This window comes from Nyctibius grandis, chromosome 15 (genome assembly GCF_013368605.1).
Source record: "Nyctibius grandis isolate bNycGra1 chromosome 15, bNycGra1.pri, whole genome shotgun sequence".
In the NCBI taxonomy this organism is placed as follows: domain Eukaryota; kingdom Metazoa; phylum Chordata; class Aves; order Nyctibiiformes; family Nyctibiidae; genus Nyctibius; species Nyctibius grandis.
The window spans coordinates 6177109-6311129 of record NC_090672.1 but is presented as its reverse complement, the minus strand read 5'-3'; the positions used below and the strand labels follow the sequence as shown (position 1 = coordinate 6311129).

At 45.1% G+C, this 134021-nt stretch overlaps 5 protein-coding genes across 5 annotated transcripts; 4 read left to right on the top strand and 1 right to left on the bottom strand.

The window, feature by feature from the left end:
* The first annotated feature begins 23924 nt into the window (after positions 1 to 23924).
* Positions 23925 to 26445, top strand: LOC137670629 (unconventional myosin-XVB-like). Its single transcript, XM_068413558.1, has 6 exons — positions 23925 to 23939; positions 24220 to 24315; positions 24908 to 25039; positions 25226 to 25351; positions 25879 to 25956; positions 26293 to 26445. Exons 1-6 carry the CDS (start codon positions 23925 to 23927, stop codon positions 26443 to 26445), a joined length of 600 nt encoding a protein of 199 aa, XP_068269659.1.
* Positions 26446 to 29265: 2820 nt separating this feature from the next.
* On the top strand, positions 29266 to 56207 carry MYO15B (myosin XVB). Its single transcript, XM_068413557.1, is given in 43 exon segments — positions 29266 to 29283; positions 30222 to 30299; positions 31892 to 31949; positions 33540 to 33670; positions 33772 to 33867; positions 35652 to 35887; positions 35972 to 36150; positions 36840 to 36912; positions 37355 to 37563; positions 37659 to 37742; positions 37950 to 38047; positions 38229 to 38316; positions 39734 to 39844; positions 40027 to 40121; positions 40721 to 40969; positions 41463 to 41556; positions 41902 to 42048; positions 42342 to 42531; positions 42664 to 42754; positions 43306 to 43549; positions 45079 to 45176; positions 45734 to 45793; positions 46039 to 46114; positions 46633 to 46751; positions 47006 to 47124; positions 47584 to 47725; positions 47862 to 47973; positions 48305 to 48465; positions 48747 to 48859; positions 48976 to 49039; positions 49284 to 49356; positions 49739 to 49815; positions 50202 to 50278; positions 50816 to 50946; positions 51568 to 51662; positions 51958 to 52035; positions 52353 to 52461; positions 52815 to 52963; positions 53377 to 53504; positions 54529 to 54662; positions 55156 to 55289; positions 55737 to 55877; positions 56148 to 56207. Coding segments are annotated over 43 exon segments (5019 nt in total).
* Positions 56208 to 57473: 1266 nt separating this feature from the next.
* RECQL5 (RecQ like helicase 5) lies at positions 57474 to 96886 on the bottom strand. The gene is made up of 20 exons (XM_068413269.1): positions 96811 to 96886; positions 96122 to 96252; positions 94733 to 94854; positions 92356 to 92874; positions 91524 to 91629; positions 90956 to 91067; positions 88473 to 88635; positions 88027 to 88109; positions 66043 to 66270; positions 64451 to 64550; positions 63910 to 63946; positions 63067 to 63125; positions 62849 to 62925; positions 62270 to 62363; positions 61659 to 61799; positions 60847 to 61526; positions 60548 to 60626; positions 59392 to 59643; positions 58809 to 58881; positions 57474 to 58684 (listed from the first exon to the last, which is right to left on the bottom strand). Exons 2-20 carry the CDS (start codon positions 96240 to 96242, stop codon positions 58584 to 58586), a joined length of 3147 nt encoding a protein of 1048 aa, XP_068269370.1. The 5' UTR covers positions 96243 to 96252; positions 96811 to 96886; the 3' UTR covers positions 57474 to 58583.
* Positions 69887 to 81044, top strand: SMIM5 (small integral membrane protein 5). The gene is made up of 3 exons (XM_068413418.1): positions 69887 to 70043; positions 78087 to 78239; positions 80213 to 81044. Exons 2-3 carry the CDS (start codon positions 78113 to 78115, stop codon positions 80332 to 80334), a joined length of 249 nt encoding a protein of 82 aa, XP_068269519.1. The 5' UTR covers positions 69887 to 70043; positions 78087 to 78112; the 3' UTR covers positions 80335 to 81044.
* A 102-nt stretch (positions 96887 to 96988) lies between the features above and the next one.
* SAP30BP (SAP30 binding protein) lies at positions 96989 to 128277 on the top strand. The gene is made up of 11 exons (XM_068413283.1): positions 96989 to 97115; positions 97212 to 97321; positions 100376 to 100423; positions 114314 to 114356; positions 120801 to 120889; positions 123412 to 123503; positions 123973 to 124033; positions 124528 to 124579; positions 124980 to 125038; positions 126237 to 126321; positions 126981 to 128277. Exons 1-11 carry the CDS (start codon positions 97001 to 97003, stop codon positions 127160 to 127162), a joined length of 936 nt encoding a protein of 311 aa, XP_068269384.1. The 5' UTR covers positions 96989 to 97000; the 3' UTR covers positions 127163 to 128277.
* Positions 128278 to 134021: the final 5744 nt, after the last annotated feature.

The following is a 134021-nucleotide window of genomic DNA, read 5'->3' as shown; positions in this document are numbered from 1 at the left end:
AGTCAAGGAGAGTCACCCTAGGTAGGAAGGACCTGCATCTCCACGGGCAGAGCCCAGCCTGTCACTGACTCTTCCCCTTCAAAAGATACACATCTCTTCTTCCTGTATGCTCCTGTGGCAAATGAGTCTGTATGTTAAGTGCTTAGTCCTATAGTGATTCTGAGTGTTGTTCATTTGTTTAAAGTCAATCTCCTGTTCTCTGCTTATGCTTAGGGCAGGGACTTCAAAAAACGAAGCTTGGATTCTGCTCACACTCTCCTTCCTTAAAGGGAACTTAGTTTTAACAGCTTGCTGTGCTGAGCCCTTAAAAAACAGGCCGAGCTCTTAAAAAAAAAAAACAAAACCAAATCTGCTACACAAGGACATCTCTGAGCTGCTGAGTGCCACCCCAAAGTCAGATGTTACAGCTCAAGTCCTGATGGTAGGGTAAGAGTCCAAGAAAGCAGAGAATAGGGCAGGTTCAAGAAAAGGCTTAGTGTTATTTTAGGAGAACCTGCTAGCTTAGGTGAACATTGAGTTGAAAGTAGCTTAAGCTATTGCTGAGGGAGCTTTATTCCAAAATGCAAATTCTGAAAATTATTGGATTGGGAAGAGTGTCTGTCCTGTTAGTCAGTCTTAAATTTGGTGGAGGTATTCTTAAAGGACGTGATTGTTCTACAGACAAGTATATCCTCCTGTCTGTCTTCTGACACAGATATGAACAGACAAATTGCAGCCTTGTGATCAAAGGATGTATGATAGCCCTTAATTGGTTTGATGGCTTGTGATGTTGTCACTGCTCTGGCAGTTTGCTCACAGTACAGACCTGATGATATTTGCCTGTACTTTCATTATAGGAAGACATTTTGAATGCCAATGGACAGTAATGAAGTCTTTAAGAAAAAAATGCATCTCAAGGAAATTCAGTTCTGTCCAGTTAGGCCCATGAGGCACAGTTTCTGGAAATAATAAAATTTAAGCACTAAGTGATAGTCACCTACTATGGAAGTAACCTTTAAAAAAGACTGGTGTAATTTTGTACTCAGTGGACTTGCTGAAGACCCCACAGCAGGTGGCAATGCCTCAGTCCTAAAGGCTCAGGAAGCACAGAAAGAAGCCTTTACTAAAAGCAGTCTGAGAATCCAAACACTATGACTTCTGTCATGCACAGTTGAGGGTCCATCCTTAATAAGGTTTGTTTTGGCTATGGTAAGTGGGACATAAGAATTTCAAAGCGAAATAGTATCATGGCATCTCTCTGAGGTGCACCGCACTGTCAAAGACTCCAACCTTGGGCTGGATGGAGAGCACTCCTAGTCTGTTTCCAATGTTTAACAATGTTGCACAGGCAGATTCCTCCCTACTGTTCTCTGTGCCCATTCAACTGTTACTTAGAGATTTGTTTGTTAAACCATTAGAAAACCCTGCTTGAGGGTAAGATCTTCACCTAGCAATTTTTTTTAGTGCACAATAAAGAAATGCTAATTTCTCAGAAGCTCACCTCACAGCCATGGATGAATGTATCGGAGCTCCATGTGCCTCATTAGTTAATAACATGGGAGGCAGGTGCCATTAACACTGGTAGATTTTCTTTGATGCGAAGCAGCAGATAGTAGCTGTGATCTTTTCTTGTTTCAAAAGGCTGAACAGACTTGGTTTAGCAGGTTAAGTTGCTCACTGATGTGCTTGTCTTAGGGCTGCTTATGCACAGAAAGGGAACTTTCCATTAGAATGTATATTGCATGGAAGTGACTCAAATTCTACAAACCACCTCCTTGTTAAAGTGATATCTATTGAGAGGTATTTATTACTTATGAGGGTATCTCCTGTGCATAGGGAGAGATGGGACCTTTTGTAAAATGAACAGGGATCTATGTACAGAAGATTAAGGAAATTAATTATCTGCAGTGGAATAGAGCACGAGATACTGACAAGCTTGTTGATATTAAATGGGAAAAAATGTTCATCATCCTTTAAAATAAATGGCAGGTTTTGGAGGCAATCTCCTTAAGAAGAGTCTGAGTGTGTCTTCTAATGCCTGGCTTAGGAGCCCCAAAAGAGTTTCACGTTGTGGTGTTGCCGCTAAGAGCTGTTCTGCCCTCCTGTGTCAGTTGTTTCTGCTCTCTTTCTTCTCCATATTTGTGCTTTTCTATTTTATTTTTAACTATGTAAAAATTTTGCTGAATCAGTTAACTGAACTAATGCCTTATGATCTTGCCTTATGATATGGGGTGAGGGAATAACCAGCAAGAGCAATTGCAGGCAAGTGGACCCACTCATTTAAGAGGAAGCTCACCATTAGATCAACTTACCTGTAAAGTCAAGTTAACCGTGAAGATCACGAGGACTGGTGCAAAGGAAACAACTGAGGAATATAGAAGACACTGGAAGAAAGGAGTGGCCCCTTTCAGGTGACAGTCATAAAGTCAGGTTAGCTGTAATATGAAACCTCACCCCTAGCTGCATGATTCCTTCTACCTTTATCTCTGCAAGCTTATTAGCATCTGCTGGAGATCTTCAAATACCAGGGTGTAATAATTCGAGTCTGGACAATCTAACTTTCCGCTTTGATCCTTTGATTTATGCTTCAGGGGCTATGATGTTTTCTGCAGACAAGTCATTTTTCATGGGAGAGCAGGCCCTGTGGGCAGCCACACACCAGGGCTGTAGCCCACACACCAGGGCTGTAGCCCACACAATTGGAAAGTCTCTTGCATTCATGTATGATTGGTTTGAAAAGCAGTTCAAATCCAGGGGTTTTCACTGACTCAGATGAGTTCTGTATCAAACCCACGGTTCCCAGCTGTGCAGAAAAGGGGAAGGGGTACAAGGACTGCTTCTTATTTGAGGCCACCCAGGTGCCCAGTATGCCCAGTAAAAAGAAAGTATGATGGAAGCACAAAGCTCACATCCTCTGTAGTTATACTCCAGCTAGCACAGGACACAACGACGGTGAAGATGCAGAACAACACAGGGGCCTGTTTGCTGGTTTCTAACCATGCCAGAGTTCCTACTGTTATCATTACTCTACCAGTTATTCACTGTTGTTACCTGCTCTGGTTACCAATCAGCAAGATTAAAGTTAGTACAGGCTTGCCTGGCGTTGCATCTTCAGTTTGCTCTTTTTGCAGACTAACTATAGAGGTAGGTCAGGGGACTGAAAGGAGGAAGCCTGAGCTGCATCTTAGCATAGTGCAAAGTCTTTCGGCTCAGGCCCAGATAAAGTCCATCTCTCCAGCAGGTGTAATACCATCTGTACAGTGTGTTGATCTGTCATTTTGGCTGACCTCTGGGTAGAGGCCATGGGTTGCTGGCTTCCAGTGTAACACGATCATCCAGCCTCATTGAATGGCAGACAACTGGGCAACAAAGTGCTCCTGAAATATTCAAGGAGGCAGTTCTCAGACCTATGTAATTTAATTGTTTTAGTTTCTTCTTGCAGTCATGAATACTTTATTTGTCTTCCTCAGGTTATTGCTGGGGAAGAGGACCTTGGAGACCTTCTAGCTCAGCTTAAAATAGTTGCAGAAGGGAGCAGAGACCTTACCAGTTTGAAGCAGTGAGAGGCCAGGAATTCCCTCTCAATAGCCTGGGGTACAGGCTCAAGAATGTTTTCTGTCCATATGAAACAACATGTGATATGGAAGGAACAGAGTAGATATTTTATATTAATGCAATGAGACCTGAGTTGGGGCGAGGAACCCACAAAAGAAAGAGGAAGATATTTTTAAACTGGCCTTACAGGCTGCAGGGTCCTGACAGGTTGTCAATTCTACTTGCTATCGAATGAAACTGCGAGGAGACTCTATTAGTACGTTTATCAATTTTCATCTTAAAAATAGTTAGGAACAGCACTGACCAGCCCCCTTACCTGAACTACTACCAAACAAACAAGGTTGTTGTAAATTTGTGCAAAATGTCATTTCTCTGATCAATCATGACCAGTTTCTACTCTTTTATTCATGTGATTTAGCCCTTTTTTTTTTTTGAGTTACCTTCTTGTCACTCTTTTCTGCAATGGCATCAATGCTTTTATTTTATATAGTTGGCTTAAGAAGAATTTGCAGTGAAAAGGTGGGTCTACATTTTAAAATACTAGCTGAAAAGAGCCGGTGTTTTGTGTAAATGAAGGAATCTTTAGGAAACTGGGGAGCCTTGTACTTTCTCGAGGAATGAAGCTTCTTTTTTAAAGCCTTCTGTTCCTTCCATCTACTGCTGGATTCCCCAGTCAAAGCTCTTTCTCTGGGGTAAAAGAGCTTTTAAGACAGAGGAGCTGGCCAGCTGGAAATTCACCTTAGGACTGGTATCCCTGGGTAGCACATAGCTGGCAAAGACAGCGTACTTCCCAGCTCCTTACTGCACCCCGCATTGCCTTCTCAACGCTGTGTGTCCAGACAGAAATGGGCAGAGAAAAGCAATGAAATTGGGAAAGTGCAAACAAGACTTTAGTTTGAAAGATGACTTAATTGTCATTGCATGTACTAAATGTTGAGGGTGCTGTGCATGAGGGCAAGTTGCGTCAGTATTCATACTCTGAAGTGAATCTGTCTTGTTATTGAAGCAATGACTTGGGCAAAACTACATGGTAAATCAGCGGTTGAGGCGGGCATTGAACCCAAGTCTCAGGCCACAAACTCCCCTGTCCAGTCTGCCCAGGGATCTGGAGCTGAAGTCTGGAAATATTTCATCTTTCCTGTTGCTTACCTCCCCTTTCCTTAAAAAGATATGAACAAAGTGCCAGCATCTTGCTAGGAGCACTTTAAAAGGTAAACAAATGCAGTGTTTAGTCTGTTCAGAGCATTCAGGTTAGAGGTGCTGAGGCAGACAGGCTTGAGACTGAATAAAGGTGGAGAGGAAATATTTGCACAGCATCAATTTACCCTTTCTCATCTCAGTGTAGCTCAAAGCAAACAGAAGTCTGATACGAAAGTGAACATGATCAGTGCCTTCATCTTGGCCATCCTCCTCAGGCAAAACCCAATCATACTGTGCAAGACTTCTGACAAATCAAAGAAATCAAAGAAATAGAGGGCTCCAGTTCTGCCTTGGGTGCACAGAGCCTTGAAGAGGCTCCAGCTGATAATGACATAGAGTTTATTAGAGCCACTTCTTCCTCAGGAACTGTGAAGAGTTGGATTTTTCAGAGAGGTTTCTCCTCCCCGCCATGCACACGTTAGAAGTTTAGAGCTAAGAGCCCCAGGGCTTTTTTTTCGAGATTGGATAAGGAATTCATGATGCAGATGACATCAGTCATTCTGGGCTTTACAAAAGGGATCTTTCTTCTCTGCAGAGAGGGATAGGGAGTTATTTATAAAAAATGAATAAAAGAACATGATGAAGTAGTTAACTAACCTGTTGCTCTACAGCCTCATTCTTATGAGCTCACAGGACCATCCAGTGACAGAAAGCTTAGGTAAAGTGTGTTTCTTAAGTTCTCCAGCTCAGTGCCCAGTTTTTATCTCTGATTCTTAGTGGAGAAGCCCTCAAAGTACAGTACATAACAGCCAGGGGGTTCTTGGAAGGAGATAGGAAAACAGGCCCCACCCAAACTAATGCTGCTAAGCATCTGATATGTTATCTTAACAGCACTCATCACATTTTATGTTAGAGTCACTTGTTCTGGTTGCTGGCCACACCTGAGTTTATTTTGTTTGATCTCCAGCTCCTCTGGAAAGCCTTTTTGGAAGGGTAGAGAGTAGAAGGGGACTTTGTCTTTAAGAACCAGGGTCATTCACCCTCAGAGTAGCTAAATCCTGCACTAACCACACTGTCACTTCACAGCCTGATGAGTGCAGAGGGAGACCCCATGTACAGACCGCATGTACAGACTAGACTGTGTGCATTTCTGCTTGCTCTGTTACCTGCTGGCTTAAGAAAAACCTAAGAAGGGGAAAACGATCACTGAATTAGACAGCAATGTTGCATGGACATAATCACCTGCTGCGAGTAACCTTGACCTGTCTGCAAAAGCTTTGTTTAAAGGGGAGCATGGCTTTATTTGGAAATTCAAGTTGAAAGGAGATTTAGTCGTTCTTGTTTTGGACTGAGATTTAGGCATAAAGAGAACAAAAATGATGCCAGATTTGCTGTCTTTTCAGTGCTGAGCTGTTGTCAGCAGAGAGCTTGGTATTGGCAAGGAGAAGAGGGCAGAGGCTGAGCTATCCATGCTTGGCTTCCTGAAATAAAACTCCAGGGATGCAGAAGAAAGAGGCCTATGATTTAATCCTTTTCACTAGCCTAAGCTCTTATTTAGATATTATTCACTGTGCCTTGTCTGGTAGCCTCTTGGATTATAGCAGACATGTTTTGGTAGTGGAGTTGACCTCTCCTTTTCAGTCTGTCTTTGGAGATGTACCTAGTCATACCATGTCTGAGCCTGGCTCTTGCCTAGGTGAAATCCCACCTCTTCTCTTATCCAAAACTCTGCCAACCAGCTGGTGATATTGCTGGTTGAAAAGTTCAAAGGTGCATGAGAAAGCTTGAATTATTGATGCCACTTTCCTTCCATATGCCTGTAATCATCTGCTGTTTGGGCACAGCCCAGCCAGAATTGATGTTAGACCCCACAGCTGGGCAGGTTTGCAAGGACACTGGAACAGACTCTAGGCTGCATGGAAACAAGGCACAGGAGAGTGAATATGTTACCGTATGCATGAATATGACCGATGATATGCGGTACGGAGGAACTCGCTGGAATCAGGACGGATGGCGTAGGTATGTTGAAAAAGTTACTGTGCAGAGTGATAAAGAAGGAGCTTGAGCAATTTGTACAGGTCAATGAAAACAGAAACTGTTAAGAATTAAGTTCCAAGCATTTCCCTTTAAGGTTAATGATTGTACTTTTTCCTCTGTATGAGTTGGGAGAAACCACTGTATTTAGGGAAGATGAGACTCACTTCTCTACTGGTCTTAAAATAACAGCATGAGCTACGTGCTCGTCTTTTTGTCTGTAGGTTCATACTGTGTTTCTTAATAGCATGAGATTCTCCTTTCTCTGATGTAAAGTGTTCTTATTTCTTCTAAAAAGGAAGAACAAAAATTAATTTTTCTTTTTCCTGTAGTGATTTAGATGAAATTGGTACAGTGAGGGGAGTTGAAAAACTGATGAGGAAGATCTTTCACCTGCTCCAGTGTGTCCAGAAGGCAGATGGTCCAGGGCAGTTAATCAAAGCAGGTCTGATGTCAATGGAATTGTTTATATAAGCAGTGATTCATCTTACCATTCCCAGTGATAACAGTGGTGTTACAAAACAATCTGCTCTAAAACCCTGTCTCAGAAGAATTGTGAACTCTAGGTTTTCACATTCTAACCCAGACTCAGTCCAGGGTCCTATCGTTACAGTGAGTCAAACTGAAGTCCTGTGTCTAAGCTCCCTACACATTTGAGCAGCGTTCCTGAACTTCCTCATCATCCAAGTATTGCAGCGCTTTTGTTTTGCGGAAGGCTTTATCTTTCCAGACACATCACTATCTAGCAGTAGCACATAAAAGCAGACTTTTAATTTTTTTTTTCTACTGCATTTGGCATTGTAGAGAAGCAGTATGAACTTTAAGCCCCCAGGAGGATAGAATATTAACAACTATTCTGTACCAAGGATTTAGGGTCTAATTCAGCTACCATTAATCTCAGTAACAAAACTCTTGTTGCAGGATTTAGAGATCTAGGCCACTAGTATCGGTGTATTAAGTGGGGAGGGGGCCTGAAATAAGGTGACCAGACACCTATATATTATAGAAAGCACTGCTTAAAGAGCGGGATAAAAGAAGAGAAGTGAAAGTGTGGAAGTTTCTCTTCTGCCTGTAAAGAATCTGTGGAGTTGGCTGAAAAACAAAGAGAAAGAGAGAGCAAAGGGAGAGAAGAGTTTAGCAGAGAAAGAGGTGAGAGGACAAAATATATAATGGAATTTTCCTGTGTCCTCTGTGCTCACCCATGATTGTCTAATGTCATCTCTAAGGTAGTTACAAATGCTCCTAACAGGAGGCTTTTTACCTTTTTTCCTTTGGAAAGATGTTGCAGACTGTTGGGTTGCCTTGCTGTAGGATATTTTCTTTAGTCCCATTCTCCTCTTCCATTCATCTCAAGTTTTCCTTTCTCTGGTCCATCATTTCCTTTCAGTTATGCCCTTACTGTTTTCTGGTTTGGACCTTTGCCTGGAAGTGTTTAGTGACTGGGGAATCAAAACTGGTCTCTGCCATTAGCACTTCATTCAGACAAATGGGTAGAAGTGGAGTTTGGAGCCCAAGTGGTATTTTGGTCTGTATGAAGGAGTAAGAGGTCGGCTCATAAAATTTTGACTCAGGCAATTTCACAGACATGCACCAGGTCTGTATCAGGAGTTTTCTTTGTCGTACAAACGTTTGCCAGGATTTATGCAGTGTGTTTTTGCAGTACAGTTATGTATCAACAAAAATCCTGATGTAGAATCGGTTATACTGATTTGAAAATCTTTTTGCTGTGGACAACTAACATACACTATCCTAAAAAAAATTATTCTGTCAGTATTTTATGTCTTTAGAAGCAATTCTGAAGTGTAGACTTATGCTACAAAGTTAACCTACTTAGTTTCAACAATCTTTTCCTGCAGAGATTATCACAGAATCATAGAATGGTTTGGGTTGGAAGGGACCTTAAAGATCATCTAGTTCCAACCCCCCTGCCATGGGCAGGGACACCTTCCACTAGACCACGTTGCTCAGAGCCCGATCCAACCTGGCCTTGAACACTTCCAGGGAGGGGATAGCCACAGCTTCTCTGGGCAACCTGGGCCAGTGTCTCACCACCCTCACAGTAAAGAATTTCTTCCTAATATCTAATCTAAATCTGCCCTCTTTCACTTTAAAACCATTACCCCTTGTCCTACCACTATCCTTTTACATGATTGGATTTCTATTGTTGTTGTCCACTCTATTATATTTATTTTTCTACCACTTTATTTCTTCTCTGTTTTTCCCATTCCTCATTAATTCCCTTATTTATTTAGCCTTCTCTCCAGTAAGATTTCAGGAGAGCTGTTCAGGGACAGACATTATTTGCTACGAGAGCTGGTTGCCTCATAAATTTTGCTATTTGGGCTAAACTGTTTTCATGACAGGTCAAATCTTGAGTATAATCTGTTCATTAATGTCCTTCGCTTGCACTGCAGAAAATTTAAAAGGAATTTAAAAGGAACCTGGAAAATCAGATACATTTAACTGTAATTATCATATATATTTAAATTTACCAAGACTTATTTGCATACTAAGAGACAAGTGCTCAAATAAAAGGGAAAAGAATAATAAACACAAAAAATGGGGCTTATATTTTTTCATCCTTTCTACTAATTACGTATCAGCTCAGCTTGTACAGATTTTAGTTCTGCAGTATCAATTCAACTTGTACAGTTTGAGTTAAGTTGGTTTTTTGTTAACATTCAGTTGTGGTCTTTTCATTTCTACTCAGTGATACAGCATCTACTCAGTGTTGTGTATTTTCAACCTGCAAGCCAGTGTTGTTTGTATAGGTCCAGCTGTGACTCTGGATACCTGGGAAACTGAGTTAACTATTTACTATTCATTCATTTGATGTAGATCATTAGACATGTTGCTCGCTTCTTCAGCACAAAGAAGGTTATTGGAGAAGCAAAAACTGAAATAAAATAATAATTCTTTCTTAAACTACAGTATGGCCAAACCTTTATTAACTGTGGAAAATCACGAACATTCATTCAGTTGCTTGTATATGACTGGCCTCTGGCAACAGTCTTAATAAAAGAAGAAAATAAGGGTGATTCATGACAAAATAAAACAGAGATTGACCTGGAACAGGACAGTCAGTTTGGTACTCCTCAGCTGCACGGGTATGGTTCCGCGAACATTTGTTCGGTTCTATAGAAATGAATTCAATTACTGATTAGGAGGATCTAGCCTCTCTTTCACAGCAAATTCACTAGCTTATTTCACAGCAAAATGCACAATGTTTCCTTTCATAGGTGAATTGAGATAAGCCCTCACGTACTCCTGAACACTGGAGAAATGCCTCCTTCCCGATCTAAGACTCGGCACAAAAAGGTTGGAAAGGAGAAATTGTTGAATTATGAGGAAAAGGCAAGCTCCCCAGGAGATTCAAACAGCCACTGTGGGAGACGGTGGGAAGGTAAGAGTAAAGGCCAGCTAAAAGGCAAAGAGTCATTGCCTGAACAAGATGACACCCTTGAAGAGGACCCCTTAAAAAGCCAGAGGCTGGTGAGACTTCAGGGAAGCAAAGAAAATGGCCACAAAAAGTTATTTCGAGGGAAAAGAGCCTACAAGACAAATGATAGAAAAGAATCTGGTTTGGGGAGAAAACATGGAGAACAATTAGTGTCCAAGTTGCAGGGGAAAAAAGGAAAGGCCTGCAAGCAACAGGAAAGGACATCAGGACGAGAAAGTGAAGACAGTCCTGATAAGGAGGAAAAGGCCACCACAAACAGCAAGAAACACAGTTTTAAAAAGAAGTGTGGAAAGCGCCCTGCTGTTAGTGAAAATGTCACCAAGTCAGAGTCTGTAAAGTCAATTGCGGTGCGAAGTGTTGAAGGCTCTCTTCAGACACATGACTCGCTGCAGGAGGCACACAATGCCAGGCCGAGGGAAAAGCACAATGAGAATCATGGCTTTAAGGAAGCTTCTGAGCAGAAGTCAGGTTCTCAATCCCAAGGCAGTATGGTACAGGGAAAAGGTGAGAGAGCTGGGAAAAAGCAAGTTGGAAAACATACCAGGATTATTGTCACTGAAAGTGCAGAAGAAAATATCCTGGAAACCTCAGACAACTCCTGCTCTGACTCCAGCAATGAAGGCCATTGGACCCACAAAAAAGGTACAAAAGAGACTGTAGTGGACAGCACTGCAAGCAGTGAAGAGAAGAGTAGTTCTTCAGAGGAGGATGGCATCAGTGAGAAAGAAGCCATGCTGGAAGATCCTCCTGTGACTGAAGGAAAAGGCTACAAGGAACTGCTTGATGAAGGCAATGAAGTATCTAATGAAACTGAAAGGGAGCAGGTCACCACAGATGGAAGGAGTGAATCTGAGGATGAAGGCCCTGACTTTGCAGGCTTGGAGGCAGAGGAGAAAATGAAGCAAGATGACATGCCAAGACAACCAAAATCTATTCTAGCTGAGAGCAGTGAGGAAGATAATGATGTAAGCATTTCAGGATTCCGACTTAAAAGGTTTAAGGACAGAGAATATGGCAATAATGAAGTAGACAAGGAAAATGTATTAGAAGATGACAAAGTTCAAGATAGGTCAAAAGATGCATATGATAATTCTGACAGCAATGGGGAGAACAGCACTGAAGAGAGCATTGACAAAGGAAAAGAAAATGCAACAAAACAACCACTGCCTAGTGCTGTGAAAGCAAAACTCCATGTTCGCCTTAGCAAAGTACTTCAAGGAACTGAACAGGAAGAGGAGGTGAACGATGAAGGCAGTGCACTGGGAGATAGCCCTTTGCTCTTCAAGCAGCAGACGATATTGAAAGAGAAATCTGGGAGGCGTGAGATTGCAGAACAAGGTAAAGCCGTAGGTCATACACAGAGGGGCAGTTCATCAGACTGCAGCAAGCAGGAGTTAGCAGCAATGATGCTTACAAAGAAACGCTCTTCTCAATCCCAAATCCTTCTCAATCTGAAAAACAAACATAAAAATGCTGAGACCAAACTATTAACAAGCTGTAAACCAAATCTTGTCCAGATGTCTTTGGAAACCAACTCTGACCTTGAAAATGTTGAAAGCATCTGTTCAAAACCCACAACTCTAGAAACCCTCAGTAGACAGAAAGAACCCAACATAGTTCAGAGTTTTGGAGAGAAAAGATTAAATCTTTCAAATATTTCAAGCTGCTCCACTATTACAAAAAAATCATCTGACAAGCAGCTCCTTGGCAAGAAGAAGAAAGTTGGAAAAGTTATTGAAAAAGTTAAACTGAGTTCAGGCCGGACTTTAGAGGCAAAAAAAGAGAAAGCAAAAGTACTTGCAGAGGCACCTTCTGAAAAAGAAAATGTGCATGATGGGAAAGGATCCAAGTACTTGCACACCTATTCTGCTTTTAGAAAAGTCACCAGCTGGCTTGGTCAAAAACCTGCCAAGAAAGCAAGCCTGAAAGCTCGTCTTCTGAGCGTGGCACGTGCAATTGGTATTTCAGGATGGCTTTTGAAGAAATTTGGGAAGAGGAAGAGGAGCAGCAAACCTTTTGGATTCAGAAGTAGAGTGGCAATCCATGTTGTAAGCACTGCTGCATGGATTGGTCGGCCTGGCAAAGCCTTCCCTGGCGCAGTTGGACAGCTGGGGATGGTTGAGTTGAGTGACAAAGAATCTTGTCCTCCATTAGTGGAGGGCAAAAGTGGTCCTAAAATGGCAGAGGAAGTGGGACACATTGATTTGCCTTCTGGTGATTCCCCTCTTCGTGGAACCAGTTCCTTTCCGTGCTTACTTAGCTTAGATGAGGAGAACAACAATGCTAATGATGCGAAGTTTGCTATAGTATTCCCCAGAGTCCACAGCATGATTAAGACAAAGAGCTCCTTATCCAGGGGCTCTGGGAATGGTATTTCCCTCGAGAAACTGAGATCTCTATCAGACAGAAAATCTGTGATGCCTATGCAACAGGACTGCAGATTCAAATGTGACCTTCCCAGATCTTTGATGGATCAAAGCCCTCAGGAAGCCCCATTCACCGTTTCTCTTCCATACCGAGAAGAGGATCCAATACATACATCAGATTATTCTAGAGATGTAGATGTCAAAGAGGCTTCAGGTGTCCTCCAGACTGCAGGGTCCATAGTCACACCTTGTGTTCACTGGTCTCAGCAGCAGGCTCCAGGCCGTGATCCTGCGGCATGGCTGAACTCTGAATTGTTGCTGCCACGACTAACCATTGAGAACCTAAGCAAATGGGCCATCTACAAGGACCCACATCTGGCCAACAGTCATGTGATGAAGGTCTGCAAGGATCAGTGGGAGGCAGAAGACGTCACTGACAACATGCTAGAGATGGAATTCATGCAGAAACAGGTACAGGTGTTGTCTCCAGTATTGGAATGAAGCTGAACTTCTCCTGATTTTCAGTAATGTATCTATGCATTTCAGGTGTACATGTGTGAAGATCACCGTGTAGAAGCTGAGGAGATTGAAGATCTAACCAGACTGGAGTATGTGTTGTCAGTAGAATTCTGCAGCTAATTCAAGGTCACAGGGGCTTGCTTGTTATCCTTCAAAGCTACTGTTGGCTCAACAACAGAAAGCACATTATAGATCCTTGGCCACCATGTGAGAAAACAGAATTAATTTGATGCATATCATAGCTGAGTAACTGGTGCTCCTCAGTAAAGCGAAGTAAAAGCCTGAATTGCATTATTTAAGTTATGGACCTGCAGTGAATCAGATGAGGAGGAGCACAGCTGCAGAGGGAACTCCTGACTGTTGTGTATAGCGTGTCCCCAAACTCTGCTGTGCAGAGAGTGCCCATTGAATCTCTGCAGTCCCACACCAGAGAGAGCAGCTCACCTGAGTTAGCAGACTTTCTTACAGATGCATCTAGGGAGCTCTACCTCTCCTGTTAAATATTTCCCCGTCCTGAAATGGGTTATAAAAAACCCAAATGCACTTTATGGATAGGGAGAATGAAGTTTAGAGGCTGATGTGACTTTTGTGGTGTTGCAGAAGGACAGAACTGGGAATTTGACGTATCATTCTTGTTGCATGAAATGAGTGGTGAGTGAGGAAAACTTGCAGGATAAGAGGCACATTCCGATGTTGTTTGCCTACTGACATGGGCATCTGTGGCTTTTGCGACTCCCGTTGCCTTCCTCTATGGCAAACTCAGGCCCTACATCTTTAACAGCTCTTAAATCATCACTTCACTGCTGTTGTTGAAAGGGGAGCACCTAACACTACTTCTCACACATGTCCTGCACCCTCTACCCTTGCCATCCTGCTGAGAGAAACAACTGTAGAGGCTGTGTGCAAGGAGGTGTGATCACATGGAGATGGACAGCTGGATATTCTGAGCTTTGGCTGTTCTCTTCTCTCTGACGTGTTTAATCTTGGACATGTAGGAACCATGTGAAGGCAGTGAATAGTTTCAGATCTGAGCCTCCTACAAAATCCCTGGGAGGGCAGAAAGTTTAATATTAACACGTGCAAATGAAGCTTATGGCTGACAAGTCCTTTCCTCTGTTTGTAGGGAAGTCTGTGAGAGCTCAGTTCTCCTGTGTCTGAAGAAGAGGTTCCATCGCAATCTTATTTATGTATGGGTAGTGTTTTGTTTTTTTGCTTTTTGGGTTTTTTTTCTTCAGTGCTTATTCATACTGAACAGTGAGCTTTAAGAGAAAATAATTCCTCTCATTCCATCAAGCTTTAATAACGCACCAAGTAGCTCAAGAGCTCACTCATTACTGGGAATAGTGATAAGAAGGATACTCACACTGCTTTTACTCAGAAAATGGGTACCTGAAATATTTGTGGAAAATCTGAAAGTCCCAGAGTTTCTCTTTAATTTTGATATTTGTTGCCAACCCATGAGTATGCTTGGGTTCAGTTTTAGCCTCAGCTGCTCCTAGTGGAACTCTCCTGTCTTAGCAAAGCAGTTCTGAGTAAAAATGGAGGATCTCGAGAAGAAACGTCAGAGTTTCTGCAAACATTTCACAGTGTTGCAGTCCAGAGCTAGTTCTGGATGGCTAGTTGTTCTTTTCATTTATTGGCTCAGGTGTTCAAACCTGTGCCTGTAATTTCACGTGAAGCTTGAGAATAGACAGTGACCAGTGAAGCTGACCACAGACCAGTGAGTGCTTACTTATCCCAAAATATTAATGACCGAGCTTTGAAAATGACCACTGAAAAATTGTGCTATACCCTGAATAAGCTGGCAGTATAGTCAGAATAGACAGTATTCCTTTAAAGGTCATTTTAATCTTTGTATTAATATATGTAATCAGTTGCATTCCTCATTCAGAAAATTCTAAGCCACTAGATTTTTTTTCCTGTTCTTATTTTTGTCCTAGACTTACATTGGGCAAATTTTGGTTTCTGTGAATCCTTTCAAAGACCTCAATATCTACTCTGAAGATGTGGCTACCCAGTACCACCAAGAGACTCTCTCAAAAAATGCCCCGTATGTTTCTCTTTCTCAAATAACTCCCTAAACTCTGTTCTGTTTGTGCTTCAGAAAGTATTCTATTTTCCTCCAGTTGTCTGATTGATAGAGCAGGATGAATGCCACAGGAAGTGAACAATCCATCTGGCAAAGTTGTAGTTGCTTGGACCTGTAATGCTACAGAGCTAAACTCTTTAGGTCACGTTTCTTCAGCATTGCTTGAAGGTCCTGAATTCAATGCCTGCTGTGACTGTACCTGAGGAGTTCTGGCAGTATGCGCTCCCCACTGCTAACACTGGTACAGCCCTACCAGAGCTAGCAACGCAGGCAGGTTCCTCTAGTGCAGGTAATACTGCTGGTGTCCCTTATATCAAACACCATGGCACAGCACAGAGCATTACTCAGGTTAGGTTGAAGAGGTTCTGGAGGAACCTGAACTTTGCAATAGCTTGTAACTGTGGTATTAACCTGATGTCAGCAAAGAACAAAGTTCTGATTTCCCTGGTTCCTCACATTTCTCAGATCAAGATACTGGCCCATCTCTAATGTAGATCACTGATGAGTAACCTTTTGGTGCTGTATTTGTGAGGCAGAAATGTGAGGCCTTTTAACTGGGGTTTTCTTTCTGTACATCTAGACACATCTTTGCCATAGCAGAAATGGCCTATACGCTGTCCCAGTCATCAGAGCAAGAGCAGTGTGTCATCATCAGGTAGGAAATAAGGGTACTTTTTTGAAGGCTTGTTAATTTCTTTATGTAAGACTTTTGTCTTTGTATTTCACTGTCCATAAGTTTATCATCCTGGCTCTTGTGTGAAGGCTGTCAGTAGAGGACGTGAATAAGATGGATTTTTATTTCACTCTGTGCAAACACAGTTTAATTTAGCTTCACATCAGTTTGGAGGAGTGGAAGAGAAGGCATTTGGCATTCCACAGTGGAATCTTATTTGGGGCTATTTTGTCAAGCTGTCTCAGTGTTTCAAATGATATGTGATAGATCTTCGTTTGTTCTAAATCAGTACAACACCACTGATTTACTGTAATAGGTCCTCTGATACGTCTAAATTAGGTAATTCTGTTTTGAGGCCATCTTCCTTACCTCTTGTTCCTCCAGTGGACACAGTGGATCAGGTAAAACAGAAGCTGCCAAAGCAATTGTGCAATACCTGACTATGCTGTACCAGAAATCAGACAGCCACGGGATCAGACAGGTAAGAGGCAACTGGGACTGGCTTTATGCTGTGATGGTTAGGCAAGGAGTAGAAGCCAAAGACAGGGTAAAGAGGCCATACTGTTTATGTTATTTCTTTGTTCCTGTTCAACTGAGCTGGACTTTGGATGGCTTGTGGTTCAAGGTGAAGCTCCCATAAAGACATGAGGACAGCTGATGTATTTGTTGTTCTGTAGTTTGGTATCTGGGAGCCCTGATGCTGTATAGAGTGCTGTATCTGTTTGAACAGAGAGACGATACCTGCCTTAGAGACCTTATAGCAGTGTCTGGGAGGTGAATCTGAACAAACGCAGAGCAGAAGTAAAGTGAAAGATCATAGCAATGAAGGTAAAGAGCTCATAAGGCAACTCAGCAATGACTAGAAGTAATGGTACCATGATAAATTTAAAAAGAGACTCTTTAGCCAGCCAAGAATTATTTCAGTGAAGTCCATTTTTCTTGGATTTTCAAACTAACAGTTACTTAAGTCCCTTTTGGGTTTAAAAACCCATGATTGCTACTGAAGTGTTCTTTCTCCCTCTTTTCTTCAAGCCCTGCAATGTCCTACCCATCCTGGAGAGTTTTGGGAATGCCAGAACCATCCTCAATGACAACTCAAGCCGTTTTGGAAAGCTTCTGAATGTCCACCTGCGACAGTGAGTTAAAGGAACATCTTGGGATGCTGTCCTTCCCAGCTGTCAAGGGGTGCTTGGGTGAGAAAAGGTCTAGCAGTGCTTAGAGCTCATGCAATAGCCCTCCCTCCCCTTCACTCCTGTTATCACCAGGATAGGAAGTGGGTGAGTTTACACCCCTATTGTGCTTTTAGGTTTCCTCCACAAAAGAATAGATCTTCACCTCTCAAGATGAGTGATAAATTAAAAACATAAGAATGGCTGAAGTTGTTTATACCAAGGAGCCATCTAATACAATGCTGTGTCTCCAACAGTGGCCACAAGCATTCACTGAGGCAACAGTAAGAACAGGCCAAATACATATAATGCTTTTGTCTAACACTCTGTTAGCTCTTAACCATTTGCAGCAGCTCAGGAGTTTTTCTGAGACTCTTGTGGTTTTCCAGTTTCCTCTTGGACTCTTCATGCCTCTGCAACAGTCTTTGACAAGTGTTCTACAGGTCTAACCAGTTCTGTGAAAAACACCTTTTTTGTTTTGAAGCTGCCTCCTTTCTAGCTTCTGGTTTCTTTTTTTTTTTTGGTTGGTTTTTTTGTTTGTTTTTTTTTTGTTTTGTTTTGTTTTGTTTTTTTGACTGTTGCCAAGCATTGAGCGGATATTTTCATGGAACTGTGTATCATAACCCCAAGGTCTCAGTCCTATGCAGCAATGGTTAACTCAGAGCCTGTCAGTTTATATGTGAAGCTGGGATTACTTCAGCCTATATGCATCACTTTACATTTAACTACAGTGAATTTCATGTGCCATTTTCTTGCTCAGTCACTCAGTATTGTAAGGTTAGTCTGCATTTATTCACAGTTGGCCTTCATCCTCACTGCCTTGAATAATTTCATACAATCAGGAAGCTTTGTCACATTGCTGTTCAGTTCCTCTTTTAGGTCACTTGTCAAACCTTGAGTTACACTCACAGGTCAGAGCACAGACATTTTGTGGAACTCTAGTGACTGCCTCCCACTGTTAAAAGGATTAGCCATTTACACCTACCCATGTCAGGACCTTCCCTCCTGTGCCGTGGTTGCTTGGTTTCCCTGAAAGTCCCACAACTTCTTCAAAACCTTTTGGAAATTCATGTAGACTATATCCCTTAGATCATTCTTATCTGCAAATGTGTCACCCCCTTCAAACCACTCCAGGAGGTTTGTGAGGCAGGATCTCCTTTTACAGAAGCCATATTGTCTCTTCTCAAATCAGTTGTATATATTCAAGTACCCACTAATTCAGCCCTTCATTACACATCTGCCTAATCTGCATGGGACACATGACAGGCTTAAAGGCCTATAGATCCTTACATGCAGCTTAACTCCAGGCTGCTGGCTGCGTGGCCCACAATTGCTGTACTACTTGGACATCCTGGTTTTGGTACAGGATCCCGTTGTGCAAGATGCAATTAAATTACACAGGCTATCAGCCTGACATATGAGATGGGTGGGTAAGGTCAGATGGGGGAGTGGTAATGCAACAGCAATCAGAGCTGAAGGGAAGGGGTGTGGCATGTTCCCTGGACTATTTTCAGGACATACCCTGTGAGGATCATTCAAGTCCAAGCTCCCTTGTACTCTGGAGGCTGTTCAGAACCCAAACTTGAGTCTGTATGTTTCATAGCTGCTTTCTCTGTAATAGTCTGATACAAAACACTGGTGCTGGAAAGCTTCAAAATTCAGACCAAGTTGGTCAAGTCATAGCCTTGTGTCTCAGCAACAACTCCCCCTGCTAAACCGTCAGAGAAATGGATCTGCAGAAAACCTGTCACTAGCTTCTGACAGGATCTGTTCTTGTCTTATGCTCAGTGGCGTCGTAGTGGGAACATCCATCTCCCAGTACCTGCTGGAGAAGTCTCGTGTGGTATTTCAGGTGAGGACCAATGAGCCTCTCCCTCCTAGAGGAGTCCTTCTCTCCCTTATTCATATTTAATCTTAAATTTACTGTTAAATAACACGGATGGGAGTAAGTATGAGAATTACCTCCTGTTTCTTCTGTTAGCAAGAAATACGTCCCCTCTGTGTAGCACAAGGTGATTGCTTATTTTATTTGAATAAAACAGGAGGTCGCTCTGTCTCAAACAGGTTGAATTAAGCCACTTATTAGGGATTACTGAAAGTTAAGTCTTTCCTCAGCTAATTTTTCTTCATGTCTGGAGTGTGGAAAAGGTCAGATAATGGAGCCATGGGACTGCTCTCAAAAGGAATGCTCTTAAGGTGTCAGTGAGAAACCCTGGAAACTTCTCAAATGAAATAGTTCTTGGGTGGCTTCTGACCTCATCTTCCTGACCTCAGAGTTTGTGTCCTGCTCTTTGAGTGTTTGGTTTGTGGCAGCATGTGTTCTGTAGGGTTTCAGAACTGGATATGAGTCAACTCTATGAACTGTGTTCCCTGTCAGGCCCATGGTGCGAGGAACTACCATGTGTTTTATGAGCTACTGGCTGGGCTGTCTGTGGAGCAGAAAGAGGAGTTGTACTTGCAAGAGCCAGAGTCTTACTTTTACCTGAATCAGGTGAGTGAGGCAAGGATGCTGTCCAGCAGCTGATAAGCGTGAAATGGCCGACATCACTTCTGTTTGGTTAGTGAGGCACCTAATAACCCTGCTTCCCTCCTGATGTGTCCCTCACAGGACTATGCTAAAGTCTGCTCTGCTCCTTCTCACACCTGACCTAAGAAGGACAACCTTTGTCTCTTATGCGATCTTTTTCTCACCTTTCAGGCCCCATCTGCTCCCAAAGTAAGCCTTTCAAAAAAGGATCCATTGTGTAGGCCCATGGCTCCACCCTGTGGTGAAGAAATCCTTTTCTTGTTGCCTTTTCTTGCATTTACAATTTATTGTGGGACTGAAAAGAGTAGGGGATATTTCTTTCTACCTTTGGCAAAACACATGCTTCATTGACTGAGTCAATGAGTGGAAATTTTAAACCACTGAAATATACTGCAGATTACAATCTATTGAAGTTGGAAAATTGTTTGCCAGATTTATGGCAAGCCATCACCCTGAAGCACGATTTCTTTTGTTTAAGAGATTTTTCAGTACTCAAGCATTTCACAGCAATAGCAAGATACCTTTCCCGTTTCAGCTGTGTGGGTCAGCTTTCCCAGGAGGGCAAAATCTTTACAGCAGCTGTGGTCATGTGAGGAATCCTTGAGGAATGATTGCTATCATCTTTCCTTCAGGCAAGGAATTAATGTACCAAGGCAAGTACCACTAATGACTCAAGGGTGGAGGGCAGTTAAGGGCCCTTCCCTTAATGGGGTGATGTTCCTATTGGCAAAGGATCTGTATTGCAAACTAAACTCTTCGCGGTGATAGCTAACAGGAATGCCTCAGCCTGCTGCAGAGAAGAAAAGGAAAAAAGATAAGACCACATGTAAAGAAGTTAGCAGAGACTGACAAAATCTCTTTTGGATCTTGCTCTTGGCAAGAAGCAGCCCAAGGCTGCCTGGACCTCATTCTTGTCCTCATCTCAATCTGGCGATCAGCTGGAAACTTCTGTCAAAGAATGCACTTGTACACAAACAGGTTCTCCAGACCCTCTTGACCTAGGATTTCTGTGAACTTTAGGGTCACAGGCAGTTGTTAGGAGTGTCCCCTTGTAGAGAAAAGCACAGGAAGAATAAAAGTGATATGCTCATGTTGTAGTGAAGCTCTGTGGCAGAGATGAGTGAGACTATAACCCAGGATGGCTCTCTAGGTGCACAGAAACCCATTTGCTTTGATACATTGGGTTCTGGTACCATTTGGGGTAGCAACTCTGACATGACTTACTTGGGAGTAGATTCTGGCATCCCTTCTTCTCTCAAGCTGCCCTCCCACAGTGGGCAAGGGGTAGCTGGGGTGCCTATATTGGAACCATAATAAAAACTTAGCATGTGTGGGCAAGAGAGATCTTACTCTCAAAAACTCCAGAGAGAAAAGGGACTGGTCTGTCATGAATGCTGAGCTCCCACTAGTGGTGTCTTTGGTCTTTTTAGTTCAGATTACTCCAGTCCTTAAAACATTGAACTACTTCTCTGAAAATTGCTGCTGATAGCTCAGCTCCAGCCTGGGGCAAAAGGGGCTGACCACGGTTATCTGTCCTTGTTCTCTCAGGGCAGAGCATGTAATGTCCTGGGGAAGGAGGACAGTCAGGACTTCCTGGTCTTGGTGCAAGCTCTGGAGGGAATCAGCCTCTCCGAGGAGCAGCTGACCTCCACCTGGGCTGTCCTGGCCTCCATTCTGCAACTGGGGAATATCTGCTTTACCTCCTATGAGGTACGTTAACCCTTGGCAGCTTGGGAATGGGCTATTTGTGCTGAACATTGCTGTTATCCCATGTGATGGGACCAGGGACATTATTATTGATGGAAGATGATATCTTTTGAAGTCTGTTCTGTTCTTCTGATATTAGGCTCTAGACTGACTTTGGCAGGGACAGAAGATGGGAGGCAATCAAAGGTCATTAGTGCTTGGGTGGCCCCTTGAGGAGCCAAGCTGAACCTAGATGCTAGTGTTTTGCCCAGGCTGTGACCAGCTCTTTGCAGCTGAGGTGCTATCAAGAATATTAATACTAGTGGAACCTAGTATCCCATCCTGAGTTGAATCCATTGTTCTCCATTATTTAGAAAGAATCCTATGAACATGCAGCTATCGCCAGTGACACCGAGATTCAGATTGTGGCCAATTTATTGCATGTCTCAGCAGATTTCCTGCACGGTGCTGTCACTCATCGTGTCACTGTGAGTACCTTTTTGGTGATTTCTCATTCATCCTGAAGCATGGAATGCTCTAGTCCAGTGCTGTGTTAGCAGAAGGGCCACCACCTTAGAAGGTCCAAAATCTAGGAGGTAACAGCAGGAGTAAAATGCTTGCTGTGCTGGATCGATAATGGGGATGGGCTGAAGCCCTCAAGGCAGCTCTGTAAAGATGGCAGAACTCACATCTAGGAGGGCTCTTTTCTGACATGAGGTGGCTTCAGGCTTAACGCTTTGGCCAGCTGACTCCCAGTCTGAAATGTAGCAGCAAAATTCTGTTTTTACTTTTTCCTTTGGTACCTGGGTAAATTCTCAGGCCAAATAGAAAAAAAATCCATTTATTAACTGAGCTGACGTCCTTGTGGATTTGAAAAAATATGTGTATTTGTAAGATGATAACAGTAAATTCCAACTCTTTATGTATCCAGGTGACGTCTTATGATCGGATCTTCACCCCTCTGTCTGTAGAAGGAGCCATCGAAGCCAGGTGACTTCTGCTATTGTTATCTGGCTTGGTGAGATGCACTCAAGGGTGCTGTCTTTGCTGTAACTGGTTTTATTCCCCCCTCCTCCTCAGGGACTCCATTGCCAAGACTCTGTATTACCTGCTGTTTGAGTGGCTGCTGCTGAGAATCAATGAGTGGTTGGCTCCCCGGGAATCGGACTGTGCCGTGGGCATTGTGGACATACACGGTTTTGAGGTTGCTTTTCCTATTCTTTTCATATTGTCTGGTCTGCAAATGCATTTGGTGATTCTCCTCAGTCACTGCCAGAAATGTGAGGGTATCTGATGGGTGGGTTTTCGTTTTGGTTTTATTTTTTTTGTTTGTTCTTTTTTCCAGAAACGAGACAGTAATTGTACCATGTAATGTAGATGTCTGTGTTCAGGGGGCTACTCTTTTTTCAGAGGCAGTAGCGAAGTGCTCCTTCAGGGTGTGATTTAACACTTTTACTATAGACTCTTGTTATGAACTGCTGTCTGGAGGAGCCCATAGTTTTCCATGACTTCGTGGCATAGGTAGAATCCTAAGGTACATAGGACTGGGTGGATTGCAAGGAGTATTGGTGTGTAAGTGGAGTCCTAACAATTGTAGACAATTACCAACCTAGCCTCAAGTAGCGTGGTTTCTGGTGCTCCCACCAAGTCAGCCTTGCATGTTTGATACCTTTGCATGAACTGACCAGTCTGGTGCTGCACAGATGCAGCATAGGTGCTAGCTTTGGTTCTGTCATGCTAAGGAAGAGGAAAATGATGTGGTTTTAAATCAGAACAAAACCAGCACTTTCAGCCAACTTGGCCCATTGAAAGAGCTCATATGCTGTATTAAATACAGATCAAAACTGTCTTTTCAGCAGGTGCACTGGCATTTAGAAACCAAGTTAGGGTGATGTTGAAAAGACACATGGGGATTTTAACTCTATGGTTTGACTCTCACCTAAAGAAGATTTGAGAAAACCCCCAGAAGTTTCCTAGAACGTTCACTTGTACACAAATTCCTGTAAAAAGCAGCTCAGAGTCTTTTCCCTGCAGCCTGTGTTCTGCTGCTCGGCGGTGGCTCCGGCAGCCAGGTCACTAATCAGCCTGTTTTGATAGATTGAACCCAGAAAAATACCTAATATAAATTTGCTGTACTGATGAGATGAGCTGAACGAGCTAACTCTTAGTGAATCACATTTTAATTATTCCTGGTGCTATTACTAACAGATGTAAAAAAAAAAAAAAAAAATGTAATTTTAATCTAACTGTTCCCACTTGTTCCTGAAGACTTGGATAAAGCTGGAAATATGTTAACACTATCTTTTTACAATTTATTTCTTTTCACGTGCTTCAGCATATGCTTCTTTTCTGTTATTCCCAGCCTGAACAGGGACAAGTCCAGAATCCACTGAAGTTTCTGAAGAGATTCTTCCTGATCCACTAGGCTTTGGATCAGGCCAGGGATAGAAGTATGCAGATAATTTTGTAAGCAAAGGTCTTGCAAGGTGTTACTCTTTGAAATGAAAGTTAGGGTAGCATCTAGAGTTCTAGGTCAGCAATTGTACCCTTGTGGCAGGTATACACCCATGTCTCTGCCCCAGCGAGCTCCTGGGGGCTTCCCAGACTTTTGCTAAGTAAATAACAGGCAGAGCAGGGGCTTAGAGGGATATGTGCTCACCAAGGCCTGTGAGTTTTATACTTAGGATTCCTGTTAAAATCTGTGTGTTTTGATGAATGCTGAAAACAATGGAGTATATACAGGTGGGGATGTGCATCCAAGAGTAGATCTTTTCTTCTTTGTGCTCCTTCACAGCTTGTCTTGCCTTTTGCTGTTCAGCATAGTCAATAAATCAGGCTGAGAGCTTGCAAACCAGATGTAAGATGATTTGAATTGCTCAGGTTTATTCACACTTACTGATCAGAACAAGCTGCCTGAACCAGCAGCTCATATCAACACCATCTGGTGCTGTGCATTATTCACAGAAGATGCAGCCTCCTGGGAGGGCCGTAGGTTGGAAATGATGCCTTTTTGTCTTTGCAGGATCTAGGTGTGAACAGCTTAGAGCAACTCTGCATCAACTTTGCCAACGAGCATCTCCAGCATTTTTTCAGCCAGACTGTCATTGCCCAGGAAGAGGTAAATGGAACTCACGTCAGCAGGGGAAAGGCAGCACATATGGAACGAGCTGAGGCAGCCTCAGCTGGAGAGTGTCCTTTAGCAGGGAAGCAGGAAGCTGAATGGACCTGGTCCTCTTAAGCAGTATTCATGGAATGCTAGCCCATAGAGCTGGCTATTTAATATCTTTTACTAATTCTGTAGTAAATTAAGGGAGTTTGTTAGTGCCTTGCTCCCTTTTACTGACTTTATAAGTGAGTCAGGATCAAGGACCCCAGACCTCAGCTGGTACTTTTAAAGCCTGTTTGGTAGATTCATTGTAACATTTTATGTACCACTCATGTCCACCTGGAGATGGAAGTGTATTTATCAGACTTGTTGCCTTTTAAAGTTCACTTTATCACCCTGCTTAGCAGCCTTCCTCTCTTAAATTACAAAACTCATTAGTGGCTTTAGAAGAAATTTCATAAGGCAAAACCAGATAATTTTAGGCAAGTTTCTAACAGCAGTGAAACACTAGCTTCCTGATGAATAACCCAAATCCCTCTGTTAACTTCCTCTATTTGTTCTTGTTTCCATGGCTGAATTTGACTGGTTGGTCTTTAACATGCAGGAGGAATATAGCCAAGAACAGCTAGCGTGGATTCCTATTTCCAAGATGTACAGTGAATCATGCCTAGATTTCATGGCTGCAAAACCCCATGGCATCTTGTGTATCCTGGACGACCAGACTTCACTGACTCAGGTGAGAAGCTCTTATCCTCTTATGTGATCCCTTTCACAGGATGGTTATGGTGAGGCCGTTACACAGATTGAACAGGGACTGTGTTTGCACAAGTATTAGATGTTTTTGCCTTCAGTTTAACAGTGACTTTTCAGCCTACTGAATATTTTGCAGCAGCAGGAAACATGTTTGACATCTCCTTTACAGGCTACTGACCACACTTTCCTCCAGAAGTGTCATTACCATCATGGAAACAGCTCTTGGTACATCAAGCCCAAGTTGCCTTTGCCAGTCTTCACTGTGAAGCACTATGCAGGCCCTGTCACCTATCAGGTGAGCTGGCAGGGGACTCTGAGCACTTGGAGCAATAGGCCAGCTTGGAAGCATGCTGTGGATGTCCTGATGGACCAGCTTGGAGTGCTGTGAACAAAGCCCTCTCTTTGTAACTGCATATCCCTCTAGAGCATTTGTTTATCAGAAGCAAGGAGATTCTTTTTAGGAGAGGCAACTAAGCTGCCTCTGGGCAGAAGTAAAAGAGGTAACACCTCAGCTACACAACAGCCTACATTGCTTGTCTCAGAGCTCTGGAAATTCAGGAAAGCTGTTGCTGCTGAAAGAAGCTGAGAGGTGAAAGCCCGATGGGCAATGTGAAGGGGAAAAGGAGCAATCCCTCCTAAAAGCAGAAGTCATTGTCCCTTCCATTCCTGGTGGCAGCAGAAACAGCAAGCTTCATTCTCTAGGGCTTTCCCCTTGTTCCACCTCTCCAGCTGTCTGCCCCAAGTCAAGGTGTGTGTAAGAGGGGTGTTTGCTGTCTGGTTGGTGGTCTGAATGGTGCATTAAATCAGACTTTGCCTCTGCAGGTCCACAAGTTTCTTAATAAAAACCGTGACCAACTGCATCCAGAAGTGCTGGATATCTTCTCTCAGAGCCGCCTCAAGGTACTGTAGTGGTTCAGGATGAAGATGTCTATTGCAGACACCTAACGAGCCACTCATTGCTTTCATGTGAGAAGCAGAAAGATGCTGGTTAGGTGTCAGGAGAACCTGGAGAAACTGTGAGGAGTTTTTTTCTACTGAAGGACACTTGGGAATTGAGCAAGTTGTCTTTGCTTGCAATTGATGCATTTTATATATAAAATGCACAGACTGCCTGAGGTTGCAGCTGGGTTCCTGGCACTGCTAGGGGTAAGGGAGAATGGTCCCCCAGTTTCAGGTAGAAGAGATTGTTCTTTCGGTGTAGTTCAGGGAGCTTTGGTCATTTCTTTGTTTTTGTAGGTGGTGTCTCACATTTTCCAGAAGGCTAAAGCTGCCTATAGTCAGCAAAGGGAGCTGGGGGCCAGAAGCAAAGGGCTCAAGCCTCAGGCCTCCACAATGGTGTCCAAATTCCAGCAGTCTTTGCAGGACCTCACAGCCAAGCTGAGAAGGTGAGAGGTACTGTTATGGTGCCATTGCTGCACCCAGAAGTGTGTGAAGTTTTCCCAGGTCAGCACAGAGAGGAGGATGATCCAAGGTTCTTCCTTCTGTTTTGCAGGAGCCATGCCTTCTTCATTCGGTGCATCACCCCTAATCCCAAAAAAGTAAGGCAGCACCCTGAGCTCCTTATGGAGTCCCTCAGTTCCTTGAAGTCCAGTCCTCTCCAGCAGCTCTCCTTTTGCAGTTGGGGTTTGGACTTCTTTGATTCATTTGATAGCTTGAAACTTTTCTTCCCCTGTCTCAATCTCTCACCCTTCCCTGTGGCCATGTGAGCTGACCACGTGCTGGAGGATAAGAAGCCAGTGTCAGCTGGACACCAAAGGATGTGTTGGGTTTTGTGTTCCATTACCCACAGACCATGGCAAGATCTAACCCAAGGACAGGACAATAGAAGGAGACCCTTTCTAAACTCTCTGCCTTCTGTCTCCTTTCTTTTTTCTTTCTTTATTTCTTGCTTTACATTTTTCTTCTCTCTTATATTCACAGCTGTCAAATATCTTTGATGTGGAGTATGTCACTTGTCAGCTGAGACATTCTGGGATACTGGAGGCTATCCACATTAGAAAGGAGGGATACCCAATCCGCCTTCCATTCCAGAACTTCCTAGCCAGGTACTGTGGTGCACTGGCTTGGGATTCCCCAGCCACTCAAAGCCTGGATGAGCTAGTCAGCACATCATGATTTATTCTCCTCTGAGGACTCCAGTTACAGCCCTGGCTTCTGTCATATCAACATCTCATCTTCCAGGTATGGCTTCCTGGCTGAGCGAAGGCACAGTGGCTTGGAGGAGAGAGAAGGCTGCGCAGCAGTGCTGTCTCATGTAGTGGGGAACCCCTCAGATCTCTATCAGATTGGAGTAACAAAGGTGATGCCTATAGAGAATGTCATCTTAATTGCACAGGCCCAGCCTTCTATTCACTTGCTGTCAGGACGGAGAGCAGCTCGAGAGCAGCTCGGCTGTCTGCTTTGCCTCTTGTCTTAAGTAGGGAGGAGGGATTTCAGATAAAGAAACAGGAGACTCCGTCTCCAGGCTGTTGTAGTAGCGTGGCCAACTCCTTTGTCTACCCAGCATTCCTTGACAGAGATCTGGGCTTCTACCTTTCCTGTCTAGTAACGTTCATCACCCTCTGATTCCCTGTCCTCTATGAATGCATCCATTTCTGTCACCTGCACCTGTGCCTCCTGCCTTCCCCAATTAAGGGAGTGCAGTTTCCTTAGCAGAGAGCATTAAAGGCTACAAAGAGATAAACCAGTAGCATTTATTATCGATCAACTCTTAGAGAAGCTGGCTGCTTTCCTGGTGGGTCAGCAGCTGTTCCCTTTGCTCAGGTCTTTCTGAAGGAGAAGGCCAGGCAGCTTCTGGAGAGACAATGGACCCAGAGGCAGAGTTGGGCCGTTGCTACTTTGCAAAGGAACTTCCGATGCCTCCTTCGCCGCAGACGCCTCCGTGTCCTCCAGGAGAAAGTCACAATCATTCAGGCTCACTTCCGAGGTTACCAGGCAAGGTCAGGAGTCAAAGGCCAGGCAAGGCACAGCCCTTTGTCCTTGCCTAGGACAGCAAGGTGGGGACGTGGCTGGCCAGGCCCCTCCTCATGTTGGCTCCTGGCCTGTTCTGTGGGGGTTCTCCTGTTACTGGAATGATGGAGGAAGGACTTCCCAGTCTGGTTCCCAACATTGTGCAGAGGTTCCGGGGGGAAACAGCTGCTGTCAAAACAGTTATAGTAAATTGACTGTGCTAAGGCTGATATTGTGCTAGCTAGAGTAAAGGATGTAGGGAAAACATCTGAGAGGACCAGGCTTAACACAGTAAGACCAAATCTGGACTGGCTGATTGTATTAATGTTCTGTTTGGCCCATACCCTCTAACTGAGTTCACAGTCTGACTAAATTTTGTTGATATTTCCCTCATTAGCAATTCTTCTCTTTTCACATCCCTCTAGGAAGCATTACAGGAAGCTGAAGAAGACTTTGGTGCAATTTAATACCATGATTTTAATCTACAGACATTTGATTCAAAGGAGGAAGCACTGCCAGGTGACCACACTCTTCTCAGGACCAGGTGTACTGCAGGAGCTATTTCTGCCCTAGGTGGAGTGAGCTGGTGACTGGGTGAGGCCAGGGCAGGGATGGCTTTAGAAAGTTTCTTGGAAATGACTCAGTGAGGTGTCCTTCACTCTCTGGCTGATATAAATGTAGTCAAAAGAAGGAACCACAGAGACTGGAGCCTTCTCTCCCTAAGTGAAGTTCAGAATTGGCAAAGGCCATACAAACACAGCTGATTTGTATGTCTGTGTATGTGAGCTTCTCTAGATTGCCCCACACAAGATATGAGCTTATTCTATCCGTGGCCACCAGAGCTGCTGTTCTGCTCAAGTTATGAGGATTCATTAATCTTCCTCTCTTAGTTGTCCAGTTCAGTTTCTGGTGTTTTCCCAGATGGTGACTGAAATGCAAGATTTTTTCAGTCCACAGTGATCCTTCCCTGACCCCTTACAGCAACCTCAGGCTGCTGAGGTCCTTGGCCTTTTGGAAATCAGCTGGGTCTGAGGTTGGGGTGAGAACAGGATGGCAGTGGTTTGAGAAGATTGAAAATTGTGTGCAGGAGAGAGCCATGGTTCGGTCAAATGTGTTGAATGTATTTTGCATAAGCTATTAAAAAGAAAATTGAAAACAGGAAATCAGGCCACTCATCCTTAGAGTAGCAACTAACATCCCCATAGCTGTCAGCTTCACAAGGGAGGGACCCAGTACAGCTGCTGGCATGACTAGCAAAGGATGGGGCAGAGGGTTAAGGTCAGTGTTGTTGTTGGAAGACTGCAGAGGTTCCTTCTGCCATGCCATGCCCAGATCAGTGTGTGTTTCTGTTCCTTTTCCTGCCCCTTCCTACTTGGACAGGATCCAGCTTTTCTTTCTCCCAGGTAACCACAACAGCACAGCTCTTTTGAATCTGTTTCTGTTCCTCCAGTATTTGCTTGCTGAGGTCTCTGTACATACAGTAGCAAGAATAAAGGTCTCAAAGTTCACCTGCTGCAAAGTTCCTCCTTTCCCCCGCCCCACAGCCCTGCCTTTTGGACTTTAGCATGCCTACTGTCTTTCTCAGCCCAACCCTCATAACCTCCCATCTAGTCACACCATTCTGCAACATAGACGAGCAGGGGAGAGAGAGAGGGAGAGACAGAGACCCTCCTTTTCCATCTCAGAGTAGGAGCCAGGTGAGTGGTGAGGCTGGGGGACAGTAGAATGGATGGGAAAGCGCAGAGCTGCAAGGGAGTTTGGCTTTTGATGTCCCTCCCACGCCCTCTAAATGGGTCTCCCCCCATAGATAAGTTCGTCTGTCCATGTTCAGGCTGCATTACCATAATCTTTGGTGCTGGAGGAGGCAGGTGAATGTTTCTGACAGCTCTGTGTGCTTTTGTCCTGAGACACATCAAATGCTAGGCAAGGGAGAAAAGATGTGGCAGGGATGCTGGGCAGGTGGTGAAGGCTCTCGCTGCTGAATTGTGTTGTGCAGGGCAGGTGGTGTTACAGCAAAGCCAAGGGCTTGGCCTGGGCATCCCCTTCTCAATATACTGTGCTGAGTCCCAAGAAGGCTCTGCAGCTGTTCTGTCATTTTATCTGCTGGAGCAGGACACCAGCTCCTGCCCATCCACAGAGTCTGCCCCCAGAAGTAGCTGGCAGCGACCTCATATGCATCTTTTCCTAACCCCCATCCCCCTTTCATCTCCTAACAGCAGGAGCTAGAGGAAAGGAAACGAAGAAGGAGCTCCCTGGCCAGTGGTGACACAGAGAACAGTCCCAACCAAGGAATGGTAAGTTGTAAAACAGTCTGGGAGAGTCTGAGATAAAACAAGCCAGGCTCTCAGGGTGTTCTCCCTCCCCTATGCCTCCTCAGCCCAGGTTTGCTGGGGAACAGCAAAATATCTGCAGAGTGTACAGAGCCCACATATATGCTGGAAACCTAGCAGCAAGAATGCAGTTTAGGCTGGTATAAAGGGCCTTCTAATACATAACTATCTCATTAGTTCAGTGTTTCCCAATCTCTGGCCATAGTCAGGCACCATAAAGCGGACCTGAGGCGGAGTACTGTATTCATTCACAGCACTGGACCTGTTCTCTGGAGCTGGGAGGAAGACTATTTTTGATAATCAGGTTCTGTTGTGAAGGGTGGGAATGAGACAGTCCTGCACAAATGTATTTATGGAAGATGTTGTAGAGGAAGGGAAGTATTAAAGGCTTCATAACAAGTTTAACTTGTATCAACTACTACACGTAACACTGCTAACTAATGTCATTATTTGTATGTTTAGACCAGGCATACATTTGCTATGATGTGTGTAGCAAGGAAATCTGAATTGACATCGTCCCCAATTTTGCACAGATTTGTCAGTGACAATGGGAATACTTAGTGCTGGGTACTCTTGCAATATCACCTGCTACCTCAGGTGTGGGTCCAGGACTGTGCAATTTCACAGTCCACTTCCTGAATACACCATTGAAAAACTAGACTTAAAGTCAAGTATCTTCTTACGAGCAAAATCAAACTGATCAAAAAAGCTGTGAATCTACCTTTAAGCATTGCTGAGAGTTTATGTGGAGAGATGTCAGAATAGTATGCTGGTGTGTAGAGGCTTTACTATGCAGATCTTAAAAAAACAAAACACAACCCCCAAAAGCTCAGGCATTGTGTCTTTGGATTGGTTTCGTAATGTCTTAATCTGAGTAGTCCTGTCTGAAATGCCCTGGGCTGATGTTATGTGCAGACATTGATGCTGATGCACTGTGTTGCATTGGCCAATTTACTTCCTACCTTGCACAAATGCATGCACCATGCAAGGTGCAAACCAGCAAAAAATCAAGGCTCATTGGCCAGATTCTCCTCTGAATTACTCAAGTACAGATCTGAACTTCCTTAGGAATCTCCAAAATAGTGGCGTGCATCAAAGATCAGAATCAGGTCTGTTTTTATTTATGCTGTGGCACTCTTGGATAGTGAAAAATAAAAATTAAAATGGCAGAAAAAGGAGCAGGAGGAAATGGCCCTTACACTTAACTGCAATCTCTTCTGTGCAATATGCCAAACTTGTTAGTAATGAGAGAGGAGTCAAAAAAAGTCAACTTTCCTGTCACTTCCCTTTATGGCAGTTGATTTTTTTTTAGAAATTACTCACCTTTCCCTCCTTTGCTGACCCGTGTCATATACCTGTGTTAATATGATACTTTCCTATTTGTAATGTTTCTGAATGTTGCACAGGCAGAACTTACTGGTTTTGCTTGATGCTCAATCTTTGTTCTGGCCAGCTTTTCCCAGGCAGCTTTTCCCAGTCTCAACAGAACAGCTCAGGGTTTATCTGTTGTTTCACTGCTGGCACCCCAGTGCCTGACTTGCTCACTCTCTCTATAGGATGTGGGACTGCTGGAGATCCCTGCAGAGCTTGCTGCCCTCCTGCAGTTAGCTGAAGGTGAGAAATCCTCCCTTCTTCCCTCTCTTTCCTGCCCTGTTTTACTTTACTGTTTATTTCCTTGTTGTCTAGCAGTTTACGTACGTGCTTGTTCTACCTGCTGTCTGTCACCTGGGTTGTATTTGATTTATTATCATTGCAGTGTAAATATGATAAAGGCAAATGGTGGTGTGTATATTGTTTCTCAACATGACAGGGTGGAAAAGCTACTTGGGCCAGTGGGCAGAACAGATTAAAACTCAGTATCTTTGTTACCTTTTCAGCTCTGCTTTTGAACTGTGCTGATAGAACTGATGACAGGGATGGTGCAAAACTTATTGGTCGAAGCTGTGTGACAGCAAACTGTTTAATGAACCCAGGTCTCTTGCAGAGCTGGATATCTGGGGTGTGAAAACTTAAATCTATCTATCTTTTTTCTACTCAAAAATCTTGAAGGAAATCGAAGGTGAAGATGTCAAAACTACAATTTTGGCACTTTCAAAGAAATATTTTTGGATTTTCATTAAAAATTACTACTTCAAAAGTAATTACAGAATCACAGAATCACAGAATGTTAGGGATTATCTCTTTTAAAATAGAAGTGGGTAGAAACAATGTAACAACTTAAGGGTGTAACAATGTAACAATTAAAGGAAACATTTTGCTTGGGATGGAAAGTTTTGTTTTATTTTCAAATCACTGAAATACCACTAACTGAAATAATTTCCCAAGTTGTTGACCTGATCTTGAGCATTAAGTTTGCAGTTTTGTTTCCTCTGGAACTCTTTGTACAACGTATATATTTAAGTTGCAAATAAGTTGAGGCAGGATTTGCCTCTTTATGTTGGTATAGCAACTAACAAAATGACAGCTCATCTTTAGCCTTCTGTATTGTACAGTAAAAGACACAATCAGGCAGAAGAATCTTGTGAAATGGAGCAGACTGTGCTCGATTCCCAAATACCTCATACTTCATGGCATACCCCTCTAGGGACTATGGGCAGGTCTAGTGAGCAATGTTACCTAGAGGAGCTCAGGGGACAAACCACACTGAAACTGCTGAAGATGAAAGCTGATGGGATGTAAACAGGAAGGAGGAGGAGAGCATCAGGGGACACATTGGTTTGGAGATAGAGGAATGCACAGAAGCTGTGCTGCATTGTGAAATCTCTTCATTTAGGAATATGTTTGCTCTCTATTATCCGTGATAAATCCCTCATCCAGTGCCTCATCATGACCTCTCATTTATTTGTTGACTGAACAGTTGTCAGCAGTATCTCTGCATAGGCTCAGTGTTTGCTGCCTTGTAAACTCTGCATAACAGAATTGAAGCTCCAGGCGCTGACTGCCCTCTGGGTGTTACCCAGGGACAAGAGTCTGAAAGATAGAGCTGTAAAAGCTCACTCCTGAAGTAAGGCCTTGTGGTCTCAAGGAAGTGAGGATGTGCCTGTCTGAGGCGGGCAAGGTTGGCCTGGGTGTCCCTGGAGCCAGGGGGCTGGTACAGGTGCTCAGGCAAGGTTAGATGGACGTTAGCCATGTGTTACAACGTGTGTCAGATATGTTATGGCTGCATTTCCAACTGCTACAATACAAGACCTCTTTCTCTTGCAGGTCAATACCGAGCACAGGCCAACCAGATAACTGAGGCATTGCCTCCAGAAGTCAAGGTCAAAGATGACCTTTCCCTCCCACCCATCATCAACAGCTATCCTTTCTCCTCCTTCATTAAGTCACACTTCCAGGTGGGAACTCTATATCTCTTCATTGCTTCCCCACTGGGGAGACACACTAGTTCTAACATCAAGAACAAACTCTGTATTTCTGTCCTTGTGTTTCTTTGTAGAAGACAGATTTCCCTGCCCCTGGTCAGCCTCTGCAGCACCCTTTAACTCATCTGGACATTGAATACCACGAGAGCGCGCTTGAGATCAACAAACTGGTAAGAGACGTCTTTCTTGACCAGGGCCTTGTTGAAGAACAGGTGGGCATAAGACAACGTTTTGATGCCTTTATACAACAAGATGCTGGTGGTGGCTACTGTTACAATAAGTGGTGTGTTAGAAGAGCAGAATAAATTGCTCCTTCTAGGCACTGGAGCGGTCTGGTAGAGATCACGTGCAGCCACTTAGGGTTGCTGTGTTCTTGGTGAGGCGTAGACCAGCCGTAGACCAATGAAATCAAAGTGAACTGCCTGGTGATGTAGCCTCAGAATTTGGCAGGACATATAGGAATCAGACTGCTAAGCCTTAGTTTCCCAGTATTCCAGATTCAGTAGCAATGACAGTATAAGGGAGATCTGTCTTCTCAAGCACTTCTTCTTATCTGTCAGTCATAAAAAAGTTTAATTTAACCCATATCTTTTCCATGATGTGGTTTATAGTAAATATATTGCTTGTATCTCAGGCATACAGTTGTGTCAGTACACAACAGGGGACAATGAACTGCTGTATAAAGGCTGGAAAAAGGCCAGGACTTTGTCATCAAGAAAACCACACCTGGAACCACACCCTATGGTGTGTGCGTAAGGGGGATGGTAGTATTTCGTCTTTGTGGATGTGAAACATACATTTCTTTTTACAAATGGTAATATTGACTCTCTGAAAACAGACTGAAACTTCAGATAATTTCTATGTAAATCTAGTAACCCTTTTGAGAATGATATGTAATTAAAATAAGTTCATTAGGAAAGGTGTAATACCTAAAACCAGTCTCTTGTTTTGTCCTAATGATCCCAATTATAGAAGAGCATAAGCTTCAATAAAATCTTGTGAACAGGATTGTGTTTAAGCAGACTACTATTATTTTTTCTGAAAATCAAAGATAATTTTTCTCCATTGCTAATCAAAAAAACATAGCTATTTCTCTGGCAAAGGCTGTAATACATAGGGATTTACTACAAAGAATTCCATGAGAATAAACAACCACCATCTCCTGTTTTTCTCAGTGAATCTCTGACACGCTTACTACCATCAACCATTTTAAGAAGTGGTGTTCTCTGAGAAAAAAATAGGCCGTCACTCATAAATATTCTTTCCAAAGCTGTCCATGGCACATTTTAGAAAAATTTTAGTCTAATGACATATCGAAATGTAGGGGCTGAAAGAAATTATTCTGTACCTAAGGGTGAGAAACTGAAATTACAAAAGCATCTAAGATGTTGATGTGCATAGCCAAGAAGCTGAGTCATTGCTTAAGTGAGTTTGTTGAGATACCACATCTTGTACTACCTGGTATAATATTAACTAAACCAAATTATTTTTAACATTCAGTTGTTAGACGGTGTTACCTCATGTCTGGTGCTCTGAGCTTTTCACAAAGATCAGCTAAGCATCAATTTCTTTTACATATTTTTACAGCTAGGCAGCCTATGGACTCAGACACAGTAAGAGCCTACGGTAACTTGCTTGTGTACCTGAGCTCTGCTTAAAGAAGGGGAAGTATTTTGCCCAAGAACAAATTCTGAGTCAGAAGCATAACTCAGAAGAGACTGAAGTCATCCTGACTTTTAGTCAGGGTCCAATCTCTATGAACGCTGCCTCCCAAACTCCACAGATCTTAGGTGGTGCGCAAAACCTGAGAACTGATTCTGATCTCAGTGTTGGCTGCTCTTCTTAGGCTCACAAACACTCCGGTGTCTACAACCCAGGTTGTCACCTTCCAGCACAGTTTGGGACAGAGGGTTACAGCTACAGCGCTCTCTTTTTTTCCTCTGGATGCTTCTAGATTTTGCGGTTCATTGGTGACAAGAATCTCCATGGCTGGCAGGAGGTACTTCTGGGCAACTACATTGCTGGGAGAGGTTTGAATAATGTGGCTCTGCGCAACGAAATCTTCAGTCAGGTGGTTACTCAGGCATGGAAGAACCCAGACATGGAGCACAGCCAGCGAGCTTGGGTCCTGATGGCAACTTTGCTGAGCTGCTTTGCTCCTTCACCAGCACTGGAGAAGTCGTTGCTGAAGTAAGGAGGAGAAAAGACCTAGCTATGCTTTCATTAAGGTTAAAAGAGATGAGCAGTGTGCTAAAGGCAGTTACCTTTTCCTAGATTTGTGTCAGATCATGGCATGGAGGGCTACAATGCTGTTTGCCAACGCAAGATCTTGACAGCAGCACAGCACACAGAGATAGACTCTACATTCTGTCGGGCCTACCCTCCCACTCAGCTGGAGTGGACTGCAAACCAGAGGAGAGGGAAGATGGTGCTGGATGTTCATACCTTTAATGGTAACTCTTGCTTCTGCCCTTCTCCTATCTTCTAGTCCCTAAGGACTTTTCCAGTGCAGAAATCAGCATTCAGAAAATACTTCCCTCAGCTTAGTAAAGAGGGATGAGGACACCGTTTGCTTCTGGCTGGTACAACCATGGGGAATACAAGCATCTGAATCTAAACACAAAACTCCCAAAGTCTGGGCCTGATGAGGCCTGCTACTCAGGCTGAGGGATGAGATTCTTCTGGGTTTGGGCCCATCTCAACAGAGGGTTGTGCATCTCTATGTGTCTAGTTTTCCTGTTATCCATTACTGCATAGCCCACGCAGCAGCAACTGCTGCCTTTGTTACAGGGACTTTCTGCCTTTCTCCCTTCTCAAACATTGGCTTATGCTGCCTCTTGAGTGCTCAGTTCTGTGAATCGAATGCAGAACATCCCTGCTCTGGCTCCTTGGTGAGTGGAGTGGTGGCCCAAGTGAACCAGGAAACTGCTGTCAGGCTGGAAATGCCAACCTGTGCCATCAGTTATTTTGGGTGTGAATGTGTTCACGTGGAGTCCTCCATGTGCTTTCAGTTCTCCTGTGGCCCCCATTCAGGAGCGTGTAAGAGTTTCCAGCTGGGCTCTGCCTGTGTCCTGCGGAGCTTAAGTGTTGCTTTGGGTCCTGCCGGGGAGGCTGTGTGTACTGACTTTCTTTTCTGTGCTAGAGGAGAAGTTCTCAGCTGAGGTGGAGTCCTGGATGACTGGGGAGCAGTATGCAGGCTGGCTCCTGAGTACAAGGTACTGCCAGAGGATGGGAGAAGATCTGGGGGTGTGAAAGAGGCTGTCACTAGTTCCACGGTTCAGCCTGGTCAGGGCTGCAGGCTGGAATTTATATGGTCAGATGTGGAATAGCCACTCCTTACCTGCTCCAGCTTGTGTTCTCTCCTTCGCCCTTCCATCTGTGTACATGAACTGTGGGCCTCTTTAGGAACAGAGGAATCACTGGCATGATCTGTCAGGGCAGCTTCAGAGAAAAGACAAAAAAACCCCCAGAAAAATCTTGAGTGATTCTGGTTTTTTCCCGACTCTGGGCACTTAAATAGTTGATTCTCACCCTAAATCTTAAGGACTTAAGTCAGGATAGACAAGGCAAGAAGAAACTGACTGCAACATTTTCCTTTCTTTCCCTTTTGCCTGCCTACCTGGACACTTTTTCTCTCCTTCCTTTCCCTGTTACTAGAGGCTGTGATGATAAGATGTCTCGAGGGTGGTCTATCTCCATGTTTACTGGGAACACATGGCAGGACCTCCTGGGCTGTGACTTTGTGCTGGACCTTATTGGAGAGAGGGAGGACACCAGCAACCTCAGCAGCCCCTCTCAGTCCTCAGCTGAGTATCCCATCACTCCTGAAAGGGACAGAAGCTTCCTCCAAAACTCTGACCTGGATTCGTAAGTTACCTGCCTCACCTCCTGTGGCCCTGTCACCCAGTGTCTCGTCTTTCTCCCAGCACTCTGTGCTGTCCTTATCTCATTTTCTTCTTCAACAGGATCCCTCCTGCTCCAGGTATCCAGGCCCCTACCTTCCCACCACCTAGCCTGCCTCCAGAATTCAACAATCTCCATCCAGGTAAGCTCTTGCCCAGGACTGTGGATGGCACTGGAAAGGGCCAGATGGGCCCCAGCAGGAAACCAGAGCAGAGGGGGAGACGGGTGATTCTTCTTGATGCAGAGCAAGGAAGGGGTCTCCATCTCCAAAACATGACTGTCTAACAGGGACTTGAGACAGGGGAATGTTCTTTATCTGCCTTGTCACCAGACTTCTCTCTGCTTTCAGATCCAAGATTCAGAGATGACCTGAGGACCCCTGTAGGCTTGGATCACTATGTGGATGATCTCTTCAGCACTGTGCTGCATCAAGGCTCCAGAGTACCAGTAAGTCCCTTGATGTTCCCTCTTACTTTCTCTCTGCAGCTCTCCTGTCCCTGTGACTCCCTCGAGCATGCCTCTGCCTATTCACTCTGCCTCTGCTCAGCTCAAATATGCCTCTGGATGGCTCTCCCCCTGTGAAGTCTGTCTCTCTGAGCTTGGATAACTCTGTTTTTTCTTGATGCAGGATATGGAGAACAGGGAGAGTCTGACTGGACGCATGAAAGGAGGTGGGAAGATTGGACCCACACAGAGAGGAATCTTCCCTTCTACAGGTCTGTAAGGGGATGGGGACAGCTGGGAACACCTGTGGGGCTACATAAGCTTCAGTGAGCACAAGTTAGGGAGCCCCTTAAATGCTAATTAGTGCACGGGCTCAACTGGTTCATGAAGAGCATGGGTCTTTATTGTAGGTCATCAGAAGTTGCACTCCTCACTCCCAGGTGCTGGGAGACATGTTTTGGGGAAGGTGCTAGGTGAGGGTACCACCTTTGTTCTGCTTTTAATTTCTCTCTCGAGTTGGTCTTGAGGTCAAGGCAACAGGTAGCTTGCTGCTGACCCAGGCCACCTCTTCCCTACTCCAATGCTCATAAGTCTTGTATTCATCTTCTATTCACCTTGTGCTTTCCAAAATAGTTGCTGCCTTTCTCAGGGGAGGGTTTAATCTCTCTTATTGCTTCCTTACAGACTTTGCCATCAACTCTAGCTATTCCTTGGGTTAGTAAGTCCAAAGCCTGTAGAGGTTCTGGTTTGTTTACTTTTGGGTTTTGTTTGGTTTCTTTGCTTTTCCTCATTTCTGTGGAAATACCCAGGTATTTTTGTAGGGCGGAGTCAAACACCAATATATTGAATCTGCGTGTGTAGGAACACACCCAGCTTTTTCAGAAAGGTGGGGAATGTCCTACTCAGATCATTACTGAGTCTGGGACTATTTTTGGCTATTGTAGAGGCATGACAAGCCCTATTACAGATCACTGGCCTGAGGCCAGTTTGTCACTCCTGTGGCTACTTACATCAGTGAGGGATGTCAAGATCTCTCCATGGCATCCCTGGGCCATTCTCACTAGTGAGGACATCATGATTCAGTTGACCTGTGCTGTGTGCTGGCTCACTCCTAGCTGAGACTGATCTCCATGCCCCTTGCTCTGCTGGCTTTGTCCTCAGAGGGATTTCTGTTTTGTGGCCTCATGCGGGACTTGACTGCTGGGAGCAGAGGAATTCTTCTCCCCACAGTTCCTTCACATGATATGCAACACCACCCAGGCCAGGGTTCATTGTTCATTCACCCTTGCTACCTGCTGCAAAGAGACCAATATGGATCTGACAGTCCCGGAGATTTTTGCCCAACCCTCAAGAGAAATCCTTCTCTGTGATCACACCTAGGCAGGAGTTATTTATGTGCTTAGTCATGAAGGATGGTGGTGTCCTACGCTACGCTGAAGAAGCAGAGTCTGGATCCTGCTATTGTAAATTCTGGCAGGCCACACATTTCACTTAGGTTTCCTTTTTCTGCCTGAGTTTTGCTGTGTCCTGCTGTGTGTGAAGAGATAAAGCATTAACATGTCCCTGTGGTTGGTGCATGTGGAGAGAATCAGAGGTACCCAGCCTATGTGATGTGTTCTGTGGGACTGATCAGGGCTTTCTGCTCTGTGATTCCCCAAAAGCACTGTGTGTGTGGCCTTTTGCCTCTAGGCTTCTCTGGGGTGACTCAAGCACCAGTTTATCAGCCCATGCCTTCAATGACGGGGATGCCAGCAGCCATGCCTATGATGCCAGCGGCTGGTGGGATTGCACCTATGCCAGGTAATGACACAGTGTTCAGTAACTATACAGGGGAAAAGGATGGAAGGGTGGGTGTCCTAATGGACCCTGTGTATTTGAATGTCAGGCGGGGTGCACAGTGAACGCTCAGCTCTGGGCTGATGCTCAGGCACTGTGGGAAACAATTGCCTGTGGGTGTTGGCAGATGTGTGTGTCTTCCACAGCCATGGTTATGCCCCAGCCTGTGGTTCCAGCTGTAGATCCCAATCAGTTAGCAGCACAACAGCAAGCCTTTATCAACCAGCAAGCCATGCTCATGGTGAGTGGAAGGGACTGGCTGGGAGGGGCCCAGGAACTGGGGAAGAACAACACACCAGTGTATGTTCTGTGAAGAGGTTAGCCATGCTCCCCTTCTGCCTTAGGCCTGCTCTGTAACACTCGTGCTTATGTGCTGGAGGTTAGCTATGTGAAGTTGGGATTATTTAAGACTGCAAAACTGGGAACCCCCTTTTTGCCCCTTTGTGTACATGGGGATGCTGAGGTACCATATATGAGTGAGTAGCAGGGACAAGCACAGGCCCCAAGAAGCCTCAGCTGTAATTCTTACGTGTTTTTAAGCTGGGATTTGCTACAGATGCAGATCTGCAGTATTCTGCTTTCTGTACAAAGCCTTGTGAGTGCATGGAGGTCCGAGGCTACCTCACTGGTAGCTGAGTCTTTGGGGTGTTGTTAGGAGCTCTGCATACTTGGCCAGGTGGGAGCAGACTTCCTGGACATGCCTTGTCCATAACACTGGGAAATTTGCAGTGGACTACACAGATGTTCTGTGATTACCAGTGAAAGAATGGGGCAGCCTGCCTGGTGGCTGGTGTTTTTGTGTAGCCTAGAGCTCATGGACATTGCAATTCCTTTCTCCAGGCCCAGCAGATGACCCTTCAAGCCATGAGCATTTCCCAGCAACAGCAGCAGCAACAGCAGCAGCGGCGGTGGCAACAGTCTCTTGAGAACTCAAGGCCAAGAGTCTCAAGTCCATCACAAGCCCAAGCCCCAGGTCCAGCCTCAGCCCCAGTCCCAGCCACTTCCCCAAAACCCAAGAAGCCTCCCAGCAGCCAGAAAGCTGCACCACCACCAGAGGCTCCAGAACCGCCAGCTAAGGCAGAAGAACCGGTATGAGAAACAAACAGTGCTGGTGCATTTGGTTTGAATTTCATTATTTGTGTTAGCTCTGCTTCCCTTCCAGCAGGGCAGTGCTTTGGCAGAGAGGAGAGCAGAGAGCTATGCTTACCTATGAGACTGAGGCCTTTCAAACTCTGCTTGCTGACTCTTTAAGACACATGATCAAATGTTGGTGGCAATAGGCCTGTGGAGGTTTGGCTGCAGTGTTGGCTAATTAATTCCCAGCTGATCTGAATTTTACCATAGGAAAATTCATCACTCTGAATTCTTTACTTTCTAGCAAGCTGTCTTGGGCCTTTAACATACTCCTCCTTCTCTGGACTTGCTTGATGATTCCTTGGGCCAGAGACTGATCTCTTGGGACACTCACAGATGAGGAGAAGTTCTAGATCAGAACTTGGCAAGGGAAGATCACCTCTGAACTTAAGGGCACTATGGTATCTGCTGGCTAATGCTAACTAACCATGGTGTGAACTGCTTGCAGGTTTACGACTACACAGACCAGTTCTCCGGCAGTGAAGATGATGACTATCCTCGGGAAACATTCCAGCAGAAGAGGGAATATTTTCAGAAGATGGGTAAGCATCTGCCACTGGGAATTTCACTTATAACACTTTGTTCTGTAGCCTCCTTGGCGTAACAAGGTGTTCTTGTCTCCCTGTCTGGACCGCAGCTAATCCCTGCAGGAGCTGCTGGTGCTGTGTGTAGCAGGAGTTTTGGGTGCCTGCTTAGCTGGCTACAATTCACATTGTGAGGCATTGTGTTGCCATTTTTCTAGAAATTTTGGGGCTTGTGACTGCCACACCCTCCTCCGCCTCTAGAAAGCATAGGCTTCTGCTGACTGATACAAGGGTGGGAACCATGCCATTAGTGCTAGGTTTTGGCTGTGGGTTTAACTAGCTCAGGTCCCCCTTTCTATGCAGGAGAGCAACATATCCGAGTGAAGAAAGTCAGGCCTCCTTCCAGAACCTGGACCCCTCCAGCAAATCCTCAGCCAAAGCAGGAGGAGGAGAAAGAAGAGGAGAGGCAGAAGAGGAAAGAAGAGGAGCCCAGCCCTAAAACAGAAGCAGGTGAGATGATGTGCGGTGGAGACCCAGGCAGGCTGACAAGCAGGAATTTTCCAGGAGTATCAGGCCAGGATATAGCCAGAAGAGCAAAGGATCTGGCCGTTCTGGGAGTTTGCATCTTGACAGCAGAGGGGAGAGAGAAAGGCCTGAGCTTTGGGAAGTGGGATCCCAAAGCAAGGCAGTGGAAGGTCGTGGCCAGTCAGCCTAGTGGTGAAAGAGAGGGAGCTTCAAATGAGATAAAGAGATTTCTCTTGTGTCTTTGCTGGTCTGTTGGTTAAAGCTGTCATCCTCAATAGCTCCTGCTTCCCCTTTGCCACCTCCTGAGCCAAAGCCAAAACCACAAACACCAAAAGCGAAGAAGAATCCACCTGTGGTGAAGCCTTCGGGCCCTGAGTCGCGGCCTGAACCCAGCCGGGAGATCCGCAACATCATCAAAATGTACCAGAGCAGGCCAGCCCCTGAGCCTCAGCCTATCGAGCCTGTCAGGTGAGAGAGTGGGATCCACCCAGGTGGGCAGGAAGGAGATGAGTGGGACTGTATCCCAGCACTGCCACATGGCTCCATTGCGGCCACAACCCCTCTACCGCCCCTGTAACTGTGTTCTCCATTTCCTTGCAGGAGAGTGTCCAAGCCATTCATAAAGAAGAATGACCCCAAAAATGAGGCTCTGGCCAAGCTGGGAATGATGAACCTCCCATCTCCCAAATCAGTGAGTTCTTTGCTCTCTGGTCACCTAAGAGTTTAGCAGAGAGGGCCTGTATATCCAATCTCCACCAGGCCTGGAGCTACCTGGTAGTGTGGTAGCAGCCAGCTGATTTCTTGTTGGGTTACTAGATAGCTGTGAGCTCATACCATGGTACTGCCCATCCTAGACTGGGTTCCAGTCTGTAAAGTCACTTGAGGTCCTGGAGAAAAGGCTCTGGAGCGTCAAGTTCTATTGTGGTATTTTTAAGGCTGATCTGGAAGAAGGCAAGTCACGTTACCCACATTTGGCACCAAGGTCTTGGCCCATTAATGTCTTTTTCCCCTTTCCCAACTGGAGACTTCAATCTCAAATACTTGGTTCTCTGCACATGGGTTTGCTTGATCTTCATCTGTTTGTAGATCATGTGCTGATTTAAAGGTCCTGGTATCCCTGTTCACACAGGTCTTGCTTCTAGGGTTGGACTGCTGCCCTAGGGATGATTTATAACAGCGGTGTCAGGACAGAGCACAGTAACACAGAGAATGACCGGGTCAAATGGTTTTGCTGTCTTATAGCCATCCCACCTGCCACAAGAGAAGAGAACACCTCCACCTCTCAAGCCCAAGCCAGGCTCAGCTTCCAGCTCTATCAAGGAGAAGCAGTTGCCTCTCTTGTCCATCTTCAGCCAGGAGAGTACCCCACCAGGTTCCCAGGCCCCTCCTGCTCCCCCTCCTCCCCCAACATTCCCTTCGCCCCTCCTGCCTGGGAGCCAAGGCTGGCAGAAATCCGCAGGGAAGGGTGAGTATTGACTTCACCCAAGTGGGACTTGGTAGCGGGGGGCAGGGAGACGATGGGGTTGGAATCAGCCCAGTGGCCCGGGAGAGTCACAGCACATGTTATGTCATTGGCCAGCTGGCCAAAGACTGAGTGAGCTGTGTGAAATCAGAGACTGTCACCGTAGTTCCAGTCTGGCCCAGCACTCAGCAAGGCACTTCCCAGCTCTAACTCTTCTTCCCTTTCTTCCCAGTGCAGTGCAGGATGTCAGGCACAAAGTAGGGGCTGGGTTTCTGTGAAAAGCGCAGCTAAAACCAGAAAGGACCTTTGGGCTACAGCTTTATCAAGGTCCAGTCCACAATACGTTATATTACCTACTTGAAGCATAATTACTTTATCAAAGCTGCAATTTGGCAGATGGACTTTAGACCAGGGAGGAATGGGAAACCGGGTGTTTTACCTTCTAGAGCCTCTGGAGGGTCCTTAGAGACAGGCTGAGGAATGAGGAAATGTTTCTCAGAGGGAGAATGAGAACCTGGGAGACCTTGGCCACATAAGGAGTGTCTGGATGCTGCCCATGTGAAAAATGGCATAGCTAATGCTTCTCAGGGAGTTTGGAAGTGTTATGCAGTCTCAGGTTTTGCCTCTGAATTTCAGTGGGAGCCTGGAGCCATAATTAATTTTATACTTTGCTGTTATTTTGGATACATGTACCAATGTATTTCAAGCCGTTTAAAACTCTCATCAGCATCACATTTTGTAACATGCAAAGAACAGTCAGCCAAACACATTACTGAAGGACTCCATCCTGCAGCAGCTTCCCTGGTATAAAATAATTTCCCTGATTCACTCCCCCTCTCTTTTAAAAAACGGATCTTTAGGAAGTCCCGTGAAAGCAGATCAAAGTAACTGATTAGCCTGAAAAATCCCTACGTGCTTTTGAATAGGAATATCAAAACAGCTGAACTGTGGGATCTACTACATTTCTTGATTGTCTATGAACTCTGAAGTTTTGAAAGTTGGGAGCACTTAAATGAAGATATTCCTACCTCATAAAGCAATGCCTTTGAATGGTTGCCTTCAGACTGAGCCTGTCTTTCATAGATCTTCTGCAGAGAGAAAATCCAGGGCAAGTACTGGGGGCCTTGCACCAGAACCTTGCAGTCTGCAAGCTCAGAGGAGAACTTTTATGTCCTTCTGAAACCTTTAGCAGCCTTTTTATAATGGCATGAAGTGAAACTGTGTCTTCAAGCTTAAGCACATTATTTTGCCTGGGATGCTGTGTGCTCCCTATCTCTGGAGTGTTTCTATTATGAGCTGAACTTTGTGGCTAATACAGCAAGCATAAATGCTATCAGAAATGCTGGTACTCACATGATGACTGTTTTGTGCATGCATTCACATTAGCTGATCACTGACCTTCAAGAGGGTTCCTGACAGTAATCTTCAGTCAGGTGCATGGCACTGTACCCTTTCTCTTGGTAGGTCTTTGGCAGGTGGGTAGGTGACCGTGGAGTCAGCAAAGACCATCTTCACTGCTCTTTCTCCTCACACAGACTCTGCTGTAACAGTAGCAGAAGATGATGGTATCAAGACCCAGCTGTACAAGCTCACTGCCAGTGTCAGCTTTTCCTATGTCAACCCTGCCTGGAAAATCTTTCTGCGCAAAGAGGTACAGTTCATTAGCTGAGGGCTGGTTATGGGAGGAGGGGACTGGTCCCACATCTGGTTAAAATCATTTTTTGTCATAGGCAGCCAGTGTGATATAAGAGTACAAAGACAGTTCTGGGAGGAGGTCACATGACACAGGAGTCAGAGGCAGGGGATCATCTCATAGGGGATCTGAGTCCTACTCTGCCTTACTGGCTCTGGTGTCTGTTTCCCTACCTGTCTTTTTCTTCCTCTGTAAAGCACTGAGAAATCTACAAATAAAGTAAACTTGTTACCTGGTGCTTTCCTGTTAAAACAGTACAAAAGTGTTTAAAATCAACTATTGGAGAGTGCACTGAACTGACCAGGGCTCATCCCGTGGTCTCACCCCTTTACTTTCAGTCCTTCACTCCTGGTCCTTCTGTTTACACTCACAGTGTCTCTTCCCTGCCTGTCCCTGAAGATGTACTCACTCCTCTTTGGCAGTAGGGCATACAGATTACAAAACATCCCTGGGGACATATTTCTGCAACATCTGTAAACATCTGTAACATTACTATTGTTTTTATCCTCTTGCAGGTGTTTTATCCCAAAGAAAATTTCAGTCACCCTTATTGTCTGAACTTGCTCTGTGAACAGGTATGTGCTGGTGTATGACTCAAGGCCTGTTGTCTCTCTGTTTGGGGACAAAACACTCCATAATTACATTACTAAGTTGCCTTCACTTCTGCATCCCTAGTGGTGTTAGTCTCTTCTCCAGGTCCATCCAGTCAAGCCCCTGCTCACTCCTCTCTGAAACTCAGTCTGTTTAACAGCCTCAGATGCTCCAGCACACTCAGATGTGGCCTTTTCAATGGAAGCTTCTCTGTTTCCTTCCTCTGCAGATCATGCGTGACACCTTCTCTGATTCCTGCCTTCGCATTTCCAGGGAGGAGAAGCGCAAGATGAAAGACCTGCTGAGTAATTAACAGCCCCATCATCCCTTCCTCTCTGTGCCTATCCCAGGTTTTGGTTTGAAACGAGAAACTGGCCTCCATGCCATTTCAGGCAGGACTTAGGGCAGAGGAGAAATATTTGTCACTGCAGCAAGAAAGCACATTTGTATGTGCTGTGTAGTGCAGTGTAGGAATGATTGTTTATTCCAAATGGGCAGAAAATGGCCCTGAAATTTTTCTGAGCCAGAAAAAACTTAGTTCTGAGATGTTTATTGCAGGGAGAGGAAACTGAGGCCCAAAGATGGGATTTTGAGTTGTCTCAAAATTCAACTGTCTTCTTTGACAGGAGCTTCATGGAGAGGGGGAAAGGAACTAATAGTAGACTGGTGTGTGCAAGTAATGTGGTTTCCTTTCACCTCTGCGTGTTGTTTGCTGTCCTGTAATCAGTGAGGGGGATTGGTAGGAATGAGTCCCTGGGCAGAGAGAGACTTGGCCATCTTTGTCTTACTGAGAAAGTATCTATCTGCTTTGTATCCCTGCTAGTGGAGTTCCAGGTTGGCAACGATGTCCAGTCCATTCAGGAGGATGGGATAAAGAAGAGGATTGTACTGGCTGCTCGGGATAACTGGGCTAACTATTTCTCCCGCCTTTTCCCAGTTCGTGTGAGTCTTAATCTTCTCACCAAACCCTGGGCTTGCTTTAGCTGTGTGACTCTAGTTCACCTGGGATCTCTTTCTATCTCCCTGCCTGACCACACATCACTCATTCTTCTGTGCCTTCTGTACCTTGCTGGGTTTGACACCTCTGTCAGCCCACAGCCTCCGTCATTGTACATACAGTAGCCTCTTCTTCCCCTACTGCATCCTGTCCAGGTGGGATGGAGCCTTTGATTCTCTCTGCTGCACTTCCCTTACAGGGTGAAAATGGAAGTGATGTCCAGATCCTGGGTGTTTCTCATCGGGGCATGCGGCTGCTGAAGGTGGTGAAAGCAGCTGGCTATAACCCTGAGCACCTGAAGATTCTCTGCAGCTACAGGTGAGCAAAAAGGCACTGGTTGCTGCAGGATGGTAATTTGTCACTAGCAGGATGCTTTCAGAGTCTAGGTGGCAGACTGAAGAGGTGAGCTGAAAATTGTCTGGTTGTGCTGTGCTCTCTAGGATTGTCCTAGGTCAGTCGTGACTCATTGACCCTCCTTCTAATGAGTTGGGCCTTTCCCTTTCCTTCCTACCTTGTGCTTTGCTCACAGTGAGTGCCAGGTATAAGTAAGTCAACTCCATGCACGTCATCAGAAGGGAGGTCCTTGGAGTGATACAGTGAAAGCCATGAGCAGCCTATAGTGCTATTACTGTTGTAATACAGTGCTGGTGAAAGGCCACCCTCTGGAGCATGCTGAGGCCTGTCTCCATTCTCAGTTCATGGAATGAGTTCCCGTCTCCATGATCTGCATCCCTAGCTCTGGCAGAAGGAGCCTGAGCATGCTCGCTGTGTTCTCAGCTTTGCAGATGTGCTGTCAGTGGAACTGAAGGGCAGCCATGCCCTGGAGTTCTCTCTGAAGACAGAGCAGCTCTTGCTGCACTCTCCGAAGGCTCCGCTCATCAAGGCCATGGTGGAACTCTTCATCCAGGAGCTGAGGCAGGTGAGGGAGTGGCTGTAGTGCAGCAGAGAATGAAGGTGGTTTCCCACATGGACCAGAGAGGGTCCATGGGATGTCATGGTCTGAGTCCTTCACATCCTGGGGATGAGATTTAACCTCCCCATCACTTTTTCCTTAGGATACCAACTATGTCGTTGCTTTGCGCAGCTACATCGCGGATGACAAGAGCCTTCTTAGCTTCAAGAAGGGTGACCTCATCGAGTTACTGCCCATGCAAGGTGTGGAGCCAGGTGAGTGAGTTTGTTGAGGTTGTCAGGAAAGGGGGAAAGGTGGGGACTGGGTTCAAGAGCCTGCTGGACCCATGGTGCCCAGAAGCTCTACATGCTGCTGTCGAGTAAACCAGAGGAAAGCAGACTCTTAAGTGCTGGCATAGTCAGCCTTCAGCTCTGCCATTCTCTGACTGCAACCCACCTTGTTCCAACTGCTGTAGTTATTGGGGTTGTTATCTTAGGATGTAGAAAAACCTGGTCAGTCTGCTCTCCTTTGCCAGTAGAATGCTTCACTGCTCGTTTCTCTTGGTAGCTGCTGTGGTATCTGACTCGTTCTCCCCTGTTTCTGCAGGCTGGCAGTTCGGCTCCACTGGTGGCCGCTGTGGTATTTTCCCCACCAGCCTGGTGCAATTGGCTGCAGCCCCTGATTACCTCAGCACCAGCATGGACAGACGTGGAGGGCTGCAGAAGGGCATGAAAGCTTCCCCAGAGAGCAGAAACACCAGCAGGGAGGTGAGTTGTGCTTGGGAAACTTCTAGGGGATATGGCTGGGTTCTGTGGGGGCTGCCAGGGTGGGTCCGTGGCCCTGGTAGCATCTGACCTCCAAGGCTAGAGGGAAGAAGATGAGTGCTTAATCCTTGCAGGCAGAGACACTCAAATACTATAATCTATCCCAGTGGGAGGGGGAGGCACCACACACAGATGAGGCCTTCCCAGGTCTGGCAGGTGAGGAGAATACACACTGCAGTTTCTGAGCTGACTTTTTAGGGTGGGTTTGGTGCCTGTCCCTGCAGAGTTCTGCTCCCAGCCTGACATCAGAACCCAACAGCATCATGTTAGTCCCTGCTGGTGATCGTTATACCATGATAGACTTCGCCACAGCCTACTTCCGAGAGGCTCAGTCCATGTGAGTAGGCTGTGGTCCTTCCTGAACAGGCATACACAGGACCTGTGTAGCCTGACCCACACCAAGCCATTTCTGGGGATATTTCTTGGACTGTATGTTCCCTCTCCTCTGTCTAGGCAGGGACTGAAGGGGATGTCTGCTGAAAAGAAGAGTGCAGCTGACCTGGTCCAGCACACCAAGGTGAGCCCAGTCTCTCCCCATGGCTACAGCCAGAATCCCAGCTCCAGCATTGCCTCTGGCTTTGTCCCCACATGGCAAAAGCGCAGAGGGCACATCCTTGGCTGCAGTCTCTGGAGAAGTGTAGACGCGCCCTACTCTTCAGTGCTCCCTCCAAGATACTGGGAGCTTGTGTCTTTCATGAAGCCTGCAGCACAACTCTGTGCAATTTGCCTTTCCAGCTCACCCTTGTATTCTGGCCCTGCAGGTCCCAATCCAGGAGTCTTTGCTCCGGTACTCTGACAGTGAGCTGAATGAGCTTGCTACAAAGAACTTCAAGAGTAAGTACCTCCCTAGGACACAACACCATAGAAGCTGGAGCGGGGGGTGAGTGGGATGGCCTTGGTGGCCACACATAGGTGTCATGGGGCCCAGAGCACAGAATGAAAACTGTGAGAGGAGGGCCCCTCCTCAGGCATTTCTGCACTTAATAACCATCTGTGTCCACACTGAAAGCACCCAGCAAAACGCACTTTGCCTTGAGTGCAAAGTGCACCAGAACACACGCTGCCTGGGCTGCTGCCCCACCGACTACACACGTCCAATGCAAGCCTCGTAATAGCCTGTGGAGCAGAAAAGCTTTCAGGACAAATTCTAGTCTACTGCCTGCCCCATGGCAGGATCACTTCTGCTTAGACCTAAATGCTAGTATTTGCTTTGCAGCTGTGATGCGGTTCATGGGAGATCAATCAAAACTCAAGAACCAGAATGAGGTTGAATGCATCTATGAAATCCTTAAGGTTTGTGACCCTCGCCTGGGCAAGGCGCTGAAGCACTGATGGGAATGAAGGGCCAAGACCTTGCTGGGAAGGGAGAGAGCAGGGAGAGCCATAATGCAACCTCCTACGTGAGAAAAGGAGCTGAAACAGAGAAGCTGATGAAAAAACATGGCAGGGAGGGGTTGCATGGGAATGGTTTCCCTGGATATCACTATCTGGATGAGAGCACAACCTGCCTCTCCTTCTTTGGGCCTAGATAGCACGAGAGACCTGAGGCTGCAAAGCTCAAGCTTTAAGCCAAGTTGGCAGAGCTCTGGACCTGGGAGAGGAAGGGCACAGACATGACCTGGGGCATCTCTGATGCTCTTGTCCCCTCTCTGATGCTGTCTTCTCTTTTCTGAATGCAGCTGTGCAAGGAGAAGGAGAGTTTGCACGATGAGGTCTACTGCCAGGTCATCAAACAAGTCACCCACAACCCTAACCAGTGAGTACCAGCACTGTCAGCTCCTGTGCCTGCACAGCTGAAGGGGAAGAGTATGTATGTATAGTCCCTAGCTGCTCAGATGCTGGGGCTTTTCTGAGCATTCAGGAAATTTAGCCAGTCACTGGGTTTGGCATTTTTCACCTCAATGGATGTCTGTCCTTGTATCTCTGGCTGCTGATATATCTGGGCGCTGGTAAACATTGCTGGCAGCTCCTGGTAGTGGTGCTGTTCAGAGCCCTGATTTCCTCATCACAGCCCTGGGGAATTGATACAGCAGTTAGGGACTGGCTTGACCCCACACTGCCCTGCGATATAGCAGCAGTGGCATCAGAGTGGCCTTGACTGTTCCCTTTCTTTATTTGCTATTAAAATAACTGAATCAATCCCTTCCTTAGCATAAAAAACCTCTGACCAAGAGCCACCACCTCATTTTCTGCCACCTGCTATAGGTGTTCAGAAGGTCAGAGGCTCACTTTGAGCTGCGTGGAGCAGGAATTGTCTTGTTCCAAGGTGCCCACAGTTCTTTCTGCTCCACAGGGAGAGTGTGCTGCGTGGTTGGTTGCTCCTAAACCTGCTAACTGGGTACTTCCTCCCTTCTAACATCCTGATGCCCTATGCCACCAAGTTTCTGCAGCTAGCCAGCAGTGATCCATCTAGCACCCACCATGGTATGACTGTTTCTGTGTCCTGTAAAATAAACATCTGCCCCCTTGTTACTAAGGCCCAGTGGTCAAGGAAAGAAAACAGTATCCAGGTGGGGACATGATCCAATGGGAAAATATCCCTTATCCTGTTAGGCAGGAGAAATGGGCTGGGGCACTGAGGGAGCTGAGCCTTCAGGCAACAGTCTGCTTTGTATCTCCAGTCTTTCTGTTTGCAGAGGTCACTTCCCATGGCATCTTCATGCAGGCATGGTGGAATTGTGTCTCTGAGGCTTAGCTTAGCCCTGTGGCTTAGGCCCAGTTTGACAGCTTGGGGGAAAGGCAGGCTGTGGTCTTCCAGAGTCATCAGCTATGAGGTATTTGGGTTGCAATCCTGCCAGAGAAGAGCGTTCTAGTTCTCCCATCCTGTCATTCCTCTGTACTTCTACTGCCGAGGATGCTGTCTGGGGCTGGTCCCTCATGATCTGGATGTGTCCTGACAGAGTGGGAGATGAGGTCAAGTCTCTTTGCTCTCTTAGCAGTGGCCCTGGGTTAAATTCAACACAGCCAGGATGACCCAACACCACAGGAGACAATGCTAAGTCCTCTGTTTGGCTCAGCACATGAAGCTTTTTCCTTTTCCTGCAGATATAGCCAAGATCTGTCAGAGCAACCTGCGGAAGAATTTCATGTACGGGGGCCGTCGCCACCTTCCTTTCCCTGTGGAGATAGAGGCATTGCTGGTATTGAGGGGCAAAGAAATGGGGATGCTGGGAAAGGAGGGAGGGCAGAGGCTTGCCAGGAGGTGCCAGTGCAGTGTTGCAGGGACGTTAGTGTTCCAAGAGAGGAAAGGAGCATGTTTCTGTAAGGGGACTCGGAAGTGCAATGCCACGGAGTAGGCGGAGATGTGGGCAGGGAAGAGGCAGGTATGATGGGCAAGTAGTGAAAGGTGGAGATGAGGAGGAAGGAAAAGGGAAGAGGAATTGTGGGGTTGATGAGGTCCTGTATGTCTTGCTGCCTAAAGACTGTCCTTTGCAGAAGGGACGCGCTGCCCGTCGGCTAGTGGTACTGATGCCTGGAGGCGTGGAATACCTCACCAGAATCAAGACATTCACTGTGAGTTTTCTGCTTTGAATTTCTTCATTGATCTGGACCCAGCCACACCAGGGAAATCCCTTATCTGTCAGAACCTTGGGCTTGACCTGTGCTTCCCATAGTGCTGTGACAGTTTCCCACTCACTTCCCAGCAAACCCTGTAGCAGTGTATCTCTGCGGGGCCTGCGCAATGCCAGCTTGTCTCACCCAGTTTGCTGCTTTGCACGACGGCCAGAGCCATACTGCTGCCCTCCAACAGGCCCAGTATGTCTGTCTGCTCTGGGGCTGCTTTGGGCTGGCCTGGCCATGGTACTTATTTGCTTCTTTCCTTGCTTCAGGTGGCCAAGGAGCTCTTGCAGGAGATCTGTGAGCAGATGGGCGCAGGCGATCAGGAAGAGATACAGGAATTTGTTCTTATTGCCATCAGGAGTGACAGCAATAATCTCGGCAAGTAGACACTAGCATCTAGCCTCTTTCTTAAAGCAGTGTCTCCAACAAGGAGTACCATGGCTACTGTTTTGAATAGTTCCCCCACCCTTGCTGGCTCTGGGGAGGTTCCTCTTCAGCAGTTTGCCTCTGTACTAGGGTAAAGGATTGTGCCTTCTCAGGGGCTGTGCTGCTTGGTCCTGGACGAGGTGTGTGTGTCTGTGGGTCCGTGTCACTTTGGAATGGCTGATGCTTGGAGTCATAAGGGCAGGGTGGAATAGAGGTGTGCAGGAAGGCTCCTGTCCTAGGCCACGGAGCTCAGCCCACTGTCTCAGCACCAAGAGTGATGACCCTCTCTCTTTGTAAACATGTAGATAAAATGGTGAGGCCGATAAGATCAGAGGAGTATCTTCATGATTACCTGCTGGAGGACGATTTGGTCACTGTGACTTTACGCAGGCTCATCTGGACGACACCTCTGCACTTTGAGAACAACATTTATATTGATGTCCATTATGGACAGGTAAGAAACAAGGCCAGTGTGTGCACCAGGAACCTCCCTAGCAAGGGCTCCCTAGCAGGGACAGAGTTAGTGTACAGGCCAATGGGAATGTCCCAAGGGGCTGAAGAAGTGGGAGGGCTTTGGCTGCTCAGTTTTGTGTGCTGTTTTTGGGAATGACTAATAACTGAAGCTATGGATGCAAGGAGGGCAGTGTGCCTGCAGCCCTAGCCCATGAGCTGTACTGTTCCAGACACGGTTTGTACAGTTCTGCATGCTCTTCCTGAGCCTGGAAAGCCTTTGCTTTCGTGTTATCAGCCTGAGCTGGATGTGTTATCAGCAAGGCAGGATGTGGGTCTCTGCAGTCTAGCACTGCCCAGACCTGCCTGTACCTTTTGGCCTTAGCAAAGGCCTCTCTGCTGTGCTCTGTCTCTCAGGTGCTGTGGGATTATCTGAATGGGAGGATATTGTTGACCCGTAGTAAAGAAATGGAGATGCAGGTGGGCGTTTTGGCAATGCTCCAGCACTGGGCCAAAACAGAGCAGCAGAGCTCTGCTCCCTCCAGGTATGTCTGTCTCAGGGTGGGTATCTAATGGCTGTTGGCACCACAGGGGTTAGGGGTAGGTGCCTGAAAGTACTCTCTGGATAATTAAGGAATGGACAGTTCTGGAGAACATAAGCTACTAATTAATGTCACTTAGTGACTGACTCCTGCCCATAATCCAGAAAGTCTGCCTCCTGTTCACACTCTCAATGCTGACTGTCCCTGATCCACATTTCCTTTTGTGACTTCTCCTGAGCTGAGGGTCATGAGGGTGCCATGGATGTTTCTTTTGACTGCCACGTGTTTGTAATACCAAGAAGGAAGTGCATGAGCTTATAGTTGGGATTGAATGCTCCTTTGTTCTTTCTCAGAAGTGCAAGAGTTTTCAACCCTGGGCACCTGAAATCTGTAGTGAGATGTGTAATGGGAATGAAAATGTCCCTGGGTGCCAGAAAGTTCCGTCCTGCATCCCCAAGCTGTATTTTCACACTCCTTCCTTCCTGTATCCTTATGTACTTTAACTCAGGGTCAAGGTAACGTCTTTAACTCAGGGTCAAGGTAACGTCTCCATCAGACCCCCTTACAGCACCAGCAGCAGGAGGTAATGGCATAACCCTGCTGGGCACGGGGAACTGCTCTGTGTGGTGCTTTGGATGTACTGCAGCAAGACAGGGTTAGAGTGAGTTGGTGTTCAGCTGAGACTGCCTGTGAAAGAAACACCCTGTGGCTTTACTTCCATGCTACAGTCCTTGCTTGAAGAGCTCCTGTTGTCTCCAGAAAGGAGGGATTTATCTCAGTGCACTAGTTAGTGGTGCACAGCCACCTTCTCTGTGGAAAATGGTGGTCTCACTGTCTCTGATGTTTCCTTCCACATTATCCAGTTCAGATATGACCTGTTGTGTTCTTCCCCCTCCCTCCACCCTTGCCCCCAGCCATGCAATTGAAAATTCTTGCCACATCTTCTCCTTCCTCTTAATCCTCCTGGTTGATCTTTTGATTTTAGCTGGGCAGGGGGTGAATTACTATCATCTGCTTGTTCACACAGGGAAGAGCTGCAGGAGTACACGCCAAAGACCCTGCAGTCCTCCATCAGTCCCCAGGCTCTGCAGAACCATGTTGGCATGCTGCTGAGAAGCAGGCAGCCCCTCCAGCCAGTGGATGCAAAAATCCAGTTCATAGGTAAGGAGACGTTCAATCTGCTTGAGTTGTCTGTCCTGAGCATGATGGAAGCTGCTCTGAATGCACTTTTGGGACAGTTCATGAGGTTGGTGAGGATCCTTGGAGCCTGGAATGGGCCATGACATAGAACTCTCCGACAGCCTCCCCCTGCAGATTGGCACTTGTTCCCAAGCATGGTGATCATGGTAGAAGTTCCACCTCTTTTGTAGAAGTATGCAGTAAATTTTCAGAGCTCTGTACAAGTTGTGTTTGATATTCTGTGTATTGATATTCTGCCTGCACATCTGTTTTATGGTTGGAAAAGAATGGGACATCCATTCAGGCTGCTGAGAATTGAGTATCAGCAGCCTGGGAGGGAGGGAGGAGTTGTCAATCTTACTTTTTAATGTAGAAAACTTGGGAACACTTGCAGCTTTTGACCGCCTTAGGCTGGTGCAGTAGATACTGCTGGCTGGCAGCTGCTGCCTGAAAGCCACTTTTTGCTTTCTTACAGAGCATGTGATGAAATTGCCTTTCTTTGGCTACACCACCTACTTTGTAGAGAGAGTCAGCGATGACACAATCCCTGTGCCCTGTTTCTTTGGCGTGAATAAAGAGGAGATCATTGTGGTAGATGGCACCACCCAGGTATGTCACACAATTCCTCCCTAGAGTCCAGAGCCCTGATGTCTGTCAGATGTTAACTTTGACTTTTAGAACTTGTGCAGGAAGAGACTGTATTTACCTGCATCACAGGCCCTCTAACAACAGCCCTAGCCCAAACCAAGTGACAAGAGCGGTAGAACAGTTAGTACTGCCACGTGCTCTTTTGTAAGTCCAGTGATCATGCTAACAAGCATGGTCCACAGTAAAACTAAGTGTAGGTCACGTTCCTGTTTGTCCCAGTCTTGCAGGAGTTCTAGGGATATGCTGTTAGCAGGAGCCTGCCTTGTATTCTGTACACACTGCCCTTTGCCCCAGTCCCTGCCTCAGCTTTCAATAGGCTCTTGAGGTGAATCCTTGGTGAGAATCTGATGGTTTTATTTATAAAAGGACTGCACCAGAGAGTGTTTTGTGGCTTTTCTTCTTACACAGACAGTCTCCCGCATCATCCCATTGAAAGAGCTGCAGAAGATGCGAACCCTGCCACCCATCTCTGATGGTGGGCTTCCCGGCATAGAACTGAACTATGGCTCGGCTGCCAGCCCCAAGACTATGTGGCTTGAACTGTCACAGGTGAGATCAGCCTGGACCTACAGCTTCATCCTGGCAGTTCAGAAATTGCCCTCCACTGCTGAGCTGAGCCTGTGCTAAGGGACAGTACTACTGCTCTCTTCTGGCCCAGAGGTGGATGGGGGCACTGCATTTCCCAGGACCCAAAGTGCGGCTTTGTCCCAGCATGTACCTCATATTTAATTATGGAAAGGGATTTATGGGAATATTTAATTATGGGAAGCAGCCATTTCTGGGGCAGAGAATGACTGATACTGATTTGTGTTTTGACAGGCTAAAGAAATGTATCACACGGTTGTTGTCATCCTGGATAAAACAGAGTTGCACCACTAGAGCCCAACAGGAGGAGCACGACCAAGCAAAACAGCACGATTTTCCTTTCTTTGAGCTTGTTCAGTGCTCTCTGCCCTGTCTTCTGGAGAGGACTCTTCCAAAAGACATCCATGACCTCAGACAGCTACTTTCTAAGACTGCCACCACAGTGTTTGTTGATGGACTGGACTATAATATCACCCCTTGTGACCTGTCATTCAGCCCCCAAGTATTCTTCCTCCCAGCGATGCATGCTGTGGCTAAACAGACCCCAAGATGCCCTTTCCACACCGTTGCTTTTTCATAGCCTGTTTCAACACAGAGCAGCTGAACAGATGCAAGCAATTGCCTTCAAGCGATGCAGTGTGGGACTGCTATTTCTTTTTTGAATTAATTAACATGAGCAAAGACTGATGCTTGCTAGAGACTTGTGTATCACAACACACAGCTGAGGCTATGAAATGACTGCACTGGCTGCTGGTGTTTTCTATAGGCCAGCTTCTTCTCTGTATTGATATGCAAGAGGCCCTGAAGCAGAAGCTTGTAGAAAGCATCTGAATTGCAAAGTAGATCAGTGTTAATATACAATTAACACAGATGCTGGGGCACAGATTGAGGTGCAATGGTAAGAAAGTTTATTGTTAATTAATTTCTTGCTGACATAATTATATGCATATGTTTTCCTCTACTATAAAGAAGTCAGTCCTGTCCATGCAGCTTAAATGATGGCTCCATGCCCCTGGAGAAGGCATATCCAAATGGAACTTGTATTACAGTAGAGTGTCCTGGGTTGTACAAAAAAGCTTAATTTATTTTTATTGCTACAGCTCCTACTGAACTGAAAAGTATCTGCACTTTCGGAGATTGCAATAAAATAATCACATAGAGACCTTTGGAAGCTGTGACATGACAGATACTGGTTTACATCTAACGTGAGAAGAGGGACCTGCAGGTAACTGACAACGGTTGTCACTGGTGGCTGGGAAGGGGATAGACTGAGGGTGCTCAATGCAAGCCATGATGCACAGCTAGCTTCTTGCTGGTGAGCTGATGCCAGCAGCAACTACAGCATCTTCCCTGGCACATGCTTCCCATCCATCCCATCCCAGGCTTGCATTTATTAGCTTTTTTAATATATTATTAATATATTATTAAGAAATGAGCTTTCATGTCTATGTTCACAGTGATGGAGTCTTAATGTATCTTAGACCAGTCTGTATGATTGAGTGGTAAGAAAAAGCTTGCAGGAAGAGCCCACAGCAGCTATAACATTGTTTTATTGTCAGTTCCGCAAATACCCTGCAGTACATTTAAAAAAAATAACATCTGTTGAGTACAGTGATCCAAAAGCCTGTTTGATGGCCTCTCAGGCTGCAGATTCCTCTAGCAGCACTAGTGCCTGAGGCCACCAGCCTCTACAAGCATGGAACAAAGGCAGAACCCAACAAAGACCCAACAGAAAGGACTTGTGCCAGGGAATCCAGTTATTTCAAGCCCCCTGATACCCTAAGTTCAGGTCCCTACATAAATATAGCAGCAGAGGCACCACAGTGCCAATGTGAGGGCCACAGCAGTACCTTAAGCGTTGCAACAGCAGCATTGCCCTCTATTGCAGACTGTGGGTGAGGCACAGGGAGCAAATATGGCTTTAGGGGTTACAAGCAAATGCTGGAAAAGTGTTGGCAACCTTGGTGCCACTATTGGAGAGGTTAATACGGAAAGAGCATCACTGCTTAACTTAAAGGGCAGGAAGAACTAGACAAAGTTAAAAAAAAGTTCAGATTAAAAGAAAAAGAATCTGAGTTTCTTCACCTTCAGAAAGTAGGCATGGCCTGCGTGGTAAAAACAAAACGCTCCTCTCCTGCCCTTCAAGGGAAAAACGTTCCATCCAGGAACTCAACCATCAAGTTCATCACTGGCAGCCCTGAGCAAAGCATGTGAACTTGTAGCATAAGGCTTCTAGTGGTAACACTGAAATAAGAACTAAGAGATGGGGGAGTGAGGCGAGGAGCCATCTAGGAAGCAAGATGCCATCCCAAAGCAGAGTCCCAGTTGGGAAGTCTGAGCTCTTCCCAGACTGCTGCAGGGAGGAGAGGTTGGAGACACTGGAGAACATCTGAGGCAGCAGCCCCTAACCTACACAGCAGATGCAGACTTCACACCTCTTGGCAAGAGGTACTAGAGGGCTTCAGTGCCCCAGTTATTGGAGAAACTCTCCAGAAGTTCACAGAAACTGGTTTCCTGGAAGTGTGTGTCACTAAGGACAGAAGTGAGCAAAAATGCAGTAGGAAAAGAAAGCTCACTGCTGCAGTTTCATGAAACGCTCCATGGCTGAGTCCTTCAAGGTCCCCTGGTCCTACCGCTGGAGGAAGGAAGACAGCCAACATGATGCAAGGATCAGCTCTCTGAGCTCTGTAGCTCCTGCCAGTCTGTCTCACTCTCACACCTGACCCTTGTTTTGAAAAACTCCTTGATGAGTCTCTGTGCTTCCTCCTTCACTGCAAGAGAGGAAACACCAACTTTGAGATGATACTTAAGACATCTGTCCCCTCTAAAGACATCAATCCATTTAGCATCAAAAGAACCCAAGATTCTTGGTGCTCTCCCCAGCTGCCAACTCACCAGTCTTGCGGGCAGGGTTCTGCTCTTCGGTCAGTAAGTGAGACAGGTGCCGAGCAAAGCCCTTGAACAGATCCTGCAGAATTCGGGAAGATAAAGAGCAGAAAGCAGACATCGGTTACCTCGCCAGACTGTTTCCACCCTCGTCTTGCCCTCAGCACAAACCATTCATAGATACAGACTACAGGAGTGTGGCAAACCTGCAAATACACCTGACCCTGCAGGGCTGGAGAAGCACATGCACGCACATACTGCCTTGCAGAAGACATCAAGTAAACTACACCAGAACTGAACCTGATCTGTTGCCACTCCACAGGTAGGAGGTTCTTAAAAATGTGCCAGAGTTTAGTGTGAAAACACGAACAATCACAAACAAGTGTGGAGCCAACATGATACCACTCTAAATCACACACAGACCGTTTCCTGGGAGAGGTGAGTTGCTGCACCTACAGTCACTAAAACACATACCAAGATGTGACTTGGAAATGAAATGTGGTATCCACATCATCTTCCCCTTCTTAGAGCCCCAGATCACTAGGGAGATGCAGTCTCCTTCTGCTAAAGAGGGTCTTGAGCTGTGCCCTACCTTGGAAGCGAATTTGCCACCCTTGTAGAACGGGGTCAAATATTTCACAACGATGTCTGCTGTCTCTTTGAGGGACATGCCTTTGGTCACTGGCTGCACGGTCTTGCTGGCTCCTTCTTTATCACACTGTGATAAGTTTGGATCAAAAGTCACCTTCTTCTTTGCTGGACCAACACTTTTGCTTTCTGGCTGGGACAGAATAGAAGATTTTGCCGCTGTCCGTAGCCGCTTTGTTGCAGGACTTTCCATATCCTGGAGATGGGACAGAAGAAAATGAAACCCACCAATTCCTGTGGCAGCATTACACTTCCAAGCAGCTGCTACCTTCTGAGAACATGAATCTTTGCAGCATCCTGCAGGCTCTCCCTCTAGTGAATACCATGCAGGAATCTAGGTAACACATTTTGCTGTGCAGACATAATACCCTATTTCCCACACAAAGGGACTTTAAGAAAAACCCTTTAAGACTATCACGTTTAGAGTTACCCTATGCTCTTATGAGGGCAGCTAATTGCTAGACCCCATCCTACGCAGGAAAAACTGACAGGAAAAGATTTCCCAGGATGTCTGTTGAGAATACACCCCTCAAGGAAGAAGCAACCACCTCAGGAGTGCCACACTGCTGTTCAATTTGAAACAGCAAGGAGAAAAATTGCCCTGTTCAGTAGAGACAGCTACCAGGCAGTTTCAGATGCCAAATGCAGAACCAGAGACTGAAGGGCAAGGAAGGCTGTAAGCATGGTTCGCTTCCCAGTGGTCCTGCACGTCATTGGCCTGTGGTTGATCCCTTGACTTGAGAAAGCAGCTTGCTAATTATAGTTAGTTACAGATCTAGAGGGGGTGGAAAGACTCATTCCAGGCAAGTCATCAGCAAGGGAACAGTCACATGTGTTGCAGAGAAGAGGAAACAAAGCAGAGTGGAGAGGAAGCTTTCCACTGCAGTCTGAGCTGCTGGCACTGGCCCAGTGGGCAGCAGAGGGACACCGGCAGTGCAACGCAACTCTGGTTCTCCTCTCTGCTGCAATCGCAGCTGGGCCCTCCCCAGATAGATAACACTATCAGGTGAAGTTCACACCAGGAGCATCACTCCCAAAGAGAAACTTGGCACAAGATGAGCAGAAGAAATACAGGAGATTAGGATCCATTAAAGTCTTACCTCATCTGATCCTGGTCGCTTCCCACATTCACTTTCCCCATCAACAGTTAGCTCAGTTTCTGTGACATTTTCAGCAACACTAGTGGGAAGAGTGGAGAGAAGGACAATTTTAATCATTCCACAGTGAAGATATTACTGCATTCACTGCCAGTGGCCACAAGACTCTGCCATAGTAAAGCAAGAGTCTCCCTCACCAGCCTAGAGATCTAACACAGATTCCCAGTTTGCAGGACAAGGCTGGTGGGGCTCTACAGCTCGTTAACAGGGCAACACAGGGAGCAGAGAGGTAGAGATTTTACCTGGATTTTACATCAATTTCTTCCTGAAGGAGTTCAGATTCAGCAGCCTCCTGGGTCTTAAAATCTTCCTCTCTCTCAGTCAGCGTTACTTCTGTCTCTCCCAGCTCTTCATTCTCTGCCTGGAACTCTCCAGTCACATCCTCTCCAGAGACACCGTTGTTTTCCTGAGGTATTGGTTTCTCTTGACACATGCTTTGAGAAGAAACCTGAGGTAGTGTGCTTGCAGAACAGCCCCCTTCCTTTGCTGAGCTGCAACTTTTGGCTTTAGACCCACCTTTGGGGAGGGAGAAGAATTTGGAAATATCCTGTGATTCTTTTTTAGCTGCTTCTGCGAGCATTTGCTGCTTCTTGCTAGGTTTGGACTTCTTAGGAGGGCTATCCCAAAGGGCAGCTTTTGTGTCTGGACTGAGTTGCTGTCCCTTCTTTTCAGGAAGGAGTACTTCTACCCCAGCACTCTCACACATTGCTTTGGTTGCTATTTCTTTCTTCTGGAGAACAGTGTTTCTGGTGTCCAGTTCCAGACTGCAGTTGCTGTTGTCTTGCCTGTTTGAACAATCTACTTCTTTTTTGACAGGCTTTTCCATTGCATCGCTCTCCTCCTGGATCTTCAGCAGTTCTGAAGCTGTCTGGAACAAGCTGGATTTCTTTGGAAATCCTGCTCCCACACGCTTGGGTTTGAACTGGAGTGAAAGGAAGAAATATATAGAAATATACAGCTATGGCCACACAAAGGGCCTAAAATAAAACTATAAAAAAGCAGATAGACAAAGCACACCATTCCCTCCTTGTCTATCCCACCTGTACTCACTCACCGAGTAAACCTGGGATGCAGGGAGGAAGTCCTCTTCTGCTGGAGACACAGATTTTGTTTCCAAGCTGCTGCTTGCGCCAGTTCCGGACCCAAAGACTGAGAACAGCTCTCCTTGTTTTGAGGCTTTGTTGATTTCTGCTACCTGGAAAGAGAACAGCAATGTTCTCTAATGGCCAGAAATCTTTATACATTCCTGCTTCTGCACACACTAAAAGCCATAGTGGCAAAACATGTGTCTCCCCTGGAGAGACACTTATCTCAAGAACAGAACATCTTCAAATAGACTTACTGCAACCAGCTAACCTAAACCAAGGCTTGTCTATTGTCAGCGACAGTCTGAGGAACTTCCCATTCCCTTTATTGCTAGACCCAGAGGATATCTGGATAAGTTTGCAGTGGTATGTAGGTTTCCAAAGCCTGTAAAGCCAACAAAGATGTGAAACCAACATGATTCTGGGCCCTCCTGGAAACCAAACCAAGAAGAAAGATTTGGAAGACATCTAAGACAAAGCAGAGCTTCTCCTTCATCTTTCCCACACAAACTCTACCCTATTTTCCCTTGAGCTGAGGCCACAGCACATTCAATGAACAACAGCAGATGTATGGCCCTACCTTCTTTAGCACAGTTGCCTTGTACGAGTTAGCCATTTTACTGGTTCGGAAAGCTTCATACTCCAGCTCCACAGCATGGGCATGAGGGTCTGACCTGTAACACAGGCTGGGGTGATTTCTGGCAAGACATACTTCTGTATCTGCAAAGGGAACACTAATGCTTAAGCATCTCCCTGAAAGTACAAAATCACTCCCTCTGGTGCAAGAATAAGTGATAACTTCCAATTAAGTCCTAAGGGATGCAGCCGTGAATTGCTGGAGAATGGAAAGGGTGGTGAAAACAATTTTAAATCGAAGTCCTCTTGTCCCGTTGCTCAGCTTGAGAAGTACACTATCCCCATCTTGTGGGACAGGGAAGGATTGCAACTCCTCGGATCAAGCTGATTTAGCAGACTTGGACACAGGAGTCCTCGTATCTGATCCTGAACATCACTACAAGAAGGATGCTGTTAAGTGAAACTACATCCTCGGACCAAATAACTTCACAAGACATTTCCTGAGAGTGGTAATGTTGCTCAGGGAACAGCAGGCCCTCTGTTAAGGGACGCAATATGCTACCCCTTTTCTCTCATCTCATACCCTTTTCCTCCTGCTGCTGGAACCTTTTGATTGGTGCTCAAAGCTTCTTCCAGCATCTTCAAGCAGTGTTCCCGACCCTAGGAAACATGGGATACTCAGACATGCTCTACAGAAGTCATAGTCCCCTTGGACTTCCATCCCTGAAGGAGTAAGAACAGGGCAGGAAGACTGTTGTTCTTTGCAAGACAACAAGACTGAATGTTAACCAGCCTTCTTACCTTCACTGTGAGCTTAGAAATTCTCCTGCTGAAGGCGTCCTTCAAGGGGCAGTCTGCACCTACCACAGAAGAGACATTTGGAAAGGGCATCATAGCAGGGTTGGGGCTGATGGAGAACAGCTCAACCGGCATCGGGAGGGTGCCAATGCAGTACTGCTTGGCATGCTCCTCCCTGCCTAGTCACCCCAAGGACCACTACAGTCACCCTTTTTATCTGGAGAAGCTACAAACTCCAAAAGAGTAGGCAGAAGCCAAAGTGATATTTTTTCTCTCTGGATGAGAACGTCTACTTTGCTAGTTTATGACTAACAGCTTTCTAAAACCTCCTCATCTCAGGAAACCCTTTTTCAAGGAATCCCAGCTCTTAGGAAACTGAACTCTCTCCTGCTCCCCACAATACCAACCAAAAATAAAGAGGCTGAATAGAGTAACATGAACTACCAGGTATTCTTTTACAATAGTGTAAGAACTGTGTCGCTAGATAGGGCCTGAAATAGCACAGTTACAAATGGCAAAGTTTTTCAGCAGTTTCTTTATAGCCCAATTGAGTAGAGCTGCATAATCACTGCAAAAACAGCCTACAAAGTCAGGTTAGACAGAGTGTTCCTTCTCTCTTGCTTATTTGGAAAAGTTGTTCAGAAAGATGCATTCCATACCTTCACCCCAACCAAAGCTAAGCTCTGATTCATCTCCTACAGCCAAGTTTTCACAGCCAAGAGCCTAACCTCTGTGCCTAGGGATTGATACCTCCAGTGTTGATGCTATATAAATTACATGCAGCTGCAAAATACAAGACTTGCTTCTCCCAAAGAAAACCCACTATAAATCAAAGAAGATATTTACTTGGAGGAACAAAATCTTCTTTTTCTGGTTCTTTGCCCTGAAAGAAAACAAAGATCAGTCAAACATTTCCATTCATGCAACACACATGCAGGTCTAGAAGCACAAAAGACACATTGTAAACCCCTGCTCCAGGGAAAATTAATGCTGAAGTTACAAAGGTACTGAAAAGGCACCAAAATGGGGTAAAGGAGACAAAGGATGAGAATCAAAGCTAAAAGCTCACCTTTGCTATAAGAATAAGCAAGAGAAGCTGAATGGGAAATCTGTTTTTACTAATATCAGAGGTGTTAAAGACAACAGAACCCTCTTGATTAGCACTGCAGAGAAATCAGTACATGAATAAGCCGGGTTCCTTCATATTATGGAACTGACCCAGAATACGGAGAACACAGCAAAAGCAGAGGTACAAAAAGTAAAAAACAGAGCAAGCAACAGTAAGATGCAATAATTGACTTTCACTAGTGCCAGGGAGCCTTTATGTCTGTAAGACGAGCTCATAGAAAACAATCTGTGAATCTCTTGCAAAGGGACACCAACTCACTTTGCGCAGACTCATCTGCTTTTTGTAGAAGTTGTTCCACTCCCGTTTCCGACTCTCTTCATTGGCTTCATCCCCATTTCCACCGCTTTCTTCATCATACCTGGATAAGGCAGGAAAACAAGAGTAATAAACATTTCTGTAGCTGCAGCATTAACTGGGGGACAGGCTTTGGAAAGCCTAGGTCATCCCAGTATCTACCAGAGAAGATGTATTTCACATCCTTTCTAAACAAGTCTTAGCTTTTAGTTTCACTACCATCCCTCAACCTGGACAGTAAGTGAGTGTCCTCCAAAAACTCACAGAATTTGCTTATCCCATGAATTAGTAAGCAATAGCATGAACTAGTAGCAGGTAACCAGTGTTCTGAGAATGGAGGGCTCCGTTTCAGAAGCTCTGCCAGCTTCTCCCATGGGGTTGCGTAGTCACTGCCTTGTGTCATGTACCCCATCTGTCAGTCACTACTGCCCTTGAAGCAGAGATGGCAGAAAGGGCAAAGCACCCACTCCTCAGCCTCAGCTGTTCACAGACTGCTGTATTAAATGAAATCCCCATCACTAATATACTGAAATGCAGCCGCTGATTCTCACCAGGTATAGCCCAAGAGTTTACTGCCTGTCACAGCCAAAACTTCCAGGTATCACAAATCAGAGCTTTAAGGCTGTTGACTATTACAATTCCCAAGGCAAAACTACACCAAGTCAAGGAGAGGCTCAATAAATCAAGTGGCAAACTGTGTGTAGTACAACATCATTGGTCGTGTCTTCTCAGGTCCTGAGATCAAACACAGGCTTAGGTCACAAGTACACCAGTTTCCTCTGACTCAGCTGGACTTGCCTGAAGAACAAAGCTGCCAGTCTGAAGCTATTTAAGGTGAAGCCGAGGGCTGGACCAGCCAACAGCGCTGCACATCCTGGCAGAGCTTCATGGGCAATGCAGGCAGCGAAACTTGCATCCTGGCAGAGCTGCACAATCGCTGCAACTCAGCCAGAGAGCAAGGAGGAAGAGAAGTTGTCATCTCCACACTGCCAAGCATTTTACAGAATTAATTATGTTTCCCACTGTACATCTTCCTTTTGCTGTCAGCCTGACAGGTACGCACTATAATTTAGCAATCTGCAGCTGATGCTGGCACTCCACTCCATCCTCTGTGATGACTAAGGCCTGTCAGTGCCCCCCCAGCCTGCTGGCCCCCAGACAGCCGTACTGTCAGGAATGAACTCTGGATCGTGTCATACTTTGGTGTCACACTGGTCTCAATTTAAACATTTTTGATCCTTGTGACTGTGAATGGGCTGAGCCCACTTACTGCTTTCAAAAAATTTCAGGCTAGGTTCTTGAATCAATTACATTCTGCAGGGCAATTCTCAGTTCAGTCAAAACAGCTTTTGGCTCTCTGGGACGTGAATGTCATCAAGGCTGCCAAAGTGTGTGGAAAATTAAATTCCAGCTCCTGCTGCCAGGAAGTTACAGGAAAATACCACCACACAGAAACATGTACTGAAAATAGGAGTGGCTGGACCTGCAGCTGAGAGATGCTCTCTTCTCTCTGATGATAGTTTCTATGAGCTGAGTTTGAGCTACAAAGTACAGACCTGCTAAAACCTCTGCAACCTCTCCTCCCGCCTTCATACAGCTCTGGGTCGTAGCTATCCCAGGAGGAACCTGTGGGCCCAATGCAGGTTTTGCTCCAGCTGTTGCTGCAGCGCTCCAGTGACTCCAGCTGCCTTTTCACTGCCCCTGGGTTCTTGCAGTAGTCACAGCACTTGTTACAAGGTGGGGTGACATCGCCAAAGTACTTCGCTATGGCAGCATGGCGACATCTAGGAAACAAAAGGGAAAATGATTTGGTAATTATTTTTATTGACAAGAACTCCACCCTCCAAATGCAAGGTGTCTTTTGATAAAGACTTGAGTATTATTTTTTTTTTTTTGCAGAGAATGCCTATTCCAGCAGGAATCACAGGGATTAAGCCCTGAAGCAGAACTGGGGTTCTGTTCCTGGCCCCCTGCCTAAGGTCTCTCTGCCTCCACTTCCCCACATGTAAAACAAACAGTGGTGTCAATCTCTTCTGCTAAATGCTTTCAGATCTTTGAGATCTGCAAAAGGCACGGTGGATGAAATATGCTGGTATTAATTCTGCATCGTTGGCCAAATATATTCCATGTCTAATCGGAATGGCTCTAGGATAAATATGTGAAGAGGTCCTGTTGATCCCTGCACCTCACAGATGAGAGTATGTCTGTATATTTCACATTGGAGAGCTGCTAATTTTATCCTTTGTGGTTTGAAGGTGAAGAAATCTACATTTGAAGAAACAGGAATGTAAATTAAGTCACAGAAAGTCCAGACTGGGGTCACAAGGGAGCACCTTTCAGATCATACAGCCTGGGTCTCCATCTGCTAACACATGCTTCAGACCAGCAGCCAAAGTTTGGGTCGAGTCCTACATCCATGAAAACCAGTCCATTTGCTCATGCTCATACAGTATTGCACAACCAGTCCTACCAGCCTTAGCAAACTAGCCATGTGAAGATGATTAGATCCTTCCAGGAATCCTCAAAAGATTTCTGGCAGACATCAGTGCTTTTGGGTATGTAACGAAGAGTTTGGTGACAGAGATATGCTCATTAGCAACACAGGCAGGAAGTAATAATTTCTATTCTAGAACACTCCCTAATTTAAACCAGTGAAGACACTGATTTTGCTGGATACAGAAGAACCAGGTGGTTACTTTTTTCCTTTTTTTAAGAAAGTGGGCAGAACTTAGAGGAGCTTTTTAAAACTTGGGTTTCACAGCAGAGGTGGCCAGTTGTCTCTTAATCAAAATGCCGATACTAGATACACAGAAACACTTTCTTCACCAGGCATTTAGAGATCAAATCCTGCAGCCAAGCAGCAACAAAAGTTATTTTAGAAGATAATTATTTTGCTGCAAGGAAGAACAAAGTGGAGATTTTTCTTGTCTAACAAGGAGTGCCCTAGTTGGCTTACCAACTTCATCTGCAAAAAGTGGGTCACAGAGGGGAAAAGTAAGAGAGTGAGCACTTCATTTATTCTTATTATAAACCCTTTAAGGCATGTCTGAACTTGCCGGAGATCTAACAAATGCAGTTTGCTGCTTAACTCGTGTGCGTGTATGTGTCCAGCAGGAACATAACTGCGTGTCTACTAACGTGTGACAAACAAACCCTGCGAGGGTCTACAGTGGCAGCTGGCTCACTCATTCCCACGGCCTGGGAGGTTAATTTGCCAAGCAGAAGAGCGAGTGAAGCAGCAGGTCACAGACTACTGTCGCCACAGCAATGAACTGTGTGTGCTGAAGCGCGAAGGACCTGGCACCGCTCAGGTAAGGAGGGCTGCACCAGGGGGACGTGGCACTGCACGGTCTAGGGCACTGAAAGCCTAGAGAGGGCGACTACAAAGCTGGCTTTATATCCCCCTGCAGAGCTGCACTGACTCACTCTCGTCTTGCACTCAAAGAAAGAGCTCCTTTCACATGGTGGGGAAGGGTGGGGGGACCGGGTTGGGGGCAACACATTTGATCCCCTTGTCCTGCCTTTCCAAAAGAACTACTGGTGCTGCCTGTCCTGCCAGTGCAACGTGACTATAGAAATGTCAGCGAGCTGCAAGTCAGTTTTTTGTTTCCCCAAAAGAAAACAGGCAGGCATTCTCATTAGTCCCTGCCTCTTTCTTTCACACACACAGATCTGAACTAGAGTTAACCAAGGCATACAGCAATCCTCAAGCCCTCTCCTCACTCCTACAGCCTACTCACCAGGCTAATGCTGGGGAGGGACATTGACACGCACCTCTGTCCCTTAAGGCAAACAAGGGAGATGCCCCAAGGGAGGGCTTTGTTGAAAGCAGAGATCAGCTCTGAAGTCACCGGAATTTAGGGAGGTTCTAGTTTCTAACTCATCAGGCGTGTAAAGCCAAGCCCTTTCCATCCAGCCTCCTGTAACTGCCTGTACCTCCCTGCAGAATTACCCAAACTGGGGCCACAGCCCCACTTTAGCCAACGGTGCTCATGAGTTGGGTCATAACGGAAATTCAGTTGCAGAACTAAGACTGCAGGTCCTATAATTAGAGTCAAAAGGCCAAAGCAGAGTTACCAACAGGGATGCTGGGGGTAACCACTGGATTAATGCTTAACTGAACACAAGAAGTCCTGAAACACAGTTGGTTATGCATTGACATGTGGTGGGAGAACTTCCCAAGTCAGACGAGCACCTGACTAATGCCCATGAGATAGAGAGCCAATTTACATAAATTAATGGTAGTTTGTATTATTATACATGTCCTAAAATTATTTCATCTTTTAAATATGCAACTGTATTATTTACGTCTTCCACCAGGAGTATGTATGAGCTGACCACTGGCCTTCAAAATGTCTAAACAAAATCATTATTTCATTTGAGACATCCTACCCTGATTTGACATCCTGGGATAGGATGAGAAACAAATAACAATCAAGTTTATGAACATGTTTTTGTCTGTGGCAATACATTTCACGAACGTGCTAAACTGACCACACGCTGCCTACGCCGTGCCGCCTTTTGGTACTCCTTGCTTCAACACACCAGGTAAAACAGGAGCCTTGTTCCTGGGATTAGTGGAAACAAATGAACTGTCAGAGAAGCAGCAAAGTCACAGATCTGTAAGGAAGCTCAGCCTCTCCCAAAATATACCAGAAAAAAAGCATTCCCTCATATAAGCCAAAGAAGGGTACACAGCCTCATCAGAAGAGCTCCCCCAAAAAAACCTCTAGCAAGTCTTGGAATAAAGCCAAAAATCATATGAGGAAAAATTATCTACGTAGATGCCAGTTGCTGAACAAAAGCCATTTAACGAGCTTTACCAAATAGAGGAGCAAATCATGAACTTGATGAGGAATTATTTTACACCTGTCTGAAGGACTGTATCTTTTGTAATAGCAGCTGAACTTCAACAACCCTCTGAGACAAGACAGTGGGTGCCAGCTGGCCCCAGTATACAAGAAGCAAAACCCACAGCATCAAGAAAGAAAATGACTTGGCCAAGGGCACAGAGCATCAGCCCTGCTCCCCTGTCCCTGGCAGATCATGCTTGCACTGTCCTTGCCATTTCTTGCTCTGCCCCTTCAAAGAACACAAGAGAAAAGCTCCTTCCCCAGGGGGTTAGAAGGAAACTGGGCAGCATAAAGAAAAGTGCTTTAACACACCCCCAAACTATTGCAAGGAGAGAATCAATTCAAGTCCCACTCCAGAAAAAGCTGCAATTAAAAGGAAAAAAAAAAAGAAAAGCTCCTGCTCGGAGGAGATGCACAGAGGAAGCAGCAACAAGTGCTGGCACCCGGGGAGTTCGCACCAGCGCTTGGCTCAGCCCGGGTGGCTCCTCGCCCGCCCTCTCTGGCACACGTGTAACACGAAACTTCGGATCTCCGGGACAACCAGTAACAAAGAAAAAAGGCAGAGACAACAGCTGGCTGTCAGCAGCGGAGAGGAGCGGAGCGAGGAGCGAGACACAAGCCAGGGTGAGGGGAGAGATGACGTGAAAGTTGAAGAAGACGGAACGAAAAACAAGAGGAGCAGAAGAGTCCGCGGCGCGGCTGGGGTAAGGCTGAGCTCTTGCTGGTGTTCGGTCAACCGCAGCACCTTAACAATCGGCTAGTTAGCAAGTGGCTGCAGCTTTTGTAGTGCTCTGATGGTGAACTGCAGGATCAGCCATGGAGCAGAGCTTGCTAGCCTGAATTTGTTTGCAAGGGACACTCAGGAGCAAAGGTGGTGGAGAGAAAAGCTTTTAACAGGATCGCAGAGAGCTGCGCTGCAGCCGTGCTGCTAACAAAAGGATCCAGCCTGCAGCCTTGCGTTGCTTCGACAGTCAGAGCAGGGGTAAGCGACTTCTTTGCTGGTTAGAAAGGCTGTCTGCTCATTTTTCTGTTGCTGTTACGGTATGTGACCTTAGCTGATAAGCAAGTCTAGCACAGGGCATCCTCCACAGCAATGGCTTGATATATTAATACTTAGTGTGGACAAGAGAGCTGGTCTGCTCCTCGGTACGAGTAGCGTATGTGCCGTTGGCGAGTAGCTGCCAGCACAGGCAAGCACATGTGAAACCAAGTGGGTGCCAGCCACTGCATTTCTCCAGAGCTCCTCCCAGCTGGAGCTAAGTTTTATCCCCCAAATCCTGAAGAAAACAGAGAGCTTAGAAAACAAACCCTGGCTGGGGAACTAGCATACGGTGCAATTTAAGCATCTGTGTCCAATAGAAATAAACGGAAAGATTTTACACAGCTTCTAACAAGCATTTTTAAAAAGAATCCGCTGGTTTATCAGGCACAGATGCTGGTTTACTATTCAAAACAGCATGAGAAACCACTGCTTTTGAGAGAACACATACGTACACGTTACACGGTCTATGGTTTACAGTAACAAGACTGTCAGGTCTGAATGCAGCAAGAAGGGAAGGAAGAGGAGGAGGAACCCCCCAAATACATGAAATTACCCCCTGTAAGCCTTGGTTTTACACGGAGAGGTGTCTCACAACCTGTGCTCCCATCTCTGTTTGCTGCTGGGTGCGGGAAGAGGGGCTGGCAAGGAGACTGACCACATAAGCCCCCTTTTTCTGCCATCTGAAGCTGATCAGTCTGGAAGCTCTTGCAGCTCCTAGCACTGAGCTGGGACCCCTTGCCCCTTCCAGGAGGCACATGGGCAGTCAGCTGTTTACAAACAGGTAGGGAGTGAGGCAGAAAGCCAACTCTCACAGAGGGATGTCTTCCCGATCCTACACATGCCTGTAGGGAAGAATGTTAAGGATCAGGTATTTCCACTTCTCTCCATTCTCATTAACGTGGAAGGGAGGGCAGGTCTGTGTGACCTACGTGTTGTACAAACACCGAATTGGAACTGCCTGTGTGAGGAGATGTAGTAGTTAAGACCCACACGCCTTCAGTCTAGCCCTAGGTTCAAAGGGGATGGAGGAAGTTTCCACCCTGCTAATGAAGGGTCTCTGTAGGTTGTTTGTTGCAGTTAAAATGGTTTCCCAAATAAAGTACGTGAAAAACAAAGTTTAGGGGGGGAAAAAAGAGGAAGGAGGGAGGAGCGAGAGGAGAAGGGCAAGGGAGGGAGGGAGGGAGGGAAATACGCCAAGTTTTCCTCGCCAAAAGAAAATCTTCATGGGTTTGGCTGGGGGCTTGTCCAGCCACAGCCGTGTTGTACATATGCGGGGGGGGGAATAAGCAATATGAAACACATGTCTGGATAAAAGAAGCAGGACATGACTTGTGTTACAGCTGTCAGTGCACGGGCCTCAGCCTGACTGCAATGCAAAAGCGGTTATGGGAGCGGAGGTACAAAATAAACCAAGTCGGATAGAGCAGATCCCTTCTGTAACACAACCCCCTGACCCACACAGCCTGCAGTGGGCCGGCGAGCAGAGCTGTACGCTGGACAGCAGGGACTGGAAGAGACCTGGGTGAGGACAGCAGCACCCATCCCTCACCTCCACGCAGGCTCTCACCACTACCCCGCACAGCCACAGCTGATACGGTTCAAACCAGCTTCTTCTGAGCAAGCAGTGTTGTAACCTTCAGTTTTAAGTTCCTACACCCAAACGGCACCTTTACAAGGACTACACCAGCATATTTCAAAAAACTCAAAAATGCATGTAATTTCTGAGACCTGTAGGTCTGAGACCAGGCAAGGACAGGGCACAGAGGTGGCTGAAAGAAGATGGAGAAGGTGCTTCCACCACTCTCGGGGGCTCCAGCTGCCTTACCTCAAAGACCAAACTATTGATAGATCCGAGTATGTTTGTGAATTAACTTTCACAGGCACACAGCTAGCTCTCTGTCAGCTTCCTGGGAAACGGTTATTTTGCTAATATTAAAATAGACTTTCAGGCTAGATTCAAGCATCAGCAACCCTAAAAAAAGTTCTCTTGGAGAAGAGCTACAGGTTTATTTTTAAAATTGACCTTTTCCTTTCACTGGATGGTTCTGTGCTTTGGTTTCCCCACTTCTTAAAAATGGGACTAGGAGAGAGGAATTATCTCCTGGGGTTTTGTGGAGTTGTTTGTGGGACGGTCTGGAGAAAACCAGCGTGTTCTGTAGAGGTGTAGGGACTCTCAGATCAGTGCCCCAATGGGTACCTCAGCTACTGAAACTGCTGTGGCAGGGAATTCAGTGCCTTTTTATATTAATCTAATATTAGGTTGTAGGGGAGGGAAGGGACATTTACAGTGCTGCCTCAAAACCAAGCTCCAAATAGTGGGTGGTGGAGATGACAGGGTATTCCAGCCAAATGGCTACCCAGTCAGGGCAGCTTTATAATACGAAAGAATGTGTGGTCGCCTTTTCCAGACCAGCTGACAAGGTCAAAGCTTTTCTCCCATGACATTGAGCTGCAATTTACCAGTTTGGGTGTGTGCTGTTAAAAAACCTGAATTCTCTTGATACTGGAAACTATTTTAATCTGCTTGGGAATGAATTATAGGTCTGTCTGGCTCCGTTCACTCCTGTTTTAGAAAAAAAGGGCTTGGTCTGTGAACCATAGTTAACATTCACATGGCTGGTTAACTACAGTCATGGCAGCAAACATTGCATTAACAATGATGAGGGAAAACCATGCACTGATAATATGACTACTTTTCTATAGCTCTTTTCATCTCAGAAGTACACTAAAAACTTAAAACAATAAACAATCATACAGGAATTATTACATGTTCTGCCAAAATGCATCTAAACTGTAACAACACCTAGCAGCCCAGCACTGGTGTAGGACAGGAAGCATTGCAGACCTTATCCATACGAAATCAGAAGCACGTTTCAGGAACCAAGAACAAAGCTGGTAGGCTTAGGAACTGGTCAAGCCTGCATGTTCTTAAGAAAGTGGCCAAATACAGTCAGAGTTTATTTTAAAGTTTCAGACCAGAATAAAAAGCATCCCCTCCCCTTCAGCTGCTCAGCACTCTCCTTCCATGAGGGTGGGATTGCCTTCTAAGATTTCCCACCAAATAAGCTACCACAATCCATACAGGCTTCCCATCCCTATGTTGGCCCAATTTCAGCCAACTTACTGGACTTGTCTGAGTAAGAACAACACAAAGTATTTCTTCTTCACAGCCACAGTCTTGGGGAAAAGACAATGTTGCAATGAGAATGTTGCCCTGGCATTCTGCTTGCTTGGGCACATCAGGGAGGTCCTACTTTGTAAGGTCTCTGGAGCACTGCTGTTAAGGGCAATGAGCACAGCAGAGGACATCAAACTCACCCTCACTGGGACTTGCTGCATTAGGACTAGAGGCACTGGCAGCTTCGGGGCACCACCAACAGATTCCCCCCTCCAAAGCTTTGTCACCATTTTTAGATTACTGTAGCAACAATCCACGCAAGCAAAGATTCTCAGAGGGAGCACAGTAAAACCAGTGGATCGGGGTCATGTCAAGAGAAGTAAACCCTGTGGAGCATGGCTGCGTAAGGAGCAACCAAGAGCAGAAGCCATGCTTTCATCTACTTCCATCCTCAACGGGCTCAGTGCCTGAAGTGTAACAAGCAGTTAGCAAGCAAAGGCCGTTTTGTTTTTTAACTGCAACAAACCCAGGGACTTGCTGTCTTTCTGTGTAAAGATTTCAGAGTATTTTAGAGATGTGGATACACAACAATTAGCAAACAAACCTCTCATGGTTACATGTTCTGCCGCTTTGCAGAGATGAAGTCACCCAACAGAGGGACGGGATGACTTATCCAAAGTCACACAAGCAGTAAGCATCACTGGCAGGCCAGGCAGATTGCCTGCATTTACTAACTTCCAGTCCCGGGGCTAAACCACAAACTGAAATTCACGTTCTTTGCACTGAAATAGACTGCTCAAATGACATCAGGGTTATGACTAAACAAGTGTCTCATTCCTCAGCAGTAAATTTAAGATCCAGTCCCTACAGTTCAACTTTTCATGCACCTGTGTAGGCACACAGATAGGATACAGCTTTTCAGACCAAAAAAACACGATCAATTTACATCAGTTCCAAAATACTTACAGCAACTTGTCTCGCTTAAGGCAGACAGAGGGATGAGGGATGTGGGACCCCACCTTACATGGTCATCCCAAAGCTCTTTTTCTTGCTTGAAGCCTGGAAGCTACCACACACAGCCAGTTCACAGTACACAGAATCCCTGACCAAGGCTTTTCTCTTGAATGTCTAGATTGAGGCCTTTTAATGGCTTTATTCTCAAAAGGACTGAGCAGCCAACTTCTTTGAGTGCTTCAGCATGGCATAAGTCCATTAAAACCGTTCAGAAAGATAATTTCAGTGCTATTATGGCAATTTTCACAGCTTTATTCAGTGGGCACAGCAAGATGAATCTGCATTAAAAACAAGTATTAGCACTTTCTGGGAATCTAAATCTACAGAAGCCCTAAATGTAGGACATGCTGCTTTGGTTTTAAAGGATCATCTGATCCTCACAGCTGAGCAGCACACCTGCAGACATCAGGCATCCCCCTGCATTATTGCTGTGCTCTTTCTTTTCAAGCAACACTAACAACTCATGGCACATTCGGCCTTTTTTTTCTCAAAAACAAACCCAAATTAAAAGATTTGTTTTATTCCCTTCCCTGCCAGCCCTTGTAACATAGAGGAGGGCAGAAAGATTTGATGATCTAGTCCCACTGGCAACACTGGATAGACGAGTTATTTTTTAAAGAACAGCCAGAAGAGGAAACAGCTGAAACCACAAATTTCAGGCTGCCACCCCAGCAGGCACTTCCAAACTGCCTGTCACAAGACATCAGCATTGTGTTCACTTTCTTTTCTATGTGAGTTTCTCATCTTGCCTCTCTTCACCCTCTTGTCACTTCACATGATCTCTAGTTACAGCTATGGAGCAAAAGTTCATGACATTAGTCTGACAACGCGTTATGAAGACTACATTACTCTGTAGTCATTCAGCATTTCATTCGTAACGAGTTCCATCAGCTTTGTTGCCCTAACAGCCATGCCTTCCTCTGCTTGAACACAGTATAATAATAATAAAAAAAAGATTCTTACAGCTCCACTCTGAAATTTGTAAGTAATGCCCATCACTGTTGTGTTGTGCCTGAGGAAGATAAGGCAGATGCATAAGACAACTTGTTTAAGTCACACAGCACTAGCCTTACCCTTAAGCTAATCTCTAAGGTAAGATCTTGGTTCTGCTGAAATCAATTGGAAAAAAGATGACAATCAAAACTAGTCCTGACCAAAGACTGCACATCACAAGTAAAATGGAAAATACAAAAGTCCATAAATATAACTAGCTTTCTTGAGGGAGTTTTACTTTTTTCTTTAAGAAGTGATTTATTGTTCACCCTTTTGCTATACTCCACAAGCAGAAATCCCAAAGCAGCGAGGGTCCTTGGAAGCAGTGTGCAGTCAGAAGTGCAGTTGAGCTGAAAAACATTTGCTTCCTCATGGGTAGGTTGGAGACTGCACCACCAACATCGAACTTTGTCCCTGAAGAAGTTCAAACCAAGGTAAACAAGCAACATTCCTTGCAAGTTTTAGAATAAAAACTCCTTCACTTAGCTCCAGCTCAGGTACCATGGGGCAGAGGAATGTCCATTACTAAGCCGTCACGCTCTTATCATTTTAGGCTGGGCACTTTGCTAATCCACGTGGAGTTCTACAATCCTAATCAGTAATTTTAGACTGTATATCCAGACTTCAGAGGCCTAGCTCTTATACCTGCTGCTTCTGGTGCAGCCCAAAGCATGGTACGAAAGGTTACAAGCAGATTCCTTACTAGGAGAGCTTCTGGGCAGGCAGAAACACCCCAAAAGGGAACAAACATTTTCAGAATGTTAGAGCCAGAAATACCTTTTTTTTTTTTTTGGAAAAAGTTTTTCTTCTAGAGCCACGAGCAGAGAACACAAATCACTTCACCTCTGCCTGCACCGCCATCTCTTGGAATGGAAACAAAAGTGGAAACCTGCTGACAAAGGATAAAGCAGCCATTTCTGGAGCAGCTCACTTGGGGAACGGCAGTCATCCAGAAAGAACTATTTAACCCTAGTCTCAAAAGTGACCTTTTCAGGTCAAAAGGCCACAGCCATGCCTCCCTGCTAAGTTGCACAGAGGTGTTTCTGTAAATGTAGATTTTCCATCTACCCCCACCCCTAGGAAGCCAGCTGGTTCCGATTTTTATTCCTTATCTTGGATTTAAAAGAACAAAGGAAACCCTTTTTGAATTGCATAAACATACAAAATGTAATTTAACTTGGCACTGTAGTATTTAAGCCCAGCATGCAAAGAAACAGCCAAGGTCTCTCTGTCCTCAGTATGTTTAGAAACACTGAACTCCAAGCACCCATTTGTTTGAGTAACCAAACCAGATGTGCAGTAATGAACTAGCTGGCTTATTCTGGAAGAACTGTCTTGGTCACTTGGCTTTGTGTTATCACCAAGACTAGGATATTAAATCGCAATGTTCAAATCCCATAAACCAGTGTTGACTATAACAACACACACAAGCTGGTACATTCTGATATAACGATACCATAAAGAGTTATAATCCATCCGAGTGTTGACCTGTCCAAACACTTGTTTTAGGCAAGACTATGAATGTTTCTCAACAATATCCTATTCCGGTTACTGACTGAAGCAAAATTTGAACTTCCATAGCTCTCATGCAAGCTTGTTTGTTGCATTGCCTTCCAAAATTTTGCTCATGGGGCAAAAGAACAGCAAATATTGGTGGCAAAACTGAGGCACCTAACTTTGACTAGACTAATAATATTTTCAGTAACAATAGTTCCTGGTGATCATTCTTTCTGAGAATAAAGAAGGTGTAAGATTACTGAGCAGGGCAGGAGGGATTAGCTCCACAAGGGAGGTATCTCCCTGACAGATCCAGGGGCTTTTGCTTTGCTCATCACCAGCCGTGATGGGTGGACATCCACTGTTCCATTCACATATCGCTCCATTACAACAGACTGTGGCTTAAAAGAAAAAAAAGCTACATTTAACTTACCATATAAATCTTGCAGTCATCTGTAAGACCTTGAAAAGCATCCAGCTGTCCCCACTGAACACAGACTTTAGCTCTTAATATCACCATTCAGTAAAACTGGTTGATAAAACATTATTAATGGTGCTGTAGTGAGTTGTTGAAATAAGCACCTTAGTTTTTGAAGGGGCTTTCTGTAGCTTAAAGTGTAGGAACTCTTCAAAGGGATCTACTTTGTGTTACTCAGTAAAAAAACCTGAAAATTATGTTCCACTGGAGTTCAGCATTTGGAATTCAAGTCAAGTTAGAATTGCATTTCTAGGACAAGTTGGTACAACTGGAAAAAAATAATTGTTCTCATTGGGTGAAAGCCTAGGGCAGGCAGTGTCCAGTTCTAACTCTGTGCCTGCTGAAATAAGTGTCCTTTTAGAAGAAACACCGTTTTGCCTTTGCTCAACAGTGCAGCTGACAAAAGCACCCTCAAAGCCAGGTTTTGAAATTAAAATAGTGCCAGAACACGTAGACAATTAACAGTCCTCCACCTTAGCTACTGGGAACAAGGACTGAGACCAGATAAACTTGTTTTCCTTGTGATCACCAGCTCTATAAGAAGGCTGGCAGCTTCCTAGCATTAGTCAGTGAAAAGGTTTATTCTCTGTTTGGTTCTTCTACAGCATAAAGCCTGGAGCGGTGAGCCAGCATGTCTTCTGAAGGCTTTCTGAAGGAAGTGCAAACCATTGGCGAGAAGTTTCTCCTTAAGCTCCAAAAACTGCCCAAGGCTGACCCGGTGGAGATTGTGTCCTTTTGTGTGGTTCTTCTGTTTATCGGTGAGTTTATCGGTAGAGGCAAAAGGGTGTCAGAATGTCTCATCTCTTCTATGGGGGCACCTTGCTCCACAGTCTTTGTTGGTGGGTTGGTGTTGGCAGTTGTTTTCCAGGCTGTGCTCTGTGGCCCAGTTTAATTTCTAGGTATTTTTTTAATACTCAGTGTGTGTCTCTACATGCATGCAGAGCATGATAGGCAACAGTATAGCTTTCCTCAAAGCTCTCATATTTAAGTGTTAGTTTAAACAGCAGTATTTTAACCAACCCAGAGCTGCTGCAATGTTTTGATGCATAGGAGATTGTTTATGATAAATGGTATTATGGCATCTCACTGCCACGAAGACACTGCAAGTCTGAGACTCTTGAGTGTCACAGAATCATAGAATGGTTTCGGTTGGAAGGGACCTTAAAGATCATCTACTTCCAGCTCCCTATGCTTAGTTCAGTGGCAGCCAGTATGCTTCAGATAAGCCTATTTATTCTCCTCTGGTAATGGCAAGATCCCTCCTGCTGCTCCATGTGGGGATGGCATGGAAGGAATAATAAAGAGCTGCTTGATCAAGGGGGATCAAGTTTGTTTAGAAAATAGGAAAACAAGCAGGAAGGAAGGTAGGCCCTCCCCCTCAAAGAGGTACACTTTGCTCCCAGCCAAAAGGAAGGGTGTGTATCCAGCCTGGACACTCCTCCCTGGGCTGGAATTCAGAAAGACACACCTGCTGCTTTATTTTTTTCATACCTACAGCTGGTTCCCCACAGGTCTGGTAACCTGGGAGCTCAGCTCCAGACTTTAAAGGAACACATGCACACACACGTGCATGTTCACGCACTCTTACGTGTTTTGCAGGATTAAACACGTCATCCTTTTCTATTGAAGATAAACTAACATATCCCTTCCAACACCAACCATTATGTCTAGTTTAGAATAACAATGTTAGCCTACTGCTTTGCGAAACAAAACCCCGTGTCTGAAGTATCTCTGGGGCCCCCATCATAAGAAGGACATGGACCTGTTGGAGCGAGTCCAGAGGAGGCCACGAAGATGATCAGAGGGCTGGAGCACCTCTGCTATGAAGACAGGCTGACAGAGTTGGGGCTGTTCAGCCTGGAGAAGAGAAGGCTCTGGGGAGACCTTCTAGCAGCCTTCCAGTACCTGAAGGGGCTACAGGAAAGCTGGAGAGGGACTTTTTACAAGGGCATGGAGTGATAGGACGAGAATAACGGTTTTAAACTGAAAGAGGGGAGATTGAGATTAGATATTAGGAAGAAATTCTTTCCTGTGAGGGTGGTGAGACCCTGGCCCAGGTTGCCCAGAGAAGTTGTGGCTGCCCCCTCCCTGGCAGTGTTCAAGGGCAGGTTGGATGGGGCTTGGAGCAACCTGGTCTAGTGGAAGGTGTCCCTGCCCATGGCACAGAGGATGGAACTAGATGATCTTTAAGGTCCCTTCCAACCCAAACCACTCTATGATTTTCTCAAGCTAAATACAGAAGAAAGAATAAAGCCAATTCAGTCATGAATATCTATCCTTATTAAAGGGTTCACTGTATGCACTCTTCAGAAATGCACCTGCCAGTTTGACTAACCAAGTTCTCTCGAGCTGCTTCTGACACTAATATGGGGAGAGCTGGATCTCCATCCTTTCCAGGCACACAGCTCTACTTAGTTTCTGCATGTCATCTCCAAAACAAGAGCCCATTAGGCAGGTAAAGATATGCCCCCACATGGTTTGGTACATAGCTCTTAAGATCATGAAATATCCGGTAATGATTGTCCAGATTAAATGGATAACTAATACAAGGGAGCAGGAACTTAGGAGGAGGGAGGTGGGGATACAGGAGGGGGGGCGGGGGGGGGAAAACTGGCAAGAAACCAGGCTTTGTTCATTCTGCTGCTCACCAAGCAACTTGGAGGAGACATAGGGTTACTCTCCAGTGATTGCTCCTAGGTCATGAAGCAATATCCTCTGCTTCTCTTTCCAGTTACTGTTCTGGTGCTCATGATCATTGCCTGCGGCTGCTGCTGCTATAGCTGCTGTAGCTGCGACGGACGTCCTGACCACAGACGTAGGAAGATCCAAGTCCGTCCAGTTGCTCGTTCATGAAGTGCAACAAGGGGTGACACAACCTACTATCAAGGACATGCATGGACATCATGATTCAGTCCTATGGGAATGACTTTCTGCACTAGCGCACTGAAAATGGCAATAACAATATTAATTGAAGTGACTCAGTGGACCAGAAATCACAGCATGGAATTCCTTCCTTCTGTGACAGCCACTGCCGGGCTCTGTGGCATGACCAGAAAGGTAATGCTACTTTACCATCACTGTCTCCCTCTTTTGGGGTGGGGGTGCGTGGACATGTGCTGCTGAGAAAATGGACACGCTTTCCCAGTGACAGCCCTGCAGCTGGGCCAGCCAAGGATTCCCTTTGTGAGCGTGGAGCCACGGACCAAAGCAGAGAACACGTACGCTGCCACATGCTAGGCAGCACCTACTCTCTTCACAAGTGGTTAATCCAGAAGGATGATGCTGGGTGCTAGAAAAACCCAATGACATCACTGGGAGGTCAATGCCCAGTACATCTTGGATCAAGCCCAAACCTGCTCTCTTAAAAGCCACGTGCAACAGACACATTCAGTTGATACGTCTGCTGAAAACAAATGGTGGACTTTCTGATCCAGACATGCCAGCTGAGGCTCTGAGTACAGCTGGCAACAAATGCTCCCTGCTTTATTTAATTGGTGTTACAATGATGTGAAGTTACCAAAGAGAAAAATCAGATCATGTGCAATACCCTTTGTAAACAGAAAGATGAAGGCAAAAGGGAAAAATTCACCAATGCTACAGTTTAGTTTGGTCATTCTGCTGGTAAACACGCTTCCTCCCCTGCCCGCCACGTGGTAGTGACTTCTGCCCTTCTGCATATTGCAGGTGAATGGTCCTTACAGAGCGTAGGAGCTACCCGAGATGAAAAAATCCCTGTCCTTACTTGAGGGACCTGTATGCCTGACTCCCTGCACTGGGTGCAGTTTATTTTAGTGGACATAAACATTATGCCTAAGGTATGATTATTAGCATTTCAGAGGAGTGACATTCAGTACGGTAACCGTCACTTCAGGGTACACACGCAGCAGCTGACAGCAGGCAGTGTCACAAAGCAGAGCCAAGAAGGGGCTGTACGGCTGAAGTTAACCAGTGCAAATAAATCCCTTTTCCATGCTGCAGCCACTGCGTACGTTTGCTTTACACTTCGGTGAACTTCAGAAAGGGATTTATGTAAGTTCCAGGCTATGGCACAGGCCAGACTTTCATAACAGGGACAGCCAAACGGAAGACCATCATACTGCACCTAACACTGGAAGGCACTGGTCTTTCTTTCAGCCCCAAATGTGAAACCAACCACCCTTATGAGAAGGTATAAAAAGTTACACGCATATAGGTAAGTCATCTTCTACCCTTGTATTCCAACTGCTAAGTGTAGAGGAGTTAAAGGGATTACACACATACATACCAGAGCCAACGCCTAGCTAGGGAGAAAAGAATCATCCAGTTTAAGTGGGCTTTAAAATATTCTTCACACTTCAGAAGGAACAAAAAAAGAAAGCTTTGTAAAGAATCCTCTTTTCTATGATGCCTGCACCCAAATTAGTAAAGAGAACGTTACATCAGTAGCTTCTCATGTATTTCATGCACTTTAATTTTTTCAAAGAAACTAAATTTAGGTACTTTGCATTTTTGAACTGCTGCACGTTGGAATATATCTGCAGCCGGTGACACAGAGAATAGTCTAAAAATTAAGAAAAAAAAATTCCTCAAACTGCCAATGTTACTTTTAAATTAATAAAAACTTCCCAGCAGAAGATGAGGATGTTCCTTAGAAAGTAAATATTTGAGCCCCAACTTGACAACTGCCAGCAGAAGACTGCACTAGTACGAGATACGGCAGGCACAGTTACACTAAGACTAACAAAGCGCTGGCCTTTATTACGCTGTCCCGAAGCTTTCACTCCCAACCAGTACGTCAGGGTAGGATAAGCTCAAGCGTGGCATCAATTTACTCTAATGGACATTCAGAGATGCGTCACACTAACCTCTCTGTCAGATAAGTCTTTGCTCATTTCACTTACAAACAAGTGGGATCAAGGTGATGTAGGAAGTCTCAGAACCTCTTTTGCAGGGGATAAACCCAACAGATGTTTCTGTATCTAAGATAAGTCACGAGAGCTGTGAAAGAACAGAGCTTAATTTCTTTCCTAGCCTGTGCTAGACGGTGCCAGCTACAGGAATTAACAGAATCCCATTGAGAAATGTTTCAGCAGCATGGAGCCAGTCTGTGCTAACAGGCAGGAGGAAGCGCAGCGGGCTGGAAACATACCAACGACTGACGGGTTGCTGTCACTAGGAACAAGCTGCCAGGCCTTATCTGGACAGAAAAAGCTACAAATAAGTGTTTCCCAGTGGTGTTACAAGTTAAACCACTGACAGATACCAGGCAGGGGGACAAGTGAAATGGCTCCTGTCTTATCTCTGCCACTGTAAGTTCCTGAATTAGAAGCAGAGAATAAACACAGCACTGTAAAAAAAAAAAAAAAAAAAAAAAAAAAGAGAGAGAAGGAGAGAAAATTAAGCAATTCTCTAAAGAATTCAGGTGGCTTTCTGGAGCAGAGGAGCAGCCACCACATAAAGGAGGGGTTCCTGGACCAATTTCTACATACTTGCCTGGACCTCACAGGCCTAATGATCTGCTTTGTACCATTGTACTCAGCTGGACTATTCCTATACTTGGTATTTAGATATGCCAATTGCTTGCCTGGCCTGGGTGGGGTCTGCTGCCTTCTTGTATAGAACAGGTCAGGCTGGCCTGAAAGATGCCCAGCAAATCCACAGTTTACTGCAGCTCTTCAGTTTCTGTTAACTAGAAACATGACAGTCTCTGGGTCCCTGCTCACCACTCACACAAGCTTTTATGGTTTTGGCTTCAATCATTACCCAGTAAAAGGGACCTGGAATGCCCTGAGCACTAGTGAGGATGGATCCTCTCTTTCAAAAGCAGAGGGAGATTCAGAAGAGCACAGACTATGGCGAGACTGGTTCAAACACAGCAACTGCTGGACGTGTTGTGAAAGCCTGAGGGAGCCTAGAAGGAACTGCAAGGGAATACAGTTATTTCAGTCCGGATGATACAAGTGTTGAAATAGTTTATGTCCCTGAGGAACCTAAGAGTGAGGGCAGCCTCTCCAGCAGAAGTGGCTGAAGTTTTACTGACAACTTAATGGAATAGCTTCTATTCTGTAACATCATCCCTCTGGTTTCAAAGTGGTATTGTTTGGCTTGTGAAAAACAAGTTTCCTTTTACGCACACGCAGCCTCACACATCACACTTTGCTCCCTCTCCCCTCCCACCTCTCTCCAGCATCATCCCTCTCGTCTTCTGCAGTTAGGAAAGCAACAGGGACTCAGTTTTACTGCAACTAACAGCCGTGCAAGGCTCTGTAAGGAGTTTATGCACCTAAACTATCTCAGTGAAGTTTGGACTGGAGGGCAGTCTTGTTCACAGTCTCATTTTAGACATGGCAGTCTCCTAACAGAGCTTACAACACAGATCCAGGAAACAAAGCCCTCTTCTCTCTACCACAATCTGCAGCCTTCCCCAGTCAGAGGACACAGTGCGCCTTTACAGGCACTGGAACAGGTGCATGAGTGGATAAAGCCATGGAGAGGGAGACATGTCCAAGAAACAGCTGAACTAGGTCTTTTTACCTAGGCTCAAGGCCTTTGATTAGATTAGCCACACCTTTGCAGGAAAGTCAGCTGTTAATCATTTACTGCAGGACAAAAAGGCAACTCCCATGCTAGCCCTACAAGTCTCCAGGTGCAGGAAGGGGGTCCCTCACCACAGACCAACATCTCTTGGAGTGGGTGCAGAGGAGGCACCAGAAGAAACACCTACTACAAACACAACAGCTTCAGGTATTTATGAAATCACATACAGCTCTCCGATTTCAGCAGATTAACCGTGGTTAGCAAAAGAGACAGGAACTTTCTAGGGTGTACAGTCACACAGGGTTTCTGCCTTTGGGTCTATAGAACTAGTATTTAGGCTGCCTCCTTTTTAAAGGCAATGGATGCTAGACAGAACAGCTGTCATGTCCTGTATGCCTGTTGGTTAGAGACTGGGCATAGTGATCTATCATCATTCCAGAAAACAAAGCATGAACTGACTATATTTGGCTGCTGAGAAAGAAAAAGACTTCAGCTAAATGAAGTGTAAGCTTGTGCTTTGAGTCAAATGTGACTTGCTGGGGATGAAACACACTTTATACCACTAATCCTCTTCCTCACAATATGAAGGATACAGACATAAGGGGCAGCAAGTCAAACAGATTTTCAAAAATAACTAAGATCTCTTCCTGTATTATGTCTGCACAGTCATATTTGAGAGAAAGTGTGAGAAATAATCCATCCTCTCCCTTGAGAAGCTTTAGTAAAACCACAAGATGCTCGCAAAGAGATGCTGGATATTCTTTAGAAAGCTGATGGCCAAGTCATTATGCAAAGTATCAGTAAAAGAGCAAGTGTGTAGAACCCACTGAGATCCCAGTTTAAATTATTGCTGGATCTAAGTATGTCATAGGAGGAAAAGTTATGCTTCTATTGCAGAGTACCAGAAAGTGTTACTAAAGCAAACTCTAACAGGAGACATAACCAGACTATTCTAAGCCCTATGGGAGCAACAAGTTGTACATGAAGATCTTTGCTTATTGTTGGTGGGGTTTTTTGTTTGTTTGTTTGTTTTTAAATAAGTGTTCATTTAATCTCCAGTGTATTCTCAGAGTTGAAGTGCCCAACTCCTTTTTAGAGATCTTTCTAATGGTATCAAGCAAGTTCTCCCATTGGATACTTGTCTTTCATGTACAGGCTGTACAGCTGACAGAGTGGACATGCTGGGAGAGACACTATATTATATATTAAATATAAAATTTAAAATATTGTTAAACAATGATAAAAATAAGTCTCAGTTGCTAAAACCTTGTAAAGCCAGAAGCTTCCCTCTTTATGTCTCTCTAGATCTGATTGTGAAACTGGTCTCAGCTATCTTTCTTCTGGTTTATGCTCCTATTTCTGTGAAGGGTGACTTTTCCTTTGGAAAAGGGATGCCTGCAGGCACAGAAAACTTGCATGCCTATACTGGTTTTGGGACTGTGGCTCAGAGCATAGAGAGGATACACCAACATCTGATATTGTTCTTGTCTGCCTCCACAGCAGGCTGGAAGCCGGCATGTCATCAATACAAGAGGCATCCTCAGTTCTGGAAGACCTAAAAAGACTAATTGGAACAAGTGACTGGGCTCTTGGAGGGCTAGTGGTGATTGGCACCTTCTGTCTTGTTTTTGTTGCTCTGCTCTTATTTGCTGCCATCTTTGGGTACTGCTCATCTCCAAGGCACAAACAGAGTGGTGCATAAACAGCAGAGCTGAGACGCAGGACTTGGAGCCCTGCAGCTGAACAAGAATCAGCCCAGCTACAACCTGATTGTGTTGCTCATAGAAAGCTTTCTCATCTTCTCTCCCTGGGTGGTTATTTCTCCCCATGCAACTTTCCTGCATCAAGAGCAATGCACCAACGCCAGCAAGTTGTTCTGCAAGTCCACAGCAAACTCAATACATAAGGCTATCTGTATTCAGGAACTGCATGACTAGCCAAATACCAAAGTCAACTCATCTCTGCCTGATTTTCATCTTTCAAGCAAAACCACTGGTTAGAGGTGGCAAATGGTCAGCCACCACCTAAAACTGATAAAGATATCTTTCACTGCTGCTGTTACACGTTTGGGTTTTTTTTTTTTTTTCCATCTTGCAAATGGGCAACAGGAAACTGACAAGCAAAAGCTTTGTCTAAACCCACTCTCTAAAAGCAGCTTATACCATTGTTCTCCTGTCATGCTGGGACAGTAGCCTAAATATACTATGCAAAAACTTGCTTGCCACTATACAAGTCTGTCTTTATTTGTTCTCATTTAACCTTGCAAGGTTAAATAGTTTCAGGTTTGCTTTCACTGTTTGGATAGTGAATAGAACTGTATTAATTCAAAACGTAAAAAAGAAAAGCAATGTGGCATTCCTTTAAATAGCATCTTAGTCTCCTGTACAGTTATGAGCAGGGAAGCCAGCCAGTGGTGCTGCAATGTGCGACTCTGGCATCCATATGGCATGTTATACAGTAGGAAGAATGTACCAAGCTGGGGGAGGGAAGAAAGAGTATGGGAGACGTGATTTCTAATTAGGTTAGTGATATTCCCTTACAGAAATCTCCCTATGTACCCAGTGAACTCCTGTTTCCACTACTATTCATCTAAGCAAAGGAGAATGTTTTCTCTCTGTCCTTGCTCAGTTATTGCCTCACTGCTACAGTGCAACTCTAGAGAAGGTCCTCACTTCAGATAGCAGTCGGGCTCTTTACAGCATGCATGAAGTGGGAGATGCTCTAAGATGGTTCCATGGAGCCTAACTCATGCCCTCACTGCCCAGGACACCACCCTGGAATGTCCTGTGACCGCTCGTGGCTTGTGCAAGGTTAGTTCAGTGATCCCAGTCCAGTTCTTACGGCACTAGTGTCCATTCCAAGAAACGACTGTCACGACTAACTCTACTGATAACCAGCTTAGGAATCAAGGAGAAACAGATACCAAGACAAGGTTTCCCAAGGTTAGCATCTAACCAGATAGATACAGCTGCCTCTGAGATTATACAAAACCCAGACACAAACAGCCATCTGGCCACTTCTGCCGTGAGCTGGTAACACACACCAGAAGGAGCAGAGCTGCTTAGACAAGTAAGTGGATCAAACTCTTATAGCAAGAAGCCTCCTAGTAGCTACTTCCCAGAATCACCTTGACTTTGGGCAAAGAAGTGCTCCTTCAAATGCCCCAGGACTACTCAGTGTTGTGCCATACTTCCCTACAAGCAAGACTCTCCCAGAGCAACCCCATAAAACCAGGATTTGTTTACCAAACATGACCACAAGGAGAGAGCACCTTCACTAAGGCATCAGAAAAGAAGCATGTGTTACATTCACACTGAAAAAGTTGCCCTAGACACAGGTGTGAAAAATGAAACAAAATGCAGACTTAAAAGCAAGACACATGTTGACCATTTCCAGTTAGTGAACACACACTGCTCTCTTACTGGCAAAATTATAGCTTTGGTGTCTTATCCAGCATAGAATAGCAATTAGTACAATTACAGCTTACAAGTCATGAATTAGACCTGAACAATGCATGTTGCGGTTGCTAGTCTGCATTTAGATTGGGCACGTCCATAATTTGAGCCTGTTTCTGAAACATTCTAAGCACCATCAGGCTCCTTCTAAGGTCAATGAGACTTAGAGAAACATGAAATCTAAATGCTTCCATCCCATGCTGATTAGGCTGTTTGTCTCCTTAGAAGAGAGATGATGTAGTGAAGGAGGTAGTCAAAACAAAAGCAAATGCAACTAAGTCAACCCATCATCAAAGATAGAACATAGTAAAATTCATAGCCAGAGGAGTTATAGTTTAACATCACCATGTCACTTGGTCAGGCTCCGAGACCAACGCCTCAGTTAACTCAGAGGTGAGAGTGAGTGAGAGATGTCTCAGGGACACCTTCCGCAGTCCAGACAGCAAAATATCAGGTGATTCATTCAGTATTTTCTTTTTGCTGGACATGCAAGATCTCAGCCATAACAATGCCTCAGAAGGGATAGGGCATGGCTTCACCAACATTAGACAGTGTTTGAAAGAAGTGCACTCACCCCAGCTCCTCGCAGAAGTTCACAATGGCATCAAAAGCTGTCATCACAGCTTTGTCAGATTCTTTTAAGGTGCCTTTTTTTTCCTGAAAGTAGACAGGGACAATAACTATAGTCTTCAATTTAAATATAAACAGATAAAGAAACTCTAGCAATGACCAAATCCAACCCTTCTGATCAATATGGCAAACAGGTACAGACACCATCCTGTCTCTGCTCCACATTTCTGCTCACCCATGCCTATTAGAGCTGGAGCTGGGTCTGGCAGCCCTTTCCCTTCCTGCTTCACTCCCTTCTGTTATCCCTTGAAACAGGGCTACAGACAGCTCTAGACCCAGAAAAACTCATTTCACGTTTGCATATTTAGAGATCACTGCAGGCAACAGGCAAATTAGATCAGAGCAAAGGCAGCAAATCTAGGCAAGTGGATACTATTCTGCAGATCTTACTTGGATGTTAGAGAGCTCCTTCTTAATCAGGAAGCTGACTTGATCCCGGTCATTCCTTGAGTAATAGAGGCGGCAGCAGGATGGCTTCCCATCTCTCCCAGCTCTGCCAGATTCTTGGTAATAGCCAGCCATTGACTTAGCAATATTCCAATGGGCAACAAACCTGCGTGTGATAAGACAACAGGAAACATAAGGCTGCAGGTTTCTCAGATGGCTGCACAGATGACTGTGTGCCGTTTGTGGGTATCAATAGTAAAAAAATAGGGCAGCAAAAGCATAAAAGACGGAGGATTTAGCAAAGCAAGGGATTTTGCACACAGAAGTTTAAGTCCACTTAACATGAGACACAAGGAAAGCAGCAGAGCTATAAGAAAACAAATGCACCTGAACAACATGTGAGCAAGATGTCGCTCCAAATGGGTGGAAAAGAATGAGCACATGAATATCCCAAGCGTGCATACAATTGTACGGCTATGGAGAGCGCGAATAAGGACATTGATTTAAGGAGTTTGGGAGCTTTTACCATAAAATACAGCATTAATAAAAAAAGTCCTATTTATTTTGTGGAACACAATTTGAAAATGACAGAACACAATCTGAAATACTCAATTTTAAAAAGAAACTTCTTTGCCAACAAAGTCTGCATGGGAAATTCTGTCTCACCAAGCTCACTTGTAGATGAGGGCACCCTTCCCAGCCAGCAAATACGACTATGAATTGTAACTAAACTGTACGTAATCTCTGACGGAAGATTTTCAACACACCACTGCAAGACTGCTTTAGACCTGCCTGTACCTGAATATTCAGCAATTCAGCTTGTACCTGTGATTTTACAGTACAGTAACTCTGCCAATGTTTTAAATACCAGTCTGCCTCAAAACCAGCATGTCCCAGAGGCAGGTATGATGCACATGGGTGTAGCAAAAGATTAAATGACAAAAGCAAGCAAACATGTTTCTCCAAACACAAACACCCCAGGAACAGGCCAAGCAGGAAGCATTAGAGCCCTACACATTTAATCCCCATCAGGAAGTTTACTGAAGGAATTGATAAATAATCTCAAACAAAACCGAATTAGCAGTGAAGAGAGAGGAGCAGATTCCGTCAGAAAAAGAGGCCCCTGTTTTCCCTTTTGTCCAGAAGAGTCACCTCTAGAACTTGTCAGACCTGATCTTACTCGATAACGTATGCACGAATGCTCAGAACTCTGCCAATACAGAGCGTAGGCTAAGCAGCAGTGCCTTGTTGCCTGAGCTTGGGTATAATGTCCTTTAAACTATTAAAAAATATCCTGTAAAGTCATTTTAACTCCATTCCTTGGAAACTAACCAGATTACACGTGTGTTTCAGCTATATTTCACTCTCAATCAGCCCTATGCATTTCAGTTACCCTTTACCTTTTTTAATGACCCCAGTACTGAACAGGGTAGAGCGGTTTCAGCAGGTCATTAATTCATGCTGCTATCCTGGGAGACTTCTCATTTCTCTGTTGGGTAACATGCATCAAGCAGTAAAATCATCTGTCATTGCTATGGGATTCTGTTATCCGTCAGCACAGTGACACAGACCGAAGGATGGCAGTTGTGAACTGATGTGATTGTCATTGAATCATGTCCTGCCCCTCTCCCGCAGCGTTCAGAGGAATTGCTTTATGTGGATTTTAGAGTAAAGATCAGGTCCGTGCGTGGTGGTGTGTGAGCTGCACCCGAGTTATCCCTCTACCAAGTGATCACAGCTCACAACACTAACTCAGCACAGCTATACTGCGGTGCAGGAATTCTAACAACACAGGGCAATTGTGGTGACAGTTAGAAGTTCCAGAGGAACAGCAACTGAAAACACGTGCAAAGTTTCTGTCCTTGGACTAGAGCTGTATTTTTTATATGGTTATTGCCATTTGTGAACTGCTATTTTTTTTTCCCCATTGCACTGCAAAAGGAGATCTCTAAAAAAAGCTGGCTCTGACTATTTTGGTAGAGGGTGTATGAATTATTTTAGGTGCAGATTTTCTTCCCACTGCTTTTTAACACCAACTGTTGCACTAAGAGAAGTGAAAGGGACAGCTGTGATTGCATCGAGATGGCTCTTTTTGAAACCCTGGAGGGTGTGGCAAAAAACAAGCATTCCTCCAATTTTCTTGGTTTTGAAGATGACTGGCAAAGAGGAGCTCTGGTGCCTTGTTTTTAATTTGTTTACAAAACCCTTCCAGGTTTGTTTTTGCTGCTTCTAAGATAAAAACCCTCCAGCTCTGTTTTTGTGGGTTTTAGCAAGTGTTCATCAGGCATTTGAATCAGATGTATCAGGTAACGGAGAGATTGAGGTAACAGAGAGATTGAGGTAACAGAGAGATTGAGGTAACAGAGAGATTGAGGTAACAGAGAGATTGAGGTAACAGAGAGATTGAGGTAACAGAGAGATTGAAGCTTTTCCTTCCCACTGCTCAGGTTTCAGTCTCTGGTGGTGCACAACACAGCCCCACACACCTGACGTTTGCTTTGTCTACTCCCATTCCAAAACTGATGGTTGCAACAATAACGGGAACCTTCTCCTCCATCCATTCGTTCTGGACTGAAGTCCTCTCAGCTGCCTTGAGTCCTGGGAAGGGAAAAAGAGGGAAGGAAACAACAACAAAAAAAGAGAAGAAACAAGAGGATTTTCTTCCTCCTCCATTCCCCCATTGCGAGCCAACGCCCTCACTAAAACTGACTGATATACACACTCCTTTGCCCATGTTTAAACTGGCCTGTGATCAAGCAGAAGTCAGCAGCAGCTGTTTCTATTCCAAAGAGAAAAGTTTAGATCCCTCTTGGGATAAAAGCAGTTGTTATATTTAGGCCATGCAAGACCCAACAAAACCAACAGTTCTGGAGTGAAGGGAATGCCATTCTGTTGAAGGCCCTGTACTTACCTCACAGACCCGCCGCGTGAGCATCAGCCACATTGCAGACCACGCCTAGAAAGCTGTTTTCTAGGTAGCCCCAACCCAGGCCTTAAAGGTGGCACAGTTCAGTTCTACCAGCTACTGAGAGATGCAGCTGCAGCTTCCAGTACCTGCGTGATACGCCTTGGCTTTCACTCCTCGGTAGCTCAATTCAATAGCCAGCTGGTCACACACATCCCTCATCCTGCAGTACACAATGCCACAGCCGGAGTACACCTGGGCAGACAGGAGAGAGAGTCTGGGACACTGTCTGAAGCCAATCAACAAAGCTGCAGTCACCAGTACAGCGGAGACAGGAGGGATGCCTAAAGCTCCTCTCTTCTACAAGCTGATCCCCCAGCAACTGACAGATACTGTTGCAGCACAGAAGTAAATCAGACATAAAGAGAGTTTCTCTACAAGTCCTACAAGGCCCAACATCGACCACATATGGTCCCCCAATCCTCTCCCGGCGGGCACAAGGCAAGAAGCAGTCTCCCTCCACCTTACAGATAAACTCAGGGCAGAGGCTATAACTGAGTTGCTGACAGTTATTTTGGGAATTAGTGTTAGAGCAGGAAATTCAATACAACACTCCAAATGCTTCTGTTCATCCTCACCGCACTAGAAGAGCAGAACACAATCAAACACACAACGATCGCCCGGGACTTGACAAACCAAGACAGAAATGCTAGTCGCATATTCCTAATCCTTTTCCTTTTAGACCAACCCCTTTCTGAGGATACCTCTGAAAGAAATGCAGCCTTCATATTCTACCTATTTTAGAGGAACTAAAAAACATACTTCTAGAGGAACTAAAATATATATGTGAGCACTTTCTTCCCAGGGACTTCCTCCTTCCCGGCCACAGACCTGTTGGGGCCACACCAACCACTGGAAGGTCAGTGACCATTATGGTAGATTTTGTTCAGTTTAGCCTTCTTCCCCAAACGTAAAACCTACCCCAGTGGTGTTCTTCACTTCAAGTGCCTTCAGACAGAAATCCTTCAAGTTGGTGTATGGATCAGTCAAAAGCTCTTTGAACTGCACATCATAGAACAAGTTAGATCTGAAGCAAGGAGTCTTAAAGGTGGAAAGCGGCTGCTTTAGCTTCAGCGCTGCCACAATGTCCTCCTGGACCTGCTTGGTGGCAGTGGCAGTCAAGGCAACACACGGCGTGTTGGGTATGCGAGTGCGCAAGGTGCCCAGCCGTAGGTAGTCAGGTCGGAAATCGTGGCCCCACTGGGAAACGCAGTGCGCTTCATCGATGATCAGGTAGGACAAGAGGTTTCGGGACACCAGAGAGTTCAGCGTAGGTTGGAAGGAAGAGGCGGCTGCCATCTCTGGGGTGATGTACAGAAGCTTTACTTGGGGCTTCTCACTTGCTAAGTCAGCCAGGATGGTCTTCTTTTCCTGGGCAGAAAGCTTGGAGTTCAGAGAGCAGGCTTTGATCTTCAGAGCCAGCAAGTGATCCACTTGATCCTACAGTAAATACAAAATTAAAATTAAATGAAAAGCAAATGGAAATAAAGAAAGTCACCATCACCAAGAAAGACTACTAGGGAGATCCAGGTGAGGCCCCAACTTCCACCTTCAGGATCGAGTCTTAGGACAATGTACACCTACAGTCTGGGTATTTAACACTTCAGCTGTAGATGCCTTTATCTTCAGCTGTGAGCATATGTGTCCAGCTCTTACATCCCACGTCATTTTTGTGCTTCCATTCACTTTAAGACAGTCTTTTTGCTGCTAGGGAACACCAGCAGGGATCTGTGCAAAATAACTTGGCCACAGCGAGCTGAAACAAGCCACCAACACGTCTCAGTATTTACACTATCAAGTGGTCACAGATGGAAAATGAATATCCCTACCCTACAATAACAGAGTGCATTTCATTCCAAACTAACTAAAGGATGTTATAAACACAGCTGAGATGGTACAAAATACAAGGGTCATGCAAATCACCACTGCAACGGAACCACGTCTGGATGAGAATCATGCCATGAAAACCAAGAAGAAAACATGGCATCACATCCAGATACACCCAGATGAACCCTGGGCATACAAATTCACCTCCCTATCCCTGCACTGAGCCATTCGCTTGCACTTGACTAGCACGTAGCATTTCAGAAGATATGAATAGTCCTGAAAAATGGATATCATTATTTCACTCAATAACTGGTTTCTGTGATTGATTTAATATCCACCATTTTCTCTTCACAAAGCCAGCTCTCAGCCTTCCCTGTAATAAACTACACAGACTACGCTCTTGAAGTTTGGCTACACTGAAAAACATCATGATCATTTCAGGCACAGCCACCCCATCTCAGGGCTTGATGAGAAGAACCTCTGAAGGTTCACTCCAGCTCTGTTCCCTAAGACTCACAGAGCCCATCTCAACCTATTTGTCACTCTGACACATTCTGCTTCACCTGCAAATCTCACCAATGGTAATGTTTTAAAATTTCATTTCACTGATAAAATATTATCTGTGCTGGAGCTTAATCCGAAATCCTTGCACTTGGAACAAATTCACTATTTATAACACCTTTCTGAGACGTGTCACCAAGCCTGCCCTTAATTCTTAATGCGTATTACACTGAGACTGTAAAGGAGTTAAAAAAAAATCCACAAAAAACAAAACCCAAACCAGCAGCCTACACCACCAGATATTGTGCAATGCTAATCAGATGCTTTATGGAAGTCTAAGCAATGCTACAGCTGCTCTTACAGGGAAGTGTTTCTCCCAACAGGTGATAAAACAGGAGAAAAGGCAAAATACAGGAAAAAAAAAGGTCTCTCAGATGAAAGTGCTCAAGGAGCAGCTCTGCTAAACCAGCTTCTTCCCATGACAGAAAGACTGAGCGCAACAAAAAGTCATTTTGATGCAGAACAAATTATGCCTTCAAAGGCAAGTTCATTATTCCCAGAGTTGCTACTTTATAGGTAAAATGGCACTTTTCTTCTGGGGAAAGATCCAGTTTGGTCATTTGAGGTACTCTGCTTTGCTGCTTCTGTATAGCACACTGGAGGTAAAAGACAACTGGAGAAAGTGGAGGAAGGCTCCATTATAAAAACCACCAGGTTATTATTAAAGAAGAAAAACCTCCCTTTAGAGAACTCCAAGGTATCATAACAGAGTTACTCTGCTCTGCAGCTAAGTTCCAGTCTCTTCACCTATCACCAGGGTAAGGAAAACACACTGAGACATCAAGATGAGAAGCCAGAGGCAGGCCAACAGCAGAGGCTCGTGGACAGAAAGACCAGAGGCAGCCGTGCCTCCAGCATCTCCCGACCCCCTTCACTGCCTGCTTTTCCACAGCTAACAGGAGACAGTTACCTGAATCAGTGCAATCAGAGGTGAAATGACAATGGTGATGCCCACTGCCAGAACTGCAGGAAGCTGGTAGCACAAGGATTTCCCTGCCCCTGTGGGCATGCATACAAAGACATCCTTCTCGCCTGCAAAGACAACAGAAGAAAGCTCAAGGCTACTGAGTGGTGGCGAGTTCCCAGGGCTGTTGTCTGGAGGGGTGGGCACAATGTCTTATAATCTGTGAGAAACAGCATATGTGTGCACGTACCGTCTGGGATACCAACAAAAGACACTTCATTTTATATTCTGAAAGCACAGCAATACTTTGCGTGCCTGCAATGGTTTCCTTCAAAGAATCTCTGATCACTTTGTAAACGTTTAGAAACAGCCTTACAAAAGTACCAGAAGATACACAGAAACCAAGATAAAGGGAAGTTAAACAAGTTATTCGTGCTAATTCTCTTCCAGACAAGCTGCTTTCACTCATACAGACCTCCAGTTACCAAATTACCAGCCCCATGACAGATCTTTACCACATCCTCTTAAAGCTTATCCCAGAAAGGTACCGCATGAGAAATAAGGGCTGGAAATCTCAACCACATAGACAGTATCGTGCAGTTAGTAACTGTCGCTGCGCTGAGCAGTATCCACTTCGAGTCAGGGAGATGCCAGCGCACGCAACGGTAATGGGCAGAGACACCCTGCTGAGAGCACACCCCTCTTGGCCGGGCTGTTGGCAACAGTGTGGCTGCAGAGCTGGTGGTGACAGGTGACAACTGTAACTCTGTCCCGAGTGCGGAGTTTGACACTGTTCTCATTCACGTTGTCAGACCTGCCAGGGGAGCTGACGGTTGGCAGACTGTATGCGTGAGCTGCCTGTCCAACCAACAGCGGTGTGGTGGGGATACGTTAGCACCAGCAAAATCGTGTTTCAGATAATGGCCACGTGATTCAGAGAACGGATAGAAACGATGCCAGCAAATCAAGACTTCTACTGGTATAATCTCTAACATCATCTACAACAAGGACAGGTTTACTCTGAAAATGTATAAATGTAAACAGCTTTGACCTCATCTGACCATAAACCTGCTGGCAGATGCCTCCAGTGGAGATACCAGCAAAACTGTACTTTAAGGTTTCCTATTTTCTGGTTGATGCAGTACTGGGGTTACAAAACAAATGCAAAGGAGAACAGGCAGGGCAAAGTCGTGCTCAGAGAGCTTGTGTGCAGCACGTGCTCCTGCTCCCATGTCACTGAAATGATCTCAGCGCAGAGGAGGGCTTGGAGGGCTGGGTGGTCCTGCCTAGCCCAGGTGAGGCGTCTCCTCAAAACAGGCGTGACACCAGCTCCTGCAGCTCACAGGACGATGGAAAACCAGCCGTGTTTCACACCTTTCCGATGTTGAGCCTCACCTCTCGCCACAGTCATGGTCGCGCTTTCCTGCAGGGAAGTCTTGAAGGACTCAAACCCGAAGACCTTTCGCAGCGTTTTCCGGACCCTGCCTTCCAGGCCCGGGGGAGCCTCACCGCTCATCCTGGAGAAGCTGTGAAGGGTGACAGGAACCGATGCTAAACCCAAACGCTGCCACCCTGCTCTGGCCGAGCCCTGCCCCGTCCCGTCGCCACCTGAGTGACATCCCCATGGCTGCACTGCCAGGTTCCCACCCTTTTCTTAGGCTCCCCCAAGGATGCTGTCCAGGCCCTCTCACTGGAGGGGACCCCGGTATCGTTTATTTGGGGATGGACCCGCGCTGAGGCCTCCACAGGGGGCAGGGCCGGGCACGGCTGGGGGCTGAGGGGGACCATAGCGGTGGGGGGACCTCGCTGCGCCCCAAACCCGCCCGCACCCCGACATGACGGGGGGGGGGACAAGGGGGGGAGGCGGGTCCCTTCCATCTTCAAACTCCCCCCCAGGCGGGCTGTATCCTTCCGCCGCCTCATGTCCCATCCCCGTCCCCCGCCACGGCCGTACCCCTCCGCGCCCCGGCCCCTGCTCGCTCGCACTTGGTCAGCGTCTGGCAGCTGCTGTCGCGGCGCCGTGCGATGACGTCATAAGCCGCTCTTAAAGGGCCAGCTCCCCCCGCAATAAACGAGCCGCTCACCTTTTATCCCTCCACTCCCTCCCCCATGGAAACCCTGCTCCGCCTCGCTGAGGGATTTTCTCCTCTCGCCATGCGCGGACGCCGGAGCTCTCCCGGCTTAACGTAAGGCGGAAGAATGAGGTAGGTGTTGCTATGGCGAGTTGCGCCGGTGACGTCATCTCCATGCGCCGGAAGTCCGCTGAAGCGGAAGATGGCGGCGGCGAAGCGGAACGTTCTCTCTTCGTTAGCGGTTTATGCCGAGGATTCGGACCCGGAGTCGGATAGCGAGGCCGGGACGGCGGGAAGCGATGGGGGAACGGCTACGGGTGAGGGCGGGGAGGGGGGCGGGGAAGATGACAGGAAGGCCCCGCTCGTTGCCGGCTCCCCTTTCCTCATAGTTTTCTTTTTCCCTTCCTCTTTAGGGGAGAAAGGAGGCCTGGTCTCGGTTGGGTACGGAGATGACGACTTCACCCGCTTGGATGGGGATGAGGAGGGCTATGAAGAAGAGGATGATGAGAACAGCAGGCAGTCAGTAAGTACCTCTCATCTCTGATCCCTTTCACGTGTTGCAGAGGCTTTTCTCTCTCCAAAGAAAGTCCCTGAGTGGCAATTCATGATGGAACCCGGAATATCTGCCTCCTGGTGTGGGTTTCAGCACTTTCCAAATACTTCTGTTCACTTTGTTTTCAAGTAGAAAGCATTTGTCTTGAAACCCATCAGCAGCTTGGTGCAGCTCGTGTTGCTTGTTACTAACTGTGTAGATGCTGTTTGACTTTTATGGGAAAAAGGCTGGTTACAAGTCAATAGCCACACTAAATGAGAATTATTCTTTAAGTGTAGCTGAAGCATATGAGAACTTTGTAAGAGGAACACACTATTGCATGCACAGCTGGAGGATTAAAAAGAATAAATTTCTGTGATGTCTTAAGTTATTCTTTTGTGTATAACTCAACCTACTCACTACATCAGGTTACCTTGATGTAACAGTGTCCTGTCTAGATGTGAGTGGCTTTTGTTTGTCATAGGTGCGTGGTGTGTGTATAAAATCACCTAAATACCAAGATAACTGATGCACTGTGAGGCAGGGCGTGTAGCTCACTGTGAGTGCAGCTATAACACACAAAAGGATATGTAGTTCTGTCGTGTCTGTAGGAGCAAAACAGTAAGTTTTCAGGGAGGGGTGGTTCTTGTCGCCTTTCTTTCTCATCAACCTTTTGCTTACTACCACATTAAGAATGTGTTATCTTGTCTCTGTTCTAGTTCTTTACCGTGTAGGCTAAAAAAGAGGGCTGTGTTACTATAACCTTTCCTCGTTGAGATCTACTTTGTGTGCGTTAGATCAGTCTCTTATGAAAAACTCGCTGCTTCTGTCATCCGTTTTCCTGACTAGCAAACAAGAAATTTGTCAGGCTCTTGTTCTTGCTTTTGGTCTTGTTCTGTTGCTAACTGGAGAAGGTGCAAGCAATAGCATTCAGGGTCTGCCCCTGTCATCTGGCTTAGCAAAGTAGTGAAGCTTCTTTACTGCTTTAGTGACTCTTTGTTTTCTATCCAAAATTTCTAGACCCTCCTTCAATGACATCTTTTTAGTTTAAAGAAAGTGGTGGGTGTGATCCAGATGCTTGTCCAGATCAGCTATGTTCAGTTAGCATTGATAAATTGGCAGGTAAATGGAGTAGCCTTTATTGCATGCAAAATTTTCAGTGCAGGTTGCAGCTGTCCATCATCTGGGAGGTACAAGTTGCTGTTCTGATCGGGGCACTCTGGTGCCAGCCCGTAGCGTTCGCATGTATTTGCGGTTCCTGTACAGGTGTGGGCACGTTACACAGGGTGCCTTCTCTCCAGTCTTGCTGCAGGACAGCAATGCTTGTTTTTTTGCATTAAGTATTCTTCCACCAGAATTGAGAGCTCCTTGATATTGCTTGTTCTAGTAACTTATATTGGTTAGGAATTGTTTTTAGAAAGCAGTGCAACTAGGACTCGGGTTGTCCTGGGCTTTTATTGAAACAACTCTGTGCTTATATTATCTACCTTAACAGTGACTGAAAAGGCTCAGTTTTTTTCAGAGGCAGTTCTCAGTAATGCTGCTTTGTTTTTTGTTGTTTCAGTGATATCCCCTGCTAGGTTAGGAGGGTTTGGGAGCTGTTTCAGCTACCTGTCTGTAACATGAATGATTCAACCCATTGTTGCTTTGTTGAAGATTACTTTTATCTTTATAATGTAGGTGGGACTGTGGAAGGGAGAGGAAACTCATTTGTGATAAACACCAAGTTACTTGGTACTATGGTTCTTTTCTAGTTACAAACTTACTGTTATTAAACTTTGACAGTTAAGACTGAATTATTGGCGTTTGTGCATCTTTCAGAAAGGTGAGCTGGAGAGTAGCTGAAGGGAAGGAGTTTGATGTCTCACTCCTGTGGGATAAGCACGTTAATTCAGGCAATTAAAACTTACTGACATTATTGTGTGGTCAGTCTCTAGCTTGCCTTGCCAGAACTTGCTCATGTGCTAATACTCTGAGGTTGGCATTTTGTTGTAAACTCTTCCTTTCAGTTCCATGTAATCATCTCACTTTTTTTTTTTTTCTTTTTGAAGCTGAAACACCAAGTTCTTGTTTTGGGGCCAAAGTTGAATTTTGTGGCAAAGTTTGGAGGGAAAACCATTCCGCTGAGTAGTGTGAGCGTGAAAAACATTTTCTGCTCCTCAAATTTGTTTTGAACCCAGAGTATGTATTTATGTCTAGAAACACGGGTAACTGTAGGATCCCAGTGGAGCAGCTCACAGGGCAGTGGAGCAGTAGGCTTGCCTACCAGTTGGGACCAAAGCTGGAGCTTACTTCTCACACGATGTAGAACTTTACACGAGGCTGAGTTCAGTATTTTAAGCTCTCACGGGGCAGAAATTTGCCCAGTTCTTTGATTTATTTCTGGGTTGAAATAAAAACTGAATGGAGTCTGTTACCTAAAAACAGTGAAATGTCAGTTGTTCCCTTCTGTGCAAGTTCACGTCATCTGCAAGCGAGGCTACGAGAGCGCTGCGCTAATCAGAAAGATGCGGTGTCAGCTGGCGTCACCGGATCTTTGGAACTTGGTGCTAGGCCAGACCCTCACCAAGCCTGCGTGTTGGGTTGGATGGCAGGCCAGCTGTGTGTCCTCTGTGTGGTGCTGATGTGTGCTTGGGAGTATAATAGGTCTTGCAAATGCTGCTTTTCCTGTGAGTACTGCTAGACAGAGGCAAGTGCAAAAAGCCTCCCCGCCAACTGGAAGAGACAGAATTATCAAATGACAAATGCTTTTTTCCCAGTTCTGTTGCTTCTTATCATCTAGTTCTGAGCATTCAGGAGCTGCATAAGTTTTGAGGGGGACATATGCTACTGAGTGATGCTTTTGCCTAAAAAAATCCCCAAAACCCAACCAAACACTTCTTTCCCTGACTGTAGGACTTGCTTTCTAGTCATGAGTGGGTGGGGCAAAACTACCTTCCATGGAAAGGGTCTTGGACTGCTGCTGAATGGGAGCCCTTTGCTGTAAGTGCAGTTACTTGCCAAGCCTGCTCTTTAAGCTTAATCCTGTAAATTCTTGTCTTGTAGGAAGATGACGATTCAGAGACTGAAAAACCTGAGGCTGGTGACCTAAAGGTATTTGGAAGTGTGGTATGGTGGTGGGGGGAAGTTCAGTATGAGAGGAATAAGTCTTAACAGCATGGCTTGGTGTGTGTTTGTGATCTTCCGTAGCTAGTTCCATACTTTTTGTAGCTGTAACGTGTTTTTCTGACTTTAGTTCTGGCTTATGCCAAAGGTAGTTAACCAGTTAGGCTACGGTCTGCATTCATGAACTTAGTCATCTTGTGCATTAGATCTGAGGGAGGTTTTCTGACAGCGTCTCACCTATTTTGCAGGGCTCTGGGAGATGTAGTATTTAGTACAGAGTTCTCTTATGACCTGTGTTAGTTGGAATACTTTCTTCATTTAGAACAACTTAATGAATAAATGATCTTGTGCTCCTAGACATCATGAAATGTGTCCAAATTGATTCGGTTGTCTCCAGCTCTCTTTCTGTCCTTCTGAATGAAGCAGTTTTGTAAAAGTTGTATTTAAAATTTAAAAAGTGAAATAAGATCCCCAGATGACAGGTATCATAAATTGCTGAAGTCGTCTTTATCTTGGGGTTACATCTTGTTTCTGCTGGGCAACAGGTATTTAACAGCACATAGGAACATACGTCAGGGTAAAAGCTGGAAAACAGACAGAAGATCAAATCCATCTGCAACTTCATAGAGAACTGTGCTCAAATTTTTATGCTAGTTCAGTCCCCATGCAGTGTAAGCGGTCTGGTGGGATACTGAGTGAATGAGAGTTGCAAGGGCCTTTATTTTATCCAGTAGCTTTCTCAAGGATGCCGACAGACTCTAAGCTCTGCTAAGGAAACCAGAGGACTGTGCTGCAAACTGAAATTCTGTAGAGCATTTTAATTAGTGTAGGGCATTGATAATCAAGATGAAGGCAAATGAATGTGTTTAGCTGTTCTGCTTGAATTAGTTCTATAGCAGCACCTTCTTCCAGTTTCCACAATGTTTTTATGGGTTTATAGTGATACATAGTTGAAAATCTTGGCAGCTGTACTGCAGCTGAAGTCTCTTGCATCTGTGTGTGAAATACCATTGATACCTTTGGCATACAGGTAGGAGGCACTTGGAAATGGAATGTACTGTCTTCTTTCCTTGTTGCAAGAAAAATAAATTACCTTTTTTTTGGAAGAGAGGAAAGGGTAGTCTCTCACTTTTTATCCTTTTTCTACTTTTAAATTTTTGCCATTGTTGCTGGTAAGCATGCTAGCAAGATGTTTCTGTAAAAACTGCTGTATTCAGATGTGTACTGTGAAAGAAGAATAGATGGGTTTTCCTTAAAAGAGAAATTTGGTGTACATCACCACAACTTCTGCAGGAGGACCCTGTTGCAATTGTATGCATTTCTGTCTCCTGAAAGGGCTCTAGAACTTCAGGGTGATGGAGAAAAGATCTGGCAAAGAGAGAAAGAACAAAATCAGACTATAGTAGCTCTTGTCTGAGTAATGATGCATTATGGAAATCTTACCACTGAATTGTGTGGCTACTGCTTTAATATGTTGCTGATGTTTCATTTTGGCTTGTTGGAAAAGCCTCTTGATTTCAGTGAGTTCTGTGTGCGCTGTCTAGGTGTGTTTTGCCCTTCTGAAGAAGAGCTACACATGGCCATGGAGCAGTGTTTCAGCTTCAGTGGGAAAGCAAAGAAACACTTAATGTATTAAAAGCATTTGGTATCTTGGGTACAGTCTGCAGTAGGAACTCTGCAAGAACTGAAAATGTAAATTAAACTTAAAAAAAAAAAGAAAAAAGGTAAAATGTAATTCCTGCCATCCTCTCATGGCGTGAAAGGTGAGGATTTGAGAATAGCAGGGAGGCAACTCTGAACTTCATCAGTTTCAGACTTCCACGTCATCCTCAATAGACGTCTTCATACATAAGTGAAAAAGGGAGTAGCCTCCTCTGGCGTTTTGGGGTTTTTTGAATTCTATCTAAATAGCCAGCTGGCACTCGGGGCAGAGGTGGAAGCACACCTTTGCTCCACAGCATACTGCAAGGCAGCCCAGTGCTGTGCTGGTAATAGAGCAGGCGCGTTGCTGAAGGGCATTCTGTGGGGCACTGGTGGGGTTGCATTAGCCATGCTGTTAAGAAATTCACTTGGGATGGGAAGAGATGGAACATCGTTGTAAAAGTAGTTTTACTTGGAGCAGTTACAAATGTTTCCTATCGCCCTTTTCCACCAAGTGGCAGTGTTCTCCTCGTTCTTCCTTATTGCTTTGAGCTTGCAATATCTGTGACAACTGGTAAGAGTTCTAGTTACTGTAAACCCAAAGTGCGGCAAAAAGTGAGGCACTGGATTATAACTCGCTAACACTTCTGGGTAACTTTCTTCTGTTTTGTCCCAGCTGAGTGCTGTAGTTGTTCTTGCTCTGTATATTTCATTGTAAGACATCACAGACTGGAAACATGTTTAAATAGTTATTACAGGCTCTTTATAGACGGCTAGGGCTTTTCCAGGGTCTGAATCTGACTACGCAGAAGGTAAATCCTTTAAAATGCATAAACGAGGTAAAACCATTGCAATTTGTCAGTTAATTATGGTCTTTTCAAGCCCTGAATATACATTCAGCTTTTTTTTAGTGTTTGCCTCTTTGCTCATACACTGAATGAACTACTTGGAGATTATGTCTTGAATAATTGACCAGGACGCTTGAGCCAGGTTGTGTGGAGGAGGAGTTCCCTTGCTGCTGGTGCATCCTGTGATTTGGCCTCATTCTGCACCTGGATAGCACCAGACACAAAACCTCCAGAAGGTTCAGTTGGTGTCAGTCATGGCTATAGACTGCCGAGACTGGAAGTGGGGAATGATGTAAAAACTGTCTGGTAAAGTGATGGTGGGGAGAGTGGAATTTGGAACCTGCCTCAAATAGCCCCAATGGGGAGCTGTTTTTCTACCCCACCTATGGTGTTTATATTTATCTCGGGTTTTTGTCTTGATTCCAGGGAGTGTGCCCTTGCTCATCTCGATCAATCACCTGAAAGCATTCTTCCAGAGCAGACTTCTGGCCTGTAGGATTCTCTGTTACTGAGCACCTGTGAACCAGTCCCAAACACTCTGTTCTTGCAGCAGAAAGTAGAATCCTCCTCTTTAAGTAGCAAAGTCAGATACCTTGTGTCCTGTAACAGCATTTTGAAGTGCCTTAGGGACTGGTGGAAAATGGGAGATTCAAATCTAGGTAAAAATAATTGCACTTCCAAATTTCGCTCTAGGAGGGTGTGCTCAAGCTCTGGAGCAGGACATATTTGTTATTGACCAAAATCACTTCAGGGGCCCCTGGTTTTAAGTGAGCAGTCCCCAATTGTAGACAAGCAACTGTCTTAAAAGCACTTCAGAAACAAAGCCTTGTGCTTAGAAGGGAAAAGAAAGGGTCAACAGAAGCTGCTGGCAAAGGTGTGGTGTTAAAGATGGAATCCCACAGCCTGGACAGGTTCTTAATGTCTTTTCCTCGGATAATGGAGCTGTGGGTGCAAAACAAAGGATGTTGTGGAAATGGGTGTGAAATTTGGTGTTCTGCTGGCATTGGTTGGAATGACGAGGGTTAATGGGCTGTGCAGTGAGTGCAAGTTGCTTGGGCTCTTGCCAGCAGCTGGCTATGGTTACAGCCCTGACGCAGTAACTAGATACCAGCCTTCAGAGCTCACTGAATGGACCAGCCCTGCAGGAAGAAAGAAAACGAACCTTAAAAGAAATATTGACCTTGTGCTCCAAGTCTCACCTGAGGGGTTCTGTACTTCATATTGTCGGGCTGGATGAGTAACAGGTTGCAAGCGCTGATCAAGGACAGAGCCCAGCCCTGCAGCTTGGCGCACTGGCGTTTTCGCAGGGGGAAATCATTAACTCTTGAGCCTTGATTACGGTATCAGGACTAGCCAGTGCAGGAAAGCTGATAAATATTGCCACTCCCTTGGCAAGTGAATGCCTGACACATGGTAACAGTTTTTCAGAGCAGGTGGCTACTTTGATGTTTTCCTTTTCTGGTTTTGATTTAAGGGACCCCTCTGCATCCTGGTGGCGTTGTATGGAGAGGCAGCCAAGCTGGCATCTAGCAGAAGGGTGTCAAACTTTCAGAGGAATACTGTATTTCTGAGCATGTCTAAGTAGCAGCTCTTGATAATCATCAACTCTTTATTATGTTTAGCTTTTATTGATCTAGCATACCTGTAAAGTAATTTTACTGTGTTATGATGCATAGGTGTGTACTCATACTGAGATAGAGGCTTTTGATTGCAATGTTTTTTTATCTTGCCTGTCCATTAACCTGTTTGTTTAAATACCAAAATTATCTTGATTTAAAGTAGAAGTGGTAAGTGCTAAGAACCAGTAAATGGGGGTGTGTGCAGTAATGTAATCCCTGTAATTAACTCTTATTTTGATAAGGCATATTAATTTTTCTGAATTCAAGATAAATTCATCAAACCAGATTCTCAAAAGATGCCTGAACCTACTCAGGAACTTTCACCTCAAGTATAACTGTTTCACTCTGAAAAAGGGGAAAAAGTGTATTTGGGAGAAGTTGTATCCCTAAAGCACTGCTGTAGCATTTAGGTATTCCACGGCAAGCTGTATGGAAGGAGCTGGCGCTGGTGAGCTTTAGAAAATAATTTGAATCTTTTACTTTGGCAGTGGCAAATTATGAAGGTTGCTTAGGAAATACCAGCCCTTGATGTTTTCAGTTATTGAGAGGTAGGCTTAAAAATTCTACTTAGAATATGCTAAAGGATATATAACTGAAGAATAAGTATTAAAACTGCTGTTCCACCCAAAACCAGTGCACTCTGGGATGGCTGAAGTCGCCATGTATTAGTCTTCGTGCAGTGGCTGGATCTGGTAGGATGTAACTGGTTTGTCAGTGTGTTGTAGAAAGGCACTCCCAGTGCCACATCAGAAACAAAAAAATTCCATTACCATCTTTTTTGTTCTGCCTCCTCCTTGGCTTTTTGATGCTGTCTGGGTTAGTATTGGCCTCTGATGGGCAGAAGAACAGCTGTGTTTTAAAAATGGCCTTGTGTTATGCATGGCTGTGCTGCGTACCTCTTTGTAAACACTTTCAAAGTGTGAACTGTGCAGTTTCCAGGGCCAGGGTTAAGGTTAGATCTCCAGTGGTTTGTTTCCCACTCATTCCCTTGCTGTGAGCACAGCCTGAAGGTGCCTGTGGTGAGCACTGTAGTCTCGGATTCACCTTTTTCTGTATTCTGGCTTCCTTTTGATATAATTGTGTAAAATGCTGTCTGTGCTTCCAACTCTACAGATTTTTCCCTCGTTTCAGGTTCAGCACACTGTTTTCTAGCACCCTGTCGAGGGAACCAGAGAGTATGGCAGTTTAGGAGTCAGCACTACATGAGGAGAGCCTTTAGGGGGAGCAGAGTTAACTCAGCTTCTAATTCCTCTATGCTCTTAGAGTGAGTGCTCAGACATTACAACAGCTGATACCTGGTTCCCATTTTTTAACTACGTGGTTGACCGTAGCTATTGCCAGAGAATATCAGCGGCGGTTAAACAGTTTTGCACGCAGGAAACAAAACAGCATTTGGCATCTTTGATTATTTTGCCCCTTGCCCCATGTACTTCTGTGTCTCCAGCTCTGCCTGAGAGGGAGATGGATCACAGCATTGTTGCTCTCTGAAGCTGGCTTACCTACTTTAGAGCTGCTGGCTTCAATCCAGCTCTGGAGCTGTTTGGAAGATGAGACATGTCCACGGACATGCTTGTTCCTTCCTCCCCGCCAGGCATACATGCTGCGGCAGACTCTTCACTCCCTGCAGTACTAAATACCATGGATTATTGACACAGGTGTGGCTTGCCTTTCTCCAAAGGAAGAGACAGGCTTTTTCTGTTTGTCTTTAAACTTGAAGAAAAGTCCTTTCTGGAGCTGCTTCCCCTTGCATATTTCACCTGATAAAGGTCTAAGTTCTTCAAGTCCAGTTCTGTTGTTGCAATTATTTCTGTCTGGTGTACTGAAATAGGCTGTTCTGAATTTGCATGTCAGTGCATGTCAGAGTGAGAGTCTGAACAATCAGCACAGATGGAGGATTGCCTCAAATACCAACAAATATCTGAAAATAGCTTCTTCCAGCTTCGCTGTTCTGGGTACAGAAGGACCAAAATCTGCGAAAACCCAGTGGGATCCATTCATGGAGGAGCGCACACCCCAGTGAGGATACTTGCTTTTACACCTTGCCTCTGTGCCAAATCATGAATAAGAATTTTTAGTACTCTGTACTGGGGAAGAAAGCTTGTGCAAGAAGCTGATTTTGTCAGCTCCCCTGAGCCTTTGCTGCTGTGAGGCTTACAATTTCTTACAGCCCAGCTTCACCTTCTACTTGATTCTGCCCTGCAACAACCTGTAAAAAAAATATTATCAAAGTAGCTTGACACCTCAAGCCATGTCCTATGGTGCCGATACTTCACCTCTGAATTCCTGTTTCACTGTAGGAAGCAAAAGTGACTTGAAAGCACAATTTATGGGCTCTGCACGTCTCTGCAGACCGTGGTGGCTTCAGGTAGAGACTGCCGGGAGCTGTGCTCCTGGCTACGCTCAAAGTGTGGCAGCTGTTAACTGCTAGTGTGCTCCCATGGGCTGTGCAACCTTCCATGCAGGCTGTTTTGCACGTTTACACCACTGCGCCCTGGTTGGTGTCTGTGCTGTGGAGGGGCTGTGCTCTGTGGTCCTGTAAAGCACGTGCACAGGGTAATCGGGAAATGTTAAACTTGGAGGGCCCCTACCATCAGAGGTGGAGGAGGAGAGAGGAGGCGGCCAACGGAAGCAGGTAGCGTGGGGACCAGGGTGCCGTTGTAAGGCAGATATTATTAACTGTACCTCCGCTTGGAAAGCGAGAGTTCTGGCACACAGTTCCTCGACTGGAAATTACTTCTAACAAGTAATCTTTGTCAAATATTGAGATAGCATGTGTCAGGTGAACGGAATCAAGTTTCAAAGAAGCTATTTAAAGGCTTTCATGCTATGAATGCTTCCCTTCTAAAGCATTTTCTCACTGAAATGTTTTGCCAAATCTTGGCTGGGGTTTTTCAGTGTTTTTTCAATGGAATTGAAATGAAATGAAGGTGGGTTTTTAGATTTAATTTAGCTTAAAAAGTAAAAGGCAGTGCCAGTTACACAGGTTCTTTGTTTTGATAAGATGCTTAAGGAATGTCTCAGGAGTTGACTCTTTCCTCACTTCTTCCTTCCCTTTTTGTCTGTGACAATAGTGTCTCAAAGTAGGTAGGTTTGTACAGCCTGTGCATGAGTGTCACTGAAGGTTGGTTGTATCCTTTTTTTTCCTAAAGGTGGCTTATTTCTGAGCTGCTGTGCTTCTCTTAGTATCGAGATCATGGTCCTTATGGTTTTTTTTTTCTTAGTTAAATTTCTTATCCTGTACTGGGCACTTTGCCTGGAGCTGTGTATCCGAGCTGGCAAACAGGATATGGCTGTAGGAAATGGGCTTGTTTCAGGCTTTCTCTTGGGATTCTCCTCTCTCACAATACAAGAAAAAAAGGAGGGGGGGAGAAGGAATAAAAGCACTATATTTCTGTTCCCTTGCTTTCTCTTCCCCAGACTCTGAATACTCTTGACACTCCGTTTGCTGCCCTCAGCCTGGTAGCACACCAACAGCAGGCAGATCTGGTGAGAAAGAAATTAAATAGCTCATCATGCACTTTTAATATTAAATGAGAAGTTTCTGATGTTCTTTTCCCATAAGCACTTCTGATGTTTGGAAAAAAGCAAGAACATAATTGCTAGCATGTTCCTTTAAAAAAGAAAAAAAAGGCAAAAAAGAAAAAAGGCCAAAAAAAAGCACATGATCCAGGGTTTGGAGAGGTCTTTTGCTGTCTGCTTTAAACATTTCACCTGCTTGCTCTGGCAAGGCCATCTTCACTATCAGCTTAGATAACTCTTCTGACAATTTATGCTAAGTTGTAGAGTTTTTCTGTCATGCTCAGCCAAATGAGGCTGTTTATATTAGGACTATAGGAGATGGTCTGAATTGTAGAGAGGAGGAAAAATTATGAAAACTGATTGCTGCTGCTTGCTCAGATGAGAGAAATCTGCTGTAACAACTATTGCAGCAGCAGGTCCACGGGCTGCTAGTGGAAGGATTGCACGGAGAAATTCTCTGCATTAACATCTTCAAACTAATCCAGTAGCATGACAACAATGTGACTGGTCTGTACGTTTTGTGGCTGTCAGTTTAAATTGGTGTTAACTTTCTTTATGTGCAAGCAATCAGGTGAAATAGTTGGGGGGGAGAAGAAATTCTGCAATGCAAGAGCGTTCTCTCTGAAATAAAACAGGAAAATGTTGTTGAGGGGTACTGGGGAAGCTTCCTAGCTACTTTTTTTAATGCTAACTGGAAGTCAGCAGAAAAATGAAGCTGTAGGGCTAAGGTGGCTGCAATTCTGGGAACACAGTTGAGTGGTGGCAAATTTGGCATGAACTTCTCCACTTCTTGCATCTTATTTAAAGCAATCAGTTTCTGGTTTTGTGTCTTTTCTGCCTCCCTGTTCAACCATTTCTTGTAGTTTGAACTACACCTGCACTAACGTGTGCAACTGCTTCTATGAGAAATTGATGATTGAATTTATACCTTTTGGTGACAGTTAATGCCAACAGTTCTGTTCGATGTGAGCATTGTACTGGATTTATGGATCTCGTTTCAGGAAGGATTTAGCGAGCATTGTTGTAAGTCAGTCCATTCTTTCCATTAAATAAAGCTGTTCTGGGCAAGCCTTTCCAAACTTGAATTCATCAGTCTCAGATTCATATTGTTTTTGCTTCCTTCCTTTAATCTCTGTTCCACACTGTGAGGATTGTGTTTGGTTGTTTTTATTTTCCATGGAACCTGAGCAGAGACTTTTTTTAATGTAACTGAATGGAAACACTCTACAACCGAAAAGATGGGCTATATTTCACCTCAGCAAGTTGAAATCTTAAGCCGAAATGCAGCGCTGTCCTTGTGTACCCCTCCCCTTCAGCTTACTCTTCTTTAACCGATTATGATACATGAAAATTGAACCATCAAGCTGGGTTCGTATCAGTCAGGCTCTTGCAGGCAGCGTCGTCTTGCCCAGGGCTTGAAGAAGGCATTTGGTTTGGGGAAGTAGAAAAAATGGAAAACCTTTTCCTGAGCGCACACAGGCATAGTAATAGAATAACTGCTTTGTGCTATCAGTGAGCTGATGTGCAGGTTTGCCATTAGAAGCACAGAAATTGTGACACTTGTTAGTGGTCCAGTCAGATGTTAAAAATTTTTTGGTTTTTTTTTGGTGGTTGTTTTTTAAATACTTTGTCTTTGCCCATAGCAATTTGTGCTTTTTAGAGACTGCCCATTGTTAGTCTCTGGATCAGGGGAAAGGAGTCTTGTCTCCTGCTTGTCTTGCCGTCTTTCAGTCCACTTCCAACTTGGCTCTGAACCACGACAGCATCCCTTGACTCCTTTCAGTGGGTCTGTTGGAGCAAGGCTGTCTGGCTTAAGGCCCTTAAACAGTTGATCTTGTGAGATCTAGGCTGCAAAGCAGATAGCAGCCAGAAAATCAGCATGCTGAGTGCATGAGAGGAATGAAGTACAATACTGTTGTTTTTTTTTTTTAACTCTAGCCATTCTTAGACGTCATGATGTAACACTAGATGGAATAAAATTACTATAGAAGAAGAATGAATACGGGACACTTTTTTTTTTTTTCCTGAGTTTTGTATTTACGTGATGGTAGAGATAATTTTTGGCATAACTAATGTGTCCAGGCTGACTTTGTGCAGGTAGGGAGAGACTGGCTATGAAAGTAAATTCAGAGATGTTCCTGTTCGGCCTTTCAGAGGTCAGGCTTGTGAAAACTGTGCAGTAGTGGAAGGTGCCGCTAGTGAAGTCTTAACCTTGTTATTTTTCAATGATCAGGATCCAAGTAGAAATGAACCCAATAAACGATGCCCGTAGCTGTGGGGTACTTGAAGGCTCTAATAGCTTTCCTATATTTACTCTGTTGGAGAGATTTGACATATAACCCCCTCTGCTTGGAACCACTCACCTGCTTGGTTTTGTGCTCTGAGTGTGAGATACTGATACACAGCGTGGTGGGTATTGATGATGTTGTAATCTATAAAAAGATGACCTTGCCCTGAATGGATTTAGGAAACTTCCCTACTTAAAATTCAGTTATCATCTTCCAAATTTTCCATGGTTTAAATGCCTTGGAATTCCTTTAGAAATCTGTCATCTCTGTGTAAATATTTCTTCCATTTCACAATGAAAAAATAGCAACTCTGCAGTATTTATTGTACCTCGTTACTCAGTGATTCTTTATCTCATTCAACTCTATATTGGATTAGATGCGCAGAAAATATGGTGGGATTTTGGTGTGGTTTTTTTTTTTAAATGCTGTCTTTTCTATTCAATTCTTTGTATTCAATGTGTGTCCCAGACTTAAATTAGCATAAGGGTGTGTAGGACAATTCTTGTTGGGTGATTACTCCACTGGGGGTTTTTAGACTGTCCTTAAGTTCTGGATCTTCAGTAGATACTCAGGGGTTTGAACAAGACTTCTTAAATCTTGCATCTGCCAAACTGTACGTCTTCGGTCAAGTTGTTGATACTTGCCTCGCCAGCATGTTAGACAGTAAACTGAGCAAATATGAACAAGCACCGTAGGAGGAGTCGGTCATCCCTTTGTTTTCTGTAGGCATTTAAGAGGCTTGAAAGTAGTCCGACTTAATGAAAAGCTGTGTTGATGTCTTCAGCTTGTTAATGACGGAGCAGTGGGTGTAGGTACGCAGGAACTCATCAGTAAGCAAAATTCATGTCCTCTGGGCAGGTGAGGTGTGGCTATAATATGTTAGTGAACTTGTTTTCTTTTGCTTGTTGTAGCTCTGGGGTTTCTGATGCCTTGGCTGTGGCCTGAGGATGTGGAGACTAGACTTGCTAGAGCGGCTGTGGTGAAATGGGTGTGGGCGATCAGGCCAGGTAAATACACAGTGGTGGCCTGATAGGACTGGCTTTATTTAGCCTGTAACAAATGGGGCAGACTTGTGCTGTACCTCTAGGATTGAAGGATGCAAATTAAAGAACAACCTTACTTCTGAGAAAGCAAACTTACTGATGATTCTGGGAATTCATGACACGTACTGTTTAACGCACCTGGCATTTTAGAGATATTTGTCTGATGTAAGGTATGTAACAGGAGAGGGTTTGGCCATCAAATTCTTTCTCAGAATATTAGTTCATGTTTCCTGAGAATTGTGTGCTTACACTTGGTGCTGGGTCCAAACAGCTGCAGGAAATGGGCTTCTGCAAACTTTAGAAATACAGCAGATACCCTTGCAACCCTGTTAACTGGCCAAATAAGAGGGCAGCCTTCCTGAGGGCATTTAGCACGTGTCTAAAGCACCTGAATTTGACTGTGTCAGTGGCTTGCTTACGTGCCTGCTCAGCAATATTGGTCATGGGGGGGATTTTTTTCCTCTTGCCTTTGTGTTCTTGGATGGTGAGAGGACAAGTGGGCAGGAGAAGATGGGAGAGATAATGGAATAATAAATACAGTGCTGGGTAAGAGGAAGGATTGAGAGGTGCTCAGGGATGTAGCCCATCTCTTCCTCTTCCCTCTCAGTCCACTTAAAACTTTCAAAAGATAAGAGTGCAGGAAGTAATTCAATCAAGATTGGAACAAAAGCAGTTCCCTCCTTTCACCTCAAGAAACATTAGCTTGTTGTCTCAAACCAAGATGAGAAATACTTTTAATTACATATCTAGCAAGTTCTTCACCTAAAGGGAATAAAGCAGCCTTCTGACTACATGTTTACTGCCTGATGAATCACTGTATGCTGCCTGGACATATGCTTCCCTTGTGTCTGCAGCTCTATGAACTTCTCCAGCTCGCATGCAACATTTGCATGCTAATCTGAATTTGTCCTCACAACCTGATAGTTACCACAGAATTGTCCCCGCTTCTCTGGTGGCAAACTGGTGCTCACCATCTTAACGCCGTGTCGATACGGCTGAGGCTCTCCACGTTAACGCCGTGCCTGCCTAGGTTTGTGGAGCTCACGGCCTAGCTTCCCTGGGTGCCTGTCCAGTGGCGCTTGCCAAAGAGAGCTCCTTCTCTTGGCATAAGTTTTCTGCTTTGAAATGTCATGCTTCTGTTTTAATTTTTTTCTGTTTGTGCTGTTCTTTCTGAAGACGCCGGGAGAGTAGGTGTTAATGTGCTACACTGAGCTCATTAGCTTAGAGGGGTCGGAGCTGTTACACTACGGCCCATCTCACAAAGGGGCCTGGGGCCTCGCCAGCTGGCCAGTGAGAAGATGCCTGTTCCTTCGTGTACTTCTTTCTGGTTTTATTTTTTTCTAAAATAGCTTTAGCCTCGTATTTTTGTGATCCCAGTGTACTTAGGGAGAAACAGTGCTTTTTTTTTTTCATGACTGGCTATAAAAAGTGCCCTGTAGCAGTTAGTGCCACACAAAGAATTCATTTTTCTGCTTCTATAGGGCTTTGGCTTCTCTGGAAATTGGTGAGTTTTCACAGTGAATTTGGCACAGTCTATTCCCAGATCTGGCTTAGTGACCTTGCTGCTTTCTCTTCACCTTATGCATCTCTCACCTGGTTGGAAATGGAGTAAAGGAGGGGGGTTAGAGAGCGGTTACCAAGCAGCAAGGAGGCAGCATTATGTCTGTGTCAGGTTGAATGAATAGCTTCAGTGTTTGGAGGCACTGAGGAATTTTGGATGCACAGTCCAGTGAGTCACAAAAGATCTTTGGGAGGGAGGCAGCAGGGAGAGGACAACGTTGGGATACAGCTGATACTGTTTCAGAAACCTTATTTGTGCTGAACTTGATATCACTTGTGACACTCCTGAGGTCTCTCAGAAGCACCAAAATATTTGAACATTGGTCTCAATATGGTGAAAGCATATTTAAGAGCGCCTTATCCCACATAACACCCCCTGCTCAGCAGACTCTGATGCAAACATCTGCTGTGCTCCTTTGACTGAAGCTGCCTTAATTTATATTAGTATAACTAAGGAGAGATTAGCTGTGTTGAGAAGATCTCCAAACAGAGCATTACAAGTCGGTGGAGGTTGCCCTTGTTTCTGGTAGAGCAGATCAGCCCTATCACTCCTGGAAAGTAGCAGCCAAGAGAGAACTGACAGTGGGAGTGTTCTTCCAAACCAGGAGTACAGGATCTGCATCACCACCGCCCTCCCTGGCGTTTTGGTTCGTAGGGGGTTTATCAGCCAAAGCCCTGAATGGCACAGTTACAGAAGTGAATTCTGGCACCACGCACAACTGGCAAAGCTTGGCAGCCCAGGACCCTGCAGAGCCCTGGGTGTCTGTGGAGAGGCTGATCAGATGCTGCCCTGAAGCTGCTGTGCTCTGCCGCTGGCTTTGGGAGCATGTCAGCTGTTTTCGTGTTACTCTGGGGACTGCATCCTGCTGACCTTGCTCAGAGGGCCGCAAACTGCACAGGCCTGTGGTAGGCATTCCCAGGGCTTAAGTAGTTCTCTGTGGGCTGGATCCAGCTTGTATTTAGCTAGCTCTGCCCTAAAACATTGACTCTTGGTTGGTGCCAAGGGCAAGTCACCAAAAAATGGAGAATCTATGGTTTGATCTGTTTTGAGGAAAGGCTTCAAGTAGAGCAGTTTTTGCGAAATTCAAAAGGAGCTGAGTGTCCAGTACTCACTGAAACAAAGCCTTAATTCTTTCATTAAATTTAGACTCTAGATTTGAAAGGAAACAGAGCATCCTGTTAGGCTTTGACTTTCCATGGTACAAACATTACCCTATTATCTAATAACTTGCATTTAATTCTTAATTTTTATTCTTTTGTCTCAGAAGTTATGTGTAAATTTCTAAAGAAACGGACAGTATAGCTTTTTAGGTTGGAAGCATACCTTGACTAAAATCTGTTTCTTCCCCCTTCCTCCCAGGAATTCTCAGAACTGGAGAAAAGAGATCCTCAGGAGCTAGTTGGTAAGTTTGCTCAGAAGTATTTATTCACATGTTTTTTCAAACTAGACCTTCTAGGCTTCCCCTTTGTAAAAAGCATCTTCACTCTGTTCTGACAATGCTGTAGTTTGAATTATTGCCTGCAATGTTTTATCTCAGAGGAATATTTTCAGTGAAGTCTTCTTTTGGGAGAAAGGTACCGTACCTAAAAATATGAAAATATTTTCATATATTACATGTCTAAGTTGTCTGTGTGAAGGGCAGTGTTGGTGTTTTTCTAGATGAGCTTAAAAACAATAAAGCAGTAGCTTTCTCCACACACCTCTGTGAGAGCCAGTATAACCAGTAATAATGACAGATACTTTCTTCTGTGGCTTCAAAAACTTACCTAAAATATCTCCACTTAAATGTGATCCATGTAGTGATTTATAGCTGCTGTGTTGACATAGCGTAGGATATGTTTTCTAATGGTTACTGAAACTTACTTGGTTTTTGTGACATCTCACTCATTCATTGCAGCATTATTAGATTTGGAAAAAAATGCTTGGAAAGTCCAGGGTCATCAGCTTGAAATAGTATACTCTGCATGGTCTCTGTGGAGCTGTACTGAAAATGTATTTTATGTTGAAGCTCTGACTACCTTGAACTAACCCTTTGTTCCTGGGGTTGCTAGTAGTGTGGTAGCATGTAATAATATCATAAAAAAGTCATGACTTTAGAAGTTGCTTCATTATCTGTCAAATGAGCTTGTCAAGGCTCAAGGATGATATTTTAGCCATAAAGTGTGACAAATGTAAAATAAGACGGTAAACACTAGGATGTGAAGCTGTGACTCTTACAACAGCCATCACTCTGAAGTTTTGGACTTAGGTCCTTTTCAATTGGCCTGCCCAGACTTTGCACTGACCCAACTGTTTTAGTCAATTTTCAGCCTTTAGAGGGCAAAACTGCTTTAACCGGTCTCGTCAGAGAATGCAAGAGAGATCTTTCTCCAAACTACCAATCTGCCCCAAAATGCACACTTGAAACACAGATGAGACAACAGCATTTAGGCTAAAAAGTAAAGAAGAATATCTGAAAGCCAACTGCCCTTCTGCTCTGTACTTTACATATGGGCAAAGCTTTACGCTTGGAAAGCAATGTAGTGGGAAGTCCTTCCTTAGTTAAGGTATAAGGCTTGGGTTACAATTTCATTAGTCTCCTTTTCCCCCAGTGCCTGCCCCATCCACAGGAGATTAGAAGATTGAATCTTGTTTGTCTCATGATAGCCCAGACTTGCATGCATTAAAGGCTGCACAGAGGGCACTCATTACAGTGTCACATACCTGTGAATGGACAGTGGTGAGTCCAAGACCTGGATTAAGGTTTGCAGTATATCTTTAATATCCTTGCCCTATAGTAGCGCACACAGAGCGATGTGTAGGCTAGCTTTGTGCAGGACCAGGTTATTAGAGGTCAGCATACTTGCCATGCTGGATTGTGTAGGTCTTTTGCATTAGACCATATCTTATCTAGGTGAACTGTTGCAAGAGCCTTATGGTTGGTGTAACATGAGAACCACTCCCTTCCTGGAAGCTTGGACTTTTAGAGTTAGAATTCTGGAATGGAAAAAGGTGCAGGATTTTCTGACACAAAGAAGTAACTTCTGCAATCTGGACATCTAAAGTTTTGTCTAATATCAGTATGTGGAAGCCAAAGTCTTCCTTAGACAGTTTTCCACAACTGCTTTTTGCATTAAAAGCTTGTGGACCTGCCCTTCTCAGAAGATAACCTCACGTTTTTCAGCGTCACCTTTATTAAAGACCATGGTTATGTAGTTGCCTAAATACAGCATAAACGTAGGCTCCTGCCAAAAGTAATGTTTCTGTTTTGCCTCCCCTGGACACATACTAAGGTTTATGTGCCTTCAGGTGGTCTGGTAGTTGGAGACAGCTGAGATGCACCTTCACTGCTCTTTTTTTTTTTTTTTTTTTTTTCCCTGAGAGGCTTCCAGCTGGATCCATTCCCTGATCTGCTTTGTGCATGCTAGGTGAGCACTGGAGTTAACACAAAACCAGCAGGGATGAGCAGTTGGGAAGGGCATGGTCCTGAAGTCGTGATCACGTAATCAAAGTCTGAAAGAATGGGAGGGGAGGTTTCCAGCAGTGACTGCCCTGGGGTTGAGGAGGAAGTATATGTGAAACCTATTTTGAAATGTTTGACAACATTTCAGTGCTGTCCTTCTGGGTTTCTTGTACCACTCTGAAGAGTGCATGGTGCTGATGGACGTTGCATTTGCTGTTTCCTGCAGCTTTGCGAAATAATACTTTCAGCGTGCACTTTTTTTTGCCCTGAAGTTCTTTGCAGCATGGTTGTTTACCTTTTGAGCACAAAGTCAGTGTTCATAAGAGCAGAAAATATGGCTGAGTTGGAGGTCTCTTTCTGCATTTCTCAGCCCACGGAGCAGAAAGGGAACTAGTGTCCTTCCATGGATGGGTGACTCACTGGCATGTTGTTGCCTCCAGTTCTTCCCTCTGATTTGGCTGTTCTGGTGCCAGGAAATCAGAAACCCACACACTCTGGTTTATGCCAAGCAGACTTGATTAGAGTGCCAAAGAATGCAGTTTTAGAGACCAGGCACCACCGGTTTGCATGTCTCCAGGGGAAAGCCATGCCCCTCTGATTACCCTTCCCAGGTCTTTGCTTGTTTTTTTGCATAGTGTGACCTTTATAGCCACACTGGCACCTGATACTGCCTGTAATCCCTTGTGGCTGCTTAAGACGCAGCATACAAGTGAAACTTGAAGGGGACAGGAGTTCTTAATCCTACCTGGGGAGCAGTGTTATTCCCTGAGAGCGCTGAGGCAAGATGCTTTACTAGACCTCAGGTGATCCACATCCCAGTCTGTCCAGGTACAGCCAGCTCTCTATTCCTGTGTTCTCTGTTCTTTTGGTTTCCTCTGCACTAGGAAAAAGTGCCTACCCATCTGTAGGAAACAAAGCTCCTGGGTGCCCCCCGTCCATGTCTCCAGTGTAGCCTTTGGACTGTGAGCAGGCGTTTCCTTCTGGAAGGAACTGAGTGCACAGTTTGTGCTGTGGTACTTTCTCTTCTGCTCTAGAAGATGTCTTTGTGCTATCTACCTCACCAAGATCTGGCAAGCAAATATCCTTCATTGACTACTGAGGTGCTGAATGTTTGCTGGATAGACCCCGATAGTTGGCTGTGCTTTGGCCTGCTGAGCAGAGCCTGGGAGCAGCTGAACATCTCTGCCTTGCCATAGTGCACACACAGAAAGCTACAAGCACCTATTGCTTGTGCTGATGAAATTTTAAACTTCTAGATCAGCTTGTGGAAGGAGAATGCACAGACTAAGCACCAATGTTCTTCAGCAGCAGGATGCTTTGAGTTGCAGACCTGGCAGTGCATTGGCTCCTGCTTTCTTGAACCCCCACCTGAGTCATGGGATCTGCTTTATGGCCTTAGTTCTTTACCTGGACTGTGAATTTGATAGATATTTACTTCCTGTGAGCCAGACTCTGGGTGTGCCCATAGTGATTAATCGTGCCAACAGCCAGCTTCCTGAGGTCCCCACATGGAGATCCTCTAGGCTGTGAGCCAGCAAATCCCAGGCCCAGTTAGAGCCTGCAGCCAGTGTCACTACCTGTGACTCATGTAAAAGTAAAACTTTGATCTCGGCAGAAATAACAGGATGCACAAAGCGGTTGGATGTATCCTGCGAGGACACACCTTGTTGTTAGCTGTCCGTTTGCATTTACCGCTGTATAGGCAGCAGAAAGCTCTGCCTGGGACTTTGAAAACACAAAATCTTTTATACAGGAGCCTGTGGCCATATATGCAAGTTCCAAGATTATTTTGAATTATAATCCCAGCTGCCCCTTCCTCTAGGGAAAGAGCTGGTGGGAAGCGACCATGGAATTGGCCATTCTGCTATCTGTTAGGGGAGGAAGTTTGAGGATTGCTCGAGGGCATGGATTATTTGCACGTCCTTACTGTAATTAAGCCCGAAGGGGTTAAACTCATCCTTTTCTTCCTCATGATGTGACATCTCAGTCTGGCTTTGATGTGATGAAATAACTGAGTAATGATGAATGTCTGTGCTCAGTTCGATAGGGTGCACGTCGCCTCCCTGCTGACTCAGTCTTCAGCTGCGTGCAGCTATGGCAGGACTGCAGTAGACAAAAATGTCTTGGTTCCAGTTCCTTATCGGCTATGAAGAGATGCCTTCCCCCATCAGCATAATGTTGATAAATGATTGTTTTTACATGGCTCAAACAAAAGAGCAAAGGAGCACCAAAACCTGAAAAGTTATCAGTCAAAATGTATTGTCTCATTGGGAGCTCTTCTTCCTCCTCCCATGTTGTTTCTGTTTCAAAGGAGCTTTGAATTAACTGCTGAACATACTCTTATGACTTTGTGACTACTTTGATGGCGAGATAGAGGTCTTGCCCATAGTTCCTGAGTGTATATGAGCCCACAATTCCCCTTCCCATAAATGTTTTGTTTCTCTGTGGCTCTTCTGGTCATCTGCAAAGATAAGGAGCCTGTGGGATGTCTAGCTTGGAGCTAGGCTTGATTTTTTTTTTTTTTTTTTTTTTTTTTTAAGGTCCTTTCTTTGTCCTGTGAAGTCTGGATTTGGTGGCCTTTTTCCTTTTTAAACGTTTCTGCTGATGCTGTGAATCTCTTAAGCCATTAATTAGCTTTCACCTTTTCCAAAAAGCCTAGCGTACCGTCTATTATGAACACTGCTGTTTATTTGCTACTGTCTCTCAGGGTTCCTGAAACTCTAATTAAACTAGAGGCTTCCCCGTCCCACCAGCAGCTGTAACCTGTAACAAATGTCTGCCTTGTTGTCAGGGAGCTACAGTTTGCCTGCCTTTCTGTAGGGGCTCTGGCAAGCTTTCCTTCCTCCACAGAGAGGCACTCTCTTAGTAAATGCCAAAGGACACTTTTTGTTCATTACTAGCAACTGCTGAAGAATTTAACCCTCAGCAACATCTTGATCTTCTAGAATGAGTGGTCGCCTGCCAGCTTTCCATGCCCAAAGGATATTGTCCTTAGTGCCTGACATTTTTACAAAAGAACTAGAAACTGTAGTAGCACTGAACATGTGTAGCGTTGATTATCTGTAACCTCAGCTCTCCGATGCTCTGTGCTGGAAGGCAGGGCAGCACGCTGTGTTCAAACACCCTCTCTGTCCTTCAGGCCCTTCGGGGCTTTAGTCAAAGCAGCTGAACTTGAGCATGCTGGAACTGCAGTTTCAGGCAGCTTTTACTGAGGAATATATAATCGAGGAGGCACAAATGTGAATGACTTTCTTGATATGGCTTCTGTGCTGCTGTCAGGTCTCTTTTATCCACTACAGACTACAACTCTGGGTTGTGTACAAATTATGGTTGAAAACAATCCCAGCTGCTTAACTGTGGCACAACCCTCTGCTTCAAGACTTGGCTAGAAAACTGCCTGAGTTTCCCATAACTGAATGGGAAAGTAGCAAGCAATAGGGGGGAAACATGGCAGTTTCTTCTGCTGATAAGTCTCTAAACTAATCTTTACAGGGCAATCAGGTACTCTAATAGGATATCCCAACACAAACAGCTACAGAAATCTGGCAATCTGTACTGGTCTGTTCTCAGTCCTGCGGAACGAGTTGTTCTTTCTAGCAATAATCTGACTTCGTAAGCAAAGATCAAAGTGCCTGTTAAGGAAACGTTAACTTAAGGATGAAATGTAATTTCTTGTGGTTAACTCCCAACACCCTTGGGGAGGGTTGTTCCCTTGAACTGTTTTGGTTCATGTAGGTAGGTCTTAGGGAAATAAATAGGACACGAAGTGATTACCTCCCAAAAAATGGCAATGGGCCAGGCTGCTTTGGATTGATCCTGTGATCCTCCACACACACAGTCTGATTGCCTCTGTGAGAGTATCCTGGCACGAGTTTTGTCAGAGGCTCCAGGTTATCTGAGCTATTCAGAGCAGGACTTGAAAGTGCCCATGGAAGACCTGGAGTAGTGGAGAGCTCAGTACGTCATGCACAGTACAGGGTTTTAGAGAGATATTCCATGAACCAAACTTTGTTCCTCTGCAGATCCTTTGCCTTTGAGGATCTTATCAACGATTGCAGCTGGAGTGGGGAGTAGCTTTGCTTTTTACGTTTCTACTCTGGGGTAAAGACACCCCTTAAAATAAAGCTTTAAGCACAGGTGTGACACAACCACAGTATAAGGTAGACATCAGTAAAGCAAGCATCACATCCCTCTGCCAGTGATCTAACCTTTGGGTTGGTTGCTTCTTGCTCAGTGCTCTGAAAACACCACGAGTACCAGTTGACAGCTTTCCCCTGTTCCTTCTACCCATTGTTTCTCAGTGCTAGAGTAGTACTAGCAAGGACATAAAACAAGTTTAATGACTTACATGGCTTAAATTCCCTTCAGTATTGCCAGAACTCATGCCTGGTTTGCTCTTTACAGCTTCTTTTTCAGAGCGAGTGCGGAACATGTCCCCAGATGAGATCAAAATCCCTCCTGAGCCTCCTGGCAGATGTTCTAACCACTTGCAGGTTGGTATAAGTCCAATTCCACTTTATGTTTTTAAAAGGCTTGCATTTCAGTAGGGAAGGGGATATTTGGGAACTATGCTCAGTATTTTTGCACAAGTCAAAACTCCAGCATTAAAGCTGGGTTTTTACCACACCAAGTTTATGAGTGCACTGTGTTAATGCTTTAGACTTTACAGCAATTTTAGTTTAGGAATCTCAAAGTAGCTTAAAACTGTTTTCCAGTCTCTGTGGGTCACTTATGCTTTCAAATGGCTCTTGATCCCACCAGTGACACAGAAGCAATGTTTACTGTGAAGGCTGCTATCCTCTTACCTCAGCAAATTCAGCCCCGTAGGAAAGAACAAATCATTGTTTTTCTATACGGGCTCGAAAATCCCCTAACTGGAATAGTTGAGGCAGCAGTGACTGGATTCCTTTTCCACCTACATATCTCTAAATGATAAACATTTAGAGGGAAGGCTAGTAACTTAGAGGCTGCAAAAGAAAACAAATGCATGTTTTCTCTGGTGCACGCCCAAATAATTGCAGTAACCAGCTTTGCAATAACCTTCTGCTCTGTTCTCCTCCTCCTGATGGAGGGCAAATGAAAGAGCAAGGGCTGCTGTTCCATACCATCCGTTTGAGTTTTAACTGCAGTTATCTGCCCAGTAGATATACAAGTAAAGAATCACTTCTGGAATGCTCTATAAAGTAAGCTACTAATGTGCAGTGGTGATTCAGAATGACTCACCATCCAGATCACGCTTTCTTCTGCTCCACACAGTGTACCTGGGCACACCCGTTCCTCCTCTTGTGCTGCAGGAGGATTTTGCTGTTCTGACATCAGTGAATTAAAGTGCGTTAGATCTGAGGAATGCACAGATCTTGAGAGAGCAGACAGAATAAAGCAGATTTTCTTCCCCTTTGACAACAGTATACTGTGTTAAATCAAAGGAGAACTTGTCCTCTGTTAGCAGGTCAAACCACATCTTACAGCGCTTTGAGCAAGGAGATGGGATTGTTCTTTGGAGATTCAAAATGTTCTAGGCTTTTCACTGTTTATTTGCTCTTTCCTTTTGTCAGGTTCTTCCTCTAATAAACTGTCTCTTGAACTCTGCCAAAGGAAGTATTTCTTATTGTAAAATTGACTGAGTAGTTCCCCATCCGAGGACTTTGTGAACCACATTGCTACCTCCATGAGGAGTGGACAAAAGGGAACACCTATTCAATCATTTCCATTCCACAAATTCACCCCCTTTGCAGTTTTTCTTCAGACCTCATGGTGTGTACGCTGCATGTGAAGATTGTATAATTTCTTCTTGCTAATTTTGTGAGGATCTAATGAAAATTTATCTTATAAAGCTTTTTTTAAAGTTGATAAAAAGGAGTTTCATGTCAGCTCTTAGTAGTCCTCTTTTATTCAGACGTCAGCAAACCCTTAGACAATAGTCAGTTCTGTATTCGAGTTGACTGCCCATACAGAGGGAGACATGAAGTGACTTACCCAGAAGCAACAAAGGAAAATTGACTCAACTCTCCCATCCCGAAAGACTGAAGGCCTAGCCTCAGATCTTACTTTATATGCTTCTTATACATGAGAAATTTGTCTCAGAAAAGATGAAGGAAATTACTGAGAATATTCTCCTAGTACTACCACTGAGGTGTATGTTCCGTCTGAAAGTTTCTGCTTTTGCTGTCCCTTCAGCATCACTAGAGTAAACACACTTTAAAGGTCTTTCACTACCTTGCTGAGGAAGAAAAATTCATGTTTATTTTTAAATCTTTGAGACTTTTTGGAGAGTAGACTGCTTGACACTTCTAACCTGAGTCAGTTAAGTTGCTTTTCACAGGGGCTTGTGACTTCACTAAGATGTTTGTAGACTTGGTAACTATGTGAGTGATCTGCAAAGAGAAGCTGATTCCATCTAACCAGCCACTTGTGCCCAAGCAGGGGTTTAAAAGTGCATCATTCCTAAGAGCATTTGGCTGCCAGCAGACACCGCCAGCAGTACCTAATGATCCCATTGGTTTTAGTTCTCCAGCAGAACTTGGCTCTGCTCATCTGTTACCCAAGGATAGCCATGAGCCCTGGCTTCTGCACAGTGTAGCTCAGGAGCTGGTTTTGGTGTACATGACTGAGTCTGGAGGTGGGTGTGATGGTCACTGTAAGTTGTGGGAGAACCTTTTTTGGATTTCACCTGTCCCTGTTGGAGCTGGCTTCTGCTTCTCTACAGTCCTGGCTGTAAAGGGAATCAACAGACTGAGAGGAAGAAATGTGTACTACTGCCTCAAATACAAATCTTTAATCACTGAAGCCTTCAGAAAGTACAAAGATCAGTTCCCTTACCCATCTGGACAGTTCATGAAGATACGAGTATCTGTACTAATCAGCCTGCCTGGCCTTAGGGGAGAGGTGGAATCCTTGCTCCATGCAAGGAGGTCACTGGTTCAGTTGGTTTGTTTCCACATGTACGGTTTTGATAGTCAGCTGCTGTGCTCCTCCTTTTTTTGTACTGGCTCACCCTGTAATCTTTCTTCCTTAGGATAAAATTCAAAAGCTGTATGAGAGGAAAATAAAAGAGGGCATGGATATGAACTACATCATTCAGAGGAAGAAGGAGTTCCGCAACCCCAGGTGAGCCACCATCTTTTCCTGTGTGACCAAAGCACCGCACAGCAAATTCCAGGAATTTTCCTCTTTGTTGGAGTTGTAGCAGAAGCAGGATCCTGAGCAAGAAGTGCTACTGCTTACAATCAAATTGTCTTTCTCATTTTTTGTAAGTGAAACAGTAAAACTCTTCTTTCTGTTCTGTGAGGCAACAACCAGAGTTGCTGTGTCAGTTAGGTTTTAAATTTACAGGCTTTGGATGAAGTATTTTAGAAGATGTGTCTGTTCTGGGAGCTGGGAGATTAATTTCAGGGAAGTGAGAAATAACGTGGTTAATGGCGTGCCACATCCATCATAGCAAGCGTAGCTTTCCAGGTTCTGATTTTACTCTTGCAGTGTGAAGAGGTGACAACTTCTTTCTACTAACAAATCTGAAATGCTTCCCTTTACTTCTAGTTCACTGGCTCTGTTCTGAACTCTCGTCTTTCCTTTGCAGCATCTATGAAAAGCTGATCCAGTTTTGTTCCATTGATGAACTCGGTACAAATTATCCAAAGGTGAGGTGCAATACTTCTGATTGACAAGGGAGTCGGTAAAAGATAATACAGGTTTGTAAGGTCTTACCTCAGGCTTTCCTGAGCCTGCTTGTCTAGAGGTTCTTTAAGGGAACGTTAGTCTGATCCTCTGCATTGAAGTGAACAGTTTTATGTCGCACTGAGCCTCAGTGCCTCCAACTTTGCTATAATGATTCTGAACAAAAACTGCTGAAGTGTGTAGATATACATGAAACTCCCTGGGGCGGGGATAGAAGCTGGGCAACAGAAAAATGCATGACTTATCCCAGCATCCTTTTGGCTTCAAAGCTGTTTCTTCATTCACAACAGAACGTGGTCCTATAAAAGAAGGTCTGATGTGAACTTTGTGTCGCTGGGATACAAGAAGAAATCAGTAATGAATATCATCAGTGAACAGAAATACATAAAACATTTTTGAACTGAGTTTTGCATATATGTAGAAATAGCACTAATCTGGCTTATTTTTTTCTCTTTAGGACATGTTTGATCCTCATGGCTGGTCAGAAGATTCATATTATGAGGCACTAGGTAATTCCAGGAAGTCTTTTTTTTTTTGTCCTAACTTAGCTCTTTGTGTTTTGTAGTTAATTAACTGCGCTAGAGTCTTCACTTTCATTATAAACGAGAAGTCATCACATGCTGCTCTTTAACTACTTCACTGTGGTTGGATGTGCCTGAATGTTATTGATGCTTCATCAGTCTGGATAGCCTTTTCATTTAAATTGGCTCTTCAATGTTTTCATCTCTGAAATCATTAATCTAGTGCAGTAATGCTTTGATTAAAACGCAGCAGTTAGTTTTGTGGCAGTTTAATTTTCTATATGCAATTTGAAGTTTTTGATTGTTTGTGATGGGAAGTGTGTGAGTGAGAGAAAACTATGGATTTTTACTGTTCCCAGTGCTTCTTGTAACTTCTGATCTTTCTCAGCTAAAGCCCAGAAGATTGAAATGGACAAATTGGAGAAGGCCAAGAAGGAACGCACAAAGGTACAAGAGAGATGGAGATACAGGGTTTTTGTTTGTTTTCCTGCTGAATTTAATTTTGTTGCTTTGCTGTTTCTTATGAGCTGTGCTCTGTGCACAGTGTGTTTGTTTTTCCCTGGCTCTGTCCTTCCTTCTTGCATGTCTTTTTCCAAGCTGCACTGATCACGTTGTTTGCCCTTCCTTATAGGTCCATTTCTCTAGGTTGTTTATTCCACTGGATTTCCTTCTGTTTTGTCAGTATTTTTGAACCAGAGCTCTTAAAATGGTATTCAGTAAGCCAGATACAGGCAACATAATGCATAAAGCCAGCTTTTTTTTAAATCTGACATTTTGCCTGATGGCATAGCCTAGTTATATCTTAATTTCCACACCATATCTCATTGTGAGACAATATCTGCTTTCTGTTCTCCCTGATATCACCTTCTTGCGTCTCATTTTCAGAAACGTTGGGCCTATTTTAACTTTAACTGGGCTTGTCGCAAAATGTACATTCATATGTACTCCCCCAAAAGAGCACAGGCTTTGGAAGATTTTATTCCTGTCCTTCAGTGGTGTTGCCTTTAAGCTAGTGGCTGGCATTAGAAAACTGTCTAATGTTAGAGATTCCATCTAATCTGGCAGAAGGCTCCTTCCATATTTGGTACGTGGAGGTATTTTTTTCTTGCAGTGCGTGCTGTGTCTTGCTGCTTGTTTTTTGCACAGTAACCCAGGTATCTGGTTACGTCCTTGCCCATATCTGCAGTTTTGAAAATATGAGACTGCATGCTGTTGGAGCTCTCGTTGCTAGGTTTCCTGCTATGATGCAGTCGCAGTAAATCGTGCAGGTAGGGACTTGTCTTGCATGTTTCTTAAAGGAAAAAGAACAGGAACTTGTAACTGTATAAATACATTCTGTAGTGACCAGGATCTATCCTTTCTGAGTTATATCAAATTCCTGTGCTTATACCAATTAACAAACACACTTTTATTGTATCTGACTTAGGAGCTGGGTTGCAGGAATCCGTGATGATTGTGACTTCAGTATGCTTTGGCCTGAGGTCTACATCTTCCTGCACGACAGTCAGCTCAGAGGCCAATGTCTTACATGACATTAAAGCTGTTCTTAGAAACATAGAGAAGTGATGTGGGTTAAAAAAAGACTATGTACGTTAACAATTCATTTTTATCATCTTCCCTTTCTCCTGTGTCTCTCCCTTCCCAGATTGAATTTGTGACTGGCACTAAAAAGGGTACAACAACAAGTGCTGCTTCTACAACAACCACAACAGCCAGTACCACTGTGGGAGGTAAAGACCAGTTGTGATTGTACCTATTAAGCTGCAGTAATGCTGGGATTAGTGTGTCCTGGAAACCCTGAAGGCTCCTGATTGATTGTGTAATAGTGTCCCTTCCAGGAGCTGACAGACTAGCTTTTCTCTAGTCCCTGTATTCCATGGCTGTCCTTCTGCAATGAAAGCTTAGGAGACAGGTTGGATAGTGAAGAGGTTCATTAGCAGGTCAAGAAACCTGCTGATGTTCATGGTTGTAGAGTGTTGTTGGGACTGATACATCTGAAGAGATTTGGAAAGACAAAATCGTTCTCCTGCCTTTTAAACTGGGAGGAAGGGAGAAAAAACACTGGAAGCTGATGAATGTGTCCTGTGCCCGTGCCTGAGCAATGGAGATACGTCTACTCTGTTAAAATTAAATATGCTTTGGGGCAGGGAGTGAACTTGTCTCTCATTTGGCTCGACTTCAGGTGTAGAGTTTTACTTTGACTCTTGAGGTATAAAGTTGCCTTTCCTCCTCAACATTTGCTGCCAGTGTATGCTGAAGTTAATGTGAGGGAAAGTTGTCTAGTCAAGCAGTGGTACGTTAAGAGTTGACAAGACAGGGTGTTACGAAGGGATTGGTGACCTTTAACATAATGCTAATCCTTGTTTGCTTGATCTAATCAAATTCACAGATGCCCAGAAGAGGAAGAGCAAGTGGGACTCAGCCATCCCTGTAACAACGATAGCTCAGCCCACCATCCTCACCACTACTGCGACACTGCCAGGCGTTGTCACAGTGACAACCAGCGCAAGTGGATCCAAAACTACAGTCATATCAGCTGTTGGCACCATTGTGAAAAAGGCAAAGCAGTGACTGATGTGCTGGGCCTGGATTTTTGGACTTAATTGTCATTGAAGCCATTGTTCTCAGAAGGGAGGGGTAGCTTTCGCCTTTGGTAAAAGATGACAAGATTCTTTGAAACAAACCACAGTTCCCTTTTGAAAGAATGGGGGCAGGAGCAGGCATGCCAGCTGTGTGCCCACAGGAATGGACCTCTGCCGAAAATGCCTCTGCCTTTTCTTGCTGTGGGAAGAACCAGTCTGTGTGTGTTGTGCTGGAGGAAGGTGCTATCTGGAGTCAGCTTGTAAAAGTTAGCTTATTAAATTACTGCGTTGGGTTCTTCTTTCCTACTTCCAAGTCTGGTTTAGGGGAGAAAAAAAAAAGGCAAGTAGTGAAGGAGTATCAGTGTTACCCTTGTGTATTCCAGGTGACGCTGAAAGGCTGCTAGCAGCTCGTGGTATGTACCTCCCTCGTGTACGCTAACTCAGTTCCAAGGGAATTAAAGCAGAGACAATGGGTCAGTGTCCATCTTCAGATGCTTAGCAGAGACTTGAAGTGATCTACGTCTATGAGTGTAGACTCACTGTTACTGTACTGACATCTGCTACCCGTGTGCATATCTGTGTAGATCTTAGTGATCACGTGTTAAATAGCTGAACTGTTGAGGAAACTGTCCTGAAATAGTCTTGTTACCATCTTGCAGGGATGGAGATTTCTATGCAGACCCCATAAGCTCTAGAGGTTTGATTTGTGAACTCCTTTGCAAAGATAACTCCTCCGTTGCCGTGGGATGAGATTGGACAGCAGATAAGCAGAGGAGAATGTCTGATCTTGATTGTGATATTGTCCATCATTGTGCTAGATAGTGACGTACTGTGAAATGCACACACGGCAGTTACTGCTTGCTCCACTGTTGTGAAAAAGTATTTTCAGTTGAAAATTTTATTGTATAAATCTTCTTACCTGTGTAGCAAAAAAATTATTATAAAAATAGAAAAGGCTTTAAAAAAAACCTCTGGTGTAATTCATGTGTCTGCATTTCTCATCTTGGCGAGGGAGAATCAGTATCTGTTTGTTGTGCTTTGGGTTACATATACCATTAGGTGAGTGTGTAACAATTCTATGACAGTGGGGGTGGCATGAAGGTTTTTTCACATTATGGTTTTTTTTTTTAAAATCTCAAACTCTGTGGGGCGAGGGGGGGGGAATATATTGAGGCATTAAACTGGTTTTGATTCAAGATACTTTTGTTGTAGAGGATGTTCAGAAATAGTTGGTAATTCAGCTGTTCTTCATGCTTATTTTTTCAAACCTGTTCCTGCATCTTAAACTTCTTCAAAAGTTACTTTCTAGTGTTAGCACCTGGGTCTTTCATAAAACTCTCATGGATAGAGGCCAGTCTCCTAAAAAGGAGCTCAACAGCAATGAAGTGGTTTGTTCGTTGTTTTGAGGTAGGTGGGATAAATAGCTTGAATTGTTCCATTGGTGTAGAGCAACAACCTGGACCTTTTTCTTTGCAGTTGTCACTCTGAATTATTTAAATTGTCTTTAATTCTGAGATCATGACTTTTCAGATCCAGTGATTTTTCTGTTTCCCATTGTTTTAAATTTCTACCTGTGTTTTCTAGTGCATAAGCAGGGATAGGAGAGACAGTTGCTAGATCAATGAAAGTGTAAATTTCTTAGAATTCAGTGTTGCTTTTTCAGGTTTTTATATACATTATGTCACTCCTGATCCAGGCTTTGCATTTATGGAGACTTCAGGAAGGAATAAAAGGTTGGTTTCCTGCTTTTAAATATTTTTAAAATGTGTTAAATGCTTTGTCTTGGCAGTTGTTTTGGCTTTTTAAAAATCATCTGTGTATCCAGGAAGGCTCATGGGGGAGAAACCAGGGGACTGAGGAGACTGTAGTGTGGGAAACTGGGGAGGCAGTGGAATTGTTCTTTTTTTTAAAACGACGAATTATTGAAAGGCATGAAAATAACAAGATGGAAACATCTCTTCTGTTAAATTACTCTGCATTGGGCTTCTGACTTGATTCCTGCAAGCCTTAACTCCATCCTCATCCTATGGAAGATCGTAACAGCCCCTTTGACTGAGGGGTGTCTTCTGTTTTGTGACTGTTACGTGTTCTGCAGAGGATGAACCATTGCACCTCAGCTATTTGAGGTGTTTATTTCCTTGCCTTGAGGAACAGAGTTTTCAGGGGTTTCCTCTAAAGCCAAGGACGTACTTGTGGTGGGAAATACAAGCCATTAGGTAACTTTGCAGCTCCATAAGGTAACTCCTGTCTAGAATGTCTTGTACAATTCCAGCCTGTTTAAAACTTGTATGGTATAAAAATCTATTTTAAAGTCCTGCTGAACAACCTGTCAATGAAGGTACAACAGTAAAACTGCGGCAAGGTGGGCACCAGCTGCTGCAGTTTCTCTCAGACTATAGATTCATGACAAACTTTGGGCATCAGAAGGATCACTGCAATTGTCTACTCCTGTGAAGAGGAGTGGGAGGTGTGTCTGGGCTTCTAGAACAACTAACATTCCTCTCGTGAGGAATGAGTATCCTTAGCATGCGTGCTGTGAGCAAGTCTGAAGTTGATTGAGGTTAAATATCTCAATGGGACATGTGCCAGTACACAGAAATGCAGCCAAGTGCCAGAGGTACCAGCCACTCTTGTGCATCCCCCTCCCTCTGTCCCGTCTATGGCTGTAACTGGTGGTAAACACAAAGCAGGAGAGGCTGATGAGACTGCGTTAATTTAACCAGATTTACAGATTAAGTAAATTTATAATGGAAAAGATTTCGTGCCTTTTGTAAGAACTGTCTTTTGCCTAATGTCTTATGAGTCCTTGTCAAGCTGGATCAGAAGTGGTCACTGTCTCCTGGCGGACAGAAAACCCCTTGCAGATGCAGGTTTTTTCAGACCGTTTACACCACCATGATGTGAAACTCCTTCCTGACTCTTACTTCTGCTTGATTCCTCACTTCCTCTAGTAAAGTGGAAAGACCGTCATCCATGGAAGTGAATAACTGCATCTGACTGATAATGCAGTAAAAGTAATTCTTGATCCTAACCAGGAACAACTGTGCTAGATGAATTAGCTTGATTACAAGGAAATATTATTTATGCACCTAGTGAAGCGTGTCAGCACTTGTTTCTCTGTATGCCCTGCCGTATCAGGGGAGAGGAGTAGCAAAGGAAAGTGTGTGTGAATGTATTTTTTTTTTGAAAGCTGCTATCAGAATGCAGCTGAACACGAACTGGCTGAATAGGTTTGCAGGAAGAGAAAAAGGACTTGATTAAAAAAAATAGATAAAAAAATAAAGTGCCGTCTGCAACTGTGAGTGTGAAGGTGGGCTCCAGCCTGCTGCTCAGCACCTGACCCAGGGCAGCTGCTGAAGTTCTTGGGGATGAATCGTTTAACTACAGAAGCTATTGGACATTGTTTAAATGCAAGTATCTTATTTGTATCACACATCCTGGCACCCCATCCCCTTCCTCTTCCATGCACCCTCTTCCTTCTTGCTCTGCAGTATCCATAGTCATTCCAAACCTCTGGTTTCTTCGCAGACTTTACAACCAGAGCTAAGAAACGCTGCTCATGTAGCTCCTGCCCTGCAGGCAGGGAGTGACAACACCCCACAACTCCGGAGCAATAGGAAGGTGCTGGTCAGCAGGGTTTGATGATGCTACATGGAGGGATAAGGAGAAAATTTCCTAAAACTGGTTCGGCTGAAGCATGCAGAGCGGAGACGGCCGGGAGGCACCTGGAGCAGCAGTTTTCAAACTCCTGCAGTAACAGGCATCTGCAAGAGACCTGTCTGAGCTGGGCTGCGCTCTGGCAGCTAACCCTGGAGCTCTCGTGACCGAGTGTTTGCTGTCCACAGCGGAGAAAGCAACTTGAAACATGCATTTAGTTTTTTCTCTCTCCATTCCAAGAAGCTGGAGCGGAGACACCAGCCATTGTATGACAAACTTGCAGCCAGTACAATGGCTCGCTGCTCTTGTTTATCGTGCGTGTTGTGCGTGTTGCTATCGGAAGTGATAGATGGATACACAGGTTGGAAACTACAGTTCTAGGAAAAAAGCCTCTTTCCTACCTCTGAGAATGTAATGGTACAGGTTGGTGGCTTGCACTTGGCTGTGGTCAGCTGGTGCACCAGGGGAAGGTGGAGGGAGCATCAGGTGGGCAAGAGCAGCATCCTGAGGGGGAAGGATCCTGTCCTGGCCCCTGAAGCCACGGCCTGAAGCCCTTAAACGGGAGGTTTGACTAGTTTGCTTGCTAGAAATCCGGATGGGTGTTGTCACATCAGGGCTGTGTGATGGCTGCTGAGCACGGGAGGGCTGGAGGGACCCGCTGAGTGTTTTAAGTACCTGTTTTAAATAGCCCCTAAGAACTGCATGCTGCGTCTGAGCTGCAATAATGCAAACTCGCAGCTTACACGGGTACAAGGTTCTTGTGCTGCTGCTGCAATACTGATTGCTCAGGCTGCACTTCTGACTCCTAAAAGGTGTAGATACTCATTCTTACCTCTCCTCCCAAGGAGACACTAGCTGTACGCAGGAGAGTAACGCTGGGCTCGTTTTCATTATTCTTTATTCTGAGAATTACACACTCATGCCGCCTGAAAACCACGGCGCTTCTCGGCTTACCACCTTTTTAAGCATGGGTGTCTCCCAGCTTGAGTAGGTTTGTCTTAGCTGAAAGTCAACGTTCAAGTGTGTGTCTCTGCCTCACCAGGCTGCTCGGTGGAGGGAGGAGAGCTGCTGTGGTGAAGTCATCCTTGGCAGAGCTGGTTCTGCTCTCGCCCGTCCTTCTGAAGTCTCTTCTCCCACCTCCATGCCCTGAGGTGTTGATTTTCTTTCCTATTTGCTTGTTGTGATTTAGAGATCTGCCCTCCTTTGATGCTGTTGTGGGAAGGGATTTTGTGTGTTCAGGACTTGCTTTTCACTTCGTGTCTCACTGGGCGCTGCCCAACCGAAAGAGCAGGTGGGGAGGGGCAGCCCTTGCCAGCCCCACCTCAAACTGTAAAATGTGAGCACCTGAAGCTATGTTTTAGTTGGATTGCTGCTGCACAGGCTGTTTTATGAGGGTTATTTACTGAGACTTTAAAAAAATAAAAGAAAAAGTCTTCCTTGCCAAGGCTTTGGGCCACGTCAAGGCTTTGCCAGTGACACAGCCAGCTCTAGCAGTGTGGAGGTGATTGCTTCAGCCGGCGTCTGGCCAGCTGACACCTGCACGAGCTCCTTCCCAGCTCTTCATCGCAGGGGAGAAGCAGCTGTAGCTTTCTGCAGAGCCCCTTGTACACATGGTCTTTGCAGTGTGCCCAGAAAGTTACTGAAGGGTATGGGCTGCTCGCTCCTGTTAAACGTGTGAGCCCAGGAGAGCCCGGAGTTGTTACCTCCAGAGAAAGGGTGAAAGACTTCAACTTAGCTGGTGAAGGGTCTGGAGGGTCTGACCTACGAGGAACGGCTGAGGGAGCTGGGGGTGTTTAGCCTGGAGAAGAGGAGGCTCAGAGGTGACCTTATTGCAGTCTACAACTACCTGAAGGGAGGTTGTAGTGAAGTGGGAGTCGGCCTCTTCTCCCGGGCAACTAGCGATAGGACAAGAGGACACAGCCTCAAGCTTCGCCAGGGGAGGTTCAGGTTGGGCATTAGGAAGCATTTCTTCTTAGCAAGGGTCATTAGACATTGGAAGGGGCTGCCCAGGGAGGTGGTGGAGTCACCATCTCTGGAGGTGTTTAAGAAAAGACTGGACATGGCACTTAGTGCCATGGTCTAGTTGACATGGTGGTGTCAGGGCAATGGTTGGACTCGATGATCCCAGAGGGCTCTTCCAACCTGGTTGATTCTGTGATTCTGTGAAAGAGAGAGGCTTTCAGCAGGGCTCTCTAGGACTGTCTAACGTTAAAATAAATAAATCGCTGTTGAGGCGCAAGACCCACGAAGGTGCTGTGAGGTTCCACCAAAGTCTCTTCCTTTTGGGGAGCGTTTACACCAGCACAGTCACGCCTTGCTCTTACAGAGCGGTTTTCCACCTCCGAGCCTTGCTGTGCGCTGCTGTTTCTCTGGCTGTTTGTATTCAACTTCCTTCCTTTTGTTCTAAGCGAGAACCACGGACACTGATGACTTCCAATATTTAGTCTTTGTTTATCTGAAACTTGTCTTTGGCTGAGGCTGGGCTCGTGCTTTCGGTTGCCAGTAAACAGCAAAGCACCGGGATTTCACAAGAAAAGGTTTTGCCTTTTCACGTAGAAGGCGTCTGTCTGTCTGTCCTCCACCATGTCTGTATGATCCAGCATTAGGAAGAAAATGAACCTGCCTTTTGGTGCAGCAATAACAGGTGAAGCTGCTGGTACTTTTAATCTCTCTCCTCTTTGCGTAACCTCTCGCAGTGCCTGGAGACCATGGCAAAAGGTGACAGTCCACCTTCGCTCCCGGTTTGGGTTGGCTGGCTCCTCGCGAGACTCTCACCCACGTTATTGGGTGTCTTGTGTGGGGCCAGCTAACACAAACCGGGAGGAGAGGTGGGCTGTCTTGCAAAATCTTTCAAACATAATATCAGTGTGTTGTCAGCGCTTTGGCAGCTGGGTGAGATGCTAATGTAACCCGGGAAGGTCCTGTTTTCTCTGGATGGGTGTTAGGGTTGTGGTAGGCTGAAGTTTTATCCTGGATCCTTTACTAACATTTTCCTCTTGCGTTGTTTCAGTGGCTCAGTTACCTCTTGCTGCCTGTCCATCCAGGGGGCAAATGGACATCAGTGACGTTCAGCAACGAGGTTTTCTTTTTAGGTACGTGTTTATGACATGGAACGTCCATCGCAAAACAACGGACACGCGTAGTTAATGCTGTCCTAGGGGAAAGGCTGAGGAAGAGAACATTGGAGGATT

Excerpts from the sequence above, each read along its gene's own strand:
- SMIM5 (XM_068413418.1), top strand. The coding sequence starts at position 78,113 with ATGTCTTCTGAAGGCTTTCTGAAGGAAGTGCAAACCATTGGCGAGAAG. Across the intron at positions 78,240-80,212 it reads TGTGGTTCTTCTGTTTATCG|TTACTGTTCTGGTGCTCATG; the intron begins GTGAGTTTATCG and ends TTCTCTTTCCAG.
- SAP30BP (XM_068413283.1), top strand. The coding sequence starts at position 97,001 with ATGGCGGCGGCGAAGCGGAACGTTCTCTCTTCGTTAGCGGTTTATGCC. Across the intron at positions 97,116-97,211 it reads CGATGGGGGAACGGCTACGG|GGGAGAAAGGAGGCCTGGTC; the intron begins GTGAGGGCGGGG and ends CTTCCTCTTTAG. Across the intron at positions 124,034-124,527 it reads TCGGTACAAATTATCCAAAG|GACATGTTTGATCCTCATGG; the intron begins GTGAGGTGCAAT and ends TTTTCTCTTTAG.
- RECQL5 (XM_068413269.1), bottom strand. The coding sequence starts at position 96,242 with ATGAGCGGTGAGGCTCCCCCGGGCCTGGAAGGCAGGGTCCGGAAAACG. Across the intron at positions 88,110-88,472 it reads AGGAGCTCTCTAACATCCAA|GAAAAAAAAGGCACCTTAAA; the intron begins GTAAGATCTGCA and ends GTCTACTTTCAG. Across the intron at positions 62,926-63,066 it reads TTTCTAAGCTCACAGTGAAG|GGTCGGGAACACTGCTTGAA; the intron begins GTAAGAAGGCTG and ends CATGTTTCCTAG.
- LOC137670629 (XM_068413558.1), top strand. Across the intron at positions 25,040-25,225 it reads ACCAGACTTCACTGACTCAG|GCTACTGACCACACTTTCCT; the intron begins GTGAGAAGCTCT and ends TCTCCTTTACAG. Across the intron at positions 25,352-25,878 it reads CAGGCCCTGTCACCTATCAG|GTCCACAAGTTTCTTAATAA; the intron begins GTGAGCTGGCAG and ends TTGCCTCTGCAG.